The 144,179-nt window shown below is 43.8% G+C and overlaps 1 protein-coding gene and 1 pseudogene across 1 annotated transcript; one reads left to right on the top strand and one right to left on the bottom strand.

Annotated features, from left to right (window-relative positions):
• Positions 1-30,920: 30,920 nt before the first annotated feature.
• Jph1 (junctophilin 1) lies at positions 30,921-122,098 on the bottom strand. Its single transcript, XM_038348012.1, has 5 exons — positions 121,720-122,098; positions 115,557-116,316; positions 64,311-64,429; positions 37,111-37,745; positions 30,921-31,024 (listed from the first exon to the last, which is right to left on the bottom strand). Exons 1-5 carry the CDS (start codon positions 122,096-122,098, stop codon positions 30,944-30,946), a joined length of 1,974 nt encoding a protein of 657 aa, XP_038203940.1. The 3' UTR covers positions 30,921-30,943.
• On the top strand, positions 92,487-102,043 carry LOC119826517 (annotated as a pseudogene).
• Positions 122,099-144,179: the final 22,081 nt, after the last annotated feature.

Below are 144,179 nucleotides of genomic sequence, written 5' to 3'. Positions count from 1 at the left end.
GCAAATGGATAGTATTCTAGCAAATGTCAGAAGGTTCTGAAGCACAAGTAGTTGACAACTCTAGGACCAGTTCCCTGTGCTGCATTAGGCAATAGAATTCCAAGTTATGCTGCTTTGCAGAAGGGTGTGCATGTGCACATGTGTGGTGTGCATACATCCATGTACCCCAAATATCCTTTAGAGTTTCACTACCCAAATCTGCTCCTCAGACACACATTCTCCTCTGGATTTCCATAACCTCTTCCTCTTTATAAGTCACAGCAGCATCCTTGGCTCTGTACTGTCTAGCTGGGTCATCTTGAAACTGTGCCTCCCTGAGCCCATTTCATTATTTATGAGACAAGAGGGCTGGGTAAATGTTTGTAGCTATAAACTTCTCTCTAAACTTTATTGTGAGTCTGCCAAACACTGGGTACCTTCCTGGTGCCTCCCCAGCAGTCACTTTCATAGTGAATCTCTCTGGAGTTGTTATTGTCAACACACAAAGGAAAACTGTAGATGAATTTCCCTGATGAACACGGTTGCAAAAATTACTTATAAATGTAATTTAAGACAATATCACACAAATATCACTTCATCCTGGGATACAAGCTTGGTTCAACAGACACAAATCAATATGTATAGTATAGCACAGAAATAGGCCCAGGAAAAGAAATCACATGGTCATTTCAATGGGTACAAGAAGTTCTTTGACAAGGTCCAACATCCCTTTATGATGAAGTCCTGAAGAGACTAGGAATAAAAGGGCCAGACCTCAGCACAACAAAAGCTATAGATAGGAAATCTAGAGACAATATAAAAAAATCAGGAAGAAGACTAAGTTGTCTACTCTCTTAATTTTTATTCAATATAGTATTTAGAGTCTTATCTGAAACAATAAAGTAAGAAGAACTAAATGAGAAAAGTATGAAAGGAAAAAGCAAAATTATCCCCATTTGACTCTCTACTTAAAATATTCTAAAGATTTGACCAGAAAACTTATAGATCTGATACATTTTTAGCAAAGCAGTGTGATTCACAATAAACATAAAAGTTAGTAACTCTTGAATATACTTGTAACACATGGTGAGAAAGAAACTAGGAAAACATTTTACTTAGGATAGCTTCAAAACTGTCTATGAATGAACCCAATCCAGAAGGCAAAGGAACTTTGCTACTGTAAGACCCTGAGAAATCGACATTGAAGGAGTCACTAGAAGATGTGAGGCCTTCGCATGTTCATGGATTGACTGAATTAGTATTGTGAAATGGATAAGTGATCTAACTTTCAAAGTATCGTCCCTCACTATTCCAAGGACATCTCACAGAGCTAGAAACAACAATCCTATACTTCATAAGAGCGCAAAAGATCCCAGGTAGCCAAAGCAACCCTAATCTGAAAGAATAATGATATTAGGATCAGAATAGAATGCCTGATTACATATTACACAACAAAGCCATATATGCTTATATGCATATGCACTATATAGATATATATCTATATAGATATAGATATGCTTATATGCAGGCATATAGATGAACATACAGAACAATGGAATGGACCTAGAAATAAGCCCACACAGTAAAAACCTATTTTTTTTATAACAAAAATATAGCCTCTTTAACAAATGGTCTTGGCCAAACAAACTTGATACCCACGTGTAGAAGAATAAAATTAGATCCATATCACTCACTCTCTACAAAAATCAATTCAAAGCAGAGCAAAGACCTTAATTTAAGACCTCAAACGGAAACTGCTAAGAGGAAAGTGCTTTAAGACATGGGCATCGTCAAGGCCCTTTTGGAAAGGGTTCTGATAGTTCAGGAAAAATTACAAGAATTAACAAGTGGGGTCGCATGAAACTAAAAACAAATTTCTGAACAGTCAGGGAAAAGGCAGAGGGAAGAGACAGTGGACAGAAGGAAAGTGGGTCTTAACATCAGACGGGGTTAACGCTCAGAGCTCACAAAGACCTAAAAACATTGTCAAACCCACAAATCATCCATATAATAAGTGGATAAGTGAATTCAGCAGACTATTCTCCAAAGAGGAATCATACACGACCAGTAAATCTATGAAAAAGTTCAGTTTTCTTGGAGATCAGTGGATGGAAATCAAGGCTAGTTTGCTAGTGAGAATGATTAACATGCAGCTCAATAAAAAATGAAAACAAAACCCAGAGAATGCTGACAATGCTCTAGGTGGGGTGGAGGTGAAGGCACCCTTGACTCGGTATTTCTGATGGCAGTGTTAACTACCATAGCTGTCAGCATAGGAAAACCATGGGACCCGGCTGTACTACCCTGACACATATACCTGAAGGGATCTAAGCCAGCACATCACAGAGACACGTGTGGGTCACAATAGCCAAGATGTCCAGCTGCAGATCCCCACATGCGGCACATATAGGGATGCAGAGCCACAATGGAAAATAATGTTATATACAGGAAAATGGACGGAATTGCAGACCATATTGAACAACAACAAATAGTCAGACAAATATCACGTGCTTCCTCTCTCGAGTAGGATATAGATGAAAACTATATATGCATGTGGGGACTATACAGGGGAAGAGAAGGGGAGGAAGAAAAGATGATAGGAGGGAAAAGGACACATACTATATGTTGTCTCTCATACAAGAACCTAGGTTTAAATGTGAGTATAATACATACATAAAAATATAGGACATCGAAGCAGGGGTGAATTTACAGAAAGATCAAGGGCAGGAGTGGGTGGAGGGATGATAGATTGAAGGAAAATGAACAAGGAACAATAATATGAAAGGAAGAAATTTGCAGGACGAAGCACATGATTTGGGGTAGGAAGATGGCTCAGTGGATAACGTGCTTGTTGCAGAGGGCGAGTTCTGATTTTAGCACTCACACACAGGGCAGCAGGCACGTGGCTACCTATAATCCTATGCTCTGCACAAAGACACAGAGTTCCTGTGGCAAGCAGACTAGGCGAATGAGTCAGAACTGGCAATCTCAGTTCAGTGAGAAACCCCGTCTCAATAAAATGGAGAGCCACCGCAAAAGACTCCAGACCTCAGCTCTGCTCCACCTGCTGCCTGTAGCTCCATCATCTATAAAGTGTGATGACAGTGACAATTATTTCATCAGCTTTAGTAAAGGTTGGACCGCGTATATGGAAATGCAAAGTGCCGAGCGACGTTTGTTTGCGTTATGTTCTATGTCCTGGGCTGTCCTTGTCGTTGGGATTAAAAAGTAAAAAGGGCATAGTTCTGAATGCTGAATGCCATTTCCTGGTGCCCTTGTAGGCAGAGCTGCCTCTGACCTGTGTGCAGGCTACAACATTTTCTACTTCTCAATGTTCCGTTCCTCATGACGAATATTATACATTGAGCGAACAGTTTGTGAATGGGATAACTCATTTCTTCTCATGCAAATCCCAAACCTCTGCAGATTCTCCCATGGCTGCTTTTCTGATACCCGATTCCTTTGTCAGTGACAAAGCACAGCCTGGACCTGACCCAGGGAAGCCTGACCCATTGTGGATTTACCTAGGGGTGAGAGCGTAGCAGACTGTCTGCTTATAACAACTTCCTTTCTTTAGACAGAGTCCCTGCTTTTAACTGGGCACACAAGTGATAAGTTCTATTATGCCTATGTGAGTTGTGAGGCTGAATTGTGTGATGTGAAATGTCTAATTTCTGACCATTCCTTTGGGTCAGAATGTTGGTATAAAGGTAGGAGCTATGTCCTCACGGACTACAGACCAGAGGCTGCATGCTTACCATGGCAGAGCGTCATTGAAAAGAGTCTGTTCCTGACCCCATGCAAACATCTTACAGGAGAATTCACTTCTAATGTCCCATAGTACAATCAGCAATAATAATTACACATATATTTTTCTTAGTTATGAATGCTTGACCTTAGTTTGGTTTGTTTCTTGCCAGCTTCTTTTTTAAAATTGAGCTATATATTTTTCTCTGCTCCCCTCTATTCCTCTCCCTTCCCTTTCTACCCTCTCCCATGATCCTCACACACCCATTTATTCAGATCTGGTCTTTTCCTACTTCCATGTAGATTAGATCCATGTATGTCTCTCTTAGGGTCATCTTTGTTGTCTAGGTTCTCTGGGGTTGTGAATTGTAGACTGGCTTTTCTTTGCTTTATGTTTAAAAGTCCCTTATGAGTGAGTACATATTATCATTGTCTTTCTGGGTCTGGGTTACCTCACTCAATATGATGTTTTCTGGATCTATCCATTTGCCTGGATAATTATATATTTCAATGTAGGAAGGAGAATTTTCATGCACCCAAATGAGAGGAGTGATAAATACTTTAAGTGATACATATGCTAATTGCTCTGATTTGATAATTGCATATTCTATATACATATCAATACATCACACTATGACACATAAATATGTGCAGTTATGATGTGTTGGTTAAAAAATAGACTGGTCACACATAGAAAGTTATCTAAGGGAGTAGACAGTATTTTGTTCTAGCTTCTGTTCTCTTTCACAATACTTGCTTTCTGATAAGTTCCCAGCAAGAATGGATACCTACCTCCATGCATTATGAGAACCATTTGATGGGAACCATGAGATGGGGTTGTACATTAGTGGGAGAGGCTCAGCTGCTGATATTGAAAGACTAGCTTGGTATTGCCACATTATAATTGCTAGGCAAGGTGCCGACACCTCTGATTCGGCTCTCATACTTGTAAAATAGTAAGAATATCAAACACAATGGAGTCTAAGTCTGACATTTCAAGAGCATCTAGTTTGTATTGGCACCACATAATGCTGAAAATAAATGAAATAAGAGCATCCTGGGTTACTTATACACCATGTAAATTATTATTTAATATCACTATGCATTGGTAAGTACAGTTATTTGATTTTCCCATATTGATTTTTTATTTACACAAATGCTTTAGGGAATTGACAATTCCTGAGATTTTGCATCCATGCATAGGTCTTGAGAAACCTAGTACAAAATTTAACTCAAGAAAGATACTGAATAAATATATGTTAAAGACATAGTCTGTTTTTTTCCCTTTCAGGTGGTATGCATGAATGTTTGCATGTGTGTGTAGGCATGTGAAGGCTTAAGAATATTGGGAATTTCCTTCCATTGCTTTGAGGCAAGGTCTCTTTTTCATTTTTATTAATCTTTAAGTATTTAATGCAATATATTTTATCATATATTTTTCCACAGTCTCCCAAGATTAGCACATTTAATAGTCTTAAATTATTTTATCTATTAATAACTGGACAGTATGTCTAAATGTATGATACTCTTGTGTCTAATCTGCTACAAGCCTGAATTTGTAGGCCAATGTTCCATCTAAGACTTGCATGTTTGTAGCAGGTTGTAGGTGCCAGTATTGCTTCTGTACTATGGTGGGTGAGCCAGCCATGATTCTTGCTCTCAGAGCTTACATTCTAACAGGGAGATTACACAGAGAATATAACATTATGTAGGAAAACTCTACTGCAAAATAATAACTATGCCATACAGATACAGTATGTAATTGAATAGTTACTTAATCAAGACTATTTACAGTTACTTTAGCTATTTACTTAAAAGTGAAGAAGTACTTTTATCAAGGTTTACATCTACTTGCTAGGAATTTCTATTTTTTTACCCTCTTTCTTTTATAAGCTTTTTCTTTTATTGAAATAGATTTTTTATATAATATATCCTGACTATAGTTTCCCCACCCTCAATGCCTCCCAGTTTCTCCTCACTTCCACTCTCTCTGGATACTCTCCCTTTCTGTCTTTCATTAGAAAAGAACAGGCTTCTAAGAGATAACAACCAAACATGACAAAATAAAATATAAAAATATGAAGTAAAAACTATCATATTGTAACTGGACATGGAAACCCAACTGGAGAAGAATCCCAAGAACAGGCACATTCGAGACCCACTTGCTCTCACAGTCAACAGTCCAATAAAAATACTAAGTTAATAGCTATAATCCATATGCTGAGGAGCTGGTGCAGACTCATGTAGACCCTGGGCTTGCTGCTTCACTCCCTGGAAGCTCATATGAGCCTTGCTTTGTTGATTCAGAGGGCCGTATTTCTCCTGGTGTCCTCTATCACCTCTGGTTCTTACACTCTTTCCACCTCTTCTTCCCAGGGATTCCTTGAGCTTTGGGGGGAGGGATTTGATGGAGATCCCACATTTATACTCTCTCTTTATTTAACGTCTGGTTGTGTGTCTCTGCATCTGTTCCCGTCTCCTGCTGGAGGAAGCCTCTCTGATGATGACTGGATAAGACACTGATCTATGAATAGCAGAAACCATTTATTGATTTTTTTTAGACCTGTAGTGTTTAGTTTCACCCTAGGTCTCTGGACAATCTAGTCTCTGGTTCTTGGTTATCAAGCAGTGTCAGGCATGGGTTCCTTCTTGTGGAGTGGGCTTTCAATCAAATCAGATATTAGTGTCCATATTTATTTCCCTTTTGGTAGCCTACAATGTACCTTCACTGCACCAAAGAGACTAGTATGTAGGGAAGAGGGCTCCAGGTAGGCATAGGCTCCACTTCTCCATGTATGACGACTTGTGTAGGTGATGTTCTCTATAATGAGGGACACTGTCAGTTTGTGAGAGCAACCATTTCTCTTAGCAATAGCATAGGTTGTTTGGGAATTTCCATAGGACCCCCGTGGCCAACAACTCAAATGCAAATCAGTCCTGCCACTGCAAGCCTCCCCTGATGGCTAGAGATAGCCAGTTGAGGCTCTGTATTTTTTGTTATTAGGAGTTATTATTAGGATCACCTTCATACATTCCAGGAAGTTTCCACTGCACTAGGTTTCTGCACTACCTCCAAGTGCTCCCCAATTCTAGCTGTCTCTCCCCACATTCCCTCCCTCCACCCCATCTTGCCACTAACCTGATTCCCTCACTCCTGTCCCCACCCATCCCTGGTCTTCCTATACTACTACTACTACTACTACTACTACTACTACTACTAATTCTATACACCCCCAGGGAGATCCATACATCTCCCTAGACTTCCCCACTTTCCCTAACCTCTCTGGTTCTACAGATTGTAGCTTGGTTATCAATTAGTTAATGGCTAATATCCATTTATAAGCAAATACATACCATATTTATTTTTCTGGGTCTGGGTTACTTCACTCAGGATGCTCCCCGCCAGGTCTATTTACTGAGGCACAGTCTCTTACACAAAACTAGGCTTACCAATACAGCTAGTCTATCTGGCCAGCTTCTTCCAGGGATACCCTCACTCTCCCTTCAGAGACTGGGATTACAAGTGAGTTGCCACACCCATCCAGGATTTATGTAGGTTGTGTAGATCCTCTGGTCCTCTTGCTTGCAGGGCAAGTCTTAACCACTGAGCCATCTCCCTGACCCCAACACAGACCATTTAAAAGCAGATTATCTCTGTTCAAATCATGCTTTCTGTAGCCTGACTTAAAAGATTCATGCTAAATACATAACAAAATTTACTGCTAATATTTTTAAGTATAATTCAGTGGCACCATGTACAGTCATCTTGTTATGTAGCCTTCACTATTATTCATTTCCAAAATTTGCTCATCATTCCAAACAGAAACTTTAGATTCATTGCAGTAAACTCATTCACTTCTTGGGCTACAGCCAGGAATCAACACTAAGAGAAAGGATTATCGACCAATCATGACCCACTTGGTAAACTCTATTCTATTCTCTACATCCATACATCTCTCTCTTCTCAGGCCCCCATAGGGGTAAACTCATTTAATATTGTTCCCTTTCTGTTGGGCTTATTTCACTTAGCTGAATGTCTTAGAAGGTTTACCTAGTTTGTGGCACATGCCAGAATTTAAATCCTCTTCAAATTCGAATTACGTTGATTTATGTAGCACATTTATTGTACTCATTCACTGGTGGGCACTTGGGTGTTTCCGTCTTCTGGCTGTTTCACATAGTAATACTGCTATGAACATGGGCTGCAAGTTCTTGACTTGTCAAAGCAGCAGTCTGACCTCCTGGCTCCGACAGGCACCTGTCAGCACACAGGGATTGGCCTGCAGTGTTTCTGTTGGAGCCATGCTTGGAATTTTGGATGGCTCGTGATTGCCTAGACTCAACAGCTGGTCCCTGGCACAGTGGTGAGAATGTGGACAGGGTGCTTCCATGTCCTCTCTTTGCAAGGAAGGACTCTAAGGGACAGAGAGAACAAGACAACAATGAAATTGCGCTATGGGTATAGCATATGTTTTAGCAATGAATTTCTCTCTGTGTCTTGATTCAAATTCCTGCTGGTGTTCCTGGCTTGAATAGAGAGGTGCTTCGTTTTTTTTAAATAGAGAATCCGAGATGGGAACCTTGGAGCTGGAGGTCATGGCCTTCCATGCCCCAGCCCTACAAAGGCTGTGCATGTGTTTGGTCGATAATCCTTTCTCTCAGTGTTGGCTCTCTGCTGTAGCCAAGAAGTGAATAACTTTGAAGTTTGTTAAGCATAAGTGTGTGGCTATTCCTTTAACTTCTGAGAAATGCCACCATGAGGATTCTCACTTGGGTCGTCTAGGCCAGAGCTGGTTCTCTACGCCTGCACTTTTTATCATAGCTGCCAATAAATTTTAGAGTTGGTGTTAAGGTAAAAACCACTGCATGGCTTTGGAGTCTCTTAGCTTGAGTCTGCAGTCTGAGAGATCAGATTCCAGGGTGATAGGATTCTGACTGTCTCTAAATTCCAGACCAAGTCAGATGAGGACAGCTTAGGCAGTCATTCTCTTGCTCTTTGGATTTGGGGCTCTGTCCTTTTAAGTTTCTGTCATTAAGAATTCAAATCTTTTATATATTGTGCTTTAATCTTTGTGTTTTTTTCTCTTGCTAGATTCATAAGGAAAATAAAGGTATTGGATTGTATTACAGAGGAAAAGGAATTGTACTTAAAGTTTTGGTTAACTGAAGAAATAAAAAAAAATATAGACTAGGATAGTTCCAAGTTCATTTGCATAGGTCCAATTATTGGCTTTTGTTCTGTTCAACTGACTTCTAAAAAAATTAACTGATACTCTTTTTAACTGGAAAAAAAATACTCAAACATACTTCCTTAGCCCAGGAAACAAGATCTGGAGAAAAGCTAAACACTGCTGTGCAATTAGATTCAATGTGTGTGTGTGTGGGGGGGGGGGCACCCGCAGATAGGGAAGGGTCAGATGCAAACACAAGGTGGGTGGCGCTCCACATGTGCCAATAGACTGCCCGATACCTCACAGATTGGTCTAGGCACAGTACAGCTCGGGGAGGGTGTTCCCTGTAGCACAGATAAAACACTAACTTACCCCTCTTCCTCCAGCTCCTGGCAGTTACCATCTTGCTTTCTGAACCTATGAATTCGATTACTCTTGATTCCCACTCATATACATACAATCAATCATCCAATGCTTGTCCGGCATTTGGCTTATTCTGCCCATCTGGTATATTAGTATTTCATTCAACTTTATAGCTTAGTCATATTCCATGTTATGTATTTACTATACACCTATCATTCTGTTGATGGACTTGTGTGTTTCAACCTTTGGGGTAATGGGGAAAATGTTTTCATTAACATTGGTGGAAAGTTCTCTGTTTACATCTCTGCTTTCATTTTGTGTGTGTGTGTGTGTGTGTGTGTGCAGGAACAGAATTAAGTCATAGGGATTTTGTTTCTACCTTTTTAGGAACCACGATACTGTTCCCCAAAGTGGCTGCTATTATCAACAAAGCATCAGGGTTCTGATTTCTCCAAATTCCCATCAACATCTGTTATTTTCTGATTGTATGAGAACAGCCATACTAATGTGTGTGAAGAAGCATCTTAGTTTGCGTTCAACTTTTGTTCCTCCAATGACAAGTCATACTGAAGATCTTTAAGTGTTTAAATGATCATTGAAATATCAATCATTTTTTGGAGAAAACATCCATCCAAGTCCCTTGCACATTTCTTAAATTGAATTATTTGCATTTGTTATTTGATGGTGTAAATCACAAACAATCCCACACCAGTTTGGAATTATGATTAATAGAATGGTTATTTATTTAAAGGGGAAAAAACTTACAGATCACCGTCCCAGACAACAGCCCTCTGCGCAATCAGGAAGGGAGCCTAGTCGTCAGAAGCGGAGCCGGAAGCCAGAGAGCGAGCGGAGGGAAGTGGCCGCATTTTTAAAAAGAGAGACCACGCCCCAATGGGCTGGTATCTCAGTGGCTATTGGCTAAAGGAGCAGAAGGAGCTCCCGCAACAGTTATTGAATCAAAATAAGCATTAAAGAATATATAATCCCTCAAATTGTTGAATGTCTTCTGCTGTTTACTAAAGTTACTAGGTTCCTCTTCTTATTGTCTCTTGTTTCTAGTCTTTTCAGATGCTATCATAAGACACCAGAGAAAAAAGTAATTTATGAGCAACAGAAATTTAATGTTCATAGTTCCTAGGGTTGGGAAATCCAAGTTGAAGTCAGGGCAGATTCAGTGTGTGGTGAAAGCTTGTTTTCTGCTTAAAATGACCCTCTATTGTACTGTAGTCATCGGAGAATCATAGTTGTCCTTTCATCTGAGGCCATTAATACTCTCCAGGTGGGCGGCCCTCATAACTTACACACCCTCAATGCTATCAAATAGGTGACTGAGGACACGAACCTCAGGGGAACACACTCTGAACTTGCATAGATGCTCTCCCTCTATGCATTCCCCCCTATTCTTGAAGGAAGATGTCTTGCTTGGACTCATAGAGTGCTCTCCATTGCCTTTTCTACCCTCTGATAACTCTAGGTGACTCTTCTAACTCAAATATTTATTTTTTTCAGAATTAGGAATTATTTCATATGTAACAATAATTTAGAATCAATATTGACCTTTGAAGTTAAATTTTACTCAACTTTACACATCTAGAAAAGTCTTTTTCTTTGGTTGTGGGGTGTGTGTGTGTGTGTGTGCACGCACGTGCATGTGTAGGTATGCATGCATGTAAATGCACACACTATGTGTGCCTCTGTACAAAGATTCCTGAAGGTGCCCAATGTCCTGCTCTATCCCTCTACAGCTTCTTCCTGGAGACAAGGTCACTCCCTGAACCTAGAGCTCACTGTTAAGGTTTTCTCCCCCACAATTGGAATCCTGGCCAGCAAACCTAAGCAGTCTTCCTGTTACATCCCTGACAGTGCTGTGTGTGGCCCAGATTTATGTCATGTGTGTGATGTGGACTTAGATCCTAGTTCTTGTTTAGCAAATGCTCTAGCCCATGAGTCATTTCCTCAGCACACATTCATGCATCTAGAACTCACTTAGTGATCATCATATTGTTTTCCTCAGCACCTAAGTCAGTTCCATGTGCTAGCAAAAAGAACACAATTCTATTACTATTCAAGAAAACAATGGGTTTTTGTTTGCTTCTGATATCATTAATTATAAATGTGCATACTGTTAGCATCCAGACGAACCTGGCCCCACCCCTTAAGGGCCTGACAGAGTGTGTCAGCCTGCAGTACCCTGACTCTTTAACAGGCAAAACTCAGTCTACTTCTCTCTTCTTCCCGGTTCTCTCTCTGCATCTCCCCTTCTCTCTGTCTGCCTCTCTTTTCTACTGCTCTTGTCCCCAGAGACTGGTCACTCCATCTTCTCTCAATAAACTTTCCACTTAATCACATGGGAGGCAGAGGCAGGTGGGTCTCTGTGAGTTCGAGGCCAGTCTGGTCTACGGAGTAAGTTCCAGGCTACACAGAGAAACCCTGTCTCAAAACACCAATATCTATCTATATCTATCTATCTATATCTATCTGTCTGTCTGTCTGTCTGTCTGTCTGTCTGTCTGTCTGTCTGTGTGTATGCCTGTATGGCATATTTGTGTGTCTTTCACCTGCCATGGGCTGTCACCCGCTGTGGTTTGAACTCACCTGCTGCTAAAGTCCCTCTCACACAGAATTATATCACATTCTCTCACCCTCCCTCCCTTCCTCCCTCCCTCCCTCCCTCCCTCCCTCCCTCCCTCCCTCCCTCCCTCCCTCCCTCTCCCCCCTCTCTCCCTCTCCCTCCCCCCTCCCTCTCTCTCTCTCTCTCATTTCTATTTGTTTGAGACAGTCTTACTATCTAGGCCAGGCTCGCCTTAAATGCCCAAGATCCGCCTGCCATCCTCGAATCACCAGCATTCCAGCATTCGCTCTCCTGCCTGGCCCATGCAATGGTATTTCAAGAAGATTTTCTTTGCACTTCCCCAACAATAAATTAGGTTGGGCATAGTTTCATGTACTTATTTGTATATTTTTCTTTGGTGAAATGTATATTCAAATCTGTTGCCCCCTCTTTGTTTTTGAGACAGGGTCTCATGTAGCTGAGGCTGGAGTGGAACTTGGTATGTAGTTGGGATGTTCTTGAACTCCTGATTCTCTTGCCTCCACTTTCAAAGTGCTGGGATTACAGGCATGCCCATCATACATGGCTTCACCCACTATACACTGTTGCCAAGTTTTAATTGACGAGTTATAAATGTTCCTTATATTTTCCAGCTATGCATTCCTTAGAAGACATGCTTTGCAGTACTTTTGTCCCTCCTGTGCTTACCTCTTCACTTTCTTTTTTTTTCTTTTTTCTTTTTTTTTTTTGGTTTTTCGAGACACGGTTTCTCTGTAGCTTTTTTAGAGCCTGTCCTGGAACTAGCTCTTGTAGACCAGGCTGGCCTCGAACTCACAGAGATCCGCCTGCCTCTGCCTCCCGAGTGCTGGGATTAAAGGCGTGCGCCACCACCGCCCAGCACCTCTTCACTTTCTAACTGGTGTTCTTAGAAGCACAATGATTTTTAATTTTGATGGAGTTAAAATTATTTGTTTTTGCTCTTGGTATCATATCTAAGAAACTATTGCCTAATCTAAGATGATGAAAATTTATACCTATGCCTTCCTTCAAAAGTTTTATAATCTCAGCCTTTACATTTAGGCATTTTTCATTCTGATTTTATTTTAGTAGTTGGGGTAAATATTTTTTAAAAAAATCTATAAAGAAGGAGAAGTTCTTTTTAATTACATATAAGCAATATGCTTCTCCTCTTTACCTTATTCTTTCAGTAGTTCATGTCACTCAATGAATAGTTATTGAGCAACTAGTTTGTGATGGGCTCAAGCAGATAGTACAAAAGAGAATAAGGAGTATATTCTATCTGAGAGTGTTAAGAGAATAAGGAGTATATTCTATCTGAGAGTGTTAAGAGAATAAGGAGTATATTCTATCTGAGAGAGTTAAGAAAATAAGGAGTATATTCTATCTGAGAGAGTTAAGAGAATAAGGAGTATATTCTATCTGAGAGAGTTAAGAGTGAGTAAGGGACGAAGAAGCTCACAGTTACTGAGTGTTGAGCTTTTGGGAAAGTTATAGGAGTTTTAGGAGGTGGAGCCTTATTGGGAGCCATAGTTGTTAGGGGCTTTGAGGGTTTATAGTGTTGCCTACTTCTTTCTGTTTTCTGTCTCTGTCTCTGTCTCTCTCTCTCCTCTCCTCTCCTCTCCTCTCCTCTCCTCTCCTCTCCTCTCCTCTCCTCTCCTCTCCTCTCCTCTCCTCTCCTCTCCTCTCCTCTCTTCTCTTCTCTTTCTCCCTCTCTATCTGCTTTCTGTATATCCGTTTGGAACCAAAAGCTAAAATGCTAAAATATACCCTTTCTTCCCTGTTGCATTTGGTCATGTTATTTTAATCACAACAGAAAAGTGACTAATGTGGGCACTTCATTCAGGTTGAGGCAGCTAAGGGAACAATCATAATAGCTTATTCTTTCAGTAGCTCATGTCACTCAATGAATAATGGACAATGATAATAACTGATTGAAGGTGAAGGTTATTGGGTGGGCAAGAGTGATGGAGAAAAAGGTGGGTGGCAGACCATGAAAGTCCTGTAGCCCACAGCAAGCACCGCATACTTGAGTGTGTGAAATGCAGTTGCTAACCTTAGAAACACCAGCCTGGAAAAGTGTTATAGCTACAGCAATGAGTGAAGCTGAGTAGCCCTTGCTCAGACCGGCTTTGCAGATGAATGTCAGCATCAATCCAGCCACAGCTCGTGGGAACTAAATGAGGACGTTCATTGGGACAACAGTTGGGACATAAAGTCCCGGGTGCACTCTAACAATGGCAAACAAAGAATGTTTGGGAACCCAGAATTTATGGGAAAGGAGACTTTACTACCTTTGGATAGTGAAAAGGAAATGCCTCAGATACTAGATTTGGGAAGATGGAGGCCCAGGGGTGTGACTTGTGTGGTACATGAAGGTGACACATGCTGTTGGGGACTTAAATGTGGTTTGCAAACTTCTACCATGTTTCCAGTTACCTTTGACCAGGCTCAGAGTTCTGAAAGGCTTTGTGGTGGTTTGAGTAAGAATGGCCCCCACAGGCTCATAGATCTGAATGCTTGGTCAGCAGGGAGTGGCACTACTTGAGAGGGATTAGGGGGTGTGGCCTTGTTGGAGAAGGCGTGGTCTTGTTGGAGGAAGTGCATCATTGGGGGTGGGTTTGGGAGTTTCAACGGCCCAAACCAGTTGCAGTGTTTCTCTTCCTGACGCCTACTGCTCTGATGTAGAACTCTCAGCTCCTCTCCCATCACTGTGTCTTCCTGCATGCCTGCTGCCATGCTCCCTACCATGCTGATAATGGACTAAAACTCTGAAACTACACACAGGCCCCAATTAAATGCTTTCCTTTATAAGAGTTGTTGTAATCATGGTGTCTCTTCACAGCAATAGAACAGTGGGACAGACTTCAAAGAGGGCTGAATATTCTTTTTCAAAGTCCAACTCAAATTCCCCCCCCCCCCCCCCCGTTTTAAAACTCTAGATTGAAGCCAGGGCTCTGTGCATGTGAGGTAAGTACCCTGCAGCTGCGCTCCAATCTTTAAATCTTTAAGTGCTTAACTACGTAAATACTTAAATTATTTCTTGCAGTATTCATGGATATAGCATATCCATGAATCAGATGCCTCCCTCCCTTCTGTTTGTCTCCTTCTGTCCATCTTCTCTTCCTAACATGCTTATAACCTTGTATCAAACCAGCCTGAAGGAACACAGGAATCTTGACTTCCTGCCCAGCTTGTTCCCATTGCCTGCTTGAGTGTGGGTTCCTGCCTGGGCTGAAATACGATGGATGCAAAAGAATTTGCTTTCCTGATGGTTTCCCTAGTGAAACTATTACAAGGGTTCAGCAGACGTCTCCGAAGGAGGAAGCACTGCTTGTTAAACTAGGAAATGCAGATCACTGGCATGCTTCCTTTTGTCTGTCAACACTGGCCTGATACCAAAACACCACTGAGTATGGTGGCTTTGTCTCAGGGCAGCTGTGGCTTGTGGCATTAAGGGTCCGTTCTCTGGGAATGAGGAAGAGTGATCTGAGTTTGAATTGCTTGTGTCATCTAGGTGGCCCTCACTAGCACACTGTTAGAGCATTGGGGTTGTTCAGATGATGGGCCAGCAAACATTAATTGTTGCTTTTTAACATTTGCTGTGCACATGAGCCTCATCCTGTGGCAGGAGGCAGGTTTTTTTTTTTTTTTTTTTTTTTTTTGAGCTATATCAGCAATGTTTGTCTTCTTCAGTAGGTGGAGGAGGAGGGCCCGCTTTTTTGCCCCACCCACCCACCTAGCTTAGCCCCGAAATAACCACACAGAAACTGTATTAATTAATACTGCTTGACCCATTAGCTCTAGCTTCTTATTGGCTAACTCATACATTTTTATTTAACCCATTTCTATGAATCTGTGTATCGCCATGATGTCGTGGCCTACCAGAAAAGTTTCAGCACGTCTACCTCCGGCCGTGGATCCATGGCATCCCCCTGACTCTGCTTTCTTCCTCCCAGCATTCAGTTCTGTCTTCCCCACCTACCTAAATTCTACCCTATCAACAGGCCAGGGCAGTTTCTTTATTCATTAACCAATGAAAGCTGCACATGGATAGAAAGACCTTCCACACCGAATAGGGTCTTAGCTATCTGATGAGAGGGGAGTTGCTCTTGTGTTTCCCATAGCACCTAGCATCATCTTCTTCCAGGAGATAAGCTAGCTCAAATCCACTCTCTCACCAAAGCAGCCTTATTCTGAGAAGTCAGCATGTTAACTACCTCCTTGCTCATTCTCTGGGGAGATACTGGGGCTTTGGGAGGGCATCTCAGCTGTGACCTTCAGTGTCTTAAGGAGAACAAGCATCAGATCTCCCTAGTTTCTGGCAGGAAGGGGCTGTTGAGGGACCAGAAGAAAAAGGAGAGAGCATGTCTTTTCTTGAGGCCCAGGATAGATGCTGAGCTTTCCCAGTTCCTCAGGGAGGCTGAGGCTAGAGAACTGTAGCGGGCACTAGTTTCATCTAGCATGTCCCAGGACTCTTCTAGGCAAGCTGCGATCCCAGGACCCCACCGGGCGAGCTGCTTCTGTGAACCTCAGTCCAATGACTGGCTTGCCACTCTCATATGTGACTAGCATGGACACAAAATCATGAAAAATCAAACCCAAACAGGATGTCTGACCCAGGTGGCTCTTTCAAACAAAGCTCCCTCTATCAAAAAGGGGCTTTAGCAAAACAATCCCAAGGACTCCTAAGGAGATAAAATCAGAGCTTTGAAAGGACTTTCTGAGGAAGCTAGAGATCTTTTTTTCCCGAAGAAATTCCATTCATCAGGTGCATTTACATACTTACCTTTATATAAAAATATCCATAATGCCAAGTACTGTAAGGGAGGTGAGGGGGATGATGGGCCTGACTACCCCTTTTCTCAGGAAGTTTACAATGTCTCTCTCAGGAAGAGAGACATGAATAAGGAGACAGGGTACAGAGGAGGGCAAGCCAGGATCTTAGAGGAAGCATAAGCACGAAGCCTTTGCGCAGAGGAGGCAGCAGTCTGGGGTGCATGAACAAAGGAGCTCCTCTTTCAGCTGACCCTGAGAGATGAGGATGCTCTCACGGGGGCACTGAGGTTCTGACATGTTATGGAGGTGCTGATGAAAAGTGGTTTTGGTCCTCAGGTGGAGAAGCATTAAGTCCTAGACTTTGGCATAGGGTGTAGTCTAGTCTTGGGGCCTGTTGTACTGCTCTCAGCTATGCGACCATCTATAATGGCAATGTAGATTTAATCGGTACTGGGATAGTGTAGTTAGAGCTATTGGACATTGTGACATCTTGGTGTAGGTACACTGGCTGTCTGAACAAGCAAACCAGAGAGGCATGGGTAGATTGTCTTCATTTCTCAGATGAGGTATTTGGAGCGGAAACTGTGTCCAAACTGCCCTAGAAAGTAAGGCTACTTGTGGGATTTAAGTTCAAAGCTCACCCTCTTCCTTTCCCACCACATGCTGCTCGGAGGCAGTGTCATCAATAATATTTGTTCTGTTTCCAGAGAGTGTGCAGTCGGCTTTGGCTAAGTATCAGAAACTAGACCTCAGAGAAGAAGGGCTCCAGAGTTCAGATGTAAGACAGGCTCCAGGGAGCTATAGTTCTGTCCGTGGAAGTGGTGTGGGGACGCCCAGAAAAAGTGGAGTTAGCTAAGGAGAGCAATCAGAGAGGGAACTGTAGATGCCCAATGCAGTACTTATCTCCTGGCTGTGGAGTGTGCTACCAGCTCCCTGGAGAGGACCACAGCTGAGAGACTAGTCTCACCCAAGGCGGCACCTCCTTCTGCCCCCAGTGACTGACAGTACCCAGGACTACTCACAGACCTGGTGTCTCTCCTAGCTTGAACTCACCCGGGGCTCTCTAGGAGCTCTGGTTCCCCATGGGGTATACTGCATCATGGGACATCCTGTCCTAATTCTGCCCCTGTCCCCTCTTTTGCTCAGGTGCTGGCCCAGGATCTCTCCATTGTAGATGTCTTAGGTGCATACGTCTCAATAAGGAGAATACAGAACCCAAATGGTGATAACTGAATATTGGTTTCTATCCCTGGACTGAAGCTGAGTCTGTGTAGCTCAGCCAACCCCAGGTGCTACATGGTAACGAATAAATACAGATGGCTAGAGGAAACCAAGAGCTCACTAGTGTTCTCAAAGAATCCAAGGCTTGTGTTTCTTACCTTCCATCTAGCCTTCAACATTCTTGTTTGGATGGGGCATACTCCATTATGGCAGGTGGGCAAGAGCTGAGAGTTTAGAGTGTGTGTGTGTGTGTGTGTGTGTGTGTGTGCATGTGAATGTGTGCACACAAACAGAATGTGTGTTTGTAATGCAGCAGGCCTCTATGTTCTAAATGCCTTTATGGCAGCCCACTGATTGACTGATTGAGGAGAAAAGGGAGGAGGACAGAGTATGGGGAAAGACAGGACTGAGGGGAGCCATGCTGAGAGGAAGGATAATCAGAGTCCAAGAAAGACACTTCAGTTATCTCATTGATAAATGCATGTCTACTTTCTTCCTTCTTTGTCCTCAGTGCTTGTGATGGAATCCAAGACCTTTCACCTGTGCCCACCTTTAATATGTATGAAAATATTATCTTCTTCTTCTTCTTCTTCTTCTTCTTCTTCTTCTTCGAGGAGAGGCGTCGTGCGTTATCTGCGGCGTGTGGGAGCTTGGCGCGGTAGAGGCGAGAAGCGATCTTCTTCTTATTATTCTTCTTCTTCTCCTATCCTCATCCTCCTCGTCTTCTTATTCGTGTGTGATTCTTTTCTTCTTCTTCTCCTCCTCCTCTTCTTCTTACAAATTTTCACCTCCTCCCATTTCCCTCCCCCTTACCCCATTACCCCTTCCCCTCCCTCTCCAGTCCAAAGAGCAGTTAGGGTTCCTGCCCTGTGAGAAGTCCAAGGTCCTCCCCCATCCATCCAGGTCCAGGAAGGTGAGCATCCAAACATCTGGCGATGGATGGAGATAGAGACAGAGACCCACAATGGAGCACTGGATTGAGCTCCCAAGGTCCAAATGAGGAACAGAAGGAGAGAGAACATGAGCAAGGAAGTCAGGTCTGCGAGGGGTGCGCCCACCCACTGTGACGGTGGGGCCGATCTAATGGGAACTCACCAAGGCCAGCTGGACTGGGTCTGATGGAGCATGTGAAAATATTATTTTTAAATATGACATTTTTTTTCATGCACATGAGTATTTTCTATATTGTCTTTTTAAAATTTTTTATTTATGGTATATTACATGATGATGTTATGAAATCTTTCTGTATGGGGAAATGGTTATTATGGTGAAACAAATTCATATATGCATTAAATCAAAACACAGTGAAACAGGTTTAAGTAGGGTATCCAAAGTGTTGTGGGGGGAATGGAGGAGGTACAGAACCAGAAGGCCAGTTCCTGAGAGTGGGCACTCCCTTGGGATTTCTTTTCTGTCGTTTTAATTATGTGAGAACAGTTAATCTTCAGTTTGACTTCGGAGTATGAAATGACTCCGCAAAGTTGAGTGTCGCCATTGCAAGCACTATCCTTGGAGGAAGCACAGCATCCTGGCCGTGTCCATACAAAGCCGGAACAGGGAGGTGCTCGGGTCTGCAGGGGTCTCTTATGAGCTGGGCAGCCCCTTGAACTCAGAGACCCCAGGGAGTAGTCTTGTGTCTGAGTGACAGGATGCAGGAGGACAATTCCTGAGGGCTGCCTGGCTGGCCTGTGGCTGAGTGACTGTTCTCAAGTTTCCTGTCAGCTTTCGGACTGATCAAGGTCTCCCTGGAGCTGCTGTGGCAGAGTCCCCAGGGCCAGTGCTGGCCAGTTGAAGAGGCAAGACTCAGCAGGGGGCTGACACCCATGGCAGGTGACCATTCTTCAGGCACCAAACACCTTGTAACAAAAAATCAGATGTGGGGCTCAGTTTCCAGTTTCTTCTAACTGCATGGGCATCAAAGAAGCAGGTGCACATCTTTGAGTAAGTGCTGGGCAGGGTTCAGTTTTTGAAAGACTTAACATGGGGCTCTGGAAAGTGACAGTACTTGCATGACTGGAACAGAAGGAAATGCAAAGACATCAGTTTGGGTGTGTCAGAGATCCCTCATCTAACAAGCTAAGCTAGGGTAGGAGCGATGGAACTGAAAAGAGGGGCCTGTGGGAGACACCAGAGGCAGAATGTGTGGAGGGAACAATGGCTCTGCCTGGAGGTTTAGTGCTGGTAATGCTGTTAAACCGGGAAGCCAGTTCTCACAAACCCTATGAGATAGGCTTCAAAAATAGAATCTGGTTTCAGGTTCCAGCTGTTACTTACTACAGCCTGTCTAGGTGCCACTGGGTATGTAAGCCACCCTATGCTATTTGACGTGTTTTTTAATTAGTAAAACCTGGAATGGTGATGGTTATTCCGTAAGTTATTTATTGCAGTGATAACTTAAATGATCAGCCATCACAGATCATTTATATATGATCGACCAGCCTAAAATCAGTACTTGGGGAATGGTACTATCTTCACAGGATGCGGTTACCACCACTTCCAGGGTTGTAGCGGTAGCTAAGCCTGCATTTCTAGTTATGCTGTTGGGGGAGGCCTCAAGAGGCAGATTTGGGTCTTCTGTGTTTTAGAATAGCCCCTTGCAGCACAGACAGGAGCTAGGCCGTAAACAGTTTTAAACTAGTTTTCAGTTAGGTGCAAATGAGAAGCATAAATATGACTGGTAATCCTTGTTTTTCCTTTCTATTTTAATAATAGCTAAGACTTGAAAAAGGGGATTAGACTGTAGTGACACATTGTTTGCTTAGCACGAAAAGTTCCACACCAGTATTAAAAGACCCAGGTTTTTTCCAGCTTTTTGCTTCCCCAGTCTCTTAGGTTTGGTTTTACACTTGTTGCCTCGGTTGCAAGATAACTGTCATAGCAAAAGGCACCTCTCCATTCAAGATGGGAGAGGGCAAAGGAAAAGAAGGAGGAGAGGGAGTCAGAGAGAGCAAATATGAGGATGGTTTAGCACCACTGGGTTCTCTGATAGCCATCTTTCTCTCAGCAGAGAAACAAAATGTTTTCCAGAAGACGCAACTGAGTTGGCCAGAATTAGACCGCATGGTCATGACCCTTGGATTCAAAGTCTGCAAAATCAAGTTACCTGCTAAGGAAGACTAGGATTACCCAGAGATGGTTCTCTACTGTAGGGAGGTATTTTTGAGCAGTTGAGATTCTAGCAGCTTCCCAGTGGTATCCTCTGCAGATCAGTGGACTTCTTCAAGCACATGAAGAGAGTGGTTCTTCTCTAGGGGTAAGAACTAAAAGGCCATTTGAGAAGAGGAAGTTTTGATATTTTTGGTTTCCCATAGCCTGAAGGAGATTGAATTCTCTTTTCCCACTTCCTTCCTCTATCTTGCCCCCCTTTATGTGGCTAAGTTAGAGGGTCTGAATAGATGACAACTAAAAAGTACTGACGGACTTCACAATTAAACTGCTGCTGCCTTCAGCAGTAGGCTCAGCCACATGGGAAGCTGAGAGTGCAGGATGGAGACTGTCCCCAGTCCATCTGGAGCGGGACAGAGCCTGGGCATGGAGATTAGCAGGTGCTCCTTTGAGGCCTGTGTTCCTCCTTAGCAAGAAAGCTTTCTTGACTCTTCTCAGGTCAGTGGGAGCCAGCCCTCCACAGCCCTCCACAGCAGCTTCATATTCAAATAACTTATTACAAAATGAATTAGAAAAGCTGTGCAGTTGTGATTAGGGATAGCAGCTTCAGTGATAAAAATAGGTTATTATAATAATTTCAAATATCTCTATAGTAATAAAAGTCTATAATAAGAACTATAGATCTTTCCTTTTTAAGAAAAGCAACAAAGCTGGGCACGGTGGTATACACCTTTACCACAGCACTTCAGAGACAGAGGAAGGCAGTGCAGATCTTTGTGAGTTTCAGCCCAGCTTGGTCCACACCATGAGTTCTAGGACAGGCAGAGTTACAAAGTGAGACCCTGTTTCAAATGAACAAACAAATAAATGAAACAAAATGCAAAAAGGCAATGAAAACAAACCCAAGAAATGCACTGGGATGGATGGCGGTGAGAGCTAGGAACAACATGAAAATCCTCAGGGGGACAGAACTGCAACTTGAAAAGAATTCAAAGTGACGTCACGTCTGTGCCACCATAAAAATGCAGGCAAAGCCTCAGGAAGGGACCTGCTTAAATGAGTGTGAAGAAGGATGTGCAACAAGAGCGAATAGCAGCTCTTAAATACGTGCTTTCATGATACGTTGTCACGCTACAATACATGTCTGAATCACAGAGTGTCCCCTTCAACAGTGGACTTGTATATCCAAAGGCATTCCATCTGGCTGACGTGTTTCACAGACACCTCAGGTCCATGTCTAAAGCTGACTTCAGTGTCTTGGGTTCACTGGAGGACACCTGCTCCTCCCCTCCTACTCCCCGAAGTTAAGGGCACCAGCAGGTTCAGCTGCTCAAGCCAGAAACCCAGATGCCCTTCTTGGGGATCTTTCTTTCCCCTCACTCTCCACACCAGATCACTCATCACTCTGATTGAGTTCTCCCCCAGGTCACTTTAGTCTGCCTATTTCTCTCCAGCCCACAGTTGCCACTCTGAAGTAAATAAGGACTCAGGATCTCTCACCTCTGAAATAAATTCCCAGCATTGATTTCACCATCTAACCATTTTAATGTGATGTCTTTTCAGGGTACGAGCAACCATTGTTGCAGCCACAGAGGGTGGTCTGCTAGCCTGCTTAGATACAGGAACAAGTTGCTGACCAAATTAGTTATACAAAAGCACTCAGCCACAAGTTCTGAAAAGTGGGAATGACTGATGTCTCAACAGGACTTTTGTGAATGCTCAAGGTGTCTTTCTTCTCCTCAACACCCACCTCTTGACGTGGCACAGGGCACTGACAAGAAAAGACAGAACTAGAGAGTGAGGTCCTCAGAGCATGCTACCAAAAATGGTTACTTTGCAGTAGCCCGAATGTCCAAGGGCAGACTGTTTTATTAATGCATTTACCAGTTAGTTAATGCTGTATGTGTGTGGCATTGTTGGAGACAATGGGGCACAAAGAACATACTCTGCCCGTTAGATAGAAAATCAGATGATTGCTTCACAGAGTTGGGGGCCAACAGGGTACAGTGGCCAGGGGTCTCTAAGGCAGGGATTCTCCACAGCTTGCAGCTTCCTGGCCCTGTTCCAGATCTAGCTCTATTCAGAGCCTTTTCTTTCTCAGCTAAGAATATAATCAATTCTTAATCATATCATTTATATTTCTGTGGCCACTAGTCAGAATGAGCATCTCTTCCTGGTTATGAATTCCACACATTTTCTTTTCTGTATGTGGCCCGTTATCATCTGACTGTGGAATAAAAATCTCAGGACTGAGAGCTAATGCCCTGACGCAGACGGGGAGCTTGTGTTTGCTCTCCAAAGGATTGACTTCCTAAGTCTTACACACATCTGTGGACAAAAATAAGGGTCAGGATGTTTTCTCAAAAGCAGACTCGCTTCCTGTCAGTGTCTGCCTTTCTCTGACAACGTCGTTTCCTTTTCTAGGCCGGTGGTCACTGAGGGAGGTCAGCAGGATGTGATGGAATTTGTACACGCGGACACCAGAGTCGTCATTAATGATGCTTTGTTTCTTTTAAAAAAGCAGTCCAAAGCAAGGGAGAAAAATCTACACAGATGGCCAGAGGGAGTTGTATGTAGGCTGGGGAATGTGAGAACTGTCTGATAAAAGCAAAAGATCTGAGCGTACAAATCTTAAGAGGATGAGGGCCAACATCCTATCTGCTTTGAGAAAATGTCTCTAGAGGAACTACTCCATGTGTTTGAGGACGACCTCTTCATGTGCACACAGAAGACACACCACTGTCAACCGCAGATAACAATGTCATGTTGCATCAACACCAAGGACTTTCCTGCTTAGTCTGTCTGACAGCAGTCAAAAGGGCTCTGTGCCTCACATTTTAACCATCTGGTGACCAGAGAACAGAATTGGCACTGCCTGAGACACAGAGTAAGGTACATCCAGGATGTGAAACTTGGGTCTGTAACTTATCAGCTATTCTATAAAGAGGTTTTGTCTTCTGGGCCTTGGTGTCCTCATTGGCAAGCAGGAGAAAGTTATTGGCTCCTGAAGCTACTGTAAGCATGGAGTAATATGTTACTATATGTTACTATATGTTTTCTTTTCAGTCTTTCCTCCTCTTGTGTCATTTATGTAGCCAAGCAAGGTCCATGAATGGAGGTCCTCACTGACACTTGTGCATAGGAGCCCTGTGGAGAACAGCCTCATAGACCACTGTAATGGGATGTGTCAGAGCAGAAGTTCTCAACCTCGGGGTCGCGACCCCTTTGCCAAACCTCTATCCCCCAAATTTTTACATTACCATTCATAACATTAGCAAAATTACAGCTATAAAGTAGTGACAAAATAATTTTATGGTTGAGGGTCATCACAATATGAGGAACTGTATTAAAGGCTCACAGCACGGGGAGGATTGAGAGCCACTGAGGCCGCGCAGCCACATCACCCAGGGCACTGTTAGAAATGCAGATTTTCTAAGCCAGGCTTGGTTGTTGGCTAATGGCAACCTGAAGGTTGAGGTAGGAGGATCACAAAAATCAAGCCTGCTCTGGATGCAGGGCCAGTCCAGGGCCAGTTGGACAACATTATGAGGTTCTGGCTCAAAATAGAGGACTGGAGACAGCTCATAGCAGCACACTTGCCTAGTACAGGTGAGAATCCTGGGTTCGATCCCTAGTGCCTACCACCACAAAACAAGGCAAACACAACAAACCAAAACAAAAGGAAAGGTATGAAAGCCCTCAGACTTGCTCTTTAGGAGCTAATTGAGTTCTCTTGCTGAATCCAGAACTCTGCATTTTGGCTAGATTGGGTGGCCCATGAGCCTCTGGGACCTGCCTGGCTGTCCCCATTCCCAGCTGGGTAACAGACATGTCTCCAGTCCTAACTTCTAAGCAGGTCCCGAGGATCTGAATGCAGGTCCTCATGCTTTTGTGGCAAACACTGTAACCAGTGAGTAGTCTCCCCTACCCAACTTCTTCCTCCTTATCTGACCTATTTGTCAAACTACACTGGTGAGTTGTATGTGGAAGCATGTAACTGGCTTGGGAGACACGTAAGGCACTATGGTTAGGGACAATGCAGAGTCAGGTTCTGCAGGTTTGTATTGAACACACGGCAAGGTTAAAATTCTGGAAAAGTTGGGAGGGCTATTGAGAAGGTTGGAGTGCTTCCTTGGTAACAAGAATTCTTTAGACTGTCAACACAAAAAGAGGTGGATTGTTAATAGTTTGGACAAACCAACAGAAATTCCAATACATGCTATGATATTTTAGATTAGTAACACTTATTTCTTAAGAAAACAATAGACAGAAAACAGAGGAGGATATTTCATTTTACAAAAAATGTAATAGAAAAAAAATCAAAGCACAAGTAAGGAAATAGCGAGGAAAGCACAGTGCGCACAAAGGAATGATGAGACATAAATAAATCCTTTACACCACATGCATCATGGCAAGTCAGATTCTCTTAGTACTTTTCTATTACTGCGATAAGACACCATGACCAAGGCAATTTGTAGAAGAAAGTTTATTTTGTTTCAGAGGGTTAGAGTCCATGACCATAATGATGGGCAAGAGGCAGACATGCATGGCACTGAGGCAGTAGCTTAGAGCACACATCTTGATCCACAAACATGATGCAGAGAATGGGAGTTTGTAGGCTTCTGAAACCCCAAAGCCCACCCCTAGTGACACACCTTCTCCTCTAACAAGGTGACACTTCCTAATCCTTCCCAAACAGTTCCACCAACTGGTGACTGAGTATTCAAATATCTGAGTCTATGGTGGGCATTCTCGTTCAACCCACCACATTCTTCTCCTTGGCCCCCAGAGGCTTGTGGCCACATCATAATGCAAAAATGTGATTAGTGTGACTTAAGCGGTATGTGTATACTTTTATATGACTGATAGACTTTAATGTTTCTAACCCCTAGTCACTTTTTATGTGATCCAAGCATTTGATGTCAGGCTGCATTTACATTTTGAAAAGGAAAACATTTTGAAATTATGAATTTGCTATGTAGCTCAGGTTGGCTCTGGATTCTCTACCAACCATCATACTTCAGTCTCCTGAGTGGTGGGGTTATAGCAGCTAAAGCTGCTTTTAAAATGCCATTGGTAGTTCTGTAGTCCTGGCCTTTTACCAATGTTAGGAGAGGCCATGTACCAACTAGGCACTTGCTGTACTAGTGAGATGTAGTTACCCAAATGCCCATGGAAATGAGAACATTAGATGACTTTTGGCCTCTCCTATTGTGTTTGTCTTTACTGCACAGGATGGTGAAACTTGTATTTATTTTCTTCCTACTGTGTGCCATCTATGACAAGGATGTAACATACACAGTCCTGAAATAGGACTTCATTGCTTTTCCTGGAGACATGAATTTTATTGAATGCTCAATATTCTTGACATTTTTGCAGAGTTTGCCTGAGACAGCCACTAAGAAATCAGTGTGGCAGTTCCTCAGGAAGATGGGAACTGATCTTCCTTGGGATCTATCAATGCCACTCTTGGGGATGTGCCCAAAAGTTGCTTCATCCTACCACAGGGACACTTTCTCTGCCATGTTCATTGCTACTCTATGGCCGAAGATTACAAATGATCCTGATGTTCCTCAACAGAAGAAATGGATATAGTAAAGGTGATACATTTACAAAATGGAGTATTACTCAGTCATTAAAAAAAATGACACCATGAAACTTGCAGGCAAATAGATGGAACTAGAGAAAACTTATCCTGAGTGAGGCAACCCAGACCCAGAAGGATAAATATGGTATGTATTCACTGTTATGTGGGTACTAGCTGTTTAAGTCAATGATAACAAAAGCAACAATTTATAGGACCCCAGAATGTAGTTATAGATTAAAGGGCTAGAGGATACAGATATATCTTGTTAGAAAAGGGAAATAGAAAATGTAATATATAATTATAATTATGAATGGTGGGGGTGGAACAGAGCAATCAAGGAGGGAGAAAATACAAGTAGGAATAACTAAAATTTAGGGGTGCTATGGAAAACTAATACAGTAAAAAGTTCCTAAAAATACATGTAAGAAGGTCATCTAAAAGAAACTGACAAATAATGGGGGAGATGGAGTCACATCTTTTGTCATTAAAGTTTCCAGTACTGGGATTGGATTATATCTAATTGAGTTGTTGGCCAAAGGAGTACCATGGGAACTCCCAAAAGACCCAGAATGTTGGCAAGATGTTTCTTTCAACAAACTGACAGCAAGACCCCATTGCTGAAGACAACACCTGTACAACTCATTGAACATGAAGAAGTAAGGCTGGTGCCTACATGGAGCCTTCACCCGGGTACAGGAACATACTTCCAAAAATGAAATATAAATACCAAGCCAGCCACACACCCTTTGATCTACCATGGTGTCCTGTCTGCAAGATCTGCTAGTACAATGGTGGCATAAAGTCTGTGGGAGTAACCAACTGATAACTGATTTGGCTCAAGGCCCACTCCATTAGCTGGAACCCGTACCTAACACTTGGATGATCAAGAATAAGACTAGCCCAGGGACCTAAAAATACTAATGGCCAAAAAATAAACAACAACAACATGATACAATGACTCCTATTGGTATTCTGCTACATTCTCTGATCAGTTTCTTCTTCAACTGTCATCAAAGATGCTTCCCCCTGCAGCAGATGGGAACAAATAGAGACCCACAGCCAGACATTATGCAGAGAGTGAGACACTTTGGAACACACAGCTCTAAATGGGATGTCTCCAACAAATCCTTCCCCTCAGAGCTCAGAGAAGCCTGCAGAAGAGGAAGCAGAAAGAGTGTAAGAGCGTGAGGGTATTGAGGACACCAAGGAAACAAAGCCTTTCTAACTCAACGTGGGCAAAACTCATATGAACTCACAGATACCGAGGCAGCACGCACAGGGCCTGCACGGGTCTGTACCAGCTCCTGGGTACTTATATTATTGTTTCCAGTTTAGTGTTTTTTATGGAATTCCTGAGTGTGCAAACAAGTAGGTGTCTGATTTTTGTGCCTTTTCTTGGGATCTTTTCCTTCTGTTGCTTTGTCCTATCCAACTTCGATGTGATAGATTTTGTTTTATATTATCTCCTACAAGCCTGTTCTTTTCTAATGAGAGACAGAAAGGGGGTGGATCTGGATGAGAGGGGAGAGAAGGGGAGGAGAGAGAAGGGGAGGAAATGGGCGAGTAGAGGGAAGGGAAACCATAATCAGGATATATTATGTGAGAAAAAATATATTTTTAATAAAAGGAAAAAAAGAAAAATTAAAGTGTGGAGCGGTGTGCTTACCTTCTGCCCACTGCTGGGTTGGACATTTGGGGCCCCTTCTATTGTTAATTTTTCAGCACATATCTTTTGTAAATTCCCATGAGATTTCTTTCCCATATGTGTGGAGACAGAGGACAACGGTCAGGCGTTTGTTCTCTTCTTCCACCACGTAGGCCTGGGATTGAACTTGGATCATCAGGCTTGGTAGAAAGCACCTTAATCTGCTAAGCCACCTCTCCAGCTGAGTCTCTCTTTTAATATCATCACCACTAACAATCCACATGCTTTAGACAATAATTTACTCACAAATGAAAGACACAATCAACTTTATTAATAACCAACATTTTTATTAGAGCAGTTACCGTTGTGGAAACTGTACATTATACATTTTGGTTTCAAGGATTATAAATTAAGGAACTCACCAGTAGGGAGTTCTTCTTCACAGCAAGAAACTTTAAATAAACAAAGTCATGTTTTATTAAGTACATTGGCAGACTTCATGTGCTGTCCAAAATGTAGAGTACAGTATAACAACCTATTAGAAAGATCCTTCATGGAAAATACAGCTGTGCACATTTTAGAAAAATACCCACAATCTGAGCTTTGTTTTAAAAAAGCTTATAAATCATATATATATTTATAAATGGAGCTAACATGCTCACTTATAAACATCCTTTAGTTCTCTGTTGCCCATTAGTTTCAAAGCATTACACATTTAAATAAACACTTAATAAGATTAAATATTCTATTTTCTTAAAAAAAAAAAACCAGCCTTCCCAGCATAAAGAGCTACAGGGATAAGGAAGGAGCAGGGGGAGTGTGGTAACCCACACAGGGACTTAGTTTGTTTTTGAGTAAAAACGGACTTTCTAAATTTAAAAGTCAAAGCAAAATGTAAAAAATAAATATACAAGTTGTAATATCATTTTCATTTGCTCTCTTTCTGCCTTATTTAACCCACATTGGTCACACCCAGGAGTCTTAATATATTGCACTTCTGCAGACAAGGAAAACCACCGCTGGGTTACTGCTCTGCAGGCGGTGAAGCATGCAGCCCACACCTGTGCTGACACGGAGTCGCACCGTCTCTTCTGCACTGAGAAGGCAGCTAAGGGAGAGACTCAGCTGACACCATGACATCATGGCTAACATCTAGGAAGAGTCCCCCCTCACGTAACACCTTCAAGACACTCAGGCATCCCCTTCCTCCCCTGATTTCTTTTTAAATAATTTTTTTAATAAAGATCACATGATTTCTCTAGGTAAGCATGCTTTTGATTAAATTATATAACAGAAAAAAATCAACGTCGAACAGAACAGGACAGCAAAAGACAAATATTTAAAACAAAACCGCCTATGTCTTTAATATTTAAAATAAAACTACATAACAAGTTTGAAAAGTATTGAAGGCAGAGAATCGAGGAGCAGCGACTTAACAGAGCTTCACCATCTACCTGAACGCATTCAGCCAAAATTTGAGGCGGGGAGGGTGGAGAAAGAGAAGAAGAGCTATTAATAGCATCTTGCTTAACTTTCATGGGAATCAACATAGCCACTGACAAGATTTTATTTGGTGGTAACATACGTCAGCAATGAAACCGAACCCTCAACCACTGATTACTGCAATCCATGCAACGTTCTGACTATACTTCTTAGTATGCTGCTGTCTTTCAGCATTTAAAATGAAGCGCCTCCTGAGTGTGTCAACCATTCACCTAAGCAATGTTGAAAATACTTAAAATAAATGATTTCTTTGGAAGATATAATACCTTCAGACCACTACATTTTAAAGATAAATAGCCTTGTATTGGTTTAGAAAGAATAAACAACATGAAAATGATGTATTGCTATTAAAATAAACACTATTTTTTTTCTCTTTCTTTAACTAGTCTTTCGTTGCTTTTCCTTGAGATGCAACCTGTGTGTTTTCGTCCAGCCAGGTCTGCAGGCGGAAGATGACTATACAACATATTTAAAAAAAATACAGCAAAAATGAGCAGAGTCGTGCACAAGCAAATGAAACGTTCCCTCCCAGGACATTCCAGGCGACGTTCAAGCAGCAGGTCACTGCAGAAGACCTGCCGGGTGACGCTGCTACCTACTTCTTCTAATGAGATAGGAGTGAACGTTGGAACCACGCCCACCGCAACACAATCCTCAGACCGCATTCCTTGGGCAGTCTTCTCTCCCCAGCTCCCTACTAAAAACGTCAGATGGTAAAATAGTAAGGCAGCTGTTGACTTCCATCAAAAAAAATTTGCAGGTCCATACATTTCCAGTTTAGTCACACTCTGTTAGGACAGATGGAGTAGCCGATGCCAAGGACTTCGCCGGATGGGGCTGCTTCAGCAGATTTTAAAAAAGAATCAGTATCAAGCTTTGCTCTCCAACATGGCTGCGGGCTTCAGCTCTCAGAGGACCCCCAAAGACACAAAGCATTCCCGGGGGAACTGAACAGGTCCTCTGGCTGAGTTTTCCAAGTGTCATCTCTGGTGAGCCCATCCCAAGCCTCCTTGCCTGAGTGTGACTGGGGTGTGCCGTCTAAAGGGCTGAGGACACCACGGCAGAACTGTGGGCTAACTCCACTAGTTGTCATGCCTTCACTGAAGGGTCAAAACAGTTACAGCATTAAATAACCACAGAGTCACATCCAGGCACAGTAAACATTAACGTGAAAGACAATTGTTAAAAACTGCAAATTGGAATTGGAGAAAACAATGTTACTGTAATTTTGTATAGAAATTAAGGCTTGCGCTTACCTTGCCTAATTCCAATCAAGTCAGAAAGTGAACGAAAAGAATGGCCAGCCCGATATTCAACAGCATGACCAGGACAATCATGATGGAATTAGGGCCCTGAAGGAGAAAACAGAACAAGACAAGCCCAGTGTTTCCATGTTAGTATGGCTGTTTTACCCAAACCCATTACCAGAACCAAGTACCAGAAATATAAGCGTCTAAGCATGGATGAATGAACTAGGCATGAAAGACAATCTATTTTCCAAAAGGTGTGAGCTGAAACCAGTAATGCTATGCTTAGGTCGAGTTACTGTTCAGCTTCCACTTAAAATCAATCTAGAGTTGAACTAGGTTAGAAAAGCGTTTTCAAGCTGGGTGTGGTAGCACACACCTTTAATCTTAGCACTCTGGGGGCAGAGCTCGAAGTCAGTCTAGTCTACAAAGTGAGTTCTAGAATACATAAAGATCTCAAATTTTCTTTTTCTGCAATAACTTACTCTACTTATCTCACACGATTGGTGGCCTCATTGGGAAAGGCCACTGGAGAGCTGGGAGCTCATGCGACACGGATTCATAGCTGTCCTGTGTGTACGGCAGATGCAGAAGAGAAGGGCAGTCCCTTATCAAGGCAGTTAGAAAATAATAAAACCTGAAGAATTTATTCCTCCAGGGAAAAATTCAGGAAAACACTCAAGAGAGGTGTATTTGTTTTTTTTTTTTTAAAGGACTTGTGTATCCTAGCCTGGCCTTGAACTCATGTTGCTGAGGATGACGTGATGATCCTCCTGTCTATACATCCCACTGTGCTGGGATCAGGTGTGTACCACCATGCCTGGTTTATGTGGTGCTGGAGACTGAACCCAGAACTTTGCCATGCTACAGAAATTAAATAACTAAAGGAGTTATAGACCCAGCCCACAGTGAAGTTTTCTTAGCTCTTGATTTTTTTTTCCAGAACCTCCTCTGGGTCCTACTCCCTCCTTTAAAACCACAAATGAGAAGTTGAACACTTCAACTTCCAGAAGTTATTTTTCCAAGTCTAACTCTTTGTTCTTGACTCATAACCAAATCACTGTAGAACTAAGTATACTTAACCCAACAGTAGAGTCCTATCTTGATAAATATCACTAGAATCAGTTCCAGTCTGGTTCAATAGGATTTAGCAGCCGGTGTTAGTTCAAATTCTGAAAGTCTGACCTTAACTAGTTTATTTTAGGAATAATTAAGCACAGTACAATACAAAAAAGAGTTTCCTGGTGATAATGAACTCAATCTTGTGTGCACAACAAAGCCTAAGACTTAACCACATTGAAAACCTCTTTCTGCAACCATAAACGATGGTTTCAGTAGATGAATTGAGAAGAAAGGCTTAGGGTAAGGGTCTGGGGGGAGGATCCCGTGTGGCTGCAGCCACTCAAGATAGTGCAAATGGCACCAGTCGCATCCACTCTCAGTCCCTGGGCAGAAAACCTTGTGTACACCTCTCCACTAAAGAGACAACCCTGTGTGTTTTACACTCCTGAGTTCTCAAGGACCTCCATGCTACCTCCTTTGCCCACGTGGGTGCTCAGCCTGTAGATACCATAAGGGGGCACTGGATCTACTGGTGTTACAAGTGGTTATGTGCTGCCATGTGGGTGCTAGTAATTGAACCTGTGTCTTCTGCAAGAGCTGCTGAGCCATCTGTCTAGTCAAAAATTAATGGTTCTATTTAAGTTTACACAAAAGGAAGCAGTTACACTCTGAGCTGCAAATATGTTTATGTTGAAAGAAAGTTACAGGAGCATCAGATGTGCCTTCTCTGACGGCAGGATTGAACAGTTAGGAAGTCTGGGCAAATGTTCATCTTCCAGGCCAGAGCTTAGCTTAGGTCACCCATCACTGACTGAAGGACATCCCTACCATGTGCTCATGGCCACAGCTCTCTGGAGGAGGTCAGGGTGCCCGGTGTCACATTTTGCTGCCATCTGTTTTTGCACTGTTACCTTCCTACCTAGACTCAACGCCACAGTATCAAGGGCTTTGACTTTGTCCTCACTGTGTTCCCAGTGCCTGGCTCTTGGGGTGTCCAGTTCACCCATGCAGCCAGAGCTTAAGGAGAACCCACAACCTCCCTGCACCTCTCTAGGTGCTGGTGGTCTGGATGTGGGACAAAACAGGTAACCTCCCTGCATTAAAAAACAAATGAATTGCTAGTAAAGTGGGGAGATGTGGGGACTGAAAACAGGGCCCTGTGAGGGAGGGACTGCGAGGAAGAAGCCACTCCCCCTTCTTAAGACCCAAGTAGACGGAAGAAAAACAGGGTTAAATGCCAAGCCGTAGACTAAGCATCTCTAAGTAGATTATCACTTAGCTTTTATTTATTCTTCACATGAGATTATTAGTTCCATTCTAGAGGGCTTCAAGAGGATAAGTGTATTAGAATATTTACAGACTATTTATGAACCAAGGATTCTTAAGAGCCAGAATTAAATGTCAGGCTGTTCACTTGGGCGATTCAGGCTGTTTTTCTCTAACCCTGCTAAAGCTCAGGCCTTAGTTTACAAAACAACTTCTAATGAAGTTCTTCTGTGCAACATTTCCCTCTATACCCCATAGCTCTCAGAGGAAGAAAATCTTCCTAACTTCCAGCTACTCAATCAACAGGTGAGCCAGGCATGATGGTTTGTACTTGAAATCCTAGCACTCTGAAGGCTGACACAGGAGAAATGCTTCAGTTCAAGGCTAGGCTGGGCTATGGAGTGAGGCTGGCTGCAATAAAAGAGTTCTAATCTATGCAACTTCTCAACCAGGACAAGCTGAAGAGAGAGACACTCTTAAGAGCTCAAAATACTGGAGGCAATCTTCCAGGATCCCATTTGAGCACAAACAATACAGAAATGTTATGGCTACTATATGCTTTGATTAGGCTGTGTTCTTAAGTGTGCTGACAATTTGGGATTGCTTCAATTTTGGGCGAGTCCATTTAATTCCTCTCACAGATAGTGGGTGCATGAAGGATGGAGAAAAGTCTATGGGGTTAGAACAAAACGGTATGGAGTTCAGGATCTAAAGAGGGGCCAGTACAAACAGAATCAGACTGTCTTTGACGCCAGCATCAAAAGTTGAAGACAGGGCTGGGTGTGTAATGCAGTGGCTGAATTCCTACCTAGCCTGTATGTACAAGGAAGGCCTTGGGCTCGATGCTCAGTCCCAGTAATAGGAGAAACAAAACAAACTGAAGCTGTGCTTGCACCTTTAACTCCCAGTTCACAAACCCTGGTAAGGGGCTGTGCGTTTCCATGAACTCTTCTGAAAGTGATTAGTGTTTGGCATTTGTAGACTGACTGTCTTTGATGGAATTTAGCAACTTATTTACTATTTTTCTTCAAAGTTGGGCCCACATCTCATTGTACTTGTAATCTGGCATCAAAGAATAAGAACAAATGCTTTATCTAGAATGAAAAATACATTTGTATTTCCTACTGAACACACACATATTTTTCCTGTGTATGCACTAATACTCAGGCATAGTTAGCCTACCAGTAGAGCTTCTCTTGGGAAGCTGTTTTAAAAGCTGACTCAGCGAAGATGAGCGCAGACCAGCCATGGAGACTAGCAGCGGCAGCCGGGTGAGAATGAATACTTAGCATGTTGTGTTTAAGTAGCAGTTACCAAGCCACAACCTTGGTTTTCTCCAGACACCTTAGGGAGGACACTGGGTGAAAAGCTTTACAGTGAAGTCCCATAAATACGGCTGTGGTGGCCAGTGGTGGCTTAAAATAGCAGAATGGAGAAAAGCTCAGTCCTGTTTGCCCGGACTGACTGCGACAGGTGTGACAGGGAGCAGCAGGACAGACGCTAAGCACAGATCAGAAGAAACCTTTAGGCAGTTAGGAAAATAAAACAGAGGATGTAAAATATGAGACAATACCCGGCTCAAGTTGACTGTGCAGGGGCCACAAGTTTCTCCTGGAGGGCCGCAACTCCTGCAGGAGACTACCTCCTACTTTCTATGTTTGTTAAGCCATTAATTCCTTCTAAGCGTTAGTCTACGTTCCAGATTTTCTACATTTTCTAGATCCACATCCAAGGTGAACATGGAGAAACAGAATGTACTGAACCATTTATTAAGTATTTATATTTCAGCCAGTATGTTGTTGATAATGATAATAATAATGGCCCTTGAGCATTTACTCTGCTCAGTACTGCATTAAGAACATAGCAATTTACCCAGCTGCTCACCAAGAGGACTGGCTGCTTTATTATGGGCATACTCTGCATGCCTACTTTTGTGTGGGTATTTCTGTGAATTTTAAACTGCTCATTATAAACTTTGAACTTGTCCAGCGCTCTCGGTTTCTCAGAACAGTAGGCAGCATCCCATTGGTTCAGTGGTCATTCACTGACTGCTCTCATAGTGATGCGCCACTTCCTAACTCCAGGGGCGAGGGCTGGCACTAGAAATGAAAGGCAGCTTCCTGATGCTATTCAGAAGGCAGCATTTTCACACTGAGGGCCAAGTCCATCCTGCCTTCCAGATCTGATGGTCATTCACAGGGCAGCCTACAGTTTAAGGGAGACGCAGGGCTGCTAAGGCCATATCATATGTGTGCAGCTTGGGTTTTGATCACTGAGCCTGAGTTGGACGTTGCATGGCTTACTTCATGAACCAGTAGATTCAACACATCAGTAAAACCTATGCTCTTTCTAAATACAGTGGTAGTGCATTTACAAACACACAACACTGCTATAGAGAAAGGTTTATAGCTAGTAGCAATATTTTCCCCATCACAGACTGATTCCACTGTGACATTTGAGAAATTAAATGTCCTACTGGACAGGCAAAGATGCAGCACTGATGAAGTGACACTTTTCCGTTTGCCCCTTGCTAACCAGGCAAATGGTGTATCTATCCATGGAGCCTAACTCATAAATATTCATGCTGCATGTCTGAGAAGTCACTGTTTCATGCAATGAATCAGTAGTGGCAGAATTATACAATCAGATAATGAGGTGTATCATTGTTCGAACATTTTAAAAAACAAATGCTTGCTAAATACTCAAATGTCTTATACTGGTCTGTCTTAAATGCCATTTATTTCCATAGAAGTTGACTCTTAGGAAGTTATTAGTCTAGTTGGATCTGATTATATTTAACTAATGAAAAAGTGAAGAATGAAAAAAACAATCAATATCATATATACATGTTAGCAAAAATTAACACAAGTTTATTTGAAAGGTGAATTTTAATTTTTTAACCCTATGAATAAATGACACACAACTAAGAAACTGAGGGCTAGTCTATCGTCTATCTACTCGGCGAGGATTCCAGTTCACACTGTTGTATACATGGTTTTGAAACGGCTAGCACCCATCTAGAGGCCGTGTCTTACTTCCTGTGTATTTCACAGTGAACCCGACCACCCAGAGGCATATAGGACTAAGCTAATACATCAATTTATTTTAAATCAGTCACTTTAAAAAGGACTCTAAAATAATTCAGATCCCATAAATTCTACAGAACTTGATAAAAAATCCCAGCTCCATTTAGTCTTCACCAAATCAATTTCATGTCAAGGAACGTGTAGTAGACATTTATCAATAACACAAATCTTACTGGTCAAAAAAAAAAATCTTACCTGGCCAAGACACATCAACAATAACTAGTATCTATCAGACAGCTGAGTCTGGGAATACTACACCCAGAGATAAGTTATAAAGTAATTATGTTGTTATAAAAAATTTCTTATTTGGGAGGAAAAGTATTCTTATTGCAGCGCCAGGTTAATTAAGCAAAATACAGACTGCATATGTATAAGAATTCCCAATGGCTGCGAGTGATGATCCCTGAGTAAAGACTCAGGAGCTCCTAGCTGCTCCGCAGAGAGGCACTGGCTGTGGGCAGTGGTCATGTTTCTCTTCCAGGGGCCACTGAGTAGGTGAGTATGAACTTTGCCAAGACACGCTCATAAATGCTTGCTAACTCTGAGACCATCCTGGACTGGCCAGGCCTTAGCCCAATCTGAATTCTCTACAGTGGGTGGCTGAGTAGGCTCAGGATTCCTGCCCAGAAAACTCTGCTATCATGAGCTATAAACATCTTCTACTCTGCTCTAACAATCCAGTGGACCTTTGTCACCTTAGCTGTTGTTAAGACGTAAAACCACCCACCCCATACTGCTCCCTCAACCACCCGAGAAAAGGGTTCTGGCGAGACTTACTGAATTGACTTCTTTTTCTGAAGGGCAGGAATCACTGCTTGCTGGATTCTTTGGTATAGCAAGTTCAGACTTCTTGGCTTTTGCCTCAGCTTTGCTTTCTTTGGCAACTGATTTTGTCACAGATTTAGGGGGACTCCACTTGTTAGCTGACGGCCTGTGTACCAATGCTGAGGAAGACTGGCTGGCTCCACCGTCATCCTCCCCATCTTCCGGAGGATGCTGGGGCGTGTTCAGTTTCACATAGTAGCCGTGATACTGAGAGTGCAGCTCCCCGTTGCTGGGGTTGGGGACGTGATGGCGGCCAGAGAACTTGGTTGCTCCGAGTTCCTTGGAAGGAGCCTTTGACATCAAGGGCTTACTGACAATGGCTGTCACCTGCTCCTCAGTCATGTTCCTTTTATCTTGACTGAGTCTTGCCCCTGAGCCAGGGTTTTGTTTCTTCATGGGTTTTGGGGAGGAAGGCTGGGGGGAGTGGCTCTGTTTGGGACTTGCTTCAGGGGACCTGGGGGGTGTGGTACCCTTGCGATAAAAATGCGGGGATTCCTTTGGGGATGGCGGCTTTTCTGGTACCTTTTCTTCTGGATTTTCTTTAACATCTACCCCCTCCTGAAATCTTTGTTTGATATAATCAGGGCCTGGAAATGAGAAGAGAAAGGAAAGGAAGGCGATAAAAAAAAGTAAGTTGTAAAGGTTTGCAATCTGGATGGCTATTATTTTGCTAATGGAGATCAAGGCCCTCTTTTTAAAGATATTTAGAAGGTGTGAGCACTTTTCACTGTCTAAGGAAAATATTATTGCTGAAAAGCACTTTCAAGATAAAACGTTACTATTTTAGAGTACACTGACATCCGTAAGAGGTAAAACATCTTAGACTTCTCTAATACTGCCATCATTTCTTACTGGGAGAGCATGGGTGCTTGGTGTAGAGCAGAACTCATGTTGGTAGGACTTCTAACCAACAAAGTTTGTTTATCCCAGTTAGGTGGTATAATTAAAATACAGACAGCATGAACTCGAACAAAGAAATAAGCTTCCTTTCGTGTGGTCGGAAGTTTAAAGGGATCTGCATCGTGCAGGGAGAGCCTGCTGAGAGGCATTTTAACCATGACTGCAACCTTCTGGTCAGGAACAAGCTCGGCCTTTATTCTCTGGAATAACTTCCGTGTAGCCCACTCACAGCAGGGGCATGTTACCAGTAGTGTCCATGACAAGATGGTCGTCTCTGGCTCCACGGGTTCAGGTTTTGTGTGGAATTTTGTAAAATATACTTCAGGAACATTTATAATAATTTTTTTTAAAAAATAATCAATTCAAAATTATTTATTTTTGGAAGTAGAGACTAGAGAAATGCCTCAACAGATAAAGTGTTTGCTAGGAAAACATGAGGACCTAGGTTCAGCCATCAGAACCAACATCACAAAAGCTGGGTGTGGTTGTGTGAACCTGCAGTCCCAGCACCAGAGAGCTGTGATAGACAGACTGGCTCCCGAGGCTTGGCTTCGCCTAACTGGTGAGCCCCAGGTACTAGCAAGACCTTGTCCCAAAAGGAGGTGCATGGCACCGGAGGGATGACATGATACTGATCTACACACACACACACACGCACACACGCACGCACGCACGCACGCACGCACGCACGCACGCACGCACACACGCACGCACGCAAACAAACTTTATAAAAAACCAGCCCCACTATTGTTTTCTCCCCCACCTCTCTCTCCCCTTTCTTTTCTTTTGGTATTTTGAGACAGGGTTTCTCTGTGTAGCCTTGGCTGCCCTCACTCTGTAGACTAGGCTGGCCTCGACCTCAGAGTACCGCCTGCCTCTCCCTGCTGAGTGCTAGGATTAAAGGTCTGCACCACCACCGCCCGGCTCCACATTTTCTTTATATTGAACACCCCATGAAATAATCATGTACACGGCATAATGGCACAGGCTGTAAGAGCTTACTGATGCCGAAGGTGTGGAGAGGGGGCAGCTAGGGAGTCCAGGCGGCTCTCAACTGTGCTGCTTTCCTTCTGAGCGTGCCAGTTCTTGGCCCTTCCCATAACCACGTCATGTGCTACCATTCTAAATCTCATGAAGTGAAGTCAAAGTCACACTCGGCGGACCTGCCATCTTCTTGTAAATGGGCAGGAGGTGACACACGTTCACACGTTAGTAGGAGAGAAACCAGAGCCCCTGGTTTGCCCAGCGAGTCAACCAGCTCTTGTCAACACTTCACTTTCATTTCCCTCCCTGGTCCAACCCCCTCTCATTCCCAACCAACCAAAGACAAAGGGGCCGAAGACCAATTATCCTTAATCGTTAAAATACACTCGCACATTTACACTTTGACTTGTTCTTCCCTGAGTTAGCAAATCATAGTGATATGGTTGCTATCTATTTTATAAAGTTTTGTTTGTTTATTTTGGTTTTCCTTGAAATGTAAAGTCTCATCCAAGTCATAGGAAGTAAATATTATCCCCATTCTCCTGATGTGGAAACAGCTCCGACTGCTGAGAAACCAGGTCACACAGCTTACAATAAAGCGCAATGCCGCACATAAGATGACAACATTTCTGCTTTTCTTTTCTTCCCCCTGAACCTTCCTATATACCCGTCTCTAGTCTCCTTCAAACTCGTGGCCTCTTTTTTTCCACAAATTGTTATTGCATACACATATGTATATATTTCTAAACATGGTTAGATTGAGACCTGTTAAGTCTGTATAATGTTACTTGTGTTTATGTTTCAGGGCTGACTGTGTGGCATTGAACAACCATTAGCTGTGCTCTTCCCTGGGGAGGACCTGCTACCAGCTCTCCTCAGTTGCCTGTAGTTCTCTGTGTAGGGGTGAGGCCTCCTGGGCTTTCTCCATCCAGTTTGGCATGTCTACTGATGTCACCCTTGTTCAGGACATGCTTGGGCACATGTTAGAGAGACCTTCTGAGAATGTACCCTTGCGGATGGATTCAGTCAGAACAATTCACACTTCACAGTCAGAACAATTCAACTTCCATTTTCTAGAGGGTAAACCCACCCCTCAGCCTTCAAGTATCCCAAAACTTGCCAACAATTGAGATTTCCTTTCTGAATTTGGTAAGTACCTTCTTTTCTTTTCTGTTGGAGACAGTTTCACTATGAAGCCCTGGTGGCCTGGAGGTCACTATGCAGACCTGCCTGCCCCCTCTTTCTGAGTGCTGGAATCAAAGGTGTGCACCATTATGCCTGGCAGTTCTAATTCTCCTATAAAAGTGGGAGGGGGAACAAGTTCCTGGTCTAGAAAAGCATTTCACTGAATGAGGAAACGGGGTGACTAACCATGCAAAAGGCCACGTCTTTGTTTCCGAATTCCTCCTTGGTGCTCCTGTTGCCCTACAGGGAGCACCAGCAGCTTGGGCACAAACAATACCATTCTCCATCGACAGGCTCACCTTGCTTCCTGATTTGTTTATTTTAGTTGCTGAGCACTGAGCCCAGGGCCTCACGCGGTATGCTGAACTATACCCACAATGCTGGCCCTCTTCTGAAAACCCTATAAGCTCACCTATACTTGTCCTGCATGGAGAAACCCTTCATAATTCTACTGCACCTTATTTTTACAGGCCCTCCTCCTCTGTGATCTCCGCTCTGAGCCAGCCCGACTGTTGCATCCTCCCTACTTTCCCTGTGATCTCCGTGAGCCAGCCCGACTGTTGCATCCTCCCTACTTTCCCTTTGCCAGCCCCACAGTCTCTACTCAATGTCACTAAACTTGTTTTCACTTGGGCTTCACTGCGATTCGATTTTATAGCATTCCTGAACATACCATTATAGGCACCGTAGTGAATGTACCGTGCAAAGATAATTACAATAGTCAAGATCCTTGGAGCCAACAGTTCTAATTTAATCTACACAACATGGAACGGATTATACAAATAACTAAGTACTTAGGACTTCAACCCAACAGATAAGCACAAACTTATGTTAACAACAACAAAAAAAAAACCTTGCCAATATCTTTATATCAAAATTAAGGCCTATTTTAATAATAAGGCCTATTAGCATTTAACTTCAATATACATACAAGAAGGAGTGGAAGATATGAGAAACTGGCAAGCATCAGCTGCACATTTTAAAAGCGGAAGGAAAACATCAAGGGTCACTCAACTTTGAGAAGTGAAGGTATGGAGAAGTACACGCTCTGTTTGGAAGATGTGAGGCTACGACACTGCCCTTATGAATTGGATTTCCCCCAGGGACCACTGATAAACTTTCATGTATCACGGGCAGCTGATCTTATGAATTGGATTTCCCCCAGGGACCACTGATATACTTTCATGTATCACGGGCAGCTGATCTGATCAGAAGTAGACAAGGGAGTTTCCCTGATACACCCTAGCAAAATGACTCCCCATGGAGCATGGGGTGGTGCCAACATCCACAGCTACAAGAGACTGTTTATTGGGGAAGAAACTTGGCCCATTTAGCAATACTGGCCCAAGACCACACTTAAAGTTATATACTTTAGTTTGAGTGTGTATAATATATGGATGTATATATATACACACATATCCACATATATACACACATATACACGTACATATAAAACATTTGAATATGAACATATTTTCAAATGCTTTTTATAAACACTTAAAAAACAAAAACAAAAAATGCAACATTCTTTACATTTATACTGAATTGATACCTATGAATCTTATTAGGAGGTTAGGTTGAGGAAGTTGCAATAACTGTGAAATTCAAAATGTGGACTACGCTGAATGTACTTCCTGAATTAACCCCCAGAAACCAAACAAGTCCCATCTGTCCCCTTCAGAAGCCTGTCTGTTGTTCCTTCAGAATGCTGTCTCAGCAGTACTAGGAAAGTGTGTCTAGCATGGCCCCTTGCGACTGTTCTAAAACTTTTCGGAGATGTTGAACTGTGTCTATCACCTGGGCTGCTGGTGTTGCTGAAAACCTGCTGCATGCAAAGAATTAGCAGAATGGTGGAAGCACACTGGGCACCAATGCTCGGATTTAAAACTTCCTAGCTCTGTGCACTGAAAAGGACTGCTCAAGAAACACATCGCTGCAGTCCCACAGTGATTCCTACACTCGTGTGGTCTATCAGACACATCCCTGAGGTCTCAGTGTAATGGAGAGCAGAAATCCGAGCGTAGACATTTGGATTTGCGTGCTCCAGGTGATTCTACATACCAGATAGAAGTGACTGAAAGCATGCAAACATTATGGGGATCCAACAGGCCTCTACATCATGCCCGCCTTACATGGCTACATCTAAATGGGAAATGGTTCCAACATGGCACTGTCATGTGAAAACTGGCCAAACGTGAGGATACACAACTAGATTTTTCCAGAGCAAGAGTCAATTCATTTTAAACAAGACAGCAAATGTACTACAGTGGACAGAGGTGTCTCCTGGACTCTCTTCTCTTGGAAAGTGCATGCTGTGCCTGCTGCTCACTCTGTGTGATGTGCGTTACAGAGTAATGCCAGCTACACAAAGCTGGTGAGTGGTGGCGGCTCACGACCAGGACCAGCCATTAGTGCCAGGGAGGGAAACTGTAATAAATGTTGAGAGTCTGGCAGTGGGTATTGGCAGACAGTCATGTTTTTATAGGCAGAATCTATGAGTCCTGAGAGATTTTCACCCCCTTGAGGATTCAAGGGAAAAAGTCACCTGGTCTACAGCATTCCTCACGTGCCCATCACAGAAAGGTAAGTCCTCACAGTTGGCACACTGGCAGATGGTGGCCGCAGGGAATCCAGTTTGAACTTTAGAAGTGAGCCTTGCTGGGCTGCCTGTGAGTAGAAGGAGCACCACCAAGACCAGCCCCAAACAGACGTCTACAAGGGCAAGGCCCCTGCCAAAAGCTTAGCTGCAGCAACAGGAATCATTCAAGAGAAACCAATCATTTTCTCAAGGCTGTCAATCAGGAAAACATGACCATACTGGAAGATTTTAAAGAGCTGACATCACCGGTGGGAAGAACACCGTTTTCCCTAAAGGACCTTGTAGCCCCCTCCACAACAGTACTGCACAGTACATAGCTGTGACCACAGTCAGTGTTTTCAGCAATGAGCTGAGGATGTCCACCCTGACACCCTGCAAGTGGCTGTCACTCAAGATACGTCTGGGAAACTGAACACACAGGAGTGAATGGTCAGGATAACCAGAAAGCTCGGCAATCACCCCTTGCCCATCCACTAGCGGGTTACTCAGCTTCCCGTCTTCATGGGAAAACAAAAAAGTACTCAGGATTTAAGGTTTGGAAGGTGAGCTGCTCAGACATCTATTCCTGGGTGCCTCCCTTTACTTAACCAAAACAGTGACATGTGAGAGACTGGTGCGGGCCTTTCATAACGAAGACTACGCTGACTCCTAAGTCACGAGAAATACAAGCACAGGTAACACGCAGTCATTAGACACAGGCTTCTCTTTCATTGTAAACAATCAGGGGTGCTATGTGTGAACACACACTCTACACAAGGACACAAAGCTTGTTGAGGACGTTACCTCGGAAAGCCGGCTGACGTGCTCCCAAGAGGGCTCCAAGTCATAAATTTACCACAGTCCAACACAGTGTTTCAATTCATTTAACTCCTTCTCAGGCTTGCTGATGAAGGCAAAAAAATCTATGCCTTACTTATTATGACTTGGAATTAAAAATGAGATGAGGGTATTTATGGAAGCAGCTGTAGAGATGACTCAAGGGCTTGCCACATGAGTTCAAGAACCTGAATTCGGATCTCTAACACCCATATAAAAACTGGGTGTGGTGGTTTAGGCCTGTGAGCCTAGCCCTGGGAAGGAAGAGAGAGGTGGATCCTCGGAGTTTGCTGGTCAGTTAGTCTTGCCAAGTTTATGAGTCCCGGGTTCAGTGAGAGCCGGTGTCTCAAAAAAGAAGGTGGCGAGTGATGGGGGAGCTATCTGCTATCAGTCTCTAGCCAATGCTGACAAACACATGCACATATTATGCCCCCCCCCGCCCCAGTCATAACCTAAAGCAATTCAGATAATGGGAACTGAGAGCCATGTATACAGTTTCTCAGTCCCCATTCTCTGGTCTCTTCTGCTTTTCCTGATCACCCTCAAGAGTCGTAGCACAGCCCTCCTGATTTAGGAACTTGAATTCTTAGCACACTGAATCCTTGGAGCAGACTGACTGACTCCCTTTATGATATGCCACACTGTAAGGTCAACTCGTTCATTTATAGTGGGTAGTATGAAAGTCACATAAGCTATGCGAATATTATTGATACCACCAGTATATGTCACTCCTGAGGGCAGAGCTTCATGACTTCCTAGTCATTGTGAAATCAGGATGAGGAATAGGAGATGACAGAATCTTATCAATACAAAATATGAGAATTGACTGTGTAATGGTATCAGGTGAGCTAGCCTGATGCATCTATTAACTAGGTAGTGGCATCAGGTGAGCTAGCCTGATGCATCTATTAACTAGGTAGTGGCATCAGGTGAGCTAGCCTGATGAATCTATTAACTAGGTAGTGGCATCAGGTGAGCTAGCCTGATGAATCTATTAACTAGGTAGTGGCATCAGGTGAGCTAGCCTGATGAATCTATTAACTAGGTAGTGGCATCAGGTGAGCTAGCCTGATGAATCTATTAACTAGGTAGTGGCATCAGGTGAGCTAGCCTGATGCGTCTATTAACTAGGTAGTGACATCAGGTGAGCTAGCCTGATGCATCTATTCCCTCAGTGAGAACAATGAAGCCAGTGGAGCAGATACCTGCTTCTTGGCTATGGTTCCCCGCCTTCTGCCCCATAATCAAAACATCCTTGTCAAAGCAGCTGCACTAGTTCAAGCTCTGGCCCAGGCTCTAGACAGGGTCTGCATGGACAACCCAGTGTTTGCCTTTGAGACTCAATCTGCTTCTATACTGCCTATGCTGACTGATTCTTTAGATGTTTTCATACACCCAGCCATGTTACAAGGAGCTCCTTAAAACGGTACTATCACTGAGGCCTCCTGACTGTTCTCAGCAATATTATGGCTCATTTGCAACTTAAGTCTTTAGAGGGCCAAGCTCTTCCCAAATTCTTATCAGGTTAATCACTATTTTTTCACACTGATTCCAATTTCGGTTTCTCCATGTGTATGCAGCACACATCTAATAGGGGGATTTGGGGGATAGAACTTAGCCCTTTGAGAATTTAGTATCCCTATACGAGCCTGTGTTTATCTTGCAGTTTAATTGATCTACATAATACCAGATTTCTGAACTGAAGCTGTGAGATTTAACAATGATCTCCTAAAAATACTGCCAGCTCCTAAAAGTAAGTAATTTGCCATGAAAATATTCAAAATGTAAGCTACCAGACACCGTTCTTCCAAGGGCTGCAACTTACGCCTCCCAAACAATGGTGATATGTGTATCTGAGACGGGTAAATTAAGTGGGCAGGCTTAGAAATGGCATTAAAAGTCTTTTTGCAAATGCCTATCTGATTTGATCACCCTGTAAATGCAGATTGGAAAGCATGAGTTATGTTCCCTTGAGAAGATCCATAACACCCAGCACAGAACAAGCCTTCTATACAGTTGCTGAAGGAAGTGTTGGCTGTGGGTCAAAGGGTATTGCAGTTTCCCCTTAGCTCTGGTCTCAAAGAGGCTCACTGTTATCTCAGGCTACTAGGATGTACTCATTATTGATGAACAACTTGCCTATATGAATCTGTTTGAACTAAAGAAGGGTGGAATTACATTTTCCCACAATATTTCTTCTTTTCCCTCAAATGCTTTTTCATCATACAAAGGCTTTGTAAAGCATTCAGTCTGGGAAACCGAGACGGCCTTCAGTATCATTTACCACTTGGTAACACCTAAGAGAAGCCTACAGGGACCTGCTCTGCAGCAGAATTAACAGCAGGCCCAAGAATTAGCATCTGCAGACAACAATGGGGAGTTTATTTGCTTGCAAAGCAGTTCAAGCCCATGGTCTCCTGAGTGTCTAGCTTCTCCAGATGGTGGCATGGCTTGCTGAATTCTTCCTGTGGGTTTCATACCCTGGAATAGCTAATCCACCAAGGTCCTTAGAAACCAGGACAGAGGGAATTTATTCATCAGCGGTCACTTCAAAATGTGCAAAAAGGTCCCTTTCTTAGTAAAATATACATACATATTAACTGTTTTAAAACAGATGCACGTAAAAGAAAACACCCATTATCACTCTTGAAGAAGTCACTCTGCCAAGATACATCTCAGCAAACCCGTGGGGCACCTCTCCAGAACAGTATTCTAAACCTGGCACTTTACTGGGTTTCTTCCTCTCTCCCACCCTCCTTGTCATTCCCTTCCTCTTTGTGGGGATCAGGTGTGTGTACATGCACATTTGTGCTCATGTGTGTTGAGACTAGAGACTGATATCCTGGTGTCTTCCTCAATTGATCTTCACTCCTTAGTTTTGGAGACAGGGTCTCTCGTGGAACCTGGAACGTGTTAATTCAGCTGGACTGGCTGGCCAGCCAGCCTCAGGTAACCTCCTGTTTTCTCCCACTTATTTTTTAGTATTGCTGAGATCGAAACAAACAAACAAACAAACAAACAACAACAACAACAACAAAACCCCACGATATTTAAAGGAAAAGATCCAGCACCGATTGCTCCCAGGGGCCCTGTGCATGCTGCACATGGCACAGCCCTGGTCACACTAGTGGGCCTCTCCTTGCTCCTTCCTCTTCCATTCTAGTTGCTCTGGTAGGGCAGCATCTTCCTTTTTTTTGGGATTCACCCATCCTGGTCCTGATTGCTCCCAGGGGCCCTGTGTTCACACATGCTGTGCTGAACGCTGTGTGACATCTGGAGGTAGACAACCTGTACTGCCCTTCCCTCCTCTTCCCCTCCAGTTGTCCCAACCTCATGGCCTTTCTCAGGCTGGTGAGTTCTCAGAACTCTAGCCTGCCCAAAACCTCTCCAATACCCATTCTGGTCACTCCCTCCTGTGATGTGGGATTCCCCTCTGTATGCTGTGATTACCATTAATGAATAAACTGCTTTGGACCTATAGCAGGGCAGAACTTAGCTAGGCGGAGAAAACTAAACTGAATGCTAGGAGGAAGAAGACAGAATCAGGAAGAAGCCATGGTGCTGCCACAGGAGACAGATGGGCTGAAACTTTGCTGGTGGGTCACAAACTCATGGTGATGCACAGATTAAGGTGATGGGTTAAATTAAGATGTAAGAGTTAGCCAATAAGAAGCAAGAGCTAATGCGCCAAGCAGTGTTTTAATTAATACAGTTTCTGTGTGATTATTTCAGGTCTGAGCTGCCAGGTGGCTCAGAAACAAACAAGCGGCCTCCTTACAACACAGCTGTGATGTTTCTACGCCAAGCGCCGCCCAGTCACACATCCTGTGTGCTGATCAGTCTGCTGAGTCCCTCAGGCACTAGTATGCCTGCACCATATCCAGCACAGGCCTGGGTCACACATCTATTCAAGGGTCAAGCATGTTAAGTCTCTGTAACATGACCAGCCTGCACCATTCCCAACCCACAGGCCTTGCTTTAGCTGCATGGTCTGAGCAGCCTAGCATGATGCATCACCAGACTCACAGGCAACAAAAGAAACCCACACGCCCAGGTCATATCGTGAATATACAAACAACCTGAAAGAGCAACATGGGGTGTATGTCCCCAAGCCAATCACTCGGTTAGATCTCCAATGGGAATTATTCAGACGATGCCCAAGACACAGAACTTAAAAGAACAATCTTAAACTTCATCAAATCATTCAAGGAGTTTAAGATGCAAACAAATGGCTCAACAAAGTTAGTGAGAATACCAATAACTGCCTGAGTGAAGTCTAAAATCACAACACATGGCCAAATGAGATGACAAAGAGAATCTAGGATTTAAAAATTGAATTTGATAAAGAAATAGAAATATTGATGACAACACAAGTTGAAATGACGGTGGGATTGAAACGCTCAATAGTCCAATTAGAAAACTCAGAGGCAAAGACTCCCAAGAAGAAGAGCTCAATAGAAAAATTATTGGGATGGGAGGATAAAGTAGAGAATTTAGAATGTACAGGCAAGAAATATGAAAAATTAAAAAAAACACATGAAAGAAACATGCAGAAACTGTGCGATACCATGAAAAAGGCAAACTTTCTAATTCTAGGCAGAGTGGAGGAAGAATCCCAGGTCAGTGGCCCAGATCAGATTTTCAATAAAATCACAGACAAGAGTCTCTCCAAATCAAGGAGTCAAGGAAAGACAATGTAGCTAGACACAAGAAGTGAAGAGACTCTGGTCAGCTGAGCACGGCTCTGGCAGGCCTTGCTCTCTCTCCCTTCCTCCCTCTAATTGCTAAAACCCATTAGATGACATTCCTAAAGCTAGCCACCAAAGTCTAGTCCCTTATTTGGTCATTTCCTCCTTCTGAGGATGACTACCAAGGTCCAGCTATCAAAGTATTGAAATTCAGCAACCAGGAGTCCCCTTTGGCTCACCTAATTAACATGCCCAATTAAAATTAAAAGCTTTATCCTAACATGAGATTTCCCATTTTGCCTTTATAAACTGTTATTTTCTTTCTTTCTTTTTATTGAGACAGGGTTTCTCTGTAGCTTTGGAGCCTGTCCTGGAACTAGCTTTCGTAGACCAGGCTGGCTAAGCTGCCATTTTCTTATGTGCCATGTCTGCCTCCTCTCTACCCAGAGGCAGTCCTTTGTCCATCCCGGACAAATACCCCTGCCTCTCTCCCTTGTTCCCTTCCTATTCTCTTTGTCTACTATCTCCTGTATTTTTCTCTTATTTCCTGCCCTTCATTCCCATGGGGCAAATAAATCCCCTCTGTTCTGAGAACTTTGTCTGGGGTTCCTGAGCTGATGCTGTTACTTTCAAAAAGCACACAGAACACCAACCTATCAGGACCAGGAAAGGAACTCCCCACATCTTATCATGGTCAGAAAACTAGACACACAGAACGAAGAATGAGCACTAAAGGCTGCAAGGGAGAAAGGACAAGACACATATAAAGGACAATAGCTGGTTTCTCAATATAAACTTTGAGCATAGAGCAATTACTCCAAGTTCTAAAATAACAAGGCTGTCAACCTAGACTACTGTACCAAGCAAAGCTATCAGCCACAGCCAAGAGAGAAAAAAATTTCATGATATAAACAGATAAAAAGAATCCATGTCCATCGAACCAGCCATAAAGACAATACTGGGAGCAATATATCAGACTGAAGAGAGAAATAAGCACAGCCAAGAGACCAAAGAAAACAAATGAACTAGTAACTACTGAAATACAATAAAAATGACTAAGAACTAAGAACACATACAAACCCATCAAACAAGCAAAATGATTGCAACCAACACACACTTTAAATATCAATGCCTTCAACTACCCAATCAAAAGACAGGTCAGCTGAATGGATTAAGAAACAAAATCCATCTTTCTGCTGCCTACAAGAAACTCATCTTAGCTGTGAAGGTAGGCACCACCTTACAGTGAAAACACAGAATGAAGTACCCCAAGCAAACAGTACCAGGAAGCAGGCAGGTGTCACCATCCTTATATCTGACAAACGGCTTCAAACTAAACTACTTAGAAGAGATAAAGAAGGAAGGACACTACATTCTAATCAAGGGAACAATCAGCCAAGAAGACATTACAATCCTAAACATGTATGTGATGTGGGATTCCCCTCTGTATGTTATGAATGTTTTATTACCATTGGTTAATAAAGCAGCAGCTTTGGCTTATGACAGGGCAAAATACAGCTAGGAGGAAAATTGAACTGAATCCAGGGAGATAGAAGGTGGAATGAGGCAGAAGCCATGTAGCCGCCCAAGAAGCAAGATGTGAGATAACAAACCATAAGCCTCATGATGAAATATAAAATAATTGAAATGGGTTAATTTAAGATGGAAGAGCTAGCTAGGAATATGCCTGAGCCATTGGCCAAACTGTTGTAATTAATATAGTTTTTGTGTGATTATTTGGGTCTGAGAAACCAGGAAATGAAAATGCAGTCTCCATTTACAACAGTGAATCCAGCTTCATCAAAAGCATGCTACTGGAGTTAAAGACCCAGACCAACACTAAGTCAGTTAGCAACAGACAGGTTACCTAAATAAACAGAGAAGCATCAGAGTTGAATGATGCTATACACCAAACGTAAGTGTACAGGATATTCTGCCAAACACCAAGGAATATACAGTTTACTCAGCAGCCCACAGAAACTTTTCTAAAATGTATTACACAGCCTGAAACACAAATCTTAAAAAAAAATTCAGAAAAATTCCATGTATCCTTTTGAACTGCAATATAATAAATCTTAGCAAAGGAATCTGTACACATTAAACACAATTCTACAAGGATAATTCATACCGCTAAGTGCCCACATTTAGATATCAGAACATACCTAAGCTGGGAGTGGTGGCGCATGCCGTTAGTCCAAGCACTCAGGAGACAGGTAGATCTCTCTGAGGTCAGCCTGGTCAGAAAGTTCCAGGTCACAATAGGGAAATTCCAAGGAATCCACAAGGATGACCCCAGCTAAGACCCTGAGCAATAGTGGAGGGGGTGCCTGAACTGGCCTTGCCCTGTAAGCAGATTGACGACTACCTTAACTGTCATCATAGAACCTTCATCCAGTCAATTATGGAAGCAGATGTAGAGACCCACAGCTAAGCACTGGGCTGAGCTCCTGGAGTCCAGCAGAAGAGAGGGAAGAGTGATAACATGAGCAAAGGAGTCAAGACCACGATAAACCCACAGAAACAGCTGACTTGAGCTAGTGAGAGCTCACTGACTCCAGACTGACAGCTGGGGAACCTGCAAAGGATTGAACTAGGCCCTCTGAATGTGGTAGACAGTTGTGTGGCTTGGGAAGTTTATGGGCAGTGGGACCAGCATTTATCTCTAGTGATTGAGCTGGCTTTTTGGAGCCCATTCCCTTTAGAGGGATGTCTTGCTCAGTCTAGATACAGGGAGAAGGGCCTTAGTCCTCCCTCAAGGGATGTGACAGACTTTGTTGACTCCTCATGGGAGGCCTCACCCTCTCTGAGGAGTGGATGGGGGTGTAGTGAGGGAAGGCAGGGGAAGCAGGAAGAGGGGAGAAAGGGAACTGGGATTGGTATGTAAAATAAAAAAGATTGTTTTAATGTTTTTTTAAAGTTTCAGGTCAGCTAGGGTTTTGTAGGGAGACCCTGCCTCACCCCCATTTCCTCCACCAATCTAAGAAAAAAAAAAGAAGTAAATAACTTAATGATGCAACTCAAGAATTTGGAAAAATAAGAAAAAAACAAAACCCAAATCCAGTAGACAGAGGAAAAAAAAAAAACCCAAATCACAGCAGAAATGAAATAGAATCAATAAAAAACAAAGCAAAAAAATAAAAAAATCAAATCCAAGAGCTGGTCTTTTGAAAAGATAGAACAAGATCAATAGATCTTTGGTCCAGTTAGCCAAAAATAAATAAATAAATAAATACATAAATAAAATAAAATAAAAACAAAAATCCACAAAATCCCCCATCAAAATAACAGAAGAGGTGAACAGGGAAATATTGCATCAGGCACCAAGAAAACTGAGACTACTATAAGAGAATACATTATGGGTCTATATTAAGTTAGCAAACCTAAAAGAAACAGATTACTAGATTCACCTGAACTACCAAAGTTAAACTAAAAAGAGGTCATTAATGTAAACAGACACATTACAAACTGGGAGCTCAAAACAGTGATGAAAAGCCTTCTGACTAAAAAACAAAACCAGGTCCAGATGGATTCACCGCAGATTCTACCAGACTTTCAAAGAAGAGTCAACCAACTTGGAAACAGAAAGAACACTCCAAATTCCTTCTACAAAAACAGTGTCATTCTAATGTCCAAACCAAGTAAACACACAACAACAACAAGAAAATTACAGACCAACATCCCTGATGAACAGACTCAAAATTACTTATTAAGATACTTGGGAACAGAATACAGGCATACATTAAAAATTTACATACCATGACTAGGCTTTATCCCAGAGCTGTTTCAGCAAATAAGTCAATAAAGACAAAACAAAACAAAGAAACGCTGCATATAATTATACCAATAGATGAAAGAGAGAGAGAGAGAGAGAGAGAGAGAGAGAGAGAGAGAGAGAGAGAGAACATACCTCTACTTAATTAAGGCTATCTATGACAAACCCACACCCAATGACATCCTAAATGCAGAAAAATTTGAAGCAATCCCATTAAAATCAGGAATAAGACAGTTGTCCATCTTTCCCACTCCTTTTCAGTGCTTGAAACAATAACAGAAGCAATGAGGTAAGAGAACAAGTTAAGGGATACAAATAGGAAAAGAAGTCAAATTAATTCTACTTATAGATTATATTTTATACACAAACATTCTAAAAATCACACTAGAAAATGTCTAGAAATGATCAACTATTTCAGCAAAGTGGCAGGATACAAAATTAACTTAAAAATTATATATTAACATGTTAAAGGAGATGACCTTAGAGATATTCTTATTTGTGATAAAAAAATAAGAATAAACCTAATAAGATGGTAAAGACCTCTTCATTAAAGCTCTCAAATAAAGATACTAGAAAATGGAAAGATTTGTCATGCTCATAGACTGGTACAATTAATATTGTGAAAAGGCTCTTTCTATCAAGAGCAATTTATAGATTCAATGGATTCCCAATAAAAATCCCCACAACATTCTTCAGAGAAAATAAAAAAATATTATCCTAACATTTATACAGAACAAAATACCCCAGATAGCCAGAGCGATTCAGAACAAAAAGAACAGTGCTAGAATTATTATTCTAAATTTCAAGATATTTTACAGAACCATGGTAATAAAAGCAGCAAGACAATGCCACCAAAACAGACAAGTTGGCCAATGGAACAAAACAGAAAACCCAAATGAATGCACAGCAATAGTCATTTGATATTTCACAACGACAAACAAACATACAAAGAAAACAACAACAAAAAAACCAAAAATAAACCTCCAGCATCTTCAAAATGATGGTAGGGAAATTGGGTGTCCACATGTCGAAGAATGCATCAGGCCCGTCTATTATTAACTTTCAGAAAAATCAACTCCAAATAGATCAAAGGCCTCAGTGTGAAACCTGAAACACCGAACTGCTAGAAGAAATCACAGGCAGTGCCCACAAGACACAGGGTAGGAATTTTCTGAATAGGACTTCATTCGCTCAGGCTTTAAGGCCAACAATTGAAAAATGGGACCCCGTGAAACTAAAACTCTTTTGTACCACAAAGGAGACAACCAAGTAAAGAAGTCCATAGAGTAGGGAAGAATTTTCGTCAACTGCTCATCTGATAGAAGACATAGTTGATAGAATATCCAGAATATATAAAAAAAAATCAATGAGCTCTTTCCCATCTTCCTCTCAGAGAGGCAGCTTCGCTTCTGCCTTTTCCCTACTCCGCTTCACCCCACTCTCCTTTCTCTTCTCCTCCCTCTCCCTCGCCCTCTCCCTCCCCCTCCTCTACCCCACCCCCAGCTCTCTCTCCTGCTCAACACACATGGTGGACTGGACCAGCTCCCTTGCTCGCTTGGGACCCGACGCGACAGAACAACACCTGGGAGGACTGGAAAGCTCCAGCAGAACTATTTTAGGCTCCAATTAAGAACTTCCAGTGGTGAAAATCTGTATAGAATGGGACGCTAAAGAACTCGATAAAAAGGAGACATCAGGAGCTGCTTGGCATGCAAGGGGACCTGAAAGTCTGCAGGAGGATCCATCGTTCTTTGGGCTCAGCCTATTTGGGCTCTGGGGACCCGGAATTGAGTGCACCCAGGCCGGTGGGAGGTCCCCTCCTTCATTTGACTGCCCGGAGCAAGGTAGGCCTTTGTCTGAGAGCTGCTTGGCCTGCAAGGGGACCTGAAAGTCTGCAGGAGGATCCATCGTTCTTTGGGGTGAGTGAGGAGTGAGTGCCCGAACCGCGGCAGCTGCCCGGAGAGGGACCACCGACTCTCCACAACCCCCCCCTGCCACCAGCACACTTCCTGCTCTTCCTGCAGGGGTTATTCTCCCCGGATACCGCCTCTCTCTCCCTGTCCCTTCCCAGCTTGCACCCAGAATCCTCCCCCCTTCCCCCTTCCTCATCCTCCCGTCTTTGGGGCCACAAAATCCCACAGCTCAGCCTGTTTGGGCTCTGGGGACCTGGAATTGAGTGCACCCAGGCCGGTGGGAGGTCCCCTCCTTCATTTGACTGCCCGGAGCAAGGTAGGCCTTTGTCTGAGAGCTGCTTGGCCTGCAAGGGGACCTCACAGTCTGCAGAAGGATCCATCATTCTTTGGGGTGAGTGAGGAGTGAGTGCCCGAACCGCGGCAGCTGCCCGGAGAGGGACCACCGACTCTCCACAACTCCCCCTGCCACCAGCACACTTCCTGCTCTTCCTGCAGGGGTTATTCTCCCCGGATACTGCCTCTCTCTTCCTGTCCCTTCCCAGCTTGCACCCAGAATCCTCCCCCCCTCCCCCTGCCTCATCCTCCCGTCTTTGGGGCCACAAAATCCCACAGCTCAGCCTGTTTGGGTTCTGGGGACCTGGAATTGAGTGCACCCAGGCCGGTGGGAGGTCCCCTCCTTCATTTGACTGCCCGAGCAAGGTAGGCCTTTGTCTGAGAGCTGCTTGGCCTGCAAGGGGACCTCACAGTCTGCAGGAGGATCCATCATTCTTTGGGGTGAGTGAGGAGTGAGTGCCTGAACCGTGGCAGCAGCCCGGAGAGGGACCACCGACTCTCCACAACTCCCCCTGCCACCAGCACACTTCCTGCTCTTCCTGCAGGGGTTATTCTCCCCGGATACTGCCTCTCTCTCCCTGTCCCTTCCCAGCTTGCACCCAGAACCCTCCCCCCCTCCCCCTTCCTCATCCTCCCGTCTTTGGGGCCACAAAATCCCACAGCTCAGCCTGTTTGGGCTCTGGGGACCCGGAATTGAGTGCACCCAGGCCGGTGGGAGGTCCCCTCCTTCATTTGACTGCCTGGGGCAAGGTAGGCCTTTGTCTGAGAGCTGCTTGGCCTGCAAGGGGACCTCACAGTCTGCAGGAGGATCCATCATTCTTTGGGGTGAGTGAGGAGTGAGTGCCCGAACCGCGGCAGCTGCCCGGAGAGGGACCACCGACTCTCCACAACTCCCCCTGCCACCAGCATACTTCCTGCTCTTCCTGCAGGGGTTATTCTCCCCGGATACTGCCTCTCTCTTCCTGTCCCTTCCCAGCTTGCACTCAGAATCCTCCCCCCCCTCCCCCTGCCTCATCCTCCCGTCTTTGGGGCCACAAAATCCCACAGCTCAGCCTGTTTGGGTTCTGGGGACCTGGAATTGAGTGCACCCAGGCCGGTGGGAGGTCCCCTCCTTCATTTGACTGCCCGGAGCAAGGTAGGCCTTTGTCTGAGAGCTGCTTGGCCTGCAAGGGGACCTCACAGTCTGCAGAAGGATCCATCATTCTTTGGGGTGAGTGAGGAGTGAGTGCCCGAACCGCGGCAGCTGCCCGGAGAGGGACCACCGACTCTCCACAACTCCCCCTGCCACCAGCACACTTCCTGCTCTTCCTGCAGGGGTTATTCTCCCCGGATACTGCCTCTCTCTTCCTGTCCCTTCCCAGCTTGCACCCAGAATCCTCCCCCCCCTCCCCCTGCCTCATCCTCCCGTCTTTGGGGCCACAAAATCCCACAGCTCAGCCTGTTTGGGTTCTGGGGACCTGGAATTGAGTGCACCCAGGCCGGTGGGAGGTCCCCTCCTTCATTTGACTGCCCGAGCAAGGTAGGCCTTTGTCTGAGAGCTGCTTGGCCTGCAAGGGGACCTCACAGTCTGCAGGAGGATCCATCATTCTTTGGGGTGAGTGAGGAGTGAGTGCCTGAACCGCGGCAGCAGCCCGGAGAGGGACCACCGACTCTCCACAACTCCCCCTGCCACCAGCACACTTCCTGCTCTTCCTGCAGGGGTTATTCTCCCCGGATACTGCCTCTCTCTCCCTGTCCCTTCCCAGCTTGCACCCAGAATCCCTCCCCCCCTCCCCCTTCCTCATCCTCCCGTCTTTGGGGCCACAAAATCCCACAGCTCAGCCTGTTTGGGCTCTGGGGACCCGGAATTGAGTGCACCCAGGCCGGTGGGAGGTCCCCTCCTTCATTTGACTGCCTGGGGCAAGGTAGGCCTTTGTCTGAGAGCTGCTTGGCCTGCAAGGGGACCTCACAGTCTGCAGGAGGATCCATCATTCTTTGGGGTGAGTGAGGAGTGAGTGCCCGAACCGCGGCAGCTGCCCGGAGAGGGACCACCGACTCTCCACAACTCCCCCTGCCACCAGCACACTTCCTGCTCTTCCTGCAGGGGTTATTCTCCCCGGATACTGCCTCTCTCTCCCTGTCCCTTCCCAGCTTGCACCCAGAACCCTCCCCCCCTCCCCCTTCCTCATCCTCCCGTCTTTGGGGCCACAAAATCCCACAGCTCAGCCTGTTTGGGCTCTGGGGACCCGGAATTGAGTGCACCCAGGCCGGTGGGAGGTCCCCTCCTTCATTTGACTGCCTGGGGCAAGGTAGGCCTTTGTCTGAGAGCTGCTTGGCCTGCAAGGGGACCTCACAGTCTGCAGGAGGATCCATCATTCTTTGGGGTGAGTGAGGAGTGAGTGCCCGAACCGCGGCAGCTGCCCGGAGAGGGACCACCGACTTTCCACAACTCCCCCTGCCACCAGCACACTTCCTGCTCTTCCTGCAGGGGTTATTCTCCCCGGATACTGCCTCTCTCTTCCTGTCCCTTCCCAGCTTGCACCCAGAATCCTCCCCCCCTCCCCCTGCCTCATCCTCCCGTCTTTGGGGCCACAAAATCCCACAGCTCAGCCTGTTTGGGTTCTGGGGACCTGGAATTGAGTGCACCCAGGCCGGTGGGAGGTCCCCTCCTTCATTTGACTGCCCGGAGCAAGGTAGGCCTTTGTCTGAGAGCTGCTTGGCCTGCAAGGGGACCTCACAGTCTGCAGGAGGATCCATCATTCTTTGGGGACACCAAACACCTCCGCACTCCTTTTGAAGGAAGAGATGGGCAGGCGCCAATGCAGGAGCTCCTCCAACAACATGAAAGGCAACATGACATCACCACAAGCCAGACATCCCGAAACAACAAGAATTGAACACCCTACCCCAGAAGATATAGAAGAAACCGACATTAAACAGTACTTTATAAAAATAATAGAGGACCTTAAACAGGAGGTAAAAAACTGCCATAAAGAAATGGAGATGACAAACAAAAAGGTAGACGAAATAAATAAATCTCTCAAAGATACCCAAGAAAAACAAGAAAAACAAGAAAAAGCAATCAAACAGGTAAGGGAAACAGTACAAGACCTGATAAATGAAATGGAGGTATTGAAGAAAACACAATCTGAGGGACGACTGGAAATGGAAACTCTGAGTAAAAGAACAGAAACTTCAGAGACAAGTATTTCCAACCGAATACAAGAGATGGAAGAAAGAATCTCGGACTCTGAAGATACTATAGAGGAAATAAACTCACAGATTAAAGAACTAAACAAATCTAACAAATTCTTAACACAAAACATTCAGGAAATCTGGGACACCATGAAAAGACCAAACCTAAGAATAATTGGGGTAGAAGAAGGAGAAGAATTACAACTCAAAGGCCCAGAAAACATATTCAACAAAATTATAGAAGAAAACTTCCCCAACCTAAAGAAGGATGTTCCTATGAAGGTACAAGAAGCCTACAGAACACCAAATAGACTGGATCAAAAGAAAGCATCCCCACGCCATATAATAATCAAAACACAAAACATACAGAATAAAGAACAGATATTAAGAGCTGCAAAGGAAAAAGGTCAAGTAACATATAAAGGGAAACCTAACAGAATTACACCTGATTTCTCAATGGAAACCATGAAAGCCAGAAGAGCTTGGATAGATGTGCTACAGACACTTAGGGAACATGGATGCAAGCCTAGACTATTATACCCAGCAAAGCTTGCATTCACCATTGATGGAGAAAACAAGATATTCCAGGACAAAAACAGATTTAAACAATACGCAGCCACAAATCCAGCCTTGCAGAAAGTAATAGAAGGAAAATCACAAACCAAGGAGTCCAACAACGCCGACAATAACTCAGGCATCTAGCGACCCTTCACCAGCACAACTAGAAGAAGGGAAACACACAAACTCTACTACTAAAAATGACTGAAGTTAACAACCACTGGTCATTAATATCACTTAATATCAATGGACTCAATTCACCTATAAAAAGGCACAGGCTAAGAGACTGGATACGAAAACAGAATCCAACATTTTGCTGTTTACAAGAAACACACCTCAACCACAAAGACAGGCACCTACTCAGAGTAAAGGGTTGGGAAAAGGTTTATCAAGCAAATGGCCCTAAGAAACAAGCGGGTGTGGCCATACTAATTTCCAACAAAGTTGACTTCAAACTAAAATCAATCAGAAGAGATGGAAAGGGACACTTTATACTCATAACAGGAAAAATCCTTCAGAATGAAGTCTCAATCCTGAATATCTATGCCCCTAATATAAAAGCTCCCACTTATGTAAAAGAAACACTTCTAGAACTCAAGGCAGCCATCAAACCACACACACTAATAGTTGGAGACTTCAACACTCCTCTCTCACCAATGGACAGGTCAATCAGACAGAAACCTAACAGAGAATTGAAAGACTTAATGGAGGTAATGAACCAAATGGACTTAACAGACATCTATAGAACATTCCACCCAAATAGGAAAGAATATACCTTCTTCTCTGCGGCTCATGGAACCTTTTCGAAAATTGACCATATACTTGGTAACAAAGCAAACTTCCACAGTTACAAAAAAATATTAGTAACCACCTGTGTCTTATCGGATCACCATGGATTAAAATTAGAATTCAACAACAATGCTACCCCCAGAAGGCCCACAAACTCATGGAAACTGAACAGTCAACTACTGACCCACACCTGGGTCAAGGAAGAAATAAAGAAAGAAATTAAAGTCTTTCTTGAATTTAATGAAAACAAAGACACAACATACTCAAACCTATGGGACACAATGAAAGCAGTGCTAAGAGGAAAGTTCATAGCACTAAGTGCCCACTTAAAGAAAACGGAGAAAGCACTCATTGGTGACTTAACAGCACACCTGAAAGCTCTGGAAAAAAAAGAAGCAGACTCACCTAGGAGAAGTAGAAGACTGGAAATAATCAAACTGAGGGCAGAAATCAACAAAATAGAAACACAGAAAACAATCCAAAGAATCAATGAAACAAGAAGCTGGTTCTTGGAGAAAATCAACAAGATTGACAAACCCTTAGCCAAACTAATCAAACGGCAGAGGGAGAACACGCAAATTAACAAGATCAGAAATGAAAAGGGGGACATAACCACAGACACAGAGGAAATTCAGAAAATCATTAGATCTTACTACAAAAGCCTGTATGCCACAAAATTGGAAAATGTAAAAGAAATGGACAGTTTTTTAGATAAATACCATATACCAAAGTTAAACCAGGACCAGGTAAATGCTCTAAATCGTCCTGTTAGTCGCGAAGAATTAGAAACTGTTATCAGAAACCTCCCCACCAAAAAGAGCCCAGGACCAGATGGTTTCAATGCGGAATTCTACCAGAACTTCCAAGAAGACCTAATACCTATACTCCTTAAGGTATTTCATAATATAGAAACACAAGAGTCACTGCCAAATTCCTTCTATGAAGCTACAGTTACCCTGATACCTAAACCACACAAAGACTCAACCAAGAAAGAGAATTACAGGCCAATCTCACTCATGAACATGGACGCAAAAATTCTCAATAAAATACTGGCAAACCGAATCCAAGAACACATTAGAAAAATTATCCATTACGATCAAGTAGGCTTCATCCCAGAGATGCAGGGCTGGTTCAACATACGAAAATCTATTAATGTAATCCATCATATAAACAAACTGAAGGAAAAAAACCATATGGTCATCTCATTAGATGCTGAAAAAGCATTTGACAAAATTCAGCACCCTTTTATGATAAAGGTCTTGGAGAGATTAGGGATACAAGGGTCATTCCTAAATATAATAAAAGCTATTTACAGCAAGCCGACAGCTAACATCAAATTAAACGGAGAGAAACTCAAGGCTATCCCACTAAATTCAGGAACACGACAAGGCTGTCCACTCTCTCCTTATCTCTTCAATATAGTGCTTGAAGTTCTAGCAATAGCAATAAGACAACATAAGGGAATCAAGGGGATTCAATTTGGAAAGGAAGAAGTTAAACTTTCATTATTTGCAGATGATATGATAGTATACATAAGCGACCCCAAAAACTCCACCAAAGAACTCCTACAGCTGATAAACTCCTTCAGTGACGTGGCAGGATACAAGATCAACTCCAAAAAATCAGTCGCCCTCCTATACACAAAGGATAAGGAAGCAGAGAGGGAAATCAGAGAAGTATCACCTTTCACAATAGCCACAAATAGCATAAGATATCTGGGAGTATCGCTAACCAAGGAAGTGAAGGATTTATTTGACAAGAACTTTAAGTCTTTGAAGAAAGAAATTGAAGAGGATACCAGAAAATGGAAGGATCTCCCCTGCTCGTGGATTGGGAGGATCAACATAGTAAAAATGGCAATTCTACCAAAAGCAATCTATAGATTCAATGCAATCCCAATCAAGGTCCCATTAAAATTCTTCACAGAGATTGAGAGGACAATAATCAACTTTATATGGAAAAACAAGAAACCCAGGATAGCCAAAAAAATCTTATACAATAAAGGTACTTCTGGAGGCATTACCATCCCTGACTTCAAACTCTATTACAGAGCTACAGTATTGAAAACAGCTTGGTATTGGCATAAGAACAGAGAAGTTGACCAATGGAATCGTATAGAAGACCCGGATCTTAAACCACAAACCTATGAACACCTGATTTTTGATAAAGGAGCCAAAAGTACACAATGGAAAAAAGAGGGCATCTTCAACAAATGGTGCTGGCATAACTGGATGTCAACCTGTAGAAGAATGAAAGTAGATCCATATCTATCACCATGCACAAAACTCAAGTCCAAATGGATTAAAGACCTCAATATTAATTTGAACACATTGAGATTGATAGAGGAGAAAGTGGGAAGTACTCTACAACAAATGGGCACAGGGAACCGTTTCCTATGCATAACCCCAGCTGCACAGACTTTAAGGGCAACATTGAATAAATGGGACCTCCTGAAGTTGAGCAGCTTCTGTAAAGCAAAGGACATTGTCACTAAGACACAAAGGCAGCCTACTGACTGGGAAAAGATCTTCACCAACCCTGCAACTGACAAAGGTCTGATCTCTAAAATATATAAGGAACTCAAGAGACTAGACGGTAAAATGCCAATTAACCCAATTAAAAAATGGGGCACTGAACTGAACAGAGAATTCTCAACAGAAGAAGTTCGAATGGCCAAAAGACACTTAAGGTCATGCTCAACCTCCCTAGCTATCAGGGAAATGCAAATCAAAACAACTTTGAGATATCATCTTACACCTGTCAGATTGGCTAAAATCCAAAACACCAATAATAACCTTTGCTGGAGAGGTTGTGGGGTAAGGGGCACACTCATCCATTGCTGGTGGGAATGCAAACTTGTGCAACCACTTTGGAAAGCAGTGTGGCGGTTTCTCAGGAAATTTGGGATCAACCTACCCCAGGACCCAGCAATTCCACTATTGGGAATCTACCCAAGAGATGCCCAATCATACAACAAAAGCATATGCTCATCTATGTTCATAGCAGCATTATTTGTAATAGCCAGATCCTGGAGACAGCCTAGATGCCCTTCAGTGGAAGAATGGATGAAGAAACTGTGGAATATATACATGCTAGAATATTACTCAGCGGTAAAAAACAATGACATCTTGAATTTTGCAGGCAAATGGATGGAAATAGAAAACACTATTCTGAGTGAGGTAACCCAGATCCATAAAGATGAACATGGGATGTACTCACTCATATTCGGTTTCTAGCCATGATTAAAGGACATCGAGCCTATAAGTTTGGGATCCTTGAGAAGATAATAAGAAGGTGAACTCCCAAAAAAGATATAGTAATCCTCCTGGATATTGGAAGTAGACACGATCGCCAGGCAAAATTGGGAACTTGAGGGTTGGGCAAGACTGGGCCAAGGGAAGATGGGGAGAGAAAAGTGTGAAGGGGAGAGCAGGGGGAGCTCGGAGGAATGGGGTGCTTGGGATATAGGAAGGGTGGATATGAGAGCAGGGAAGCATATATCTGAATTTAAGGAGCTACCTGAGGGTTGTCAAGAGACTTGACCCTAGAGGGGTTCCCAGGTTTCCAGGGAGACGCCCCCAGTTAGTTCCTTGGGCAGCTGAGGAGAGGGAGCCTGAAAAGGCCAGTTCCTATAGCCATACTGATGAATTTCTTGCATATCACCATAGAACCTCCACCTGACGATAGATGAAGAAAATGACAGAGCCCCACCTTGGAGCACCGGACTGAGCTCCCAAGGTCCTGATGAGGAGCAGAAGGAGAGAGAACATGAGAAAGAAAGTCAGGACCGTGAGGGAACCTCCAGCTGGCGACAGATGGGGAAGGTGACTGAGCCCCACATTGGAGCACTGGACTGAGCTCCCAAGGTCCCGATGAGGAGCAGAAGGAGCGAGAACATGAGGGAGAAAGTCAGGAACGAGAGGGGTGCGTTCACTCATGGAGACGGTGGGACAGAACTAATGGGAGATCACCAACTCCAGTTGGAATGGGACTGATGGATCATGCGACCAAACCCGTCTCTCTGAGTGTGGCCAACAGCGGGGGCTGACTGAGAAGCAAAGGACAATGGCTCTGGGCTCTGATTGTTCTTCATGGACGGGCTCTGTGGGAGCCTTCTCAGCTTGGTCGATCACCTTCCTGGACCTGGGGGGAGTTGGGAGGACCTTGGTCTTAGCATAGAGTGGGGAACCCTGATGGCTCCTTGGCCTTGAGAGGGAGGGAGGGGAGGTATGGGTGGAGGGGAGGGGAGGGAAGGGGGAGAAGGAGGGGAGAGAAAGGGGAGAAGGAGGGGAGGGAGGGGGGAGGAGGAGGGAAGGAGATGGAAATTTTTAAATATAAAAAAAAAATAAACCATGAGAAAAAAAAAAAAAAAAAAGAAAAAAAAAATCAATGAATCTAGAAAATAAACAACGCAGTTAAAACATAGGCTACAGATCTGAACATAGTTTTCCCAGAGAATAAAAATAACTAATGAATCTCAACACACGTTCCCCATCCTTAGCAAATAGAAGAATACAAATTAAAACTGAGATTTCATCTTTCCCAGTCAGAACAGCTAAGATCAAGAAAACAACTGAACTTCTGGTGCACAGGCCACCCTTTCCTGGCTAAGTGTAGTGTCTACCCCTCATCAAAGTAGACGACAGGATAAGAGAATGTGCTACTAGCCTCCCACTAACCTAGTGTAGTTCCTAGCCACGCTGCAGATCCTCACCAGTATTCCCAAAGGCAAGGTAACTCTCACTCCTCATTAAAACATCTCCTTTTGGAAACAGGTAGAGACCATTACAGAGGCCCACAACTGGTCAAAATGTAGAGAATAAGTGACTGGGGATGCCCAAACACAACTGATGAAAAAATCTCAAAAGAGAATATGGAAAGGTTTTAAGAACCAGATGCCCAGGATGTCCGCTGCTGGAGAGTGGTTCCTAGACACGTAACTACATACATAAGGGAAATGCACCCATGAACTATAGTAAAAGAGACCATCATGATGACAACAGAAGTTGACGTGCTAACAGGGACAGGGGCCATTCCCCGTGGACCCACACCTAGACGAAGAGGGACCTATATGAGGTCAATGGCTGCTGAGATTGGGGAGAATCAGTTTCCTCCATGGGTGAGCTCCCATACAAGTTGTCCAGTCCCAAGTGGTTCAGCCCTGAACAAACAAGCAAAGCCAAACAGACCCAACAGGTTATAAATATGCACGTGTACATCTATGTAGCACACATTTATACATGTACAATAATAATAATTGAAGAGGTCGTGAATTTTGGAGGAGAAACAGGAGGAGTTGGGGGGAGGGCAGGAGTGAAGTAGAGGTATCGCTCATGAATGAAGTTCTCAGTGATATAAATAAATACACACATAAATAAAGGGGAGGAAAGGGAAAGCTCATGCCCCTACTGTTCCCAGCAAAGGAAGGAAACACGATTTACCTGGCTGGTAGAAATCAGGCGACAGTTCTCTGGCCACGGCTCTTGCAATGTCACACTCCTGGCGGGCAGCCAGGGCAGCCTGGTCAGCAGCGTCAGCTTTCGCTCTGGCATGTGCAGTCCTACAGGGGCACACAAAGGCTAGTGAGTAGAGAAAGCGCTGTATTAACGACCCGTGGTCTAGCGAGAGACATGTTCATTATGATCATGGCCCGTCACCTGGAATAGCAATGTTTAGCGACACAACGCTCTGAGACCTCGGCAACAGACACATGTGAACCCGCCTGTGGATGGCTGCAGTCCTTCCTCTAGGGAAAAGGCAATTAATTATGAGTAAGGTCTCTACGGTTGGACACTGTGTCTGGCTGTCAGAGCTCACTGGACCAACTCCTCTGCTGATTTTGCATCACACTCTCCCAACTTCAAAAAACAACCCACTATGGAGAGTAGGATTTGACCATACGAATTAGCCTAGTGCTCACTGACCAAATTCCATCGACAGAATTAAGTAAGAATGAGACTAAGGAATTTGACCACTGGAAGAAATGAGCAGAAGTGCTACCGTCGGAGCTTGCTGATTTCCATGTGTGGATACTCTTGCTCTGGCCAATCTCAGGCCATCAGCATGATGCTATTGAATGAGTATTATAAAGGGAAGAGATGCACACCGCAGGTTCTTACCAGCAAGCCAAGGAAGGCTAGTGAGGTGTCTACTTAGCTAATTTAAAATTTCTTTGCCTTTAACTTCTTCAGAAAGTTATTTTTGTATGTACGTGTAGGTGCCACTAGGAGTGTGGAGAGGTCAGAGGATAACTTATGGGAATTGGTTTTCTTTCCAAAGCGTGGGTTCTGAAGACCGAACTCAGATCATGACGTTTGTCCGTAAGTGCTCTTACCCGGTGAGCCATCTCAGTGGCCCGTGTTTACCTATTTTTTTTTTTGCATGGATCTTATATGAAACAGAAATAACCCAGTGAAGCAGAACTGGTGAGGATGGAATGGATCTTTCAGTCTGCTATCCCCTCCCTGGTTCACCCTCACACATTAAAAGCCTTACCCTTTAGAGGAGGGAACAAGGGTTGGGCTTCCTGGGCTGGGATGATAGCTTACTTGGTAATGCGTTTGTCCGGCAGGCATGAAGATGTGAGTTCAAACCCCTAAGTTCACATTAAAAAAAGGAAAGAAAATCCAGCTACACCTGGGCACATACTTGCAATCCTAGTGCTGGGGATGCAGAAACAAGTAGATGCCTGGGGCTCACCTGGCAGCTAGCCTAGCCTCCCTGCCAAGTTCCAGCTCAGTGAGAGACTCTATCTCAAAAGGTAGGTGTGTGTGTGTGTGTGTGTGTGTGTGTGTATGTGGTGTTTCTTGTGCATTTTTTGCCTGTTTTCCTTAGAGAGAGAGAAAGAAGGCATGGAGTTGGATGGGTGGGGCTGTGAGGAAGATCTAGGAAGACAGGGGAAGAAAAACCATGATCAGAATATACTGCATGAAAAAAATGATTCCAATTTAAAAATGAGGTGGACAGTGTCTGAAGAACTACAGAGGGCTGTCCTCTTGTCTCCACATGTACACGCACATCTGCACACACATGCTCACCGGTATGCCAGACACGTGTGCACACACAAGGACTGAGCCCGAGACAATGAGATGGCTCAGCACTTGCTATCAAGGCTGACACAGGGAACAAGAGAACTACTTCCTGCAATCTGTGCTCTGACCTTCCTGCATGGTGTGTTACACACATACACACACACTGGAAAAAAATTAGGCTCCTTAAGGTCAGACCAAAGAGAATCTGGAGATTATAGACAGAGAACTGGGTTGTGTGTGTGTGTCCAAGTCCCAAATTCAAACGACTTGTTCAGTTAGTATTTAGATGGCACGGGCATCCACTCTTATGCCTTTGTGGACATCCTGCCATATTCTATCAGCTCCAGGCAGGACTATGAATAACTGGTATGCAAGTCTGAAAGCAATGCTCACACCAATCTCTGACAATAGGGGAGGGTGATCCAGGAAATGGCACTATACTTCAGCTGGTCTTTGGGGAGACAAAGTGGCAGCTGGAGATGACCAGGAAACTTGACTCCCCAGGTTAAACTTCTAGATTTAAAACGGAAATGCAGGGTCTGACCTGAGGCCAGAGTACTAACTAGTCAGAAATCCTGCTCTCCCCTTTCTCCTGAACTCTTGCGGGCTCATCTCACGCCACCTAGAGATTTGTAAGCTTTGCAAAGATCATGATCTTTTGCCTTCTGTTCTTTGCTGCGCCAAGCACCCAGTATTTACTGAGAGTCTAACTTATGTATAAATGATGATTCTTTAGGAATAGCTGGGCTGCCAGTTAATAATAAGTGAACTAAGGAATATATTGCATGAAAAAAAAATCTATTTTCAATAAAACATTAGTGAACCAAAAAAACTATAGAAATGGTAAGGACAGAAAGGTGGCCAAGGGTTCAGCAGGGAGGGGGACAGGTAGAGCAGAAGACATAGCTAGGGGAGGGAAACAACTCTGTCACACTGCATTGGATGGATGGTACATGTGTCGAAGTTTGTAGAATAGATATCACTGGGGGTAGGTCAAATATAAGCGATGGATTTTTACATAATCAGGGGTGGGCACAAAGGTGAACAATGAATTTTAGTGCAAGTGACTCAACATTGCTTCAGCAATTACATCAAATTTATCCAAGATGCCAGAGAAGGAAGCTGCATGTAGGCCCAAGGGGGGGAGAAAATGTATGTGAACTTGGCCAACTTGAAAACTGCTTCGAAAAACCATCATTTACAAGTAAAGCATACTGACTGGGAAGGTTGTTTTTATATATTTAGGGAAACCATATGTATGTGTGTCTATCTATCTATCTATCTATCTATCTATCTATCTATCTATCTATTATCTACCCACCTATCCATCTATCTTTCTATCCATCTGCCCATCCATCTCTCTTCCTCCCCTCTCTTTCCATACATATATGTAACAACAAAGATGGAGGAAATTGATATTAAAACTTCAAAACCCCAAAAAGCATTAAAAATGAATGGATCATCCTCCACATAGCCAAAGAATTATTTCTGCATCATGTGGGAAATTCCTAATTGCTTCTGTCGATGGAATATTATAAATTTGAAATGAAAATGAAACAGGAGTTTAAGAGAACAGATTCCTACGTGCCTGGCTGTACTGACCTTGTAAGGCACCATCCTTGGCAATTTGAGGAGGCATATTGACTAATTCTATGCCCAAGAACCAGTGGGCACCCCCTGTTCACAGGCTTTCAGCTTTCAATTCTTTTTTCCCTTCCCAGAAGGATTTTCCATTTTATCTCCTATTCTTAGCTAGAACCTAATTATGTCTAGGTACCATAATTAATGAAGCCGTAAGAGTACAGTCATGCTGCCTTACAATGTGATTTCTTTGCTCTTCAATAAATCTACAAAACTAAACAATGTATATGGATGCAACTGCAACACATTTCTCTCAAGTCAAAGAAAATGGAAGTGTTATCTCTTCACCATATTATAATCCAGCAAACTGAACAATGCAGTACAGTGTACCCTTCCAGTAAACAAATTATGGAAGCTCAGTCAGTGATGCCTCATTCACCACTCTTGTATGTAACTTACTTTCCTTGCTCTCTTCTGAAGGTCCGGACAGATGGCCCTTTCCATCTAACCTAGCTACAGCATTAGTCAGGACTACTTACAGCTGGCCAGATGAGCAAGACCACCCCTCAACCCAGGGGGTGCTGCTTGAGAACTTCTGGTCACAAGAAATGGAGAAAGGAATTTTCTCTGCGTTAAGTTCTCACCAGCTTCATGGGGTCAAGGTCACTGGCATGGCTAGACTTTGGGGTTGCCCTGGCTCATGTTTGAACTCATTTATTTAAATCCCAGGGCCAGTTCCAAACCCAGAGATGCCTGGTCAGACCTGACACTGTTGTTGGGGTTGGGACTGAGAACACATAATCTGAGTAAATCAGCTAAAGCCACATAGCATAGGTTCTTACTGCAGCTAGTTGTATGGTCTCTCTCCGTCTCTCTCCCTCTCTCCCTCTCTGTCTCCCTCCCTCTCTCTCTCTCTCTCTCTCTCTCTCTCTCTCTCTCTCTCTCTCTCTCTCTCTCTCTCTCTCTCTCTCTCTCTCTCTCCTTCACTTCTTAAGGCCTCTTGCATATTCCAGTCTTTGGCTCCTCACAGTTTCAAGCTCCACACATCATATATTTTCTCGAATGATGTAATTAAAAGTGAGAAATCATGCCGATTAGTGAGGCAGCAGTTACTGACTTTTGAAGTATACTGCGGTTTAACTTTAGGGTGGGTGGGCTAAGCTACAAGGACAATTCTCACATGCAGAGACCCAGAAGTTGTCTTGGCTTCTCTCTTGGCCACTGCTACACAATTAGCCAGGATACCTGGAAGCTAAATATTATTACAGTTAAAACTAATCACAAATTATTTTTTCTCATCAACAACTTGAGGGTTTTTTCTTTTAATAACTGAAATATTTTACAAGTCCTGATGTCACTTTTCTGTGAAGAAAATCATCTAGTTTCCTCAATTTTCTTGAATGTTTTAAAAAGTATAATTCATGGCATGTTCCTTCAATTTAACAATGCTTTTACAAAAAGTACATTCAGCAGTACCCTAGACAGGCTCAGGGCACACTCCTCTAAGGAATGTACACAGCCCTTTAGACATCTACCCTCTGTCTTTCATGGACAGAGTTGATGAAAATTTGAATCCAGAAGGCAACATGACTCCATTAAAGGTGAAACTGCATCTAGCATTTACTGAGTTTGCTACTTGCACATCTTCTCGGTTTTCTTCCCAACAATAAAGTGTTTTGAAAATATGCTGCTTTTGGTATACTTTAAATTTTATTATATGTCATGGTTAATTTATGATCTGATTCTTAAAACTTAATGGTAGAGGCCACAATCTAACAGGTTCAGGGATCTTCCTTGGGAGTTGCTATGACATTCAAACAGTTAAAGAAAATTATTATTCAGGTAATTAAAAAACTGAAGCAATTGAATGGTAGAGACCAAAGTCTTGGTTCAGGACCACAGTGCTCTACCAGATGACAGAGCCAAAAGCGCTCGCCTCCCTATGCTGATGCGGCAGCGTCAGAACGTCCAGTCCTCCACCATCAACACCCAAGCAAATTCTCTTTTCCTTCTGGTTCTCTTGAAAGTGCCTGGCAATAACAAGAAATTTTTTTTTGGTGTGGGGGGGGAAGGTTATGGTATTGTGTGTAACAAAATGAACAAAAAAAATGACCTATTGGCCTTTCTTTGGGACTGTGACATTACTCATTTATGTGAGACCTAGATTTGAGAAAACCAATTACCTCATGCAGACAGTTGCAGTCCTTTCAAAAAAGAAATTAGTCTGCCAAGCAAGGAACACTGGCTAGGGACAAAGGCAACTGGCTCTGCAGACTCAGATACAACTGGAGGCTTGATTCTCAGGCACTAGCACCAAGTAAGAAGGCCACGTCTCGGTCTTGATGTGGTTCTCTGAAAAGACTGGTCCAGCGACACTCAGCGTGCCCTGACTCAGGAGTGACTTTCGCGCCCTTACACACTTGCTAAGTGGCATGACTGAAGAGGATTTCAGTCCAGAAGGGACAAGACTGCTACTATTCCACCCTCAGTTAACCTGGCTCAGAAGACCACATCGCAGGCGTCTCCCACCTGTGAGTTCTGGAATGTTAGTGTTCTCCACAAAATGCCTTAAAAAACAAACAAATGGAACGGAGTAAGACCTAGGATGGTAACTTCAGGACTGAGTTCTCAAGCTTTTATTTTAAACAAGTAATATTAACAGTGACTCATTAATCACATTTTCCAGCGTTGAAGCTGACAGCTCCCTTTTTGTCTGAAAATGAGAGCAAGTTATTGAGATATAACATGGACATGAAATGGCATAATATTGCTAGTGAGGGTTGGTGTTTGATATTTCCAGAGCCCAAACCTTTGCACACATGTTAGAAACCAGGCTTCGAAAGCATTAGAGTCAACAATCAGCCCAACTCTCCTTAGAGCCTCAAGAGATCCTTGTCAGTGAGCTCACAAGGTAAACCACATTTCCTAACAAAGAAATGCCTACACACTCCAGTAATTAGCCACATTCCCCTGGCTTCTGGTCAAGAGGAACGAGGAGCTACGATTCATCTGAAAAAAGTCTTTATACACCTTTGACAAAATGCTGTCTATTATGTTATCATTATCATTTTTATAAAGAGCCAGAGGAGACAACACTCTCATTGTGTGGCGGCAGGAACAATTTGGCCTCTGATGGTAAACTGGTTCTGTTTCTCCTTTTGTAAGAGCTACCAGGGAACCCGGAGTGAAACGATTCTCAGCCCCCCCCCCCCCACACACAGGTACCATCTGCAGTTTCCGGGTTCCCAGCCATGCCAGGAATGCTCATGTACACAACTTCCCAGCATGCCCTGTAGATGCTTTCTGGAAATTGGCAGGATATTTAATCAAAATAGCCCATTCCTCGATCAATGACTTGCTGTTCTTACTAAGGTTTCTCAACACAGCGTGCTGATGCCCTGGGGACAGATGTAATAATTCGGGGATATTGGAGTTGACTGTTCGGTCTTCACTTATAGATTTTTGTTTAATCTCTAGAACACTTTAAAGCTTAGAAAATAAGCCCTCATTATTAAGTGCTTTAAAAACTTTTATTCCCTAATATTTTCCTAAAGACTTAATGAGTTGAAAGGCTGTATTATCATTTTTCATTGATGCTTGCTTCTGCGAACATGTATGCCATTGTCATAATGGCATGTTATTCCCATGGAGGCAGAGGACAACGTGTGGAGTTGCTTCTCTTCTCCTGCCATGTTTCAGTGACAAAGCTCGGGTCGTAGGCCTTGGCGGCAGGCATCTTTACCTGCCGAGCCATCTCGTCAGCGCCACGACAGACCCCAGGTCAGAAGCACCTCTCTGCTTCTCTGGATTATGTCAACCTTCCTACTTTGTTTTTGCTGCTAGAGACTGAACCCAGGGCCGCGCATATGCCAGGCAAGTGCCTTACCACTAAGCTATTTATTTATGTATTTATACAGATTCCTGCTCACAAGAGTATATAGTCTGTATACAGACTACAGCCTAGGTTGGCCTCCAACAATCCCCCTGCCTTAGTGTCACAATGGCTGAAATTAACGTCATGCTTTTCCATACCTGGTTCCCTTAAAATTTTTTGTGTGACATTTGTCTAAGATTTATCACTAGAAATCTGATACGAGATTGGGATGCTTTATTCTTAAAATTGTTTTTGAAGGAACGTCCTTTCAGTTAGGACCACTCAAGTTCCAGAACACTGTCATTAAGTAAGATTAAAACACCTCTTTACAATGCAACTACCTGCATTCCATTAGATGAAGGAGACTATACCAAATCAGAAACAGATGCTGGCATACAGACTATATAAAGTAACTCTCAATTCAACAACAGAAAATTTAAAAACCGACAAAGGACTTAAAGAGACAGTTTCTCTACAAATGTACAAAAATCGACAAACGGCAGCAAACACAGGTAAAGCTGCTGGGGATAATTAAACGCGGGGAAAAGGCCATGCTCTTCATTATGTGTTTATTTTATATGATGCCCTGGGTCTACTGTCAGGGACAAGCCCAATAAAATCAGTATCTCAACAATTTTGTGGTTGTTAGATCCATGATCAGAGCATCCTTTTAATAGGAATCCACCCATGTACCAAGAGATGAATAAAAAAAGCAGTAATAATATAAGCACATTGTTCAGTCGTTAAGAAATGGGGATCTGTGATACTGCATTGATAAACCTTGAGGATCTTTTTTTTTTTTTTTTTTTTGGTTTTTTCGAGACAGGGTTTCTCTGCAGCTTTAGAGCCTGTCCTGGAGCTAGCTCTTGTAGACCAGGCTGGTCTCGAACTCACAGAGATCCGCCTGCCTCTGCCTCCCGAGTGCTGGGATTAAAGGCGTGCGCCACCACCGCCCAGCTTGAAGCAAAAATTTGTAGTTATAAAATTGTCTAGTTTGAATCTTGAATGGAGGTTTGGGTTTACTTCAGACATTAAATTTTCAAAATAAGGATATTCATAGTGTGGCAATGGATAGAGAAGTGGTTTTGGTTTTTTTTTTTTTTTTTTTTTTTTTTTTTTTTTTTTTTTTTTTTTTTTTGGTTTTTCGAGACAGGGTTTCTCTGCAGCTTTTAGAGCCTGTCCTGGAGCTAGCTCTTGTAGACCAGGCTGGTCTCGAACTCACAGAGATCCACCTGCCTCTGCCTCCCGAGTGCTGGGATTAAAGGCATGCGCCACCACCGCCCGGCTAACCTTGAGGATCTTAAACAAAATGGAATAAGTCACAAAGAGACAGTTTTATATGAGGCACATAGACAAATCCATACAAAGAAAACAAAAGATAGTTTCCTGGGGGTTGAAGGGAGGGAGAGGAAATGGGGAAGGGTGCTTTTTCCAGGTGAAAACCCCGAAGGAGGGTTGCATGACAAGATGACTGAACGTCTATTGAACACTATACTTAACAAGGTTTCCTTACATTACAAACACTTGACAATTAAAAAGAAAACCAATGTTGCGTAGTATCTACAGAGGATCCAACGAGTCCAGAAGCTAAAGAGGGGACTCTAAGAAGGTTTTGCTGTTAGTTGAGAAGTCACTGTGCTAATCCCAGCCAAGGCTAAAATTCTAAGGAGGGGGACAGCTCTGGTCAGAAGGAATCTTTAGTGGACAGGTTAGGAAAGATATGTCGGAGTGTTGAAACACATCCATTTAGCTAGCTTTGAACAGAAAGCCTGAGGTAGAGGTTGCCTTCAAAAACATTAGTGGAGGGGACAAATGGTTGAGGAGAGAAGCTTCAACGATTACTCCGAGATTTGCATTTAGGTGTCCGGATGAATGACTTCACCACAGGGAGACATTGTGCAGGCACTACTATTGGTTGAAGGTGACGACAAGCTATGTTTTAGACAAGTAGATGTTTACATGACACAGGCATTTATGGTTACAAATACAGGGCTGTGACGCAAACTCAAGGTCTAAGTTACAACAGAAGTATGAAGACTATGGGGGGCTCAATGAAAGGTGGATGAACCCAACAAAAAGTGTATCAAGAAGCTGAGACTGAACCCAAAGTGACCTAGGGACTCAATGGGGTAAAGAATAGTATAACTGATAGGTGGCTGTATACAATTAGATGGTGAGTTTACAAGGTAAATTCCTTACCAATTTCCTTGGTAAGCCCTGTACATCGTTCAGGAATTAATGGCCACAGGCAAATCTGTCTTTTCTCTGGGGCAGCTGTAGTTCTCTCAGCCCGAGTGACTGGTTAATGAGCAGGCTCTGGGCATGAGTGTGGACAGACTCACGGGGAGGAATGGCCTGTCAATCCGGCATGTGCTGGGAAGAGGCCAAGCAAAGGCATCTGGGTTTGATAAGACCCTTTCTAGGGGGCAGTCTAAAGAAGGAGGCCACTGCTGAGGAACTGGGCAGAGGGAGTAGAAGAAGCAGGTGGGGGGCCACGTACTAGCCGGTTCTGACCCAGAAAGGAGGGAAGAAAATTGGACAGGAAGCAGAGGAATTAGTTGGGTCAAGGGGAAAGATGATTTACTCACATTTTACAAATGAGAGCTACTGGGAGGTGGGGAGAAAGATGCTTGATGAATAGGAGAACATGAAGAAATTCTGAGAAGAGGACAAGTGGAGTCATATCACAGATGGGGTAGAAGGGTGAAGGGGAAGGCTGTGATGAGCTGAGCCAACATTTTACAGTTTTTAAAAAAGGGTTTTAAGGTTTAAAGAGAGGTTGTAGCAAGGGCTTTGGAACTAGACTTCGTCACTCAGCCCAGCTTACCTCATGGTAGCTGCACCTCCATTCCTTACCTGCTTTTACAGGTGGCGATATTAACTCACAGTTGCCGTGGAGTCAGGATTGAGCTATTTGAACTCTCAGAGAGAATCTAGCGTACTTAGAACGTAAGTGCCCATTATTCCATTCTGCAGAAATTAAGGGACAGTATGGGAAAGTGGGGGCACTTAAAGAGCTGAAGATTTGGGAGGAGAAGCAGAGAAGGCAGAGGTGGCCTGTGAGCAGAGACTTGGGACAGAGACTAGGGGATAGGGTGGAACTCTCCCTGGAGTCCTGGCAGGAGAAACCAGCCACAGCCACCAGCAGCAGCCTCTAGGCCAGAGGCAGTAAGGGCTCCAGAAGTCAAGCTGATGAATGTCCAAGTCATACAGATGCAGAGGTCAGGGTGGGGTCAGTTGACTGCAACACAGCGTCTGTCCTTTCCTATGGTAAATTTTGTTGAAACTGCTTATTTTGAATGTGGCTTTCTTTTGAAAGCTTTATGTTATAAGTTCAAATTGTCAGTTAGCAGGCTTTTAGAAACAGGTGAACTAAATTACTTTAAAAATGAGTGCATATTCTACAAAAAAAATCAAACTGCACAGAATCATCAAAACCATTTCCCCTTGACACTTTATACGAACATCTGGATATCCATGGTAAGCGCCTGGCAACCTTCAGAACTCAGGTAGCAGCTGGGAATTAAAAATGTGAACACTGTATTTCTACCTCAGTGTTCTGCTTCTTGTCCTTTGCTGATGGTCCACTGTGGGTACAAGTTAAGGAAAGGGAGCATCAGAAGATGGTGTAGGTCACGAGTCAGGAATACAGGCTGGTATCTGAGAAATCCAGTCAACGACGAACTGACCAAGTGATTAGTTCAGAGTTGACCTAGTTCCTACTTATTCCTGTTAATGCTTCCATATGCACATTCTGCAAAGCTCAATAGCTATTTAAGCATTGAAATATTATTGGTCTGGGAAATGACTCAGGCAGGCAAAGTCTAAGCATGAGGACCAGAATTGGAATTCCCAGCTCTCATGTAAATGCAGGGATTGGCTGGTGGCCCACCTGCAATCCTAGCTTCAGGAGCGGGTTGAGCTGGGTGGGGAATAGTCTAGTTAGGCAGACTAGCCTGATCAGTGAGCTCTGGATTCAAGTGAAAGGCCTTGGCTTAATGTATAAGGTGAAGACCAATCAGGAAATATATCTGGGGCCTGCAGAGAGAGCACAGCAGTCAAGAGCACTTGCTGCTCTTCCAGAATCCTGAGTTCAAGTACCAGAACCCAAATCAGGTGGCTCACAACGGCCAGTAACCCCAGCTCTAGAAGTATCCACGGCCTCTGACGTTCAACGGTACAAGTGAGCACTTGCTTGCACACAGTTTTACATTCTCATCCTCCCTACACTGCCCACCACTTTACAAGAATAAAAATACCTGTCATCTGGTAAGTAAAAGTAGGCAGATATCTATGAATTTGAGGCAGCTTTGTCTATACAGTGAATTCCAGGTAGCCAAGGCGGCACAACGAGACCATTCTTCACCACCACCCCAATAATAAAAAATAATGAAAGAAAACCTTTCAATAAGAAAGATATCCAACACACCTATGGCCTCCATGTGAACACACACACACACACACACACACACACACACACACACAGGGTAAGCCACCTCCTTTAACTCTTTCAAAATGATGACTGAGAACATCTTGAGTTCCCAGTTCAGATATTCTCTTAGCGAATAAAATACAGGGGCCAGTGTCCCGGCTTGCTTGGCTCCACTGAGACAGGACCAGGTCTGTTCCTGAGCTACTGGAATTAGTTACATAAAATCTTTCTTAGGCACTTAGCCCCCAGTGTTTCCAGGCATGCACTTTGCAGAGTTTAAGGAAGGGCTGCTTTGTGAGAAATTCCCGAACGTGGGGTATGGTTATTCCCTCACGAACGGGTTTTTCCACTTTATATTTCCTGGTAGGCGCTGTGGTTCTGTTACTTCTATTTCACACCTGGTCCATGAAAAGGGATCATTTGGCGGTTTAACCAAGAAGTCCTTGGCAACATTTGCTTTAAAACCCCAGCCTTTGATGTAATTGTGTTATGGAAAATAATCGAACAATGTAGAGGAATTATTCAGACATATTAACTCGGATTTTGAAACAATGCTCAAAACTTGTTCTGCTAGACATACTCAGAAACACATTTGAAAACTGGAATCCCAATGGCTGCCCCATAGACCAGGTAATTACTTTACCTTCTGTTGGAATCTGAGACTCAGAGGGCCTAAACACATAGTCATCCCATTTCTCCTGGATTCTTAAAAAGTTCTGATTTTTCTTGTGGAAACCAACAACCTTCTATTGTGTCTACATGCTCTCATCATCTGTGATGTTACTGTCTTGAGGACAATCTTTATCCTGACCATCAACAGGTAAGTTTGTCTTAACAACAGGACCAAGTTTGTCCCAAGATAATGAGAAAAGAAGGGTTAAGATGAATACATGAACAAAGGTGACTAGTTTGCTCCTCAGATTTCTAAGTGAACATAACATTTGTAATGTGGGGGGCAGAGGTAGTTTTGAAGATGAATTCATGGACATCAAAATAAAACTGCATGCTACCTCTTAAAAGATGGCAATGAAAATGAAATTTCGTCATCTTTCTTTGTCTTCATGGGGCCTGGCAGCTACTGGGGCCTGCCAGTGGGAACAGATGGACCCCTTCATGCAGACACGGAGGAATATGGGGTCTGCATTCTTGGACTGTGTGCCATAGTGAGAGGTGGAATGACACTCGTGGATTAAAATTCACTAGTATGAGAGTCAGCCACAGTTCTCTATAACACTCGTGAAGAATTCGAGCCAGAGGACACTGACATCCTCAAGTGCAAAGGGGAACAGACATTGTCATTTCCATTGAGGTTAAGGATTCAGAACCTGCTTCTTATCCAGCAAAGATGATAGATTGAACCCTGGAGAGACAGGGCACTACTTAGCATTAAGGTCCAGTGCCAGTCTGCTTCATGTGGTACCTGACAGCTTTTCTCAGGCTGATGAATATCTAAAAAAAAATTGTTCATTTTCCCTAGCAATCAGGGAATGCAAATCAAAACAACTATGAGATTTCATCTTACCCCAGCAAGAGTGGCAAAGATCAACAAAACAACTGACAGCAAATGCTCAGGCTTGTGAAGGAAAAGGGACTTCTCAATCACTGTTGATGGCATTGCTATCTAGTGTAGCCACGGGGCAAATCAGAAAACCAAAAATAAATTTACAGTATGATCCAGTAAGACCACTTCTACTTCACAGATGTATGCTCAGCCATGTCCATTGCTGCTCTATTCACAAGAGCTAAGAAACAGAAACAAGCTAACTGTCCTTAAACCAACGGATGGATAGTCAAAACCCAAATACGTTATGGAATATTATTTAGCTGTAAGGAAAAATGAAATCATGAACTTTGCAAATAAATGGGTGGAACTAGAAAAGATAACACGGAGTGAGGTAATCCAGACCCAGAAAGTCTAACATCACATGCTGTCTCTCATTAGAGGCTCCTAGCTCCAAATCTTCCGATGAGTACATATTCTAGAGAAACTGCAGAAACCAGGAAAGTAAAAAGGGACCAATGTCAGGGTAGGGAAGCAGGGGAGCAATAGATAATGGAATAGCAGGGAACAATGATATTATCAGAGAAATGGGGAAAAATAAGTGGGGGCTCAAATTACAGAGGGGGAGGGAAATAAATACAGAAAATCGAGGATAATTTAACAGTAAGGATGCCTGAACAAGTCATACTATTAACTATTTACTTAAAAACAACTACAATGTAAGTTAAATATGTGTATAAGTACACATAGATAGTTTAAACAAAATGGTCTCATCTGGGTTAACAATGCTCCCTCCAGGAGTTAAACGCCACCTAAGAAACCTCCAATATCAGGCACGAGAAGCCCTCTTTTGAACTGTTCATCAGGGTTGTCCAAGAGATTCCCCCAAACATTACAGGTTATGGCTACTGCACTTGTGTGCTCCTCAGAGATGAAACATGAGTCTTATTGCTGAAGACACCGTGCATTTCAAACCCATGGCCCAGAGACTGCTGAGTTCTAACTGAACCGACAGAAAGTGCATGCAAACGTCACAAGGAGTGAAGATACCAACATCTATTCAGCTCTGATGCCTAGGACCCAAAGACAACCAGCATGGCACAATCACCCTAAGGGCGCAGTGGTGGCATTAACCAGCAGTTCTCTAATTGGACTGAGATGTTCTTCAACTGAAGGGAAACCACGCTTGGTACTGGAAACATAGCCATCTATCCAAGGCTAGTGAAGTCATGGATTTTGGAGGAAAATCTGCAACCTTCCCTTTACTAAACCAGAACAATTTCTAACTACATTCTAAATATATATCTTTACTCTCACAGATAAGTGCAGCCCTCACCCCTAAACAAGGAAACTTCTTTTGCAGTAGATGGAGACCATTACAAAAACTACAACCAGTCAAAATGCACAGTGATAGAGTCCCGTCCTAACTGATATACCCATAACGAAATTCTTGCAGCTAAGTCTCAGGGGTCATCGCAGAAAAAGGGGTGGAAAGATTTTAAGAGCCAAAGAATCAGGGAGTGTGCTCTGAGGCTGTGTTTCCTTAATATGTCAGGAGCCAAACCCACAGTCTCATCAACATGACTGTTTAAACATGAGCCGAACAAAGACAACAATAACAGACATTCTGGAGTGGACAGGGTGAAGGCTTCAACCCTACACTAAGAACTACAGGCAACCACAAAATACTGAGAACAGGAGAAACAGTCTTCCCCAGGGAAGAACATACCAATTGGTTATCCTATACAAAACAGTTCTGAAAACATACTTACAAGTAATATTACATACACTGAGGTAATATTTATATATTTAGGAATATATATATATATATGTATGTAATAATAACTAATGAAAAGGAGGCCATGGATTTGAAAAAGAGCAGGGAAGGATATATGGAGAATGATATAATCTCAAAACATACCCAAAAGAAATTATTGAAAAACCTGCTTTGTAATCATAACCAATTTAAGCATATTAATTGTAACTATCAAATGCTGTAAGATAATAAGTTGTTTTCATTAGACACCAGCTACTGTAATATGGGTATTTTAAGATTGCTTATTTTCATTTCATTTGGTTGTTTATTTCATTACATACTTAATTATATATTCTCCTGTAATAAAATGGTTTTTTTTTTGAGTGTCAACAGAATAGGATAGGATTGGAATTAAAAATCTATCAATCAAACACAAACATTTTAGGAATAAGGGGTCTAACTGACAGATTCCGAGACAACTGCTCCCACGGTTCTGGCAGATCGTTCAGCCAGGGCTGCTCAGACTTTCGGATTATGATTTCATTAGTGGCAACAGCAGGCTCTTTTGTCCAATAAGTCTTCATTACAGGGCGACTGTGTAACTCAATTCGTGGGTTAAGCACGTCTCCTCTGCCTGGAAACCTAAATGCAACAGTACTGCCCCTGACTGCTGATGTGAAATCATTAAATTGGAATTCAGTCATGAGATCTTATTTTTAAAATATAGCCTCGTTTTGCTCAGCTTTGGAAATAGCCCTTGGGGGTATTTAAGCATGTAGCCGAAGTTCTTATATGCGCTGGGAACCCATGCTGACCGTACGCAGGACCCCACCCTGCTGCTGTCGCACCCTACGATCTAGCTCAGAAGCCTCTTTTCCCATTCCTTTGCCATCTCCTGGCAGAGACGCTCATTCCCTGCCACTTGCCACTTGTTCTGAGCTATTTTAACTCTGGACAAGTTGCGGTAGTAGGCTATATTTAAATCGGAGAAACAGCTAATGCACGTGGCACCTTTTCCTTTTTTGACATAATCCAATTGTGCTTTGGCGGCAAATCAATGTGTGAGATTCTGTATCTTATACCCCCATCACACAAACCACCTCCACTTCTGTCCCTGCCTCCCCAGGCATTTGCCCCTCAAGTGGGAGCCGTGGGAGTCTCCTGAAAAGATGAGCTATGACAGGTACCCACAGAGCGGTTACCAGCTGCTTCCAGAGTAAACAAAGAAACGGGCAATAATGAAAGAGAAAGCAAAGACCTACTGGCTCCACGCTGAGTGGCTAGAACGTCCGCAGAATAATTTTCCAAGGACCCAGTTCCAGATATGGATTTCATGAAATATAACATTTCCCTTGGGAGTACATTTGAGGACACTGCACCCATATGCAGAGCCAGCTTTCTCAGGTACCTGAGCCTTGAGAAGTGGCCATATGGAGTGTGACTTCTAGCTTGGTCCTCTGCATCTGTCCTTTTGCATGGGGTCAGACTAGGGGTCACACTAGACTTCCGTGCTAGGCAGGAACTGGGCTGTCTCACCCGGAGTTACACTTTTGCTTTGTAGAGGAAAAACACTTTAACACTTTAGAAATGTCCTCAAATAAGTGAAAGTTAAAGAAAACATAAAATCAAGCACCTTTGTATGGAGCAGTTATTCAGTTTCAGTCCTTATCAGCCTAAATACAGACTTAAGACTCCATCCTGAGGAATCAAAAGACAGTTCAGCTTTCAGCAGTATTTCACAGACCTTGAGTTTTGTCAGACTGCAACTATACCATGCTGGCACTGATACGCCAGTGTGCTTGGTGAAGTACCCCAACAGACAGATCCCCTGACAGGTCTAGGGGCGCTCAAGCTGAGACCAGGGTTTCTGCCTATTTGCTTTGGCACTGTTTACTTGGACTGCTTGGGCTATGAGAACTTTTCTGCCGTAAATCAAGTTTCTACCTGGTTGGCTTTGCTGAATCAATTTATAATTAAACAAGCTGGGATATAGCTCAGTGGCAGAGCTCGTGTCTGGCATTGACGATGCCTGATTCTTACATAATATATATATATCTCAACCACTTTACTACTCAAACAGGTAGTGACAACAGCCTGTGCTCTGTCTCCTAGAATTCTCAGGAAAACCACTTTAGAAATGTTATATGTTGAAACAGTGTTCACCCACAGAGACTCACCAACTAACTCCCACCACTTCTAACTGTCCTCAACAAAGGAAGAGCCATTAGCAGACTATTTGGTTAGCCGTAGTCAGGGATACAAACTTTCACACTTATCTCTGCAGTGGCAAAACCGAGATGAAGAAAACGGATCGAGACAGAGACGCCTGCTTTTCCTGGAAGGCACGCAAGTGGTACCAAATATAATTATGATTTGAATATCAGCAAAACACAACTCAAAACCTGTGCATTCCTCAGTGCTCTGAGCTTCTGGATAGCTAACTCCAACCTAGATAAGATGCTGTATCTTCTTCCTGAGCGCACGTCTAGTAAGAAAGCCACCCATTGTTCTGCTTTTCTCTTCTTTCTCTAAGGTACTCTGCCAGCCTTTGCTCCTCTTATGCTGATGATAAAACACAGGCTCACGCCGTTTGCCAGACACGTACATCTGAGCCACATACCCACGTACCCAGCTGCAGGCTTGTTATTAAAGGCAGTATGGCAGTGAAAACCACGTAACTACGACTAGTGTTCATCATCTTGATCAAGTCACACATTTAAAGTCTGGACCCAGAACTAGCCATGGAGGTGCTGCTCAGGGGAGATAACCGAGGCCCCTTTACAACAGATGACCTCAAATGCTTCAAAGCAAGTCCATCAGCAGGCATCAGACTTTCTTCAAAAAGGAAGACACAAGAGACCCCCCTCATTCTTTTCTAAGAAAAGGTCTCAGGGACTTAAAAAAAAATTGAGACATAATCAAGCATGAAACAGATGGAAATTAATTCTAGTCTGGAACAAAGACCTTGGAATAATTACCATTAGAACATATTTATATATGTGCTAATATATGTGAGAGTATGTATCTCTCAATTGATTCTAATAATTTCTTTGAGTTCACCCAGCCTTATGTTCATCCTTCTATCAACTGATGCACATACACATGTTGGTGATGATAAGGCTGGTTAACTTTTTTAAAAAAAGTTTATTTTCCACACAGCATCTCTTGCAATCTAGCTGCTCTATCAGTTGCTGGGTGGTAGGAGTGGGTCTGAAGAAACGGTTGCACTCACGTGCTCACGCACGCAATCTTGGTCAGGCTGTACATTTTCCCAGGTCAGTCCACTCTTTCTTTCTACTCTAACTGTTGCTACCTGAGATTCTGGATCATCTGAGTGTGAGAAACATTCTCTTCTAGGTATGGTTTTTGAGATTTTTTTTCTTAAACTAGCATAGCCATTCTTATTATTGTCTGAGTTGATTTTCCACACAACGACCTTTCAGGAATAAGCAAGTTTTAGTCTAAACGAAAAGTCTAAGAGAGAGAGAGCATGAAGAAATGAGTGACTGCTGGCTACACTTGAGACTCTCCACAGGGTTTTATGTCGGGTTAAGGAGCTCACTGGCTGAAGCACCCCCCTTTAACCTCACAAGGTGCTGTCAGTCTGGATTTCTTTTTTCCTACTGGGATGCAGCAGGTGACACTTGGCAAACAGGCTGCAGCAGATACTCCATGCTCTTGCGGTGCATGTGAAGCCTTGTGCTTGCCAGGCCACCCCGAGGCCACACTTGGGTTCCATCCTGGTCCCCGCAGTGCTCAGGCCATCTGGAGGCTCTGCTCATTGGTCCCTCCCACCTACTGCCCTGGGCACAGAGCCTCAGGCATCTCTGCACTGGTATACAGGGCACTGCAAACCTAGCTCCTTAAGCCACAGTGTATTGTTACCACTGTGGCACAAAGGTGATCCTGGGGCCAGATTAGCACCGCGGGAATCCCACAGCTTCGCTGGGTTTGCTCTGGGATGCAGACACATTATTTAGGAGGCACAGGTTTCAAAAACAGGCTAAACTAAAAATACCTCTCCTGCTGGAGGCAACCCAGAGCTAAGCTTCCTGCAGTTTGCCCGATCTGTTCCCATCCTTCTGTCTGATGTGAGTGTAATTCTAATCATTGACAAGCCCGTGACCAAGGTTAGTTGCTGAGTTTCACTGAGTCACAGATTTGTCATCTGGCAACGTAAATAGCAGTAGAATCTGCTTTTCCAGTTTTTACAAGGATGGCAGGTGTTACACATAAAGTCCTATCAGAATGCACAGAGCAGGGTAGAGCAAAAGTTCCAGACTCTCATAGAGAGGATGCACCCCTCGATCAACCAACGTAAACATAAAGTAAGTTTCCAGATAAGTAACTAATTACTTAGCGCATGGTTCAAGAATATTATTTAAAAAAAAAAAAAAAAAACAGGGCGGATAGATTCACTAATACTTACCTAGCCACAGCTAATCAGTGCTGGAAGCAGAAAACAGTGAACAAGCAAAGTTTAAGGTGAAATATTGTGACAAACACAACCCTTCACTTTATGGAGGAGAACACTAAATCTAGGGGCATAGGTAAGCGGGGCAACAGGAAGTGATGACGTTGGGGTACTGAATAGGAAATCTGAATGTTGGTCCTGCCTTGCACTTTGTGAGCTGGGAAACCCTGGGAAGGTTGTTTTCATCTTAGAGGTTTGAAACCGGTACTGTCAATCTATTGTCTGTGGGAATATAACAAAGTACGTGTGCAAAAGGAGACAGGCATGTGCTCACACCTGTGCAAACACTAACAGATAGATGTGTGCTCATGCCTGTGCACACACAAGGAGGAGACAGGCATATGCTCACGCCTGTGCATACACGAGGAGGAGACAGGCATGTGCTCACGCCTGTGCAAACACACAGCAATACAAGTTAGAAGTTACAAAACCCACAAGATCATCTTTCTCCTCAGGATACACCAATATTAGACAAGAACCCCAAATTTGTGACTCAGTAACTGGCTAGCTAGAAGATACCCTTGTCTATAGTCACAGGGTCTGTCTTTCCTCGAGCAACAAGACTTTGATGATGGTTCTGTCTGTGTCTACATCAACCATGTTCATTGTTTTAACGTAGGTTCAGTTTCTTTGGAAACTTGGTAAATTTTATCTGACTTTGGCTTAAAGTCTGAGAATAAACCAAAGGTAAAGAAGAGACAGAAAAGCAGATCTCAGCAAAGACTGCCAGGCAGCCCTGGCCAGAGTCCAGGGGAAGCTCCGCTCAGGGGCTCTCAGAAGTTTAGATCAGGACTCTTCCTGTCACTCACACCTTCTATTTACTATGGGCGACTTTTTACCTGCCTGCATTGTGCATCCTGCAATTGAAAACTGTAGCGTCTAGAATCAGAACAACTAAATTTTCTTCTTGTGAATTTAACGTAGTGTCTGCCCTCAATGTAAAAGCAGACACAGTGCGGCTCACAAATTTCCCCCTGCCTCCTCCACTTTCACCCTGCTTCCTCCTGGTCACTGCACTGCTGATACCTGGGAGCTCAAGCGCTTTGAAAACCACAACACAGTACTTGGGAGTGTTGGGTCGAGTGTTGAAGATGAGGCCACCAGAGTTTGATGAGGAGTCAACTTTATCGTATCACTACAGGGCACAAGAACTTCATGACTCAGAATGGAGAAGCCTCTTTGAAAGCAAAAGCCACAAGTGGAGAGGGGGGTGTGCAGGGATGATGTAAGAAAGAATTGTTACAATTTGAGGTAAAGTCTTGGGTACATTCCAGGAATTTACTTTACACCTTGTGATAACACTTGACAGCTGTAGTACAATTTGTGATAACAAGGTGTTTGCACAGGCCTAACGGGGTTTGCAAAAGCGTGTTCACACATGTCTGTGGTGGTCTTAACATAGCTCTTGACACAGCTGGGGTTCTGTCTTAATTTTTGACCAACTGTTTTTCTCTTAATTGCTGAGAATATGGGACAAGGGTCATGCAACAGAAGAAGCAGGGTAGGTGGCTAAGGTGTCTGAATTATTATAGCCTCCACAGGAGGTAGAAGGAGGCCAAAAGTTCAAGGCTATCTTTGGTTATCCTGGGAGTTGAAGCCCAGCCCGGGTTATTCCAGACCCTATCTCCAAAACATACGCACTCATGCACACCAAAAACAAACCATTGGAACATTGAAAAAGTACTGAAAAGCCTTCACTTTTTTTTAGGGAAAATGATTTATTATATAAACACAAACTAGACACCCACTTTAAATGATCATCTTCCTATTAAATGAGTTATTTTACTTTGGTAAATAACGTAAGAGGCACTTTAGGTAGGGAAATATACATTCTAATTGAAACTTCCCTATTATCTGAATAAAATCCCAGCAATGGGCCCACATACAAATAATCAAATAATGTGGTAAATAAAAATAAAGTTATATAAATTTAATCATTAAGCAAAAACTTCACAATATAAGTTTGTGTATAGGAACATTATAATAGAAAAAATCACAGATCATCATTTGGATAAGTGTGTCTTTGGTAGTAGTCTAAGTCTTTATCTTGTAAGCTTCTGATTAAACCAGTATTATTACAATGAACATATTCTTCAAAATCTGGAGACCAAGGAAGAGCTCAGAAATGACTTAATTCTGATTCATTATGTAGTCCAGAAAGCTGAGGCCTAGGGCAGCTGGGTTTGCGTCTGCCTTGTGCACGTCACTCATGTCTGCACGGCACACAGTTGTCCTGTACTGGGATACATGCATTGCAACTAAAGCTGCTCAGCTCCAGAATCCAGACAGCACGGTGGGGGCATTGCAACAGAGTCACGTGGGATGCAAAGTACAAAGATCCCCGGTGGGCTTGGAAAAAGGCACCACCTTCCCAGGTAGAACAGCTTGGGGGGATTTGCTCTCCCCATGTACTGTGAGCTCCTACACCAAGGATGGCCAGTTACATGACTACCAAGAACCAGCTCCTCTTCAGCACACAAGCTTTCCACATATTTGTTTTTATATTTCAACTCTATCACTAATGTATTCACCTTTCTTGTATACAGAACATACGCAGTTGGAGGAAGGGAAGGCTCAGGAAAAAAAAAAAGGATGACGGAAAACTGAGGGGGAGGGGGAGAGATCTATATTGTCTCCTGGGAGTGCAACATGGATAAGGACACCAACCTCAGAAACACTGTTAAGCTTAACAATAAAAAACCATCTGAGGACCACAAAACATGAAGATTAAAAATTTAGTATTTGTATAACAACATAACAAGCATGAAGTCATATACACTCTGATAGTATAGGACATAAGACTACGATGCTGTATTTATTAGCCATCACTTCTGAATGAAGCCTGTTAAGACCTTATGAACAAAACTATTACGGTGGACACTCACAATGAAACCTCACAGTTATTTTCCATTTCACGTGTGTGGAAACGGGCTCTGGGAGGCACTGGTGTTCAGAAGAACCAGGACTGAACTCACAGACTCCATACAAACCCCCGCTCTTCTTGCCACAGCATCCTGCCAGCCAGAGAGAACCGGAATGTCACGGGGCAAATCCCATTTGCTTACCGCAGCTTTCGTATTTAAGTCTTAAACATCTTAAGCTTTTGCACTTAGGTCCAATAAAATGAGCTCTCATTGTGCCGATCACTTAGATAAAGAGGATTTGAATCAATTCTAAGAGTCATAGATGGAAGCTGACTAGCATTTGAAAACTCTGCCTGCCAGACCCTCCCTGGGGGAGAATGTCCCCAGTGGCCACATGGGCACGTAAGGCTTGCCTTAATATAGTAGGAGCCAAACCCCTGCTGATCCACAAGTCAACCAATTGTGTTAAGAGGGCTGAAAATATTAAGTGGGCAGATGTGTTTGCCTGATTATTCCAGTCAATCAGACACCTCCCCCCGCGCCCCACCAAGCATCCAACACACTGAGGTGAAGTTCATACTAAATCCAACACACTGAGGTGAAGCTCATACTTCTCCGGAAGTGTCTACCAGTCACTTTCTAACCGAGGCTTGCTAAGAATGTTCTGTTTTCTGAGTGTTGGAAATCACCAAGCCCGGATCAAACCATCGTGTTCAGATTTGTTCGCATCTTCCCTATGTGGCCGTGGGAGCTACCCCAACCCCGCCCCAGCTCATTCCACACTTATCCCCTCACATCCATCCTTCTGTGCTCTTAGGTCATAGGCTAAACCTTGGATTTCCCCCTCCCACACCCTGCCCTTTTCATACAACCACTGGTACCACCTCCTCCCAGCCTCCTCCTGCCAGGCACTGCTGACACTGTAACCGACAGGACTGTAAGGAGAAGCGACACCAAAATAACCAAGCTGACTTCAGAACTAGGATTGTGAGGCCATCCAGCTGAACCGAGGTTAGGGACTATCTAGTGCTTTTTAGTTACCACCTTTGAGGCTCATGCCGTGACCGGTGTGACTCAGGATCCAGCTCATATAATCACCCAGTCCTTTCATTCCCTACAGTGAGGGCTCTTACTGTTACCGGTAAAGACACCAAGGCCAAGAGAGGTTAACTCACCTGCCCAAGGTGGGATCAAGACTTTTATTTTTGGCTGGGTGGTGGCGGCACACGCCTTTAATCCCAGCACTTGGGAGGCAGAGGCAGGTGGATCTCTGTGAGTTCGAGGCCAGCCTGGTCTACAAGAGCTAGTGCCAGGACAGGCTCCAAAAGCTACACAGAGAAACCCTGTCTTGAAAACAAAACAAAACAAAACAATACAAAGACTTTTATTTTGAAGCATACGTTCTTCCATGTCCCACGACCTTAAGTCACAGTATGCACTGGCTTTCTCCTTACTTGTCCACCAGCCTCGAATCTTCCAAGTTTTCCCAAACTGTGATTAGGGAAGATGTGTGAATATTTGATTCTAAAACAGAACACCCAGGAACCATCTGTCCAACCACTGAACACTCTCTAGAATATTTAAATATTTCTTTGTACCCTGAAGATAGAAACCTTAATAACATCTGTCAGTGCCAGTAGTCCACTGTGGGAAAACATTTTAAATTAGGAAATTTACAATGTATATATTTGGTGTAAACATTTTACAGAAGGCACTTTAATGAATAGCATCTTTATTTTGAAAAGATACACACAATGGTATCTTGTTTGGGGTAGAGGAATATTTAGGAACTTGTGGGTTCACTGAAAGTAAACGTGTTAAGTGAACACAGTGCATATCAATTTTTAGTATGTGACAGGCAAGATCAATGGATCGGGAGCAGACATGGTAAGATGGATAAATTTTAAAACACGTTGTACGGAACATGTGAGTACGTGTGTATGTGTGCATGAACAAGACACACAAAAAGTTATTGAACTATTTTTTAAAATTACAATCAAAGTGAGCAGGATAGCGCATGTATATAAATTAAACAATGCAGAGACCACAGCTACATTTCAGCTTACACATAGTAAGGAACCATAACAGACATATACGACTTGGAGCACTTATAGAGAGGAAAAGAAATGGGCTCTCAACAGATGGCTGCAAACAGAGGTTAGGAACTGGGGGCTGTGAAGCTTCACTTTTCCACAGGGAAGGTTAAGAAAAGAGGAAGCGGGAGGAAGCCAGAGAGGGGCACAACGTATGTACAAGGATAATGGAGGATGGACACAAGCTACACGCTGGCCCGGAGCTTGGTCCCACACCTTCATTTTTATTGTTAGCTACATCTGTCTTAGCAGTGGTCTACTGGAAATCTTACTGCCCCAAAGTTCCTTAGCAGCATCCCCATAGACAGATAGCTGTTCTTCCCCTCCCGGGGCCTGGCTGGAAGCGCAGGTTGTAGCTCCCGCATTGCCAGGAAAATGGCTCTGGTTGGCATCAGAACCAAAGCCTTGGATTTCACTCTACACAAACTGCTCCACTTTCTTTTCATAAATACTGACGTTCAGTGAACCAATGACTGCCCGGGATTTGCCATTTGTGTTTTCTTTCTCTTAGGCCCTTTGCCTAGTGACTCCAGTCAGTGGCAGTGATTGCAAATTCCCTTCCCTTGGTCCTCCACGTTAAGAGTTGTCCCAGTCCTTACCCTCAAGCCAGCTGGGGAGCACAGTGGTGGCTAGGGGGTGGGTGGTGGTAGGGAGGACTTCACGAGCCAGGGCTGGTGAATGAACGCCTAAACAAACTCTCCACTGACACATCACTAAAAATAAGTATGCTTACATGCATAACACATTTTTTGGAACACTAAACCGAACACTTCCCTCTATCCCCTCTAGAGACTCAGGTGTCGTTCTTATTCAACTTTATATAAAATACAGATGCCACAACTCTGCTGGGGGCAGTAAGTTTTGACGTGACAGACATCTGTTAAGATGTGAAGGGAGAGCGGAGACAGCGGACAGGCGTGGTGTATCAGCTGCTCACCCGGATTCCGGTCAAATGCTGATAAGGCTCACTGGGGCATTGCCTTATTTAGTCAGACTTCTGTGCCCAGCACAGGCGCACGGTGACAACTGCGCAGGCTATTACAGGTCCTGCTCCTTTCAGCCATTTGCTGACACACCAACGAGAAAAAGTGTCTCCGCCGTCCCAGTGGACTACTGCCTCTCCCACTGTAACTTTCCCACAAAGAACAATAACCACACGACACGACACATCAACCTGGATACGCTGCTTAGCGATGGATTCCTCATGATGAGCAGCAATACCAATAAAGCTCTAGTTCTTAAGGCTTCCCCCGACAAACTACCATATTAAATGTTTCCTTTTTTTTGGTACCAGCTCTGGGGATGGAACTCAGGGCTTGCACATGCTGAATGTGTACTGCATAACCAAGCTACATTCCTAGCCCCTAGTGAGTCAGTTTTAATTGCTTCTAGATTTGGGAAGCTGTTTATGTATTAATATTAGATTGACTGCAATATATATTGTTAAATAACAACAAAACTAGCATGCAAACGGTGATTGTTCTTAACTACTCTTCTTTAGCTGTAGTCTAAAAGTATAAAAAGGTTTAAAAACCAAATGGCCATATGTATTTAGTGCCAAAATTTCACAGCAACACCTGAATGCAGCTGACGAAGGTGTTTACGGCTCTTCACTCCACTTAGCGTGAGTGTAACTTTCCATGGAGAATCAATTAATGTGTTTGATTTCTTGGCCGTACTTACAGTCCCCAGGGAACAGCAAGAATTCATGCTATATGCTCCACGCTGCTTTGTGAAAAGCCAGGAAGTGTGGTATTTAAAACATAGTGCTACTCAGGTGATTTTTTTTTTTTTAAAGATGAAGACCTATTTGCTCATTTATGGCTCAATAATGAGGATTTAATCTACAACCTTGTAACTGCCAGGCAAGCAAGCACTCTATCACTGAGCTATAATCCCAGCTCTTTCTTTTTAATTGACCCCCTTTTCCATTTTTACTATTATTTACAATGTTCCTGCACATATACACCGTACTGGGTTTTGTTTTGGATACAAGTCCAGGTCAGCTGAAGAATCGCCATATTCCTGCCTCAGCTTAGGATGACAGGTTGTCACCTCCCCCAAAGTCCTGGATAGTCACTGTGGACTTAAAGTGCGCTGGTATTTATACAAAGGGGATAACTATATATATATATATATATATATATATATATATATATATATAGAGAGAGAGAGAGAGAGAGAGAGAGAGAGAGAGGCATGAATACAAGAAGAAGTACGAAGTACAGTATTACTAACGACATTTGCTCCCTTTGGGGAGAGCATGTGGTCAGGAGTCAGCAACAGGGAGGACATTTAGACTTGATCTATGCCATTTGATGACTACAAGATTGTGAACCATGAACATTACTCATCTTCAAAAATAAGGAAAATTTAAACTCCGAGCACCACCATTTCCACTCATATGGCCAGAAACTAACCTACTTACAACGCACCGTGCTGGCAGCTTCTGTAGGCAAGGCTGCACTTCCGCAGCCGCAGACAGCTCTGGCCGGCCAGCCGTTCCCCATCAACCAAGGCTGAAGAGCCTGCCTTCAAGATTTTGAGTTGTTACAGTTTTTCTTACAGTGCCAGCTTATTGTGTTACGTGTGTATCTGGTTTTCCATGATAAGCCTTCCCAAACTGTGATGGTTGCTAAACTGAATCCCGCTAATAAAATACAACCACTGCCCACAAAAGCTTCAAAATAGAATAAAATGGGAAAACAATCAAGCCAGGCTTCTAAAGACTCAACTGCCACCTGTTATCATAAACGTGCACACAGAAGCTGAGTCCAGGTGGAGAGGGAGCTGCTTCGAGCCTGCAAGCCTACGTGCTAATACATGTGCTTTCAGTGGAGAAAATCCAATTGCATTCCGGAGCACCTGTGCACCTGAACAGGCCGAGGTAAGTTACTATGAATTAAGAATGCATTTGATCCCCGGGAGAGTAAGGAAACACAGTAATCCTATAATTGTGTTCAAGAGACCCGAGGAACCTAGAGTCAAAATCTTTCAAAAATCTTGGGCTAGTCTGTTCAGAAATAACCCAAGCCCTTTCCTGCATTAGAACCCCTGAACACACCCTCAAATGATTTTTGAAAAGGCTGCCAACTTGCATTAGTACGCATATGCAACGGAACTATTAGCTAACAATTTAAGTATAACATGACGCATATGCAATGTAATAATATGTGTAAACTATGCTTCAGTATACTTATTCAAGTTAACAACTTTCTGAGCAAATATGACTGCTTAAGGCAAAAAGCGGAGCCTTTTGAAGCAGGATGCAGTCCCATGTGGCACAGGAGAAACTTCCTGACTAGACCTTTCATTCTAGTCCACTGTTTTGGTTTTGTCCAAAAACAAAACAAATGAACAAAGAAACAAACAAACCCCTTGTATTCAAAATCATCCTACACAAACAAAAAACAAGGTCCATTTTTTCTTAGCCATTAATCCCACCCAAGAGTTGCACATTGAAACCCTGACTCTAAAAACAAGAGAAAACACAGCACTTCAACACAGCTTGCAATACAAATAGGCTGTTATTTTTTTTAGCAGGAAAATTCCTAGAAACAATTCAAAATCATTGTTTTTACTTTACAGGTGAGAAAACTAAATCTAGAGAAATCCTCTCATTGGCTGTGCTGTTGGGGAGATGTCTAATATTAAAAGAACTGGTGGGAGTTACTTAGAGAACAGCATTCAATACTATGAGATCCAAAGTCCATTCCAAATATTAGAGAAGAAGGAAGATGGGGGTGACGGAGCAGACAGAGAACTGCCCAGTTCCACTCCCATCCCCCTCGGGTCTCTTGAGCCCCTTGCTACGCCCATCTCTTGAACAACAGGCGTAAGTTGGTACTCAGCATCATCAGCAGCCCAGTGAATCAAGGACTCTAGGATGAAACATAGTTGCAGTGGAACTGGACACCTGGCGCGCAGAGAACAGTGCAGAAAAGCAGACAAAGTAAGGAAAATGATTGGGAGGAGACCAAGGAAAAGAGGATCGGGTGAATAGCTAGGGCCATGTTGGATAAGATGAAGCCATATTCTTACCTGGATAATGTCTTAGGACAGGCGGGCATGTGTATCGTCATTGAAGGATACCAAGTAAGTAGGTGGGAGGAAACCAAAGGCCAAGATAATTTTATTGTTTGTGTGTTTGTGTGTACGTTGAGCCTGTGTGTTCATGTGCGTACCAGAAAACGGAGACCAGAGGCCAACGCTGGATCCTCTCTTCCACCACTTTCCCACTCCACCTTAGTTTTGAGACAAAGTCTCTCACTGTACTTGCTGTTTGTTGAAGCTGCTGTTCACTGTTGCAGCTATAGTGGCAACTCAGCAAGCCCCAGGGATGTGTCTGTCTCTGTCCCCTGCCATCAACACTGGGTTACAGTGGGGATTACATGAAGGGGCTGTCAGGTTTTAATTTTTATCTGGGTGCCAGGGATCTAAATTCAGGTCCTCATGGTTGCATGCTAAGCCTATTTACACAGTGAGACATCATCCTAGTTCAACTTACTTTTGTGCATGGAGCAAAACACTTTCCATGAGTGTTTACTACTGGGCAAACATGGACTAACCCATACTGTACGGAGAGTGGAAACTGAGTGTTTCCAGCAAATCAGGCCGAAGAAATCTGCATCTACAGTAAAGCTTAGGATCGCCTGATTATGGACCTGCCCTGAAAGGAAAATCTCTTTCTACTGAGCCTTTCTGTCAGAAAAAAATGGAGCAAATCATTTTATTTGATTTTATTCTCTCAAAATTAAAAAGAAGCAAATTTGGTGGTTTAACTTAAATGTAGCTCCTGCAGCAACCAAGGTATCTAACTGAATGCATGGTAATCACAGCCTTCTATGGTACCATAGAAGGGGGGATGTTCCAGGATCCCTTTGGACTACCTTATACCCCTCACCTGCTGTGTGTCCTTTCTTTTCAGCACAAGTTCTTCTCCGTATGTCTGCTGAAATCTTCCTTTGGCTTAAGATCTGACTCTTGTGTTCTTTTCCCAGGAGACTGTCTCGCTTCTCCATGTCCTCAGCACCTCCCATCCCGACACACCCTTTTCCTCATTTAAACCCTTTGGAAAGCCACAGCATTCTACCCTGTCTCTACTCCTCGCCGAGCATCACAGAGATGCACAGCATTCTACCCTGTCCCCTACTCCTCCTCGAGTATCACAGAGATGCACAGCATTCTACCCTGTCCTGTACTCCTCCCTGAGCATCACAGAGATGCGCAGCATTCTACCCTGTCCCCTATTCCTCCCCGAGCATCACAGAGATGCATTCCACAATGGCATGACTGGAGCTCACCTGAAGCCTTTGAAAACTCAGCAGTGTTTACTCATGGAAGCGGCAGAAACTGTGAGTAACTGGGTGGGGCCTTGGGCTTCTATGAACTGGCGAAACACACAACAAAGGGGTCCCACTACTAATCTCTGCCTCTGGATTTTTAAATGCAAATCTCTGCTGTCATTTTGTGGATTGCAAGCTTACCCAATTATGTGTCAATCAGTTTTAGTTACTGGTTACAAAGCTTAAGCTCATATATTTGAAAAAAAAAGATGTTTTAATAATTTGAAGACAGATACTTTGCGTTTGCTTAAAGGAAAAAAACAGAAAAGTAGTATATGGAGAATTTCTTCACACTTTAAAGTTTGTCTATTTCTTCTGAGCAGGTTGAGTGACAGTATATGAGGCAGAAACACCGACATGCAGATGTGTAAGTGGGCAAAGCCTAACTGTGTCCTGCCCAGCCAGACAAGAGCTAGGACAAAGACACAGGTGTGTTTTGTTCAAAGCTGTTTAAACACCCATGGCAGACGGCTTGCAGTGCAGTGGCAGTCAGGCCGGCCCAAGTTTTAAAAAAGAAACCTGCACCACAAAAATATGTCTCAGTTTCCACATACCCCGGACTAGCCTTCAGGAACTTCCAAACAGAGGTGTGGCCATGTCTACGACTTTTGTTCAAACTTACATGCAATGAATTAGGGAAAAAGTAATTTACCCTAGACAGGATTTGGGAATATCCTCAGTTTTCCTTCTGAGAGGCCTGTGAGTGCTGACAAAGTCCCACTGGTCCCGAAACTGAGTATACATCTTACCTAACACCACAGTAGCCTTACATAAAGCCTTGTATAAGGCCCCGGAGGCAACACCGTATTACCAGACATGGCCAGCATTGTGGGAAACATCATCCAAAATATCCTGATATGTCTGAAGCAGGAATTCGCAACAGGATAACCACACTCTAAGGACCTCACACACATCAATCTAGAGATCTGTCCTCCAGCTTCATGAGTTTCTACCAACGATTCCATGGTACAGAGGAAGGGAAAATAAGCTTGGAGAAGCCAATTATGTGAGGTCACTCTGCTCATAGGCGACGGTGCCAGCAAGTGAAGTTGTTCTGGCTCCTGAGTTTTCTCTTCCCCACCACTACATATTGCAGAAAGATATTAAAATAATCCCTTAAGTCTCTCTGAAGAGAATACAGCCTGTCACAGTGAAGATTCACCACCTCTTGGCCTTTCTCAATGTTTTAGCGACAGAGCACAAGTTTACATCTTTCCTTATTTCGGCATCCATAAATTACCTAGTTGAATGTCTTTCCCAAGACCACAGTGACAAGAAGAGCAGGGGCCTTACCGGAGGGGAGACCTTAACGGTGCCAGAGTGGGAGGCATTCCCGGAAGACCAGGGCAGATTGACCCCACTATCTGAAGATCTTTGTGGCTAGTAAATACTCCCTCTGAGGTCCCTGGATGAGGGGCAATGCACTCCTTCAACACAGGGGCCAGGAACTGCTGGAGATTCCAAGTTTCATCTCAGGCTGGAAGTTGAAGCCTCTGAAACCCACAGTAACTGCGCAGAAACAGCAGGATGAAGCTAGCAAGAAAACAGCAAGAATGAGCCCCCAGATCCAGGGCCTGGGGACCTCTCTGAAGATCAAGTTCCCTAGATTTGCTGTGGGCTCCTGCACGCTATGCTCCTGTCTCTGGCTACTAGGCAAATAGACAGCACACTCACCCTGCTCTCCTCCTAGCCTTGGCTCCAAGGGAGCCATGTGAACATACCCAGGTGGCTGGAGAGGAGCCATGATTACGTGGGCCACAGGGATTGAAAGGTGGCCAAGAGCAGGTCTGGATGGACCTTCCCTGATTCCCACATGACGAAGCCAAAATGAACATCAAACAAACATTCTACCTTAAACTCCCTTCTCCCACAATCCCCCTTCCATAGAATAAATCCCTCGGATGATAATCCTCTACTGGCCTGACTTCCACGCAGCTCTGCTTCATGCGACATTGCTATGTCTTCATATTCGTCGCTGCCACCTGACCGCACATCCTACCCAGCTCTTGCTCTGCTCTTCCCTTGCATGGAGAGACACTTGGGACACTTGGGAAATGCTGGCTGAAGCGATTACAGAAGTTGCTCCAGTGCCAACATTCCGTGCCTACTTTCTGCTTTATGTTTATTAGCTGTTTTGACCTATGCAATACTCCACTAAGCAGCTGCTACTCTCCTCCCAACCTGCAGAAGAAGCATGGTGAAATATGCAAAGGCTAAGCCATGCCCCAGGCTCAGTCTCACAGCATTGGCAGGACCAGGATTTAAACTCCCTGCCAGACTGCCACACTGTGGAGTGTGTGCTCCTAATCGGGAACTCCACACACAGGTGAATGGCAATAAAGGACACCTTCACGTTTTCAGGGAAAGCAATCTCCTTGTCTTCCAGATTCTGCCAATATGGGTTGCTTTGCTTGGAAAACTCATCCACCCCTTTCCACTTCTGGAAAAGCTTGTCTCAAGACCCTACTGGAGACTGTCTCCTGAAAGTCTCTCTTGGGCTCCTCTCACTGGCTTGGGACCATGTGCCAGGCTCCTACATATAGTGCCTTTTGTTCTAACTCAAGCCTCATCATCACAGATGAGCTGCTAGCTTTTCTCCTCAAGTTCTTGACTCAGAATGCGAAGTTTCTGGGAGCAAGGCCTTCCTTTTCATGGCACGTAGCTTGGACACATTCGACCACTGTTTGTGTAATACTTGAGTGAGCAGTTATGACTGCTGCTCACTGTAAGGATGTTTACATAGACTTAATATCACAGAATTCTCCTGACCACCCCAAGCTTTGGATCAACTTGCTCTACTGCTTCCATGGAAGTGGGAGTTTGAATGTCATTGGCCCCCATACGCTCGTGGGGAGTGGCACTATTAGGAGGGGGGCTTTGTTAGAGGAAGTGTGTGATTGTAGGGGCAGGTTTTGATGTCTCTTTTGCTCAAGCTTTGCTCAGTGTGACCGTCGTTCTCCTTCCTGTTGCCTGCAAGATGTAGAACTCTCAGCTACTTCTCCAGCATCATGGCTGCCTGCATGCCACCATGCTCCCAGCTGCCACGCTCTCTGCCATGATGATAAAGGACTGAACCTATGAAACTGTAAGCTCGCTCCCCTCAATGGAATGTTTTCTTTGTAGGAGTTTGTTGTAGTCATGGTGTTTCTTCACGGCAATGGAAACCCTAATACACAAAGCCTCAGACTATGACAGGATGTATCCCACGTTAGCTCAGAGTAAAGTAGCACCCTTGTCCCTAGGAAGATCAGGATGCTCTCATGTATTTGCCTGTAGGTGAGCCTCTGGGCTCGTGTTCCCGAGGGACTGGGAACAGTTCTGGGGTCCAGAGCTCTCCCATCTGTTCAGCTCATGCCACTCAAGGTTCACATGTGCTGAGTTGTTTGAGGAGGTCACTGTCACTGACTATTAAAGGACCCAGAGATGAACAGTTTCTTCCACTAAACTGATCACCTTTTCTACAGCAACCTCAATAAGGAGATTAAAAATAGTTATAATACATGTAGTGCTGGACTGATGCCCTGTGAACTGTCAGAAGCTCATTAAATCTTAGCCTTATGCTGAGTATTCTACCCCTCTAAAGATCAGTCACTTGAAAAAGTTAAATTAGTTAAAACCAAGTATTTAAAGGGCCCCCAAATATCCTGCCATTTGTGTTAGGGTCCAAGTAAGCTACAAACAGACTTTGCTGGCTTATAACATAGACCAATAAACCTAAAGTCGGCCCCTGAAGAAACAATGTTCTATCATGATATCACGATTATCACTTTCTTTCCCAGCGCTGTAGGGTAACTATGTTAGTCTGCGGGCAGCCCTTACTGAGAAGGACTCCAGCTCACGTTAGTTGTATCACAGAGAGAGACCTTTCAGAATCTCGGTCTGGTTTGATGGGACATTACCACAGTATTTATTAACTTAGACTTCCAAAAATCCCAGAATTTCCGTGAACAGTATTGCACATGAAAACAATGGATGGGAAGAAAAGAAAGAGTACTGGAAATGTCCACAGAAAATCCGCTTCTGTTTAGGCCACTTTAAATTACTACAGTTCTTCGGAATAGGGCTTGCAGGTACAGCAATGCTTGAGCACAAAGTTTCGCTTACTGTTGATAAGAATATCACCTCATCCTTAGAACTTTATTCAACTATAACTCCCAAATGAAAATTGTGCATATTTACAGGTAAAGTGTTTTCTTCTCCATGCAACTTGCGGAATGATTAAGCCAAATTAACGTATCTAAGAAACCCCTTCTTAACCTCTGTGGATTAAAAACAAACTTCTTTATCTTCAGATAATTCAAAATTCTCATATAGACCAACTGTGTAAGACATGATTTGATGCAATTCACTCTTTTGCAAGAGTAGCTCGTATCTGGGGAGTCTGATAAAAACAGCAATATTTTGACTCATTTGTTCATGTTTTGTGACCTTTCCAATAGACTGTTGGACGAGAGAACATCTTACAATCAGTATCTTCCTGACAAAAAACGATTAGGATGCCTGAAGGAGACCTCTGTCCCCTCCCAGCACCTGCCTGCTTCCGTGAAGAGCTCAGCCTGCTCAGGCAGGGACCTGCTAGTACCAGGGACCTGTGGTAAGGCATCTGTGAGGCTGGCAGGGTTCTCTGTCTTCACCCAGGGAGGGAAGCCAACGAAAGAGAGCTTTCACAGGGCCAGAGAGCGGATGATGATGATGTCCAGCTCCCCTCGGTTTGGCTCCCATGCTGAACCCAAGTGTTCTGTGCAGAACTCCTAACTCACGGCTCATCCCACCTACTCTGTGCCGTCACCACACATTATCACAGCCGTCAGAGGTTCAATCCTGGGCTGTAGCATTAGGGGTCTGCATTAGTCGGTCAACATTTTCTTCTTCATTTAACTGTAAGACAATGAGCTGCACGTCCCTACTCTCTGAAGAAAGCCCTTTGGCACAGGAATCAGTGTTAATTTTATTCCTTTCTATATATTCTTAGTCAAAAGGCTGGGCAGCATGAAGATTCAAGCTTAGAAGGCCAGTATACTTATGCCTTACAGGAAAAGAAAATGCTAATTTGACTTTTTAGGTGGGATTATATAAATTACATTCATACCACAAACTGTCTGACACTTGCCTCAGTATACATTAATTTCCCATTTTATTATATCTACCTCAGAAATTTCTCTTCTGCAGACCCCTCCACATACTTTCTAAACAAATGTTTATTATGCCAGCATGAGTCTTTGATTTTGAGCTCTCATGCTTTAGTATACTCTTCAGTCCTTGTTGTTCCACTCTCTCATGATGGCCCAGTCACCATCCACTGTGAATGCCCATGCACATAAGGTTAGTCTGCATCCTACTGTCCCAGCATCACCCAGTGATGCAGGTGTGTCTTCTATCTATCTGATGATTTCATTAGTTAATTAATAAAGAAACTGCTTGGACTGATAGGTCAGAACATAGGTGGCTGAGACAGGAGGATCGCTTGAGTCCAGGAGTTCTGGGCTGTAGTGTGCTATGCTCTCAGAGAGGAGAGGCATGACGATTGCCTGTGGCATCTGCCTCACTCCCAGCATCCTGTTCTGTCTACTCCACCCACTGATGTTCTGACCTATCAGGCCAAGCAGTTTCTTTATTAACCAACCAATGAAATCATCAGATAGATAGAAGACACACCTACATCAACCCAGAGTGCCATGCGCTCTTGGGCACTCACACCCTTAGTACTTTAATGTGTCTACAAATGGCTCTATCTGACTTTCCCCCTTTGAGTTTCAGGGCTCTGGTTCTTTTTTACCTGAACTGAATCCTGTCTGGGTGTGTCTGGACGCTGCCTTTAGCCCAGTGTGTGCACTCTAACTGCACTCTCGGGAGATGCGGCTTTGCTTATGTGACGAGTTTCTTCAGAGCCTGTGTGGTGCACGCTGCCTGACCAGTGCCTTTACGGCCTTTACACCTAGCCAGAACCCTGGACGCAACCAACCTCCTCTCTCCTCATTGCTCGGCAGAACACGGAGTCCAGGGTTATATGTACTGGAAGATGCAGTATGAGGAAGGGTTTGGTGCATTCTTTTAAAAAGTTTTTGTCTTTTAAATGTTGATTTGTGTGTAGGTGGGCACATGTGGAGGTCAGAGATTAATTTGTGGGAACTGGTTCTTTCCTTTTACCACACGGGCTCTGGGGACTGACCTCAGGTCATCAGGCTTTGGTGGCAAGCACCTTAAACTGCTGGGCCATCCATCTTGCCAGCTCTCCGGCAGTGCGCTCTTGTATGTACACTGTGACTAAGGCTTTTCAGGTGAGGTTGGAGCTCAAGATTAAATATTACAGTAAAGCTGTATCTCGTGTTTCTAGCCTAGTTTCCTATTTAAGATCAAAACATTCTTTGCTACATACCAACAACACTGATTTTTCAGAGGTTTTGGAAGTAATACCACTGTTCTCCAAATACTTGGGAACCTAATGGGTCATGTTTTCTGGTGGCAGGACGAGGGCAGGAGGATGGTGTATGCTTAGGAAACATCCCTGTTTCCAGCTGCTCTAGGCAGTGAGCCACACAGAAGCAGTAATAGAACATGAAGAAACCAGGAACCTGTGACACTAAGACCCAGAGCTAGTCCACAACTAAGGCCCACAGGTGAGCTCAATACTTTTGAGTGTCCCTTCTCCTTAAGTTACGAACCACCAGGTACAGTATGGCTTTCGTCCTTGACAGTACCTCTATCATCTCTGGTAATTCATGCCTGAGCTTCCCTCTAAAATGCTGCTCCCCGATCAACTTCCTTTTTTCTCTGAGACTAGGTTTCAGTAACATAGCCTAGGCGGCCCTTGAGTTCAGGATCCTCCTCCTGCCTTCTGAGTGCTGAAATTACAATGGGCTGTACCTCTGGCTCTGTCCTGACCAAATTCTTTATGGCATCATGCCCAACCAATTCTGCCTGGCCTCAGGCACTGTTACTGTGCCAGAATTCCCAGTATTCACACCACTTTACCGGCCTTTTCCTCGGGGCTAGCACCCACCCGCCCTGGTGTCTTCATCTTCCTTTTGGTTTATCCTATTCCCCTTGAAACATGTTTATGATACGCAGTGAAGGCTCGAGCATGATAAATACAGCAGCTGAACATGAAAGCTGACTAAGTGAACTTTAAAACTCAAAATCATACAGCATAGAAGACGCTGAAGCAACAAACAAACAAAAACCACTTAAACCAACCAATCCCCAGGTATGGTTTTCTTCCTCTTCTTTTTCCTTGTGGAATGAAAAAGTAGTGACTGTCCCCTGACTTGACAATCAGGTTTTGGTAACTGCAGTAACAGGTTGAGTTACTGTATGCTACTGAAGCGTAGAGAGTACACTTTGACTGGCTATGGATGCAGTGCAGTAGGGAGCATTTGTGGAGCATGCGTGGGCCCTAGATTTAATCCTCAGCTTTCCAAGAGAAAAACCCTTTTATTGTCAAGTTCATATTACAGTGTGTAAGAGCATGTTGTAAGGCAAGGGTTTAACTAAAGATCTCAAGATGGAGTGCAGATATGGAGGAATCAACCCTTGCCTTGTTCATGCCTTCTGCATATTAGGATGCCCAGGGTTTACAGAAAGCAACGCAGGGAGCAGGAGCTCGGGAACATGGCCTCACAGAGATTTTGTGCACAGGAACCATCAAGAAATTCGAGACATTGTTAGAGGTTATCAATTAGAATTTGGACAAGAGTTTGGGGAGGACATTAGGCCAGAAATCTCAAAACATTTTGAATGTCTCTCCATGTGCAAGTGATAGGGAGACAGCGTGAGAACCACAGTGCAAGCCACCAGAAGGCTAGGAAGACACTCAGCCGCTCTGTCAGGCTGCTGAGGGGAGGCTATGGACAGATGGGTCCTACTTCAACATGATGCTCAACACAAGAAGCTTCTCTCAACAGAAAGCTACTGTGGTGGCTATTCCAGGATGGCTAATTCCCTAAGCAGTGCGAGCCCAGAGTCTTATGGATACATTGAAAGTGTCTTGAAGATCATCTTGCGCCTGCCCTAAACTGCTTGCCTGCCTTTGCTGAGCAACTCCATGAAAGACTCTGGCACAGATGAGTCCACCCTGGTCCCAACTGTAGTTACATGAAGCCAGAATGACCTTGTTCAGATAAACAGACGTTCACCCAGATGTATCAGAAGATCTAAGCACAAATGATTGCAAATGACATGAATGGAGATTACAGAAAGCTGCTTCTGGCCATTGCTGGCCAGTGAGAGGGCTTTTTTTCCTCTAATGAATGGAGCTATTTAGAGCTTATTCTGCTAAGCAACGAGACCTGCATGCAGCAATGCCAAACATCACACCTAGCTAGAGTGGCTTTGTACTAAGGACTGGGTCAGGGTAGCATGCTTAGTTTGCACATTTTGTTATTGTCTTAAATTTAACATTCTTTTCCTTATATCCAATCAATGATGTCATAATTTTGCAATATTTGTAAAGCTTCATTCTCACTGCTTTTTATTTTAATCAGGATTTCAAGCTGAATAAAAATCACAGTAATCTCTAATAAAATAGAAGCAAGTTTAAATAAAATGGCCCTTTCCCTTTCTCCCCGCCAACTCTGAGGACAAATCTGGAACCAGAAAGCAGATGTCATATTGTTCTACTCTGTTTATGGAGCAATCTAAGAAATGCCAAGTCTGGTTCAAAACCAGACAGAGGAGGGGGATCCACATTTCAGGTGAGAGCTAAGACTTGAGTTTTCTTTAGCAATCTGGTTCACATCATGGATAGGAAAAAGAACCAGAAAGATGAACTGTTTCATATGCTTGAAATAAGCCATGCAAATCCTGGAAATCATCTTAAGAGTGGCTTCTATTTCTTCTTTGCCATTTCTGGCCTACCAAGTATTGCTAATCTTTTTTTTTTTTTTTTATTAAAAATTTCTGCCTCCTCCCCGCCTCCCATTTACCTCCCCCTCCCCCCTCCACTCCCCCTCCCTCTCCTGTCCAAAGAGCAGTAAGGGTTCCTTGCCCTGTGGGAAGTCCACGTTCCTCCCCCTTCCATCCAGGTTTAGGAAGGTGAGTATCCAAACAGGCTAGGCTCCCCCCAAAGCCAGTATGCGTAGTAGGATCCAAATCCAGTGTCATTGTCCTTGGCTTCTCAGCAGCCCTCATTGTCCGCCATGTTCAGGGAGTCCGGTTTTATCCCATGCTTTTTCAGTCCCAGTCCAGCTGGCCTTAGTGAGCTCCGATTAGATCAGCCCCACCATCTCGGTGGGTGGGAGCACCAAGTATTGCTAATCTTATCCTGCATCTTTACCATCCCTTCCCTTGACCAGAATGTTTATCAAAATTTCCACAAATGCATTCATATATATGTGTGTGTGTGTGTGTGTGTGTGTGTGTGTGTGTGTGTGTGTGAGTGGGGGGAGCATGAAAAGGAAGGAAGGAAGAATTCCAAAGAGATAGAAGGCAAAAGAGAAGGTTATGAGGATGGGAGACTAAAACCAATCTCTCTCTGTCTCTCTCTCTCTCTCTCTCTCTCTCTCTCTCTCTCTCTCTCATACACATACACAAAACCCTACATGATATGGGGGAAAGCAGGACGGGGGACTAATGATTAAGATAAATATTCAAGGTACAATGATGTGTGTAAAGACAAAAAAATTTGTATTCTAAAAAACAAAAATATAAACAAACACAAAATATTATTTTTTAAAAGAAAAAAATCTTTACATATAAGGCTCTACTGAATCCCTCTTTCTCCTCCGTGTCAGTGAGAGCACCCATCTCACATCCTGATGGCTCTGTTTAAATCCCTTCAACGACTTCCCACAGTCTGCACCACACTCTGCAAACCTTCAAAATCACATCTCAACACAACCCAATGTCTACTTCCCATACTTCAGTATGCCTTGAAATGCCCTAGGAAGTCTGAAAAGTACAAATTTCTACCTATGCCTCATCTCATGCTCTCATGTTCACGGTGTACCCTGTAGAAGATGAGGAGCTCTCAAGATCTCCCTGTGATTGACAGGCTGCAGGGGAGGAGAAACAATATCTTCCCAGAGGCAATGCGACTCCCATGGAAACCGTTCAGTCCAACTGCTTGTGTGAACTTACACTGTGCACTTCCTGTCCACTGCATCTGTTTGCATCTTCCTCCGTCTCCAGCATCTCTGCTGCCATTCACTTCTTGCCTCAGCTCCCCTCTCTCTTCAGAGCTCACTCTCATTTGCCCTCAGCGACCCTTCTCCCCTGAGAATTTACCATGATAAACTAACACCTGCAACATTTGTGGCTATTCAAAGAATATTATTGGTGCAGGAAAACAGTGGTAAGATGTAATCTATGAGTAAACACCAAGAACTAAGTTCCTAGAGACAGGAAAAGTCATCTCTATGTTGAAGAGTCTACAATGTCGAATGGGTGATTATTAGAATCTCCTGGTTGTAGACTCTAGGAGGATGGTAGATCCAGAATCAAATTGTCTTAGACCACAGTTAGTCCCCTTATCAGCCATGCACTGCTTAAGTCTGTGTCTGTCATGACACCTCTACAACGGTTCAAACTCTTGGAAAAGTACCCTTAGCAGGCCACTAGCTTCCACCAATCTCGAAGCTAAGAATGCCACCAGACGGCATCTGAAGCCTAGAGTACTTTTGCTGCCACCTTCTTATCTGTAGCTTCCACCAATGTATTTGCAAATGCTCTGTGATTTACCACTTGGAATGAGTGTTCACGTAACCACTTTCCCAGTGGACTATTCATGCAAGGCATGCAAGGCAATCTGAAGCTGTGTTCCTGGGCTATGGCCACTCATATTTGACTCGGAATAAATGATCTTTTCTTCTCTGTGAGGCGAGATCTCTGTTTTGCACTGTGAGCCTATTGCTCCTGGCCAGGCCGGCCTTTATGAACCCAAGGAGTGAACATGGCTTCAAGAAAAAAATACCTTCCCCAGTTTTCAAAACTCAGAGAATGAGAATCACCTAACTTCCAATGTTACATTTTGGGGACTTCAGCCTGGATCTGTCACACACTTGTTTTGCAATCTCTTAATTCTCCATGCCCTACAGACAGGGTTGGTGTGGGGATTAGATGAGGTGACAAAGTCAAGGTCATGCCGTAGTCCAGGCACCAGGTCACTTCTCACTTGGCTCTTCCTATGGCCAAATGATATTATCAACCAGGCTAGCATCCTCAGACCAAGAACAAAGATCGTGCATTAGTGCATCCTGAGCACAGGAGACATGTTTTAGTGTTGCCCATACTGCTTCATCTGGAAACAGCAGCAGAAATCAATTTACAAATCAAACAGCTGACTTCGAAATCTCTGGATCCAAATACTGCTAAGAGGATCCTACAATCTCTCAAAATTCTATCTAATAGAGTTTAAAAATAATTTAATTCAGTAAAATATAAATTTTTTGATAATTTCTTAAGAGAGGGGAAATCTAGGAGGGGGGTGAAAAAGACTCCGAGAGTCAGAGAACCAGCGTGCCTGCGTCAGCCAATGTACTTACTCTCTTCCAAATATGACACAAAATCCTATTATCAAGATTATAATCATCAAGTTCTCTTATTTTCAGAGACATTTTGAGTACTGGGCATATTGGCACACACTTTTAATCCAGAACTCTAGAAGCAGAAGCAGGTGGATCTCTATGAGATGAGGCCAACCTGGTATACAGTGAGTCCAGGGCAGCCAGGGTGACATGGTGAGACCATGTCTCAGAACAACAACAACCCCCAAAACCACAAGGATGAAGAGAGAGAAGGTGGGGGAGTCGATTCAATTTCTCACTTAGCTATAACCACAACATCTAAGAGAGGCTAGGCAATGGAAGATGATCTGATTGGAAGACATTGTAGGTAGAGAAAGCTGCCTGTGGAGAGTCCACAGTCAAGTGTCCGCTGAAAAACTTGATAAAGCTGTGTCATTTACCTCCTGGGAGGCTCTTTCTCTAGCCTGCTGCTCCATGGCACTTGGATATACAGTAGTACTCTGCATTGGGCTGGGTATTTTCTTATTCATCTTCGGATTTCTAGGGCTTAGTGCCATATTTGGACAGCGCTTGCACTATATAAATGTTTGCTCAATGGCATTTCTGTGGCGTAATAATTTGCAAGAATGATATTTTGTTCTAGGATGTTGCCAAGGAAAAAATAGTTTAGCAACATACATCTTGCTCACTGGGTCGGTCTCCTGAACACAAATCTTAGAAAGCACCGTTTCACAGATCCAAATACCTGAATGAGTTGTCACAAGGCAAGAGATTTCTAGTCACCTAATGTGAGAACTGTTCTACTTGCCCCTTTTAGAAAGACTTGTGTCAGGTAACACATACACACAACTCTTCTTTTTATGCACTCCCTAAAAATATCTTCATTCCGTAAAGTTGGGATCTGAAGTACTGAGTAAATTTCCCTGAGTTCTTCCCCATTATCAATTAGAAATTTGAGAAGTCAAATATCCAGACTGAGCTAGGCCTAGTGTTGAATGACTGTAATTAGCCAACTTACGTGACAGAGGCAGGTGGAAAGCTCCCCCCCCCCACACACTTTTTAAAGAATGAATGAAAAAAGATGAAATCCAATATCCTGAGTAAGCAGTACTCCATCTAGCCAGCCTAACCTGGAACTCCAGAGCTAGGCTCACTCTTCCCACACCCGCTTAACCACTTAAGATGGCCCTGGTGGGTCTGTGCACACACAGGCTTTTCTTGCCACTCCCCACTGCCCTGTGGATCTCAAGGGCGGGCTCCTGTCTTGGGTAGTAGTTAGCAGGTGCTCATGTTGCCTGCTCCTGGTTCAACTGCCCTTGCTTACCCTATACTACCAGCACCCAGAGCAAGCTGTCTAAATATGATTCTGTAAGTCTTCTGCTGAACTCCTATTAACAGTATTCCCTGTCTCAGAGTAAGCCTCAGCTCATTCCCCACAGAGCTCCAAGCACATTCAGCATTTCACCATGCCCTAATTAGTGGATGATTGGGTTGTGTACTCTACTCCATGACTCCACCTTCTAGAAAAGATGCACTCATCCTGGGAGCCTCAGGCTAGATGTCACCCGCAGAAGCCTGCTCCCAGTCTTATGCTGGAATAAAGCTCCTCCTCCCACGTGACATCTAAACTCACAGCAGCAATCGATTATTCCACAGGTAATATTATTTTTAAAAAGTTTCCCCAACTAAAGTCTATTAGGAAAAATCTTAGTAATAATTGTACATTTACTTGAAAACCGATATGTTCAAAGAATGACTAAAATTCATATTTCACTAAGAATCAAGTCTTAGAAAATGGGCTAGTTAGTATGTGTCTTGTACTGGTTAAATGTCAACAAAACTAGGGTAACCCGGGAAAAGGGGACCTCAGCTGAGGAGCTGCCTTCTTCACACTGGCCCATGAACAATCATTTTCTTGATTAATGATTGATGTAGGAGGGTCCTGGCCACTGGGCAGGTGGTCCTGGGTTATATAAAATCAGGCGAAGCAAGCCGTGTGGATGGAGACAGTAAGCATTCCTCCACGGTCTGCTTCGGTTCCTGCCTCTAGAGTCCTGCCCTGACTTCACTCAGTGAAGGATTAGTGACCAGGGAGCTGTAAGATGACACACACCCTTTCCTCCCCAAGATGGTTGGCTCAGTCTTTGACTAACTTCCATTGCTTGATGTGCCTTTGTTCTCACCTGAGCCCTAACCTGCTGGCTTCAGTAGGATATCTCTCCCATGTATATTCTGACTAAGTGGCTCCTCACTTGTATCTCAAGCCCTAGTACATGAAAACAAAAGTATGAAATCTTGAAGTTACAAAATATTTAAAAATATTTCATACCAATGCAGTAAAACATAAAAAGGACTTCTGACAACTGAAACCAAAATTTGATTAGTTGATACCATTAAATTTGTAAAAATTTAAACTTTAAGTTAGCAAAAATTAGTAAAGATCAAATGAAAATTATATATTACTCTCTGGCATTGTTTAAAAAGTGACTATGTATATGTGTACATATGCATATGTATGTGAATACACACACACACACACACACACACACACACACACACACCAGTTGCCTTTAATAAGTTTCTCTTGGCCCACACGGAACTCCTAAGAAGATTGTCTTCAAAAAGAGTACAGCACTTTGAAGCCAATCTTGACTCCTTACATATTAATTAAATTTCTCAGAAAGCAGCTTAGTTTGAATTTAGCATATTATACAGCAAATGTGAAACCATCTGAAACAGAAGGTCAAAATTCTGAAAAGCTGATTTGATTTTATTCTCAGGAGGCCGCTGTACTAAAGCTGAATGACTTACATAAATACCTTTGGCATTTGCTGGATCCCGTTCCTAAACACAATGTTCATATTTCATCTATAATAAGAAAAGCATCTCAAAGATTTGCAAGGCGCTAGTCTTGTAAGCGTCCAGTTTGGTGTCTTGAGCAAAGGGAGATTGGCAGAGTCAGCTTAATCCATAATGGAAAGTTGCGATGGGGAGCTCAGGCTGCTGGCAGCTGCTGTTGGGAGGCGCCCACAGCTGTACTCACTTGCACATGGGATTCTGCCACTCACCCAAAGATACAGCATCTCTGCCTCAGAGCTGAGGTCAGAGCACATACAGGACAGCATTGTGAATGCCATCACAATTCCGAGGGGCTTCCCAGCGAACACAAAAGTCCTATGGCTTTCCTTATAAACATGGCTATACTTAAGATATTGTTGCCTCAATTCTTCATATTTAGAGTATCAGGAATGTGTCCTATTTCATACTAAATGAGACGAAATTTGTTGATAGTTGTACAAAGTGAACTCCAACTGCGACAGTTGAAAGTCAGTCAACACACGACCTCAAACCTAGCTAATTTCAGCCTTTTTTCCTATTTTCAAAGCCAGTTCTTACTACACCAATCTCTGAAGGATTAAATACTGCCTCAAATCCCATTCATACCACATAGAACATCTTCTCCTTGCCTTGTTTAGTCAAACTGAGAGCCATGACTATACAACTTGGGCTTTAAGAAGAATGTCTGTAATATTCTGAAAGTCTGGTTAACAGTGTGGCATTGATTGCAGCCTAACACTAATTTTCACTAAATTTGTATGTGGTTACATCTACTTCATGAAAACACGTGCCTACCTCATTGTCTGAGTTTCTTGATGAGCCCAGATATGGGAGGTAGAGAAAGAGGTTTTGAAGAAGGGTCCTTAGAAGCAAGACAGCCTAACAAAGGTATGAGAAGGCTCTAGAAGGCTCTGCTAACAATGTGCTCCTGAGTTGTGTGCAGTAGGCTGTTAAATAGCAGGTGAGTGATGTAACATCAGGGCTGAGGGACAAAACTGCCACAGTAGTTTCTTTGTGTCCCCCAGTTATGCCTTCCAGCACTCCAGCAGCCAAGCCTCACTCCTGGCTTGGGGGCAGGACAGAACTGTCCCTGGGAGGTCATCTTTCTGGGTCCAGCTGTTCTCTCTGCACACCCACAAAGGATCCTAGGGAAGGCTTCAGGGCCTTGAAACGGAGAAGCCATGCCTGTCATTAAATACTCCACAGATGAGTAAGGGGGAAGAAGTTAGGGCAGGCTCTTTGTTTGCTCCTGCAGGAATACACATTCTTTGGCAAAGAGGAGAAACATGTCTTTTAAAATGCTTAGTTTTCTTGCCTCTTAAAAATATAATTGCCTATAGACCATGCACTGACTCCATACAGATAAGATGCTTAAAATGATGGAAATGGGGTCCTTACGTGTGTGTGATGCTGAGGATCAAACCCACAGCCTCATGCTATGCCAGAACTCTACACTGAGCCACATCCTCAGCCCCATGGAGCAGGCTGGTGCTTCTAACTGTGTTCATGGGGTCCAGCTTGGTGTAGAGTGCACAGGATGATGATGTGAAGAACACCAGCATCCAGGCTAGGATGATAACTCATGCTCTGCTTAGTGGGACACTAAGCAGTGTTATCTGTTGAGTAGGCTCCTTGATCAGTTAGTTTCTAAGTTAGAAAGAAATCATCCTCACACAAAAACTACTGTGCTGAACTAGAGCTATGAGTTAGCCCACCCCAACAGTCACCCCATCTATGAACTCTTGGAGCATGTGAAAGAGACTAACCTACAAGATCCAAAACAGCAGGATCTCCACAACACAGGATAATGGCTGGGAGGCATCCCGTGAAAGCCCATTATCAGAGGTGTGACAGAAACCAGAGGCCTTGAGCCAGACCAAAGACTCACGGTGATGGACACTTGCAAGAGGACATGAATGGACTGAAGCTTACACTGTGTGTCTCAACAGGCCACACTACAGCTTCCACACATTCTTCACAACTTTCTTGTCGGTGTTCAGTTTTGTTGCTTTGGTTTTTGTTTTTTCCTTTTAACTTGATTTTGTCTTGGGGGGAAGTTACAAGGGCAGAGGGTAGATTCAGGGGACAGGGGAATAAGTGGGATTGGAATGCATGTTGTGAAATCTACAATGAATCAATAAAAGTAAAAACAAAACAAACAAGAAATTACTGTGTACTATGCTCAGACCTAAGAATTAACTAGTCCCCCTGTGGAAGAACAATGACAAAAAGTCAGAAAAAGGAACATGAAATTGCTCTTAATTGAGACTGTGTGTCTTGGCCCGCCATGCCAAGATTCTGTAGGCTGAGGCAGGAGGATTACTAGTTGGCTGAGGCAGGAGGATTACTAGTTGGCTGAGGCAGGAAGATTACTAGTTGGCTGAGGCAGGAGGATTACTAGTTGAAGTCCAGTGTGAGCAAAACAGCAGCACTGAGTAAACAAAAGTCACTAAGACAGCAGGGAAAAAACCAAGCAGAATACCAACTTTTCATTTTGACTCTGAAGAGGAAGAATATCCTGCTTCTAATAGATTCTGAGAATTCAGAGACTTGACTTTCTACAACTCGATATAGAATGAAGAATACCTCACCATCTAAATCTTCCACACCCACAGCTAGAATCAGTAGTAATCAGTTTATTTTGGATCCATACCATGCACTATCTCACAGGTGACTTTGAATTTTAACTGCTCACAAGTGAAGTGTGAAGTAAGTAAAAGATTTTTATGAAGGACTAACCTATCTATCCTGGTTGACTTCCTATGTTAGGCTCAGATATAATTCAGATTAAGAAGACAGTCCCAAGAAAGGGGCAGAACAAGAGAAACTTTCATAAAAATCAAATCAAATAAAGACAGCTGAATATTCAGGAAACTTTGACGCTTGGGAGATGACAGGCTCGCTTTCTCTGGCTCACTTTGTTGCTGTCACATGCACAGAATGAACCAATGTTATTATAATCACTGTGGAATGAATTCCTGGGGGTTCCTAATCTGTAGAAGAATTACTGTTTATTGGACCAGCTCAGCTCCCACAGAGAATGGAGACACCTTGTCAGCTTACAGCTCTTCCCCTAACCGTTCCCTGTAGTCCTGCTGGTTTCGCCAGGAAAAGGGGTACCCATGACATTACTTCTGCATCTTCTACACTTCCTTGACTATCAGATTACAGCACAACAAAATGTTAGCACTACATTTTCTTCCTTCAAACTCCGGTTCATAGATGCACTGCAAAACCATGTCAGAAGCCCTGGCAGTATTCAAACCTTGAGTGATGAGAATTTAGTTCACTATCTATTGATCCTCTGATCAAAGCTCATGTTGGGGACAGAGAAGGAACCAGAGCTACCAGCAGGGTCGGTTCCTCCCATTCCATATGGGAAGAACATATGGAATCAGCATATGCCTGCCATGCAATGGCAACTCGATAAACATAAAGAACTTAACCCATACTGTGGAACATGGAAATGGGGTGGAAAGAATGGGGTCCTGTGTACCTTCCTTGTGGACGTTTACACACATGAGTGAGTACTGAAGAGCTGACCAGGGGGAGCCAGGGCGAAGCTCCAAGTAGAAGGTCTTCCACTCTGAAAGAGGGATACATTCTGGTGGGAAGGGGACACAGAACTGTAAAAGTATGCCCAGCAGTCTTTAAAAGTCCTATAGAAAGGTGTGGTGTTTTCATATTTAACTCTATAACTGGTGAGTGTGGAATCCGCCCAAGAGTTCTGAAGACAGACACAGCAAGCTGACCTGTGCATCAGGTCAACTGAACCCAGGGCTCTTCATACACTCTGTTTCTGCACTGCTCATATCCATGCCTGTGATGACAGTAGTACATGTGGGGGCTAGCAGGGAAGAGAGGAGTGTTCCTCTCAGCCTTTCCTGTCCAGAGACTGTTCTGTCACTAGAAGTGATGCTCATGGTCTGGGGAAGGTCGATGGTGGCCGCACAAGTCCCTCACAACTACTTGTCCTGTTCCATGGTTACAGACATCTCCAGACTGCAGCCTGGACAGCCATACACCAGTGAGCCCCACTAGCTTCAGTGAGATGTAGCAGGACAGGTGAGCAGAATGAGTCATTCCGGTGAGCTCTCTAACCTAGCTCTTTGCCTCTTGAGGTGATGGGGTGACCCCAGCATAAGCGCACATTTAGGCCCTCAGAGACTTCAGGTCAGCTCTCCTGTTCTCTCACAGAGCCCCATCCCTCTTCTCTGACGGCTGTTTCCTGAGGTTTGGCTTAACACCAAACTGCTTCTGACTGCACTCCTCCCTGAATATCCAGTTTCTAAAGAAGTACGGTTCTGTAAGAATCTCTTCTCGCTTGCTCTGTCAACCAAATGCTTTCTCTTCCTTACAACATTTTTCTCAAGTAGTAGGAGCCTCTTGAGCATCTCACCTAAGGAATTACTGGAGCCACAATGGAGCAGACGGTGAACGGATGAGACGCAGGATTAAAAGGACAAGGATGACTGACTGAAGGAACTGTTGGAGAAGGAGTTGAGAGAATGGTCCTTGAGCATTGGGAGCAGGGCCATCAGATGGACAGTGGGCAATCTCTACCTCTGAATCTGGAGGGAGTGTATCAGATGAGACCTCAGAGCCATTCAAGTTCTGGAGCTGTGACCTTTAGTCTTCTCTACCCAAACAGACGTCTATACAGCAAGCACAATGCTCTATGGGATCCATTCTTAGGAATAGTTCAGTGAAGTGAGCCCAGCTGGTCAGGTCCCATGAGCGGGTAAACATGGGTGAAGGAAAGACAAGGGGTCTGGGTTTAGATGCTGGCATATTCTCCTTGGTTTGAAAGTCTCTCAGAGAGCATGCCATCTACATAGCAGGGAGGCTGAGGTCAGCCACTGGCATGGAAGCTTAGGGGTGGCTAGGCATGCTTCCTTCTTGAAATAATCACAGCTGCTCGCCTAGCTAAGATTTCTTTAGCAGCAAAGCTGGGCCCCATGCTAGTCACTGATGATGAATTTAAGTAGGACCAAGTAATATTTGTCCTTCCGTCCCTAGTTTATGTCACCTAGCATAATGCATCGAGTATTTCTAAGTTCTTAAATGAAATCTGAGCTGACAAAGTCTAAGATCAAAAGATGTCTGAACATATGATTCAATATATTAGTATATGACACACTGTCCCCAAACTACATGCTACTCTCTCAAAGTCTTTCAGCAGAAGAATGTAGCATTGATTTGGGGAAACATCTGATGATGTTAGGATAGTCAGAGATCATCTCTGTGCCACAAGTATGCCCTTCAGTTAGGTGGTTTCCTCTGATTTCAACAATTTCATAAAAACCAATAGTTAGAATACAACGTTTGCAAGAGTGTCCCGCACAGGGTTACGTCCCATCCACTAAGCCTGGACTTGCCTGTAGTGTGTCACTAACTTGTAAGGAAAGGATGGAGTGGAAGGTTCCAGGAGCGGATTTAAACTTAGAGATTAGGGCCTAGCAAGCAAAGGATGCCCTGTCAGCTCTAAAAGGAAGCTGAGGGCCACAAAAGCCGTCGAGACTGCAGGAGCCAAGCACCCTGAAATGCATGCAGATCTAGAGCTTAGCAAAGAAAACCATTCCGCGAGAGGATGCTGGGGAAAGAGCGCAGGAGAAAGCCTGTGAGGAAGTTGGAGTTGGGGAAAACTGAGATTGCTAACAGAATACAAAGAGAGAGCCTTCTCACCCAGCAGTGCTCCTGAAACAGCACTCAAAACTAAGCAAAATAAATTCGGAATTCTCAAAGCATTAAAGAACAGTTATAAAGTTACCATTTTTTTTTTTTGTGTGTATTAAAAGCTCAAATACTGGGCCTGGAGAGATGGGTCAGCCATTAAGAGCATGCGCTACTCTAGCAGAGGACCAGGGTTTAGTCTCCAGTGCCCACACAGTATCTCTAAAGTGTCTATCGCTCTAGCTCCAGGGCACCAGACATCCTCTTCTGACCTTTAGGGGACCCGGCATGTGGTACACAGAACCTCACAGACACTTACACGTAAATAATAAATCTATTTATTTATTTATTTATTTATTTATTTATTTATTTATTTATTTATTTTGGTTTTTCGAGACAGGGTTTCTCTGCAGCTTTAGAGCCTGTCCTAGAGCTAGCTCTTGTAGACCAGGCTGGTCTCGAACTCACAGAGATCCGCTTGCCTCTGCCTCCCGAGTGCTGGGATTAAAGGCGTGCGCCACCACCGCCCGGCTAATAATAAATCTTTAAAAGATGGTCAAGTACTGTAAACCTCCTATGGTCCAACCAAAAGGGGCGAGACTACTCACAGATTCAGTACTAAGAATGAAAACCCGAAGATGTGCTAATATTTTGTTTCAGAGGACAGCTGACTAAGGCGAACGAGTACTACTGAAGAAGAAACAGGATTTTAAATATTCTATGCCAAATTTATGTCTGAAGTCACACATAACCATGGCCAGTCCTTAACCTTTAAAACTAAAACCTCCCAGCAAAACTGCCCTGTTTAGCTGACGGTACCTATCCTCGATAAAACTCTAACAGGTGCCCCATCCCTTGTGATGGACCATGGAGCTTAGTTTCTAGAGTAAAAGCTCAAGCAGAGACCTGTTCCACGCCAATATGCATCCCTTTGCCCATCTCTTACCAACCCGTCCTGCATCCCTTTGCCCATCTCTTACCGACCTGTTTTCTCTTGCTTAGGCCAGCCCCCCTCTTGACTGCTCTACTTTTCTCCAACCCTGGCACAGTAAGAATCCCATCTGTCCATGTCAAGTTCTCTCCACCCCTTCCTTTTAATACACTAGGAATCTAATCTTCCCTGCACAGACTGGGGCGATTCTTCCCAGCCTTGGTCCCATTCTTCCCAGCCTTGGTCCCCTAGTCTGTTCCTGTGGGGAAGCTCTGGCTTTTTCAACATACATTCTAGATTTTATCCTGACCCTTTCCGCTTTTGCCTTGACTAGACCTCGGCATCTTTCCCAAAGCTGGTTTCATCTAGAAGGCCTCAACAAACAGAATTTTAACCTACTAGGTTAGAATAATCTTACTGAGGAATTGTAAATATGTTCAGCTTAATATTGTAATAAAAGTATATGGTCTATATTGTAGGTATGTTTCTACACAAGGGGATATTTTTTAAACACAAAGCAGTGACAGTATTTCAGAGGTATTTTTAATAATATTAACTTTCTGGACTTATGATGTCTGAATGAACCTCATAAGGCTGTTAAATATTAGGGAAAAAATTTGGAAGAAAAAGGTTTCTCCACGTTCCTTCAACAGCTTTTGACAATGGTTTCTCACTCTCATTTTGTTGGAGTCAATCATTTTCAGTCTTTCCCCCCACCTCTAAATGTACCAGACACCTACTTGGTAATACCATCAGCAGACAGAGAGGAGATTGCAGTGTTCTGAGAACCTCCATCCCCACCTTACGCCGAACCACCCGTCCTGTATTTACATACCTTGAGTTTGCTATTTCCACTTTGGTTCTGGCCATGGCGGCAGCCCTTTGTGCGCCTTCAATTGCTCTATCCACCTTCTCCCGAGTTTTTGTATTTCTGATTGGTATAAGCTGCTTCCTTATTCCACGGACTAGGATATTATTTTTGTATTTTCCCTCTTCCTTGGAGCCATCGGGAAACACGGTGCAGCCGTACCCATGCCTCTTGTTATTGGCCCACTCGCCTTCGTACTTCATGCCATTGGAGCGCTCGCTGACGCCGAAGCCGGTGCGCTTATCATTCTTCCATTCGCCCATGTAGGTTTCCGTGGTGGTGGCATCCACGTGATCTTCCACAGGGCAAAAATCACAGTCAACGTCACCGAAGCTGATGGTGGAGTTGGCATCACTGGAACTGATTCTGCTCATGGCTGCATCGCTGCGGACGGAGCTGCGCTTGCTGGAGATGGAAGACTTGGATTCGGACTTGCGCAGTTTCATGCTGCCAAGCAGGGAGCCCCGTCGGAAGAGGCCACCCTTCTTCTTGCCCAGTTCTGTGTCCGCGTGGAAATTAAGCACGAAGCCACCTCTGGTGCCAGCCGGGTTGTCTGCAGCAGCGGCGGCAGCGTCATGCAGGACACTGCCATTGCTCTGCTCGCTCCGCAGTGAGGCCAGCGAGGTGCGCAGTGGGGAGCGGATCACCGTGGCCATGCCATATGGCACACTCTGGCGCACGCCATAGCCATGCCGCATGCCTCCAGCCCACTGGCCCTGGTAGGTACCTTCGAGAGAACAGATCAGCAGAGTGCATGAGTTTTGGGGGATGGCATCTGCACACTGAGAGAACAGTACCCTGGGCAGGAAGGGCCAGGGTTAAATTCAACACACGTCTTGGGGCAACCCGGTAACACTTCATCCACCTGTGAATGCCTTTGACTCTTATGGCTTTAATGATAACCAGACTTCTGCTTTTCATTTAAATTTTTATGAGTGGTAGGCATGCATAGAAACCATTGTTTGCTGAGTGTGTTTCTCTGGAAACTGAACCTAAGACCTTACACATACTAGGCTAATGCTTCATCAGTGAGTTACACACATTCCCCCCAGCCCCCCATACAAAAAGAGTGATCATTGGGAATCACCTTTCTCCTCCTGCAAGCATGAAAGATTTTAATGGGGGCAGTGCCTGCCACACTGTTGGGGGGTGGGGAGCGGCACCACACAATGTGTTTTAGCCATGGTTTCAAACACAGTCTTACTAATTGAGCTGAAAATGGTTTTGAGGTCCATGCCCAGGAAAACATTTTAAAAAGCACGAAGGTTGATTATTAGTAACAGTGATCAGAATACTTTTCTAAGGAGCTGTCTTGGTTCTTTTACTATGTGAACCATCCTACACTCAGGGAAGGGCAAGCTGTTGAGTCCGGAGATCCAACAAGAGCGTGTGGAGGGAGGGCACAGCGGCATATTACTTGCTAAATTGGTTTTCTCCTGGCCATGCTCTGTATGGCTCTCCCTAGTCTCAGCCAGAGCACTGACAGCCCCACCACACACTGCAAATGCCTGAGGGCAGGAACTGATTCTCAAAGGAAGGCAAATGTTTCAGACTCATTCATGGCTTATGTGTCCTGTGGTCTCTGGGCACCTGGAGACTATGTTTAAAGAGCTTGAAAGATCTCATGGGCTGAAAGAAACTTCTTAAAAATCATTGAAGAATACTTGACAGTGTCCATTAAAATTTTCCTGATCCAGATCATTTTTTTCAATGAATATTATACTTTTAAAAAGTCTAACTAGAGAGAAATACATAATAGGAATATAATACATACATATAAAATAAGCTTATTTTCAGTGAGTTTTTCTACTTAATAACCAAAGATAAGTTTAAAAAAAATACCATGATAGGGGTTTTAGAATATTCTTTGGAGGAAATGAAGGTTAAACTAAGGAGCTTAGAATTTTCAAAGTCAAGGCCATTTCCTTTAATTAAAGGCAATTTTTTTATCCTTAGTATGACCCCAGAACAGTTATCTGGAAGAAAATTTAAATGTAACTACTTTGGTGTTGTTCCTAATAATTTCCAATGTCATAGAAAATAAATCCCGATTATAGTCTGTGTTGGTCTTGTTCTGTCTTTTGATTATACTTCGCATTTTACATCACCTTGTAGGTTTCCAGTGGTTGGGATATATTTATTTTTGATACAACAAGTGTTCATTCCATTGGGGGTACTGTTATTTCGTAAGTTAGTGTCTTAGTACGTAGCTCAGGTTGGCCCAGAACTCTCAATCCTCGGCTTTAGCGTCCTACATGTAGGGATTACGAACAAGTATCACCATGCCCATGCGAGCTAGTGGTGTTATATCACTGTGTAAACAGGCGCTGTTCCTAAGACAAAGGTTTGGATCGGTTTCAAGACCATCTTCTCTTCTTGTTCTGACATATTTATATCATATAAACCGAACACAGTGGGGCAACAATGAAATATGAAGGGGTCTGGTACCGTGACTGCCATAGTCTAATTAGATCTTCATACCTATGAACTCCTGAAGGGGGTGGGGTGCCGCAGCTCCCTAAACAGTGTAAGATTGTTACAAACATTTCAGGAGCTGGGTATGGGAATACATGCCCACAATGCCAGCACCTGGAAGGCTGAGGCAGCAGGAGAGTCATGTGCTCCCAGCCAGTCTGGGCTACACAGCTACACCCTGTCTAAAAAAAAAAAAAAAGTTAAGGGTTTTTTGTTTTTCATAATGAGCTTCCTACTGAAAAACAGCTATCTCCAAACACTGCTGCCCCAATGGGAAAAGACAATGAATTATTGAAAACTTTCAACTTTGACTTTTGCTAGATAAAATCTAAATAGCATGATGAAAGTTATACAACCTTATACACACACTAAATCAAGTCACCAACATTTTATTGTTTTAAAATGCCATATTTTTTTTTATCCCATTCTAACTTTTCTACAGAATGAGTTTGCTAAAATAATTTGGAAAGATGCTATTTGGTGTAAGTATTTAGTCTTTTAAAACACAACAATCCCATCTTAGCAGATCCGAAACACTGATGGACAACTCGTGCCCACTTTCCTCCAAATGACAGCTCTAACATCAAAACAGGAGTTAGACTTTCCAAAGAGCAGCTTCAACATTCAGGCTGTTTAAAGAACAGCAGTAATCAGAGAGTTTAAGTATCTTTGGGGCTATGAAATAGGGCAGGGACAAGGAACAAAGGTCCCATCACCTTCCGTGTTGCTGTAAAACCACAGTATTGGAGAGAATTATTCCAGGACATCCACAGCACCACTAAAAACCAGCTTCAAGTTTTAAAGAGGTTTTCTTTAGTCTATGAACCTAGAAAACAGAACCTACTTCTTTATGAAGCAGGTGGTCTCCAAGTTCTTTTGTTCAAAAGGAGATGTGATTTACTATTTTCCACCCCTAAACTCCAGTGCGTATCTAATATGAAAACAAAGGATGTTTTCTCAGGCTTTATTTTACATTGTGTTCATCTGAGAACTGATTTTTTTAAAGGTCTATCCATCTTAACTGCACAATATTGTAATGAATGGCATCCAGATTGGAATGAATTTTAGTCAAACTTGGACTTCTGTGTATGCTTTGAAAGGCTATCTGCAGCTATAATTCTGTTTAAAAAGAAAAGAGAAACACATGAATGAGGTGAGAGTTGTCATTCTGTTGGTGGTGTGCTTGTCTGGTGTGAATGATGCCTGGATTCCATCCCCATCTGGTCCCGGAGAGGTAGGTGCAGAATGCTTATAGTTCAAGATCCTCCTAAGCTTGAAGCTAGCCTGGGCTACAAGTGACCCCCCCCACCCAAATACATAAACAGAACAGTGGATCTTTATAGATATCTTCCATAGTCTTATAGCAGGTTTTAAAAAAAGTATAGCAGATCGGAATTTGCACAAAAGAATCTGGGAATCTAGACTAGAATTTCATGAATATGATGCATTTTGGTTCTTAATATTTAGGGAGTTTCTATTTCAGCAACACTTGACAGAAATCTCTAGTGAAATAAAGTGATACTTCTCACAGGGAATTACGACTTCCCTCTCTACTGTCACCCGAAATGCACGGGAAGGGAGGCAGAATTAAGCTAACGCTTAGGAATAAAGAAGCTGATGCTCGCACTTGGACTAAACCTCTATATGAATAAACTGTGGCAATATAGCTCCATTTAGACCAGCTTTTTTAAAATCAAGGACTTTCTAATAAAACGTGGTGACGTGAGAAACTGACTAGCACAGAGAAGGCATGCAAAAGTGAATTGCATGTTGAAATTTTGTTCTGATTATAGCACACCAGGGTTTGTTGGTGTTTTTGTTTTTGTTTTTTTTTGGTAGAAGAGGAAATCTACAGTGCTATGGTAATGCCGAATTTTGTCTTTTAAAATGTTCAAAGTTGGTTTCAAACAGAAGGCAGATTATCCATAGCCATTTGGAGGTGTATTTGGCCTTACAAACAGCACAGGCACAACGATGACTTTTACTGTGCTCTCTGCGGTTTGATTACTAGGTATAATGGTTACTCTAAACCCCCAGGTTTCATTGAATGAGTTTTAACTTTTAAAAGAAGCCTACATTGTAATTAGATTACAATAAAAATAAGTCTATTTATGCTCTTTAAATAAGGGCTATACAACGATCACATTAAAAAACAAATTTTCCACCGTTGAACCTAGTATTTTGTTATATTAGAGCTAGGGCTTCCAATAAAATCCAGTCAGAAACAAACATTCATAACGCTTTTAACAAGTTATTTTCTGCTAGTTTCAAACCCTCAAGGTCCCTGGTAACTACCAAGGCACTCAGGGTCCATAGAAAAGTATAAAGACCCTCCTCCCTTTAATCCATGAGACCCATAGCCTTTATTTATACTGGAGGGTGAAAAGATGTCTTTTTTTTTTTAAATCCTACCATTCTGCAGTTTTGCATTTGAAACACGGCCCAAGTGTTCTGAGCAAGTGAAGTGTACAACTTGTATAAGCTTTTATATAAGCAATCGCATAACGGGATTTCAGTAGGCTGGAGAAACTTTTAATTGGATCCCTTCAATACCCTCCAACTCTGAAGCGGCTTAATTCCAAAAGGTGACACAGCCTCCTACAACCCTTTTCAATTAAATATGATTCTGTTTATTATCAGAAAAATTATTTTGCCAAAACCTAAGCCATTCGTCTCCCTCGACTTTGTTTTCAAAGAAATTAATCAAGTTTTGACACCTGTTTCACTAATGTATGCTCTTCCTAGAGAGAAAAATGAATCCTGATTTATACACAGTTTATATGGCGAACATTGTTAAATTGCATCCAGGTGTGTTTAGGCCACAGCCTTTAATGTATATCAGGGATATAGCATTCTCTATACTCTTTTTAACTTTTTCTTTCTTTTTTTTTTTTAAATGGCAATTCTGTCACCTTTTTCCTAAAGCGCTTTTTATCAGTAATTTGCTCAAAGATCTCCAGGTCAGCAAAGATTACAGTTCTGCTAATTCAAAGTACTTTACGGAGCCAAATGAAAGTTAGAAAGAAAATTAAGAATTTCACCTGCTTTGGGTGGTGGCTTCGCTGCCCATAACTAGGACACTTCAAAATACACCCTCCATAAGGTCCAACTCCCCAACATCCTACTTATGGGGTTCTGGCTTCTATCTTTAGGCTAACTAGAGGACCAGAAGCGAAATACGAGACTCCACATGAAACCAAACCGCGGGGCGGTCAACACAGACCGGCAGCCGCGCTGCCCAAGGCGTCCGTCTAACTCCAGTCTAACTCCACCAACAGTGGCGATTTCAAACCCGGCCCGGAGAGGGAGGGATCAGGAACGTAATGTGACGGGCTCAAGTGACAGCGTCCTCTCTCCTGCCCAGCCCTCCGTACGGCAGCGCAGCGCTGGCCCCAGCCAGGTACATGCACGCCTAACTCTCCGGGTGTGGACAACCCGCTCGTCCTGGGAACCAGATCGCAGCAGACCCTGCTCCCCAGTCCCGTACCCACGCAGTCTTCCCGAGGGGGGTGGGGGTGGTGGTGGTGGTGGGAGGGGTGGGAAGCTCCCCAGGTGTTTTGGCGGGTTTCCGGACACGTGCGCCTCGCGTCCTCCCCACGTCCCACCGCGCTAGCCCACCGCGCTAGCCCGCAGAACCGCCCGCGACGTTGCTCACCTCCGTCCCCGTAGGTCTCCACGCCGTACCCGTCCTGCAGCCCGTTACTCCAGGTACCCTCGTAGCGGGCGGGGGTGGACAGGCTCTGCCGGACCCCGTAGCGCCCCTTGAAACCATGTGACCACTCCCCCCGGTACATCCACTTGCCCTTCGTCTCCACCCCCAGCCCGTGCCGCTTGCCCTGAGCCCAGTAGCCCTGGTAGGTGTTGCCGCTGGGCCAGGTGTAGCCTCCGACCACCTCGAAGCCGTGCGACCAGGAGCCAGAGTACTCGCCCTGGCCCTTGGGCCCCGTGCAGATGCCATGCCCGTGCGCCTTGCCCTCCTCCCAGCCGCCGCAGTAGGTGCCGCCATCGTCGAAGTCGAACCTTCCGCCCGTCATTCGGGGGGCAGCCCCGGCGCGCTCGCCGCGGGGGCACGGACGCCGGCAGAGCTGGGCACGGCAGGGTGTAGCTCAGGGGTGGGGGCCCGGCGGGCGAGCTTACGACTGAGCCCCGGGCAGCTCGCACCGCCGATCGGCTCCAGTCCGACGCCGCCCCCGTCCTCCCCTCCTCTTTCGCCGCCGCCACCGCCGCCTCTCGCCTCCTCCGCCGCCGCCCCGGCCAGCGCCGCGCGCGAGAGGACAGCCCAGGCTCCCGAGCGGACCTTCAGCTGCTCCCGCCCGCCCACGTGAGCCGGGCGCCGCCCCGCGCCCGCCCCTAGTCCCCTCCCTGGGCGCCGAGGCCCGGCCCCACGACGCGCCCGCCCGCCGGGCCCTACCCCCAGCCCCCGGAGCCGAGCTTCCCCGCCGGCTACTGGCGCGCGAGCACTGGACGCACGTGTGTCCGCGCAGAAGGACGTGAGTGGGAGGGCGAGTGTACTCTGGGACGTGCGACCGTCAAGCCTGTGGATGAAAGCGCGGCTGCCGGTGATGGGGGGGGGGGGGGGCAAGCACTCGGCTGCGGGAATCTCCGGTGTCTGGGGGCTTTTCAGTTGTGTTAAATCTCTGTAAGTGAGGCCACGTGTATGGAGAGGGTGAAACTCGTGTGTGTGTGTGGTGTGTGTGTGTGTGTGTGTGTGTGTGTGTGTGTGTCTGCATGGGGTCTGTAGTTGCATTTTTCTCCAGCATTCCAACTTGTGCACTGTTGGATTTGCCATGCGCAGCTGTCATCATGAATTAATATGCTCCAAATATATGTCTGCATGTGATAAATCTGTGGCAGCCTAGATATAATTGTGCAGAATGTTCTTTTACACCTACCCATTTCAGGGCACATGTGTTTGCATTTCTTTAATGAAGATTCCGAGAGCGAGCAATGCAGTTTGAAAAAGCATGGTGTAAATTGGTTAGTTTTTATTTGTAATAATGATAGGTTTTATATCTGGCTTTGCAGGCGCATGGGGCATTGCCTTTTATATTCCAGCCCGTTCCCTCATCTGTTCTCAACTTCAGAAATTCTTCAGCCTGGAGCTGGGTACCCAAACAGGCTCCGTCTGTGTATATTGTTTGAGTTCCTGGAATGTACACCTGGGACCTCTCCACTGGTGCCCACGGTTTAAGAAAGTAAACAGAAGTTTTCAAGGAGAAATATGGGAAGCAAAACACTCCTCTAAAGGGACAAAGAAGATGTGACCTACTAAACCCAGGGCAGGTGTCAGCTGATCCACTCTCCTGCAGCAGCACTGCTTTGCAGAACTCACTCCAGAAACCTCCAAACCTTTCAACCTTTCTCGTCATTTTCTGAATTGAAATACCAGGATTGCCCTTCTCTTTCTATGTTAGGTAATGACTTGGTATATTGTGACGACGGTAGTTCCCGGTGAAGAATTCAAGAATTAGCAACAGGGGAGTTGGGTCACTAAGTAAAGGCTATCACGGGAGAGCCTTTGGTCTTGCCTCAATTCCCAGTGTCAGTGGGTCACAAGCCAGGGGTCTCAGAACGCCTCTCAGAGAAACAGCTCTGCAATGCATTTCTGCTCTTCCTCAGGCTGAGAGGCTCCTGCCTGACCAAGTGAACACACAGGATGCTAGGTAGTTGATAATCAGATAAAAATGTAAGGAAAGGTGTCAAAAAGACAGAAGGGAAACGGAGTCTTTCCTGAGCAGAATGGCCTCTCTCAGATCTGGAGCTGGCCTTTCCTGCCTATCTGTCGGAAAGACCAGAAAATAAAAATTCTGTTTACACTGAGCCAAATCGCCAAAGAGAATTAGAAACCCTCATCCATGGTGCTGTGCTGCTCGCGGTGGCCAGGAATAGTGCTTACCCCAGTGGCCGGAAATAATTAGCGTCTTGCTCAGCATCTTGTCCTGGACTGGGGATTGATTTTAGGCCACTGGGAAATTGAGGGCCCACGGCTTTGTAACTGAGCTACGACTCCATTCCTCTGTTATGAGAAACACCAGAATCTGGACTAACATCGAGCGATTAGTCCCACCTGTTCTGATGTTCAGCTTGAACTAATCTTTCTTTTCTGTCTTTCAATTGGCTTTCCTCCCAGAGGAAGCATTCATATTTTGATATTTGTTGGGTTTTGGTTTGGGACCTTTTCTAGGTGTTAGGATCCATGTGCTCTTTAAGAGCTTCCCCCTCCCAATAAGATTTTTTTTCCCCAATTCTCCCCATATGGAAACTTTCATCGCATGTCCTGGACATCTCAATTTGCTGGCTTCTATTGTTACGAAGCCGTTCGTGGTGCAGGGAAAGTATCAGTAAAACCTAAACCGACAGTGCTGTTTATTTCTTAATCTGTGATTGTAGCAAACCTTCCTTGCAGAGAACCTTAAGGAAAATGGAAACCCTTGAGCTGGATATGAGCTGTTCAATTTCAGTGAAACTCCTAACCTGGCTGCCGCTGACTCTCGTGGAAGAAAGTTAGTAGTGAATTTCTGCTGTCTCGTCTTCCAAACAATTTTTTTTCCAACCAACCAAGTGTGTAAGCCGTGTTTCCGCTTTCCTGATGGCACCACAGAGAGACGTTCCCGTCGCACACAGCTGTGCATGGAAACCTAAAGCACTGAGGTGTCGATGGCCCTGGTGGAAGGCTGTGGAGAGAAGGGGAAGAGGTGCGGAGCGAGCATTTCCTAGCCCGGGCATACTGGTGCAGTTTCGGAGTCAGGGTTAGAAATGTCCTTATGTTCCCTCTCTCTGAACCTTTGCCCTGGATAAGGGGGAGTTGAATTTAGCTTGAAGACTGGATTAGTAAGAAGAGAATGTGAAAGTTGGTGTGACAGGTGGGATGGGGGAGGTCAGCAAGCCCAGGGGCCAACAGCTACCACTCTGAGCAGCTTCTTCTCCTTTGTGCATACAGCCCAGCCGTTACACGTTTCTAAAAATCATGTACAACAAACTGTAAGCTGCTTCGGTGCATGTCCAGTTCTTATGTTGGTAAGGAGGTTTTGCTTAGAGTTCAGTGATGCTGTTATTTTTTTTTTACTTTGTGATTTGATTTTATTAGAATTATTGAGAATTTTAATAAAAAGTTTACGTATGACAGAAGAGCTAATGTATGGGTGTTTATTGTTTAAGGAATATGAATTAAAGTGTATAAAGAAGTACATAGAATTAAAATGATTTATGTAATTCAAAGTGAACGTTATTAGCTTGATTTATAAAGTCAGGCAGCCTAAATGATTTATTTGTAATAAGTGTTCATAAAAATTTAAATTGTGCTTAATAAATAAAAAGAATTAGGAAACAGAAGCTTCCGGACAGCATGAAATCAGAAGAATTCCAAAGTTAATGATCTTCATTTATTTTTTAGGGTAATTCCTGCGCACCCGAACTTGTACTAAGGCTTTTCAAATCTATTTTTTCTATATTGGGGACTGAACCCAGGGCTTGGCGTATGCTAGGCAAGCCCTCTACCACTGAATATATCCCCAGCCCTTTAAAAAACTTTTGAAAGCGGGTTTTGCTGTCTTGGTCTGGAACATTTGATACTCCTGCTACACCCCCCATTCCCAAGTTTATGGATAGCAGGCTTGTGCCAGCACCATGGCTTCAGGTGGTCTTTTATTACTGGTTTTTATTGGAGAGCACATTGAGAGCCCTCGGGTAGGAGCAGGAAACAGCCTGGATGTGAAGTAGGGATGGACAGTAGAGATGGCTTTCATTTCTTTTCTGGCTAAGTGATTTATAGTGCTACTGTCTAGAATTTGAAGCAAAAATTAAAGAAGTAAATGAGAGGAGTTGGTTGTGGAAGGATGTGCTCATGTAGGAGAGGATGACCCCCCCCCCCTAATCATGCAAATCCACTGAGACTGAGGTAGCTCACAGGAGGTATGCTCGCCTAGCACACCTGAGGCTCTGGGTTTGGTCTCCTCACTGCAAACAAAACCCAAAAACATACAGGAGGGAGATTAGTAGGCAGCTGAGTAATAGGGATTAAAAAACTGAGAATAATTTTTTTCTCCTCTCAGTAGTGCTTCCATTTGAGACTTGAACTGTTTGCTCATGACTTCAGAGGCTGCTCTTGCCCACATCTTTAGGGCACTGCCCTGTGCTCTTTAAAAAGGTGGTTCTTTCACTCCTCCTCATCGGTCTGGTATCCCCCACCATCATGCTACACAGCACCACTCTGGCCTCTGAGTATTTTTCACGTTTGCAGCTTTGTGACCTTCATCGTAGAGTTCACATCTTCAGACGCAGCCTTAGACTCACCATTGGCCTGTATGTAGGCCGGTGCTGTTGATGGGAGCTTTACAGTTTCACTCGGTGAGTGCGTTCCTCCATCTTTCCTTAAGAAGCAGGGACTTGTCAAAGACCACTCCTTGAGTCCTGTCTGCCTAGAAGCCTTTGTAATCATTTCTGCCTCACTGTCCCTGGCACTCAGGTATTTCATTTCATAGTGGCTTCTGATACATCTGTCTGTCCCTCCTTCATCCCGAGCCACCATTTTCTATCCCCTGTTCTTGGAAGCACCTTGTGGACACAGTCACCCCATTTAATTATTGCTACCATAGATTGTGACTGTGAGCCTTATGCAGAGAACCCATGCCTGGTGGCAGATCTGTTCCTGCCAGCTCCAGATGTTGGTCACTCTCCACCAGCCCCTGCCAGCCATAACACTCTGCAGTTAAACAGGGCCTGTCTTTTCTTTCACAAAGGAAAAGGGTGATGGTGATGTATCTTTAGGACTTAGCATCTGTGTTAGCTTTGTTAGTTTTGGTTCATGCTTGCTTGACCTCTTTGCCTTTGTGCCTGTGGGGAGGAAGTGCATGATAGGAGAGGAATGTGTGATGGGGGAAACCTGTGATCTCATAGGAAGCTGAGAAGGAAAGAGAGGAAGGACCAGGATCTCATTATCTCCCTTTGGGGCCATAAATTACCCCTCATCCATCACCCCCAGACAACAGAGAAAAGAGTCTCTTCCCTCTCCAAGACGTCAGTCAGTTCCAGTTCTCTTCTCTGTTTGCTCTAGCTTCTTCCTCTTATCCGGAAGACATTCTCTGGTTCCCTCCATATCGTGGTTTGTCCTGGTCAAGTCCTCTGTATTTTCTCAAAAACTTCAGACTTTCTTGATGTGCGTCACGGTTCAATCTTATCTGCCCATCTCTGATTCTCCTATCGCTTGATTTCAGTTGTGACTGCTCTAGTCTATTGAAGTACAGCTAGCTAGCCGCCGTTTCATAGATGGAATGGCCTTGTCTTTAGCTCCTACCCTGCTAGTGACAGCGACAAACCTGGCTGTAAGAATTCATCTCTTTGGCTTCTGTGAAACCCATCCTTCTTGCGTCTCTCCCCTTTCCTCTCCTACCCCTTCAGGGAGCTCATTCCCTGTTTTACTTCCGTCCTTTTCTAACCTCCTTAGTCTTGGGATAGTTGCTGTGTTCCAACCTTTAACACAATGGTTCCAGATTTTCAGTGCAGTTGCTGGATCCTTGTTGGCTAGTATTTAGCAGTCCTGCCCTAGAGACTAAGTCTAATTTAGAAACAGTCTTAATTCCTATGTAAAAACACCAGCTGAGCCACGTGTAAATCTCAAGGGCAGTGCTTTGGTTTCTACCCATGACTTGTCCCTGTGGCCCTCTGCCTGTTCTTCCTAATGGGGAAAACTACATGAAGACATCTATAACTGCTCTATATCCAATAACAAGGCTGGCGGTTGGTTTCAGGGACACTCTAGCATTGAAAAAGGTAATGACAGAGAAAGGTAATGAGTGGGAGTAGTAAGCTTGAAGATTCGAGTGACTCTCGGGTCTGTTTTGAAGACCAGAAGCAGCTGGGTATGATCATGCATTCCCAAAGCAGAGGCAAGAGGATTCCTGTAAACTTGAGGCCAACCTGGATACTTGCTGACTGGTACAGCCAGGGAGCCCTGCAGGAGAGGCTAAGTGTAATTTAGAAACAGTCTGATTACAGAATAAAAACAACAGCTGAGTCTTACAGAAATGGCAGAAATTGACATGGTATACTAGCCAGGACAACCTTGCTTCAGATAAACAAGCAAATAAACAAGTCGTATGGAGACCGGAATCAAATCATAAAATGTGAATGTGCTATTCACTTTAGATATGGAGATACATGTGGACTTGGAGATGTATGTCTGAGGACTTGGATTTTAAGGTCTTTGGAAGATCTCTAAAGACACAGGGGATAACAAAAAAATTACTAAAAGCACACAGGAATCAGCTGTAAGTAGCCAAGAAGAGCCACATACCCTAAGATCTCAGAAAACGGAGTGATCTTGTGGGCTGCTGTGGTTGAACTTATTTTTGGAATCATGGCACATTGTTTAGCTTTTGGATATAGCAAAGTTCAGCCTTCCAGACACTCTGGTGGAAGGAACTCCTGAAACAGAGACACCCTACAAAGTAAGGAATGAGAGGAATCCATGTCTGAGGTTGTGAGTAAAGAGACCTGCTGGGCAAAGGGGTGCCTGGCCTCTGAGAAGACAAGACAGTGCCTTGCTATAATCTCTCAAATACAGCACATAGAATTATAGAGCTGGTTCTGAAAATACTTTGGAAAGTCAACTCACGACTTGAAATACCACAAATTGGGTATGGTGAGGGAACAGAGAAGCGTATTTGAGAGTGTTGGTGTTAAGACTAAAATTAGTGAAAATTGATGTGATAACCTTTTCACAAAGCATCTGACTAAAGAAGGGAGGCATCCAATATTGTGGAAAGTACAACCTGGGAGTAAGTCAGCTAGATGACTCAGAGCTGAAGGAAAGAAAAAAATCAATTATTAGGTAGTAAATGAAATGTAAATTACAAATGAGGAATGAAATGAAGAGCTTGGGGATGAGGTCTGAAAGAGGAAAGCATAGAGAAAGCTTCCCTCCAGCTGAGTGACGGGGGAGCGTTTGTCCTCGTCAGGTGCTGTGGCCCGCCTTGTCTCCTCAGCATGACACCCAGGGCCCACATCCGTTCCTCGTCTTCATCATGCTCTAGCATTGGGTTATCTCTCGGGTTTCACTTGCCACTTTCCATTGACTTGTTCTTTGTTTGAAATTGGTTTTTGGAAGCTCTCACAAGCTTCAAAACTGTCTGTGTAGCCTTGGTGGCTCAGTGCTCAGATGTCCGTCAAGAGAGCCTACAGTGAGGAGAACGAGTGTTAGCAGTCAGCCTCCAACTGCCAGGACACTTGACCTGCTGAAGTGCTTGCATCGAGGCCATGCTTCACCCATAACGTCTCTCCAGCAGAAGAGGAAGCTTGGTGCATCTTGTGTTCCTTAACTCGTAAAGGATACTGAGCACCAGGCAAGCCTCTTGGGCCTTGGATCCACACTTGGAACGTGCTCCAGCTTTGGTGAGAAGTGACACAGAAGGAGCTGTCTAACCTTGAGTGAACTCAGGAAGGACAGACCCGAGGCCCAGTCTGTGATTCAAACTGCTCCGCCTTTTAGACCATATGCTCCCTCAAATTCAGAGGTAAAACATGCTTTGACATGTGGCAATTCCCAGTGTGTCACAGTGTAGATGGGGTTGGGGTGGAGTCTAGCAAGGCCAGATCATCTGTGATAGAGAATTGCATATCTTTGGAGAAACAATTCTTGGTAAGTTATTTGAAGGGACATTTTACCATAGGTAGGACCTAATGCCACTCTTAAAGAAATGTCCTTCATGATTGGGGTCTTGTTGAACCTGTCACGAAAATATTCTATGGGCTCAAAGCAATCTGTTTTAAGTTTCATTTAATAAACACAGTATCAAGCTGAGAGGACCAAAGGGCAAAAGAAACTGGCAGAACGGATGGCCCAGACCTCCTTGCCCCACTCTGGACTTGTCCTCATGATCTTTCTTCAGCTCCTCCCGTGCCTAGATTAGGATTCCATACGGAGAGCTAAAGCAGGAAGACAAGCTGCTCTAAGCTGATAGACAGATGGGCCTGATGTATGTGAGAAGCTGAAAATGATGGAGGTGCATCACAGTGTGAAAATCTAGACAGAAGATGGTCCAGTGGACAGAGCTGCGATAGCAGTGGATCTCGCTATATGTTTTATGTGAGTGGAAATATGACCCAGTGTGCAAATATATGTGTGTTCTGGGAAGTGGCCTGGTCATTGGGTTAGGGACCTTGAAGGAGAAGAACCTAGTTCTTCTGGAGTCATGAACGTATAAGGCAGCGATATGTGGATGTATGCTGGATATGTGGGTGTGAATACTCTGAAGAGATCTGTTTGCTGCTTCCATTCAAGAGCCATTGAAATCCCAAGTAGACTCTAGGGCCGGGACAGTTAATGTTAGCCTTCTTTCCCAGCAATAATAGATCTGGAGCAAGGAGCCCATGAGTTTAGCAGCCTCTGCTAGTCAAAGCCAGTTTAACTACATCTACCTCTCTTTCTCCAGATTGCCAGCAACAGAGCCTCTCTCTGAGAACAAGTCACCTACTTGGTGGCAAGTTGACTTACCTGGTTGCTTCCACCCTGGGAGCAGGAATGGTTCATCCTGACTGGGATAGACAATTATTCTAGGCATGGGTTTAACTTTCCTCCCCAACACTCTGCAAAACTAGGCAGGGGCTAATGGAATGGCCAAGCCACAGGCTTGGCATTTTGTGTGTGTTCAGCTATGGCCATTGCATAATGAAGAAGGTCCTAGGAAGATCCCTGATTGTGGGGTCTACTGGCCTTATCACATACCTATGTTATCTATGAAGACCCAATGATGGAATGGTTTTCTCAACTTACAGCTAAAGTCCACTTTGATGGTAATGACCTGCAGAAGTGTCATGTCCTTTGGATGCTGGGCTGTATGTACACTAAATCAAACTACTCTTTGGGGTTATCCCTAATGGCACCATGTAGACTGGGGAACTAAGAGGCGAAAGCAGCAGTGGCCCACTTACTCTCAGATTCAGTGAGTTTCTTGGGATTATTCTTTTTACAGGTCCTCACACATGGTATCTACCACTGAATGACGTGGCCAGCCCTGCAACTTTGGGCTCCCCAAAAAGGAAGTATTCTTGGCACAGGATAAAGGAAGAATACTGTTGAGCGTCAGACACGGGCTGCTGCCTGGAAATCCCCCTTGCCTTGTGCCCTCAGGTCAGCGTATGAAAGAGCAGTCACTGTACTGATATGGTCAGTCCTCATGGACGGGAGGGGGCTTTTATACGAGGAGGACAGAGAATATGTCAGAATGAAGGTGGTATGTAGGGGTGCTTTGGGAATCCCCCTAACCCTTTGTAAATATTGGTGCATACATGCAGCAACCCTAGTCTGAGAAGGGTAAGGCTTCTAAAGGACTCTGACTCTAGAAACCATCAGATAAGTCATCAGAGCCTATTCATGTGGTAGCTAAGGAGGGAGAAGATGAAAATCATTTTAGCTTCAAGCCCAACTGAAGAGTCAGGGGCTGCTGCTGTCCACTTAAGTCCCCCTTTGAAAACTTCCACAAGAGCTGCTCTGAATGTGTGGAGAAGATCTTTGCAATGTAAGAGAACCTTTTGGCCATGGACATATATTATGTGAATCTTCAAGAGCTGTGGGGAGGTGGGCAAATAGCTTCTCACTCATGACTCCCAACCATAACAGTGTTTATACCACGAACACATGCTTTCAAAGCTGTAGCCCATCAGTCACTGGGCACAGTGAGAGTATAAGAGGGTTGGGCCATTCCATCTCCCACCTAGGCCACCTTATGAGTGGTAGCTTCTGTGTTCCAGTGGTCTAGCTGAAACTTTATAAGGCTGCTGTAACCTGAGACTCCTCTACACAATTCCTTCCTTAGCATCAGGGTGTAAGGCATATTTCTGCTTCCTGTGTCCTTCATGCTTGCCCTATGTGCTTGCTGGTAAATCTGCTGTATGTCTCATTCTGCCCTGGTGTCTGCTTCTTGGTGGCCTGAGTTGAGATACCTTATAAGTTTTGAACACACACACTTCCAATTACAGGTGCATCTTGGTAAAAATAATGGTGAAAATCTAATCCAGAACTTTATAAAACTAAATTAAAATGAAATATTATGGTTATTGAGAACCAATGGGGAAACTTTCTGAAAAAAAAAATCCCCGAGTTGTAGTAGGTGGAGAAAGGAAGGCAGGAGACAATGCATGCAGTGTGCATTGTCCTACTGCATTTGCATGTGTGCAGAAACAGTCAAAGAGGAATCAAGGGGATGGGCCTGGGAGCTTCTCTGAAGAGCAATTTGATCTTTTATTTTGAACCTTGAAATTATATTGCTAATTAAATTGTAATGTCATCTTTAGCAGATCACCATTTTATTTTAGTTATGTAAAGATCAATCCTGTCCACAAGATTACTTAGAACTACAAGTCTGTAGATGATGCTGTAACATGGGTAAAGCCATGTGGAGGCATATTGAATATCAGCACCCCCAAAACTAACTGACCCAAGTGGATGAAGACTCCCCAGTGACTCACCATTCCTAGACTAGGCCCGCCTGAGACAGACGTGGACACATAGAATCCTTCAGTTCCATGCTGACTCACATGTCAGTTCAACTGTATTTCTGGGTTGAAGTGGGTTTTGCTTTTTCTAGAAATAAGTATGAACCATCATTTCCATGTAATGGCCTACCCGCAATTATCCCTTATTTCTGTACCTTAGACATATGTCAAGTATTCCTTTAGGCCTGAATTTTCATCGAAGTGAATGTGAAGACACTGGTGAGCATTTTTAAATGTTGTGCAGGCCCAACCTTATCCTGAGAAACTCCCATGTGGTGGTCCTAATGAATTTCCTGGTGAGTCATTACTTCCTTGGTAACAGTGCCTGGGTCACTTGTTACGTGTACATATGTTAAGTTTGTCCTTTGATGGATTCTTGGTCTGTGAGTTTGTATTGGGCCCATGAACTGGCTTTGAATAAATAATCTTGAGTATTCATCAAGGAAACATTGCTGTATTGTCATATACTGATTTTATACACTGACCTGATACATTCAAATTGTTTCATATGATTCCTAATGCAATTCTATCACTTTTAGCATGAATTATCTCTGCAAGTACTTAGTGAATTTCTAGTAGTATATTCATTCTTGTCATTTGAAAAGCAAACTTCAAAGGGGCTAGAACATGTCCCTTAGTGATGGATATACAGTGGATGCCGAATATGTGAAAAACAGAACAAAGTATTGACTAGGGAATCTTAAAGCCAGCTGATAGGAGGACCTTGAAAACAGTTCAGTGGACGGACTTGTGAGGTCTTCATCTCTGCCCTAGCACCTAGAGTCTGACCTCAAGTGTGTTGTCCCTTTTACCACTTTGGACCAGGACCTGAACTAAACCCAGAGAGACCCTGCCCTTGGTTGACCACAGAACAATGTCCATGTCCAGCCCCTGGGACTCCTAGTCATTTGACAGTTGTAGCCTTGGTCTGACTGGCAGGTTCTCATGGCCATGCCCCCGCAGGGTACTTTGTGTGCCGGGCACCTTCGCCATCACTGTTCCTGACTGCCAACCACAGTCGGAAGAGCTGGTGCTCTCCCATCACTGCCACACGTTTGTGATGGTTTGGGAGCAGGAGACACTCAGTTCTGGACACAGAAGAAAAGGCATCTGAAGGACTTCCTGAGAACACTTTCAAAGGTATTTTAAAAAACAATCTGATAAAGGAAATAAATCTTCGCTACTATTATGAGAAATTAGTTTCTTGATCACTTAATCATATACACGAATTGTTCTGTATAAACAGTAACTGGCTGAATGCTGCTTTTAAGAAGGTTTTAGTCTTTGAAGACATTTTCCTCCTGATTATGGGCATGTTTTGTTGATGATTTGTGTCTAAGTGGGTGTCTACAGAGGCTTTATTTTATTTTACTTTATTTTATTTTTGGAAACAGATTCTTATGTAGCCAAGACTAGCTGTAAACTTGCTATGTAGCCAAGGATGATATAGAACTTCTGTTATTCCGGAGTGCTAAGATTGCACGTGTATACCACTATGTCTAATTTTATGAAGTGGTGGCCCTTGAACCCAGGACTTCACCAACTGAGACCCATCCCCAACCTGTAAATTATTGGATTAGTCTGTAATTTCCCTTCATTTTAATGACCACATGTTACTTTTCTTCACATTTTAGCTGCATCTACCCCACTTATTTTATTTGTTTTCTCCTTCCTCCTTCTCTCTCTCTCTCTCTCTCTCTCTCTCTCTCTCTCTCTCTCTCTCTCTCTCTCTCTCTCTCTCTCTCTCTGTGTGTGTGTGTGTGTGTGTGTGTATAGACCATCATGTAGAGGTCAAACGATAACCTGTGGGAATCATTTATCCCACCATGTGTGTTCTGGAGAATTGAGTTAGGATCTCTAGGCTTGGTGGAAAATACCTTTACCTGCTGAGCCATCTCACCCCACCACATTTACAATTTCTTTAGATTGTTCCATACCAATGAAGATACTTTAAAATGTTAAAAATGTCTTTCATTTTGTTTGTAGCTATTCAATGATGACTATAATCTTGAGGTTTTCCTTTCATTAATTTGCTTGACACTACCGTATATAGCAAGTACCTTCTAAGTGGTATACCCTGTCATGGGTAGAAGATCTGTCCCCATAAAACTTACTGAAAGAATCACCACTAAATTCGGAATACCACTGTAAACTGTTATGAGATATAAAATAAAGTAGTGTCATTAAAGAAAGAAATCAAGGACTATTTTTGTTAAATTGCAAGATTGGGAAAGGCCTTCCCATCCATCCCTGTATCTATCCACCCATATATTCACTCACCCACCATCCACCCATCCATTTATACACCCATCCATCCATCCATCCATCCATCCATCCATCCATCCATCCATCTGCTACTCATTATTCAACCATTTATATACTTTGATGTCCTCTTTGCTATAGATACTGCTCAAATGGCTTCTTTAAGGACAGGGCACTTAAGCACAGACATGAAGGATGAGTAGACAGTAGCCAATAGCTAGACCAGCTGGAACAGAACCAAATCTGCTGTGCCAAAGACCTCTGCACACTGAAGGGAGGAAGGAAGAGAACACGTGTTCTGGCTCATTGAGCAGGGAGAGAAGGTCTTGGTGAGGGATGGTGCTGGGGACCAAGGCAGAGGTGGGGGCCTGTTTGGGATTTTATTGTAAGAGCTCAGTAAGAAACCTGATCGTCACTTCCCCTATATCTGTAAGAAGGGCACAGAAAACTAAAGAGGCAGAAGGCTAGTAGTGGAAAATTTGAGTCAGATGTTGAGCCCCACCTTCTCCACTGTGTCTCATATGAACCCTGAAGCAAGCTTAGGCTCCTTCCACTGGAACAGGAGTAGCTGTGGAAGAAAAATAAAGATGCATCTAGATTCCTTCCCTAGAGTGGTTTAAAGTTATTAATGTTGTTTCAATGTCATTGTGTGTGCGCACCTCAGTACATAAATAAAATAAGCTTTACCTCTGTGTGTGTTTAGTTTATTGTCAATAGAAAACCAGACTAATTTGAAACATTGATATCAAAAGTAAGAACCCAAATTTAATGTGACAGATGATGTTTGGAATTTTCAAATGGTAGGGCACTGCCCACAGAGGTGCAGCTTCCAAGAGCAGCACTTGCATCCTTCTGGATGCCTGGGGACTTCAGCACGTGGTGTTTCAGGAAGCCGTTGTTTTCAGTGCTCTAGTCCAGCATTTGCTCATGGCTTGGTGGGGATGGAGCAGTTCATGTTCTGCCTGCCTCTCATTAGCTAGAAATAAGAAAGACTCAGTGCTAAGGTCTGTTTGGGAATAAATGCGTAAGCAGTCCCTCAAACCAAATATCAGCCAGTCCCAGAGAGGAAAAATCTAGAGAGATTTACCTGGGCCCTTAAAATCCTTGGATGAATTCCCATAGGAGACCAGACTCCTTTGTGGGGAACAATCCTAAATAAAGAGTAGATTATTTCCAGACTCCCTACAAGTCAGAAGGGAAACTATTTCTTCTCACATAGTGCTATGGTGACAAGAAAATTGTTTCTTCTAATACCCTAAAAAGGATCATTTGAACTCAGAGGAGAGTCAGGAGAGACTGAGTGTAAGGACAGACCTTGGGTAAGGTCACAAGTTCCTGTTGTTCTTGCCTCTAGTTACCTAGGACAGACAAGATTAGAATGGGACAGAGAGGTCTTTCCCTCCCTGGTCAAATGGCTGAAAAATGTGTTGACCACTAACTGCCAATACCCTTCACAGATTTTACAGAAAGTGTTAGGATCCCAGGAAAACGCTGGCTGTGTGTGACCTGAGGCACATACAGAACAGCTCTTAAAGATGATTTGGAAAACTCAGAGTTCTCAACACTTTATACAGTTGCAGAAAGCAGCCAGTAAAAGAAATATGTATTTTGTGCAAAGCAACAGAGAAAAAAAAAGGAGGTGGGGGTAATACTCTACACCTGTATGCTGATCGGGTTAAGGTTAGTACATTTGAAATGTCAAACAAAGCTGACTTTCACTGTTCTAAATTAATATAACTATTCTAGTTCATCAACCGTGGTCGTTGTTTAAGAGGGAGAAGAAGACCATGTACAGAGGAGTGCATTTGAAAATAGACTTTACCTTTGGAAGAAGTGACACGCAAGAGATGAAGGCTCATATTCATAAGATTTAGGCTTTGTTAACAGCAAAACAAACAAACGAAAAATATGGGTCCCTAAAGAGAATCAGCTGGAAAATTGGAATGCAGGTGTTCACTGTAAACCTGAGAGAAGGCATAGGGTGAGCCATCGGCACAGTTTGGAGAGGTTTGGGACAGACTGAGTATAGATAGAAATGTCCTGATTTATCCCTGGATATAGTAGGGGCTTGAGGACCGAAGTGTCTTACTCATTCCATCCTGCACATCTGGAAGGGTGACATCAACCTCATAAAATAACCAGCACCAGCCCAGGGCAAAGAGGTCACAGACTGAGGTACCCCACAGTAGACCTAAAATACTACCTAAACCCCCTTCTCCATTGGGCGCTGGGTTTATGCAGTTCCAGAATTTCTTATATACTCAGCTTTGGGCCTTGAGTGTGGGTCCACCCTGTGTCTGCTCAACACAGTGTCCTTCACCTGATTGTGAGTGTTATCGAGCAGAACGCTTGCCAATAAACCTGTAAGCAAATCTCATTCTGTGTCTAGGGGAACATTAGCTCTAGGGCACCTCCTTGGGTCACCTGAGTTCTGGAGCTGAAGCGTGGAGAAGCCTGGTGATAAAGTCTCCTGACATAACATGAATAAGAATGATAGGTTGGTAGCCTGTGGTGGCAGCAGCATGTGAAGGAAGGGCAGAGGAAAGACATCCCTATATTTCAGAGGCACAGAGTCAAGATTGAGTCAGCTTTGATGGGGCGGATTGGACAGCCACATGCTGACCATGCCTAACTATGTCGAGAAGTGACCGTGGGTGACCCGAGATAGAAATATTTTGGCAGCAGATGCTACAGATCTAACTGGATAAGGCACTAGAAGAGAGGCCAGTGATGACCAAATGATTGTTCCCAAAGCTGGTCTGCTCCCCTGAGACCAGGAAAATGCTACACTACCAGAAGGTTCGTTCCATTCTTTACTGTTGTTCCTAACTTGGAGGTCGAGAGGTGACTGAATATTTATTTACCAGCCAACAGCGATTTGTATTGCAGTGCAGGTGGCTGAGATACCTGAGCAACATAGAGCCTTTTGTCTGAGAAGAACCTGGCCTCTGGAGTTAGTGGTGTTGGTTCTAGACATAAAATAGTTAATTTTCTACACATATGAGATGTGATGAAACAGAAATAAACATTTGAAAAGAGGATAAAACAATAACAAAATCAAGGCAAACAAGCTTATACATGGCATCTATTTTCACATATATATTGCTTTAAGAGCAGGCCCCATTGTTAGGGCTTCTGTTTAAATTATTCTGTAGTTAATGGACTTCTCAGGTGAGAATTGGTCAAGCTGTTGCTAATAGTACACTTTGAATAATACTTCGGCAACTAGAAATACCATATCGGATCTGGAGTACCGGTGGATGTATTTCCTCGTGTGTGTGTGTGTGTGTGTGTGTGTGTGTGTGTGTGTGTGTGTAAGGATTGAACCACCACAGGGTCCTATACATGCTAGACAATTGTAGCATCACTGAGCTATAACACCAGCCCTTGTGTTGTTCTTTTTGAGTTGGCAGACAGATAAAGATGAATGGGAACTTCCAGGCTCTAAATAGGCAAACACATATTCTTTTTCTGCCTTTGATTTTCCAATTTTTTATAAACATTTTTTTCATGTAGTTCCCTCCCCCACCCCCCCAAAATCTACAAGCTAGTTCCTGTTATCACTTCAACCTCATAGAGAGTCTAAGCATGGAGGGGAAAGAGTGAAGAGAGCTTTTTCTCCAGCTGATGTGAGGAGGCGGGGTGGTGAAACTAGATTCACTCTCACCTTACGCATGTTGTAACTGGTTATTTCTGTGTCTTAAGTTCTTCTTTTAGAAAACCTGTATATAGTTCCTTTCCAGGAGCCACCACCTCTATCCTGTACCCTTGTACCCTTAGTTGGAGTGCCTGTGGCTTGGTGGTTAGTCCCTTCACATCACAAGATTATCACAGGAAGAGTGGAGAGACTGAGGTTGCGCACAGGAGAGTGGAAAAGCTCAAAGCCTTGCCATCGGGCAACGTGTGAACATTCCCAGCACCAGGCAGCGCAAAAGTCAACATTTGCCTAATTCCTAAGCTGTGATGTCCAAACAAGTTGTTTTTTTTTTTTTCCTTTTAGCTGTGCTTCCACTCCTTTCTGAAAATCCTTGTCTAGGGTAATAGTGGGGTGCTAACAGCACACACTTAAAAAAACAGGGTGGCCACATTGAAAGCCTTTGATGGCACAACACACAGTCATTTGGTAACACTTAGGAACTGCTCATTTTAACTTTCCTCCTGGTGGAATCTATTTGTATCTCTGGGTTTAGCCCTGTAGACTTGGAGGGAGTGGTGAAAGATGAACGGGCAGTGCTCGGCCACAAGGGGAGAAGAACGTCATCCAGTCCTTAGAATAGCAACAGCAATAAATATGGGCATGCAGTTCTTCTGCTGAGGCTGGAAAGGCAGGCTGGATCACATTTACACACCCAATAGGCCTGCTTGGCTGCAACGGGTCGCTCCGGCTGGTCGGAGTCATGCACATAAGTCGATGCCTCCTTAGACGCTTGGTTTCTGAGCCATGACTCAGCACAGAAAGAGGGCTCAGAGGACGGGGCCCACCACAGAGCTAAAGGAGATGCCAGCACTCTTTTGGCCCCAGAAGGACACTCTGAAATGACTTTTCGGACAGCTGGCTCGGGGCTCTCAAGAACTGAGCCCAGAACTTCCTTGCACATTGGTCTGAGAACTTGATGTTATCTGCAGCTGCCCCAGCCATCAAGGCACATACGTAATAAGGAAGGTGGAAAAGAGGGCTCTTGTTGGTCATCAGTTATTTAAAGAAAGCCCTTCGGATTTCAGCCACTTGATTGAACAGAATCAGCACCTTTGCCCTGGGAGGGCCAAGAGTAAGATGTCTCTCTCCTTTGAAAGTCGCTCATCTTTCCTTTTCAAGACTAAGTCAGTGGACGTTGGCTATTTCTGGGACCTACATGGGCCCATTATAACTATTCTATTTTCACGTGTGTCGTGGTCATCTGTGATTGTGGTTTTGCCAACTCAACCTGCTTTTGCCACTTGGAATTGTCAAGACCAGGCTCTTACATTTTCATAACCCGCACACAGCAGGAGTCTGGGTTGTTGTTTTTAGGCTAAACCTGGCAGTCGGTTCTTACCATGTGTTTCCAAAACCAAAGCGTCACCTGAATCTAACCTCCTCTCTTTTTCTCTTAAACATGTCTGCTCTGAAATGATAAAGCCAAGCTCCTTCTCTGTTTGATGTTTGCGGTTCATTGATCTCTCCTGCCTTTCCCCACAGGGGAGCGCTGGAAGCAGGCTCATCTTGACCACATGTCACCTGTTTCTCTTATGCGGCTTTAATAGGCACAGGCTCAATCCCCGGCGGTCATGCGCCTCAGTTACATGCTGCGCACTTATGGTCGTCTCTTCTCTAAGGATTACAATATTGTGTTTATTTAAGAAGTACCATATTTTAAAAAAATGAAGACTGAAGTGTTTTAGATGCAAGCTCAGCACAAATTCAGCCCCGTATTCTGTTGTCATGGTTAATCAGCTTCTGCAGGATCTTTTTAAGACCCAGAAGATAAGTGGCGTAGGTTTTTATAGCACCGGCTTCTGTGTTTATTCTGTCAACATCCCTGGTGACATTAGGTGGCTAAGAAAAAAAATCATGCCAGCGTGTTGAAGTTCATGCCAAAGGAACAGAGATGACCATTTGATGCCCAGAATCTGCTCTGCCCACAACCTTGTCTTGTCCTATTTTTATATTCACAAAGGGAAACCAAGCAATGCTTGCCTCATTGGCGCTTTCTGTAAAGCCGTGTCTCTGAAGTTGGTGCCCTTTACACATGTGCCTAGAGACAGTGCAGACACCAAGGAAGACACAGTATAAAGAACACAGGCCACAGACAGTTGCAAAATAAGCTCCAGTGTATGATCGAATACTCTAAATTTGAATGATGGAGATATGTGTAAATGATATCAAATCTCTGAAAAGATTCCTTTCAACATTAAAACAAAAGAAAGGACAGAGTGCCTGGGAAGGCTCCCGAATCACCTGTTGGGAAAGAGTAAGGCACAGGCACTTTCCGGGTGCTGTGTACGTATGACGGAAGGATATCTAAAATATGCATAAGCACATTTTAAATTAGCAGGAAAGCACTTTAGGAAACAACTAATTAAAAGCTACAGTTTAAAACATAGGCATTAAGTAGCCTCCATGGAATACACTTGTCCCTGGGTTGTATCTGACGTCCCAGAGACTCTCACAGTTGCCGTCATCTGTGAACTGACCTCTTTGCTCTCAGTGGACCAGCAGAGGAGAGGCGGACGGGTGATCTTGCTAGCTTTATTTCAGCACTCTTTCTCCATGACTCTGATGTCTCTTACCGCCATGTTATAAATGACATTGCAGAGTACTAACACAACCACCAGAGGTGTTTGTTTAATAATCTACTAAACCATGCACGGAGGAACTCATGAAAATCTATGCATAGCATTTAGGGACTTTTATCATTTATTTTCTTATTTTTGTTAGAAACCTTAATTCTTCTGAGTGTTTATGATGATTTCAAATGCGTTTTTGAAAATTGTAAGTTGCTGAAATTTATTTTTCAAAAATATTTTTGAGACAATTTTGCTGTATTTGGCCTTGAAGTTGTAGTGATTCTCCTGCCTCTGCTTCATGGTTACTGAGATTACAAGTGTGTGCAAAGTTTAGAATTTGTAAATAGAAAGTTACAAAGTAAAGCCAAAGTACATGCTAGTTTCTGTCACTAAAAATATTTACACAGAATATTTAAAATTTTCTTCTTACAATTTTGTCATTATTATGTATTATAATTTTATGCACTAAATACTTTGCTTAAAAAACCAAAATTCTATAAGTATCACAATGAAGGCATTATAAATTACTTTGTATGATGTGTAGGCACAAAAAGCTAAGCTCATCTATCGTCAGGTGGAGGTTCTATGGTGATATGCAAGAAATTCATCAGTATGGCTATAGGAACTGGCCTTTTCAGGCTCCCTCTCCTCAGCTGCCCAAGGAACTAACTGGGGGCGTCTCCCTGGAAACCTGGGAACCCCTCTAGGGTCAAGTCTCTTGACAACCCTCAGGTAGCTCCTTAAATTAAGATATATGCTTCCCTGCTCCCATATCCACCCTTCCTATATCCCAAGCACCCCATTCCTCCGAGCTCCCCCTGTTCTCCCCTTCACACTTTTCTCTCCCCATCTTCCCTTGGCCCAGTCTCGCCCAACCCTCAAGTTCCCAATTTTGCCTGGCGATCGTGTCTACTTCCAATATCCAGGAGGATTACTATATCTTTTTTTGGGAGTTCACCTTCTTATTATCTTCTCAAGGATCCCAAATTTATAGGCTCGATGTCCTTTAATTATGGCTAGAAACCGAATATGAGTGAGTACATCCCATGTTCATCTTTATGGGTCTGGGTTACCTCACTCAGAATAGTGTTTTCTATTTCCATCCATTTGCCTGCAAAATTCAAGATGTCATTGTTTTTTACCGCTGAGTAGTATTCTAGCATGTATATATTCCACAGTTTCTTCATCCATTCTTCCACTGAAGGGCATCTAGGTTGTTTCCAGGATCTGGCTATTACAAATAATACTGCTGTGAACAAAGATGAGCATATGCTTTTGTTGTATGATTGGGCATCTCTTGGTCTTAGCATAGAGTGGGGAACCCTGATGGCTCCTTGGCCTTGAGAGGGAGGGAGGGGAGGTATGGGTGGAGGGGAGGGGAGGGAAGGGGGAGAAGGAGGGGAGGGAAGGGGGAGGAGGAGGGGAGGGAGGGGGGAGGAGGAGGGAAGGAGATGGAAATTTTTTAAATATAAAAAAAATAAACCATGAGGAAAAAAAAAAAGCTAAGCTCATGATCACAAAGTTGAGTGGTGGCATCAGAGTTTGAATTAAGTATGGTTGTAGAGTCTAATGTCTTGTCTTCCACATCCTCGCTAATACTGACGTGGAGTGGAGAGTTCACAGTGAAGTATATACTAGGCCAGTGCACTCATTCAACATTGACAGTACTGACGCAAGATGTCCAATACATGATTGTAGAGACAATTCAATGAACAGAACTAGACTGTCAGTGTCAACACAGACACTATATAAATACAATATATAAATATAAATACAGACAGGTCTCTAAAGTTGTCTCATACAGAGCCAAGATGACTGATATGTGACATGTATGTGGAATGTGGGCACCGATATGTATGTGGAATGTGGCATTGTAAATGTATGTGGAATGTGGGTGCAAGTAAACGTATGTGAAATGTGGGCACCTGTACATGTATGTGGAATGTGGGTGCTGGTAAACGTATGTGGAATGTGGAGCTTTTCAGTCCAGCTTTCCCAATTACTATGTGTGCAAACTCCCTGCCTCAGCAATGACTCTAGCTGGAAGTGGGAGAGTTAGAATTATTCAGTAAATACTATGTAGTGAGCGTAAAGGCACTCATAAAGGTTTGGGAGGAAACCAGATTTTGAGTGAGGGTAGAACTTTATAATAGGCCTCTATTTACTTTTAGGAGCACATCCTCTCCATCCCCCCATTCACCTTTTTATAACAATGCCAAAGTGTTGAATAAGAAAGTTGTAGTTAATTAGTGATGTAAGGCATCAGTAACATTTCTGTACAAGACTAAGAAATTATGCCTGCTAACACTGGCAGAACCTCCTAGTGGTAAGAATAAAATTTCAAGACCAGACTACTGAGTCTATTCCCAATTTTACCACAAGGACTAATAGTGTGAGGTCGAGAAGTTTACCCAACTTATCTGTGCATCAATGATCTACTGATAAAATGAGAATTTTTCTTTCCGTCTCAAAGGATTTTTTGCAAGTGTTAAGTAAGATAACCACACAAAGTCTTGAAGCACATCTTGGTGTCTGGTAAACAAAACAAACAGCCAAGTAGTACAAATATTTCCTTTATTTATTTGCCCATGGTTCATATTCATGTGTTTATTCTGAATATGTGCATCATATATCACTGTAGAAATGGAGAGAAGAGGGTGAGAGACGTCTCTGTTAGAGTTTCTATTGTTGTGAGAAAACAGCACAACTGAAAGCAGGTTGGGGAGGAAAGAGTATGATTTCAGCTACGTGTGTGACCACAGATCGCAGCCCAGTAAGAGGGAAGTTAGGGCCGGAACCTGGGACAGGAGCTGATGCAGAGGCCATGGAGGGTACCGCTAACTGGCTTGCTCCCCATGGCTTGCTCCCTGAGCTTGCTTTCTCATACAGTCCAGGACCACCTGTGGGTGTGGTACTACCCACAGGGAACTGGGTCCTCTCACATCAATCATGAATCAAGACAGTGCCCCCCACACTTACCTACCGGCCAGTCTGATAGAGGAGTTTTCTCAGTTAAGAGTCTTTCTTCTCATATATGTCTAGGTTTGGTCGAGTTGACAGGAAAAATAGCCCAAACAAACAAACAAACAGAACCCC

This window comes from Arvicola amphibius, chromosome 11 (assembly GCF_903992535.2).
Source record: "Arvicola amphibius chromosome 11, mArvAmp1.2, whole genome shotgun sequence".
Classification (NCBI taxonomy): domain Eukaryota; kingdom Metazoa; phylum Chordata; class Mammalia; order Rodentia; family Cricetidae; genus Arvicola; species Arvicola amphibius.
Note: the sequence above shows the minus strand (reverse complement) of the source record. Positions and strands in the feature narration are given on the sequence as shown.

Bases quoted from the DNA above. Each gene is read 5' to 3' on its own strand.
- Jph1 (XM_038348012.1), bottom strand. From the start codon at position 122,098: ATGACGGGCGGAAGGTTCGACTTCGACGATGGCGGCACCTACTGCGGC. The intron at 64,430-115,556 runs GTATGTAAATAC...GTGCCCCTGTAG, and splicing joins GTGGAAATAGCAAACTCAAG to GACTGCACATGCCAGAGCGA. The intron at 31,025-37,110 runs GTAAGTCTCGCC...TTTCTCCTTCAG, and splicing joins CAGAAAAAGAAGTCAATTCA to GGCCCTAATTCCATCATGAT.